General features: G+C 42.7%; 1 protein-coding gene across 1 annotated transcript; it reads left to right on the top strand.

The window, feature by feature from the left end:
* Nucleotides 1–55,664: 55,664 nt before the first annotated feature.
* Siah3 (siah E3 ubiquitin protein ligase family member 3) lies at nucleotides 55,665–115,044 on the top strand. The gene is made up of 2 exons (XM_042685301.1): nucleotides 55,665–55,805; nucleotides 114,379–115,044. Exons 1-2 carry the CDS (start codon nucleotides 55,671–55,673, stop codon nucleotides 115,042–115,044), a joined length of 801 nt encoding a protein of 266 aa, XP_042541235.1. The 5' UTR covers nucleotides 55,665–55,670.
* Nucleotides 115,045–144,179: the final 29,135 nt, after the last annotated feature.

Raw genomic sequence — 144,179 nt, 5'->3', positions numbered from 1 at the left:
ACTTAACTAGAAAGATTTTTTTCAAAGAAGACCAGTAATAAGTTCCTCAGAAATAAGAGGCTGGAAAGAGCAGCAACTGCATTGCAAAAGACACACGAGTTCTAGGTCCTTTCAGAACTCCAGGACAAGCAGGACAACTTCCTTAGGGGAGCTTCTAGAGGTGGCAGAAGCCGGGAGAGGATTGTCCAAGTGATGCTGAAAAGTGTAACACCTACATTGGGTCCTTTGTCCTCCTGGTCTTGAAGAATGAGCCCACCGAACAGAGAGAATAAAAACAGCAAAGATGTATATAATAAAAAGATAAGCAGAGCTCCCACTAGATGTGAAAGGTCCCAAAGGGAGACACTGCCTGGGGTGCATTATGCAGGGGTTCATAAGGTGTCTCTAGGAGAAAGCTACGTGACTCTCATGCTCATTGTACAGCCTGTGGGCCATGTCAGTTTCCAGATCCAATAAGAGAGTCCCCACAGCTCTCCAGGAGCTGTTTTGTCCCTCTGATTGGATGGATGCCCCTGACAGTGCACACCCCTGGGAGCCAATCATTCTTTTGTTCATGTATAAGTTTTCTAGGGGACAATGAGTCATGATATCATGCTCAGGAGCATATCTTGTCCAATTTAATCTTCACAATAGACAGAATTCTCTATTCTTTACCAATTATGAAGAATTTCAGAGAAGTTATCTCAATTCTGCTTGTGTGCCATCAAGTGCCTGTGTTATGTGGACTCAACGTCAGATCTTCCTGATTCCCTAGTGCTTGTTCTTTTCCCACTCACTGGTTGCCTTTAGAACTGTCTTTTGTGGGCACCAACAGGAGAGATTGGAAAAGCCTGGAAAGGCCTGGGACTCTTGCTCACTACTGCAGTGGCTGGCTGGTATTACAGGGTGGTACCAACCGAATGGACTGGTCCAGTGCTCCCCAAAGCCAGCATGTGGCAGTTTTTCCCAACTACGATTGTAAATCGCTGATACTCAAACTCGGATCATTAGGCAGCCTAAACTGGCTCCGACTTGATCCCCACATCTTCCCTCATGTTTATCTCGGAAGCATGAGTACAATGCAGGGAGGCTGCCACCGGCGAGCAGCAAGTCCATCTCCCTGGTTCCCAGTGCATCCCCAGGCTGCCCAGAGAGCAGGGCCTTCACATGGCAGTTCCAGTCTGTTCCGGGCATGGACTCCAAGTGTCTCTGGGGCCTTGAGTGTGGCCTCGTCGCCTCCTGGTCCCTTCTGTTTAGATGGTGCTTGACAGTTTATGCTCACAGACATTTCTTGCTGCTTCTGCTAAATTGGGAGTTTGCAAACTCTTGCCAGTGGGCTGAATCCTGCTAGTAGCCTATTTTTGCTATTGGAACTCATCCAGCTCATCCTTTCCCGACTTGTCTGCTTTCCCTGCCTTAGCGCCATTGAGTGGCTGCTATGGAGTCTATCAATAACCCTCACAGCCTAGAACATTTGTTCTTGGCACTTTACAGAAAACATTTTCTGGTGTGCTTTAAACATAAGAACATGTAATTATTCTCATTATTTTCATTCTGAGGTAGAATGACAAATTTGACTTAAAAAAAAAAAAAGCCAAGTGGGTCAGCAACCACTTAAACATGCCCTTAAGAACACAGAGCTGGTTGGCAGGGCCAAAGCAAATCCAAATGTTCCTACTCCAATGCAAGAATGTGTATTGGAGAAAGGAAGAGTAGGAGGAGGTAAGAGGAGGCAGGAGAAGGTGGGAGAAGATAGGTGATTGGCAGTAGAAAGGGAGGGCTTTGCTGAAAACCCTTTAGGTCTGCTATGTCTTGGAGAACAAAATGGCTGTTACCGGCAGTCAACCCAAGAGAAGACCAGCACCGAACTCAAGTTTCAGGTTTAAAATACCAAAGGCTCTATGATATTGTATTCGCTTTTTATCCCCTAATTCCAAAAAGAATCAGAGTCTTCCCAACCCTAGGTGTGCAGGATGTGGACAAGGACTTATGGGAAGGAAGCAGGAGTCTTGGAGTGGAGCCAAGGGACATCTTTCCTTACATAAGATACTCCATACCCTCCCAGTCCCCTACCATACACAGAACTGGAGTGGCTGAAACAGCCAGGGGAATAGCACCCTTTCCAGTACCACCTAGAACCAAGGACACTTCTCACTGGTTAGTCTCAGGTTCTAATCCTGAAGCACCTCATATATATATATACATATACATATATGTATATGTATATATATATATGTGTGTATGTATGAGAGCAGCGCTTGAGTAAGAAGACCAACCAGAAAGGGAGAAGGGGGAGGAGTCAACTTTGGAGATGGTGCGTAGCAGCAGCACTAGTAGTGGGGCCACAGGGTCACAAAGCTCAAGTGGCCAGGTGCATGACTGCATCTGTAAATGCTCCTCCTCGATGGTGCATGGTGCAATGTACAACCCATGCAGCATTCATGGCTGCTCTGAGAAGGGCCAATTGACTCAACGTTTCCAGAAATGGATTTTGGAAATATAGGGTTAAGTCCAACACAACAAACATATATACCTATACATACACTCATGTATATATGCATATATATTCATACACACCAGTATTTGTATGTAAGAAAGAAGGAAAGAAGCAGGATCAAACTAAAATAAGAGAGCAGCACAGCTCCGAACTTTTGTGCTGATCTACATTATTAATGACCAAGGCTTTCCCTGCCTTGGAGACAGAGATCTAATAGAGGTTTTAAGAAGTCATTTTGCATGAGAAGGTCAAAGGGGAGGAGCAAGAAATAGGCTGATTTGGGACCCGGGCACTCCCTGGCGCCTGTGTTTCTCCTCTCCTCTCCACCAGAAGGAAGAGCGCTCCCAGCTAGCCCTGCTAGTGGCACATCAATATTTTTCCATCAATTTTCTTCCAATCCCCTTAAAAACAAGATGTTATCAGCGGGAGCCAATTTCATGAAGACTAAGGAAATGAAGTGCTGGGCTTTCTGGGAAATGTGGTAGGCTCCCAATCTCCCAGAGGACTTGGGGACACACTGATGGCTGAGCACCACCCCCCAAGCTTCAGATTCAGTAGTTCTTTGGATGGGATTCAGGAGTTGGCACTAATGACAAATTCCAAGACGACCCTGATGCTACAAACTCAGGGTCCACACTGAGAACTTGTATATGGGAGAATGGTAAGTTTAACAACGAGGGCCTTGGATTCGGACTGCCAGCAGGTGTGAATCCTCATCTTTGCCTTTGCTCCCTCTGTGACCTGGAGCACATTACTTAGTCTGAGTTTGCACTGCTGCAATGAAATACCCCAGGCAGCTGACACACAGAGAGAGATGCAGTAGGGAAATGCTCATACTTTGAGTTAAGAGTCAGAGGGAAGAGAGAGAGAGAAAACATGGAGATCCCATAATCCTCTTTGAGTTCCCCCTCCCCATTGACTTTAAAACCTCCCACTTGGGCCCATCTCTTAAAAGTTTTCCTACCTCTTTGGGGCTGGGAAGGTGGCTCAGTGGTAGAGTGCTTGCCTTGAATGCATGAGGACCTGGGTTCGATTCCTCAGCACCACATAAGCAGAAAAGGCTGGAAATGGTGCTGTGGCTCAAGTGGTAGAGCACTAGCCTTGAGCTGAAGAGCTGAGAGACAGCACCCAGGCCCAGAGTTTAAGCCCCACGATTGATCAAAAAAAAACAGTTTCTCTACCTCACAAGAGTGTCACCCTAGTGACCAAGGCTTTATCACATGGATCTCTGGGGAGATCCAACATTCACACCATAGCATTATTCAAACTCTTTACACCCACCATCCCCTCTTCTTACTGTGCTACTCCCCATCAGGCTCCTGCTCTTCAACTCAGGGGTGGGAAGGCCAGGGACTTCTGACTGCATTTTATGGATGGTGAGACTGGCAGATGGGGCCAGCTGGTAGACAGGAACTCTCCAGCCCCAGGTTCCTTACTGATCTTCTGAAGTCTGGGGTCAGGCTCATGTTTCAAATGAGGCTGGTAGCATAACTGAGGATGACATTTTCCCTCTCACAGGGTCTTGGGACTTCCTAGAATGGTAGCTTCTACATCAAAAAAAAATCCTCAAGGATCAAGTTTAGGGTGGACTCCTTCCAGTAGGCTTAGTGAGTGGTCCTCAGTGCTTGAGGACTAGTACATGGTGGTGGCTCAGAAAGGAAGAGTGGGAAAGAAAGAGGGCTGGGTGCTAGTCAACTGATGACCCCTTTGGGGGTCATGTAATTGATTTGTAGTAGAACACAAGATCATATTGTAATTGTTTTTAATTGTGGGAATGTCTCAGGTACACTGGCTCATGCCTATAATCCCAACTGCATAGGAGGTGAAGATCAGGAGGATTGGGATTGGAGTCTGGACAAAAAGCTAGTAAGACCTCCATATCAATTAATAAACTGGGCATGGTTGAATGTATCTGTGGTCCCAATTATACAAGAAGCCCATTCAAAGTCGTATTGAGGTCTGAGGCCGGGCCCAGGCAAAAAATGAGAGACCCTACATGACAAATAATTTTGGCAGAAAAAGGTTGACAGAGCACTTACTTAGCAAGTATAAGGTCCAGTCCAACTAGAGAAGGAGAGGAGGGGGAGGAGGAGGAGGAGGAGGAGGACGAGGAGGAGGAGGAGGAGGACGAGGAGGACGAGGAGGAGGACGAGGAGGAGGAGGAGGGGGAGGAGGAGGAGGAGGAGGAGGACGAGGAGGAGGGGGAGGGGGAGGAGGAGGAGGACGAGGAGGAGGAGGAGGAGGAGGACGAGGAGGAGGAGGAGGAGGAGGAGGAGGAGGAGGACGAGGAGGAGGACGAGGAGGAGGAGGAGTTCAAACCTAGTGTCAAGGAATGAGATATGGCACAATGGGTGTCATTTAGCACCTTTCATATCACATCATGAAATGCCTTCAAACTCTTCTTACATGTAAGGGAGACTGTGTAAAATATCTCTATCCTAAAGACATTTACAATCCCAAAAGGCCCATTTAGTGGCCGAAGATTATCTAGTGCTGATAAAAGGAGAAATGTGGTTAAATCAGAAAAACAGACAAGCCTGGATATGTGGGGGACATATTAATTTTCAGGCTGTTTCCGTCACTCCCGAGGAGCTTATGAGGTTTGTGATATGTTTGTGTGCATGTAGCTGTCACCCAGCTGTAATTTACAATGTTTCCTGGGTTGACAAGGGGCAAAAATAGATTCCTGATGACAGCCTTTGTTCCTATGGGCACTTCAAGTCCCTCTGATGATGTCCCTTGGGTTGAAATTGGATTGGAAAGAACACAGGAGAAAGAAAAATAAAAAGCACACCTTTCCTTAACAGACCAATGATGAAAACACACAGGGCAGGAGGCTGCTGCAGACAGGGAACTTTCTCTGGCTTTCTCTGACACCTACTTGCTGTTGGTGTGTCAAGCAAAAGCAGGGATAGGGAAGTTGGCCTGGGCACAGTGAATTCAGCTGAGTGACCAGGGCTACCTTGGCCGGTTTGTGGGAGAAGCAGTCAAACATCCCAGGACAAGAAGTTACTGCAGAGCAAAGAGCAGTCAATTCCTCACCCCTTACAGCTTCTCCTTTGTAATGATGTGGCCTTCCAAGACCTGAAAGCATCTAAGCCATCAGCACACTGAAATGTTAGGTGTTGGCTTTGGCTTCTCTAGCCCCATAGCTGCCATCCTTGCTGAGCCCACCTTGCCTAACCTTGTGGATAAGGCTCAACAAAGCCATGTACACATGTAGGTGTACACGTTCTCTCTCTATTAGCCCCAGAACTCCACCCCACAAGTAGGCTGGGATTATAAACACGAGTCACACTCCTGGCCCAAGATCAATATTTCTAACATGTTCCCATGCTGGTTTGTGAACCCTTATATCATGTGGTCACACAGTCTCCTTCCAAGGCCTTACAGAGAAGCTACAGATGTGTTTATACCATCACATATATTTTTATAAAATAAAAAAATAAGACCTATGACGATTATTTTCTTAAAGGTGATTTCTTGCACGTGTGTATGCTATGGGTTTTGCATACCCTGGATCTGACTAGACCACAGTATCCTCCTTCACCCATATTTTTCTTGCTTTTTATCTCAGATCAGATCTGTCTCCTATTACAAAGTCCAGCCAATGAGGCAAAGCTGCCCCCAACCCAGCAGGCTAGGATTTTCTAAAGTACTTAAGTCTGGGCACATAAATCCAGCATACAATCTGTCTGCAGGCTTCAGATAAACAGAGGATTCGCATAGCTTAATGTATTAAAGTGATCTCCGGGGCTATCAAGACACCCTGGTGGGAGGCTGATTTGATATCTTAAGGGATGTCATTCACACTCTTTGTAGAGAGATTGCTACCCAGACCTGGGAAGTCAGCCTCTGGCTTGCATTAGTAGCAATAAGGAAGCCCCTTTATTTAGTATTGGAAAGGGTCTTGCTGTCAGATGGTGAGAGCCAGAGAAGAGTGGGTGTCCTCCTCTGCCCCTCCCCCTTACTCCAAGTCTTCCATCAGCAAGAACTGTGGTGACCCTTCAGCAAGGATTTAAGAGCCAGGAAAAAAGAAAGTGAGGAAGGAAAATCTCTGCAGGTCTGTCCAATTGGAATACAGTTGGGGCCACAGATAAAATTTTGTAGCTGCACTTAAAAGGTCCAAACCAAGTCAAATTCATCTTAACAATCTATTTTCATTACACTAATATACTCGAAATATCACATCAATGTTATAATCAATACAAAAACAATGAGATATTTGACTTCACTTTTCATGGTTTTTAATTTTCCTTTTGATCATACAGGGGTTTGAACTCACAGCCTTATCACTTGTTAAGCAGATGCTTTACCACTTGAGCCACACCCCTAGCCCTTGTAGTAAGCCTTTAAAGGTCAATATATCTTTATATGTATAGTTTACACTTTAGAATTTACATCCCAATCCAGGCACTAAACTATCAACAGTGAAATGTAGTCTGAACAAGAGAACACAGTTCTGTTGGATGAAAACTTGCTCAGTTTTAAGATTTGTATAAAAAGTTAAATGAAAGCTTCAGAGCTTCCATTGAATTAGCTATATTTTACATATAGCTCAAAGATTAAACAAACTGTTAGCCCGGACCTGGGGACATCAGATTCCACAAAGCAATGGAAAGGTCTTTGTGATAAGAATAGAGCAGATGTCTGCAGACACTACAGGACAGACAAGGGAGGAATCTGGAATTTGTAAAAAAAAAAAAAAAAAAAGAAAGCAAGAGGAGGAAATCCAAGGTGGGTGGGATTCTTCATACCATCTCTGTCCCAGGAATAATGGCTTCTCCACTATGTCCACTGCTTACCTGTGCAGTACACAATGTGTGTGATAAGTTGTTAGACTCAGTACAGTGGGTAGAAAGTGTGTCTCTTAGTCGCTGTTGTGTCTATTGAGCCAGGCTCTGTGCCTGATAAGAGGGCTTTCAGAATTGGAAGACTAAGTAAAAAAAAAAAAAAAAATGCCCTAATTCCTTTCAAGGACAAGGTAAGGTAGGGTGTCAGAGATTCTGTCTATCCATGAGAAAATCAGCCCACAGGCAGAAATAATATCTGAGTGAGAGGAAAAGACCAGCCTGTGGCTTACTCAGCTTCTATGGGCAGCTGTACAGTGCCCCACATGGCCTTGTGTGTTAGTGGATGCAGGCCTATGGCACTTTGCCAATGGCTCCAAATTTGTCTAAGGAAACACAGAAATGGCCCTTCTTCCACACTGGCTGCCTTCCCAGCTTCTATCCCATTAAAGGCACTGGTCTCCCAGAGTGGAAATTGCGCCCTCTCCTGTGACATCCTTTCTGAGGGAGGCTCCTGTGCCATCTCTTCTCCCCTGCTAGTGGCACAATCATGTCTCTGAGAGATACAAAAGCCTAGTTCAGCTAGTCCTTGGTTGGCCAGTAGAATTGCCTGACTATACCTGCTACCCACGGCTGCTGGCTGGTCCACTTGCGTGTGTACTGGTCCCTTTCTTGAAATGGCCTCTCAGCTACCTTTTAGTCAATTCCTGCTCCACTACTAGGGAGGGGTAAATCCTAATCCATAGCGTCTTGCTCTGAGCTTTCCCCCTGGACTGAGCAGGCTGTTAAATGTTTACTTCTCTAAGTGGGACCACAGGAAGGATATGGCCCAGGGTTCCAATTTGTTCTCTCTTCACTCATTAACATCTGACCTGGCAGCGGGTGTTTGCTATGTGTTTGATGCTCACAGCTTGTTCCACTCAAGACAATGATTGGCAAATGGGAACAAATCCATGTGGCTTCATGAATTGTATGGACTGTGTGGTATTCTGGGTACTTTGAGTTTTAGATCTACACAGGTAGAAGTGACTATTATACTCTTTTTTTTTTTCCAGCTAATGAAACAGGCTCAGAGGGGGAAACAGCTCCCTGAAAAGGACTCAGGTAGCACCCTCTGGTGTCTAACTCTATAGTTCATAATTCATATGGGACATAGTTGTACTTTCTCTCCTCAGTGATTACCTCCCCTCTACCCCCAGTGATTACAAAGATCTTACTCCATCATGCACAAGTTTAGGGCTTCTAACCAATAGCCTTATGTCATCCATGCGTGTGTGTGTGTGTGTGTGTGTGTGTGTGTGTGTGTGTGTGTGTGTGTGTGTACGTGCATACTAATACTGGGGTTTAAACTCAGGGCCAGGGCACTGTCACTTAGCTGTTCCACTCCAGGCTGGTGCTCTACCACTTGAACCACAACTCTACTTCTAGCTTTTTGGTGGTTAATTGGAGTGTCATAGACTTTTCTGCCCAAGCTGGCTTTGAACAGTGATCCTCAGATCTCAGTTTCCCGAGTAGCTAGAGATTACAGGTATGAGCCACCAATACCCAGCTTTCACCCGTGAGTCTTTGAAGATCTATTCCTTTTCTTCTTATCAAGCTGAGAGGCCTTTGTGGGATTTGTGCCATTCATCTTTCTACAATCTACAGTTCTTGACAAGTTGTAAGTATTTTGTAAATATTTATTGACTTGGATTATCCATCAAATTATTTGTTGATTTATTCTGTGAAACTCTAATGGTGAATTCTCTGGAGTCAGGGCAGAAAGTATTTTTTGAGCAGATGGCTCATTCCAGTACCCATCAAATTATACTTGATGGGTCATTTTCTAAGCACAGGGCCAGCCCTGAGGCCGTAGATAGAACAAATTTAAATTCATGATGAATTCATTAAAAATTCTAGGACAAGAAATGTTTCAGAAGCACTAATGACATCCCCATTTAAAACAAAATTAATTCTGTATGGTTTAAATGTTATTACAGTGAAGTGCAAACCAATGTAATTGTGACGGGGCTCTGCTGCAGAAAAAGAATCCATTAAGTCTGTCATTCATCCTTGCTTAGCTATTCATTTATATTGCTTGACACCTTCTTAGGTGCACCAGATAGGCAATGCAGATTACCAGACACTTGCTCAAATAATGCAAGGGACCAGGTATGCAGGCAATCAAGCTAGCAGTGCATGGCGAGGGCTCTTGCTCTAAGTGTGGTGTGACCACCAGCATACCTTGGAAGCGTGAAAGAAATGCACATGCTCAGACCCCAGCACCAAACCTCCCATCAGTTAACCACGGCCCTTGGGATTAGTAGGGCCATTGAACTTGAAAAGCAAATCACTGTCCTGCAGGTGGTAACACAGGCCAGTTACATGAGGTAAGTGCTGAAGGAATGGAACCCTCTCACTAAGGCTTATCTTGGCCCTTGGGACCTTTGACTCTTGAAACCCAAATCACCACAGTCTGCCACCTGCATCATCGCCATGTCTTACTCCACTTTTCTTTTCCATAATGTTATTACCATTTAACATATACCACACATATATTGTGCACATCATTCACTCTGTCTCCCTCTGCTAGAATTTCAGTCTGCAATGGAGGGGCTCGTGGTCCAGATTGCTCACTGATAACAACTCTATGATTTGAGCGCCTCAGGGCCAAGATGCTTCTCATGTTCCTCCAGTGCCCAGCACAGTGTGTGACTTTATAAATGCAGAATGCAGGCACCTTAATAATCAGATGGAGATACTGCTGGCTGTTTCCGGGGCCCCAAAGACTCATAAACCTTGAGTCTTCCAGCTCATCTTCTGGCTTTGCCAGTCCTGGAACTTGAACTCAGGGTCTGGGCACTGTCCTGAGCTTCTTTTGCTCAAAGCTAGCACTTTACCACTTGAGCCACAGCACCACTTCTGCCCTTTTCTGTTTATATGGTACTGAGGAATCGAACCCAGGGCTTCATGCATGCTAGGCAAGCACTCTACCACTAAGCCACATTCCCAGCCCCTTCCAGCTCATCTTCTGAATTGGTAAAATAGCCTGAATTGGGAGGCCTTACTGGGAAGGGAAATGAGACCCTGTCATCCACACAGGCACTTCTGAGCTGGATGGAGTACAGAGAGGACATGAATAATGCTGTAGTGGGTCATCTCAGGTCATCTCAATGGGCTGTGACCACACCTAGGAGGCCAGTGAGCTCTGTCATCCTCTACTATCCAATTAGTGGAGGATGTATTAGAAAGCTGCCTCCACTTTAGTTCTTCTCATACACACTTAGGTTTTCATATTTTCCTTACAAAATAGTGTATATTTTCTCACTTGACTAAATCCTTTAGATTGTAAACTCATACTTTGGTTTATATGGTACTCGATCATGCTATTTTCATTGGATGTGAGGAACAGATAAACATATTCATTTCCCAAAAGGGTCAAATATCCCATTGCAAAGTAGAAGAAATATCAAGTACAAGGAAGTAGAGGGCAAGGGTAGGGAGGAGGGGCCCACAATGGTCACATACAAGTGAGCTGAGAGTCCATGTCTTCTCCCCTTGCCTTTTTTTTGCTGGTTGTGGGGGCTGAACTCTAGGTCTGGGCACTATCCCTCAGCTCTTCAGCTCAAGACTAGCACTCTACCACTTGAGCCACAACACCACTTCAGGCTTTTTTCTGCTTATGTAGTGCTAAGGAATTGAACCCAGAGCCTCATGCATGCAAGGCAAGCAATCTATCCCTGAGCCAACTTCCCAGCCTCCCTCTTGCCTTTTAAAATAAAAACAAAATAAAAAATAAAAACCAGACAAAACAAACAAATAACTCTCTTCCCAATCTACCATTCTTTCTTTCTGTCCTAAGATGATCCCAAATAAATTTTATTGTGGGCAGCACTAGAGTTTGAACACCAAGTCTCTTAGTAGGTAGGCATACTCTACCACGTGAACTATGGTATCAGCCCTTTTTTGCTTTGGCATTTTTCAGATAAGTTCTGTTTTTCCTAGAGGCTGGCCTCTGATCCTCATGATCCTTATACCTGTGCCTCCTAAGTAGCTAGGATTTGCCAGCATATGCCACCACACCTAACTCCACTTGTCCTTGCAATTTCCTATGCCTCCTCTAATCTTTTAGGTCTGTAGACATGTCTTCATAATGGTTCTCAGTCCTCTTGCTTATAAGGTAGCATCATTTACTAAAACTTAGATGTGCTATTTTATAGTCACAAAATATGTTACAGTACCATAATTTACTCCCCGCATTAATATTTTTGCTTATGCGATTGCCTCACACAGCTCTTCCCTATTTGAAGAGGCATCACAATGCTCTGAAGATAATCAAAGAAGCTACTTGAGAATGACATGCTGCCCTTTGTGGGGAATAAACACCCCCACAGTGCTTGTGTTGAACTCCTATAATAATGAGCTCAGACAGGAACCCAACTGAGACTTTCACGGTCAACCCACCCAGCTGGGAGATTTGCATTTTACACAAATCATTTTATGATGCTGTAAATTTCACAGTTTTACAGTTATAGGTCTTAATAATCATGAAAAACGTTTCTGCATGTATCTTTGGTAAACAGAATTAAAACTTCCACATCATCTTTCAAAATGCTAAGTTGTTAATAGCTTCTCTAGAGCTTTGTGGCTTGCTATGACCTCTGATGATTCACCATTGGTTAGGCATATGAAAATCACAATTTAGGCTGTTAAGTCCAATTTAAATCTCCACGTAGGTTTTTTTTTTTTTTAAATCTCTTTATGGTCCACTTTTCTTGCTTCTTTTTTTCTTCTTTTTCAAGGTTAAAAAAGTCATTTTACAAACAACCCAAGTACAAAACAATAAAGATACCAATTAATAAACCCAGAGTATCTATTTCCACCCTGTTGCACATGCATTTGTAGTATTCAGTCACAATGTATAATCCATTTAGTTGTTTTGCTTCATAGTTGGCTCTTCAACAACTCTGCTTTGCACTTGAAGTTTTGGACTTGCTCTCTTTTATATTTGCTTACATTGTATTGTAGGTCATGGAGCTTTTTGAAGCCCACTTAAACAAATTTCTTGGATCTGGGTAAGCATTTGACTTAAAAGTCAAATGAACAGTGCATGCTATTCTGTGGGAACACATTTTTCATTTCATGGTATTTTCTGGATCAAGTCTGCATGGTGGGGTACTGGACATTAACTAGGAAATAAGTTCACAAGACACTTCAACAAGCTGGGGTTTTGTTTATTTCTTTTTCTGGTACTAGAGCTTTTCTGGTACTGGTATTTTTCTGGACACTGTCCCTTAGCTTTTTTGCCCAAGGCTAGTGCTCTACCACTTATGCTATAGCTCCACTTCCAGTCTTTTGGTGGTTAATTGAAGAATCTCATGGACTTTCTTGCCTTGGCTGGTTCGGAACCCAGGTCCTCAGATTTTAGCTTCCCAAGTAGCTAAGATTACAGGCATGAGCCACTAGCACCTTGCCAATAGATGACATAATACCCTCTCTCAAACGCTTCTAAATTTTCCTATGGTTTGCACAGAAGACATGTAAATGAGTCAGCAGGTCTGGTAAGCAGACTATATTGGTATCATTGGCCCCTGGCCACCCTTCTGGCCATGCTTCAAAGCATTCTCTTTGCTCTTGCCATCCCAGCAGCAGAGATGCTTTGAGGCCTGCGATGAAGTACGTATCTACTTGAAAAATTTTCTTATCATTTCGCCACTTCATCCTTCAAGACCCAGGCTAAGCATTATGCCGATGGCACCGTCCCTGACCACCAGGCAACATGTCATTCAACAATATGTTCACACATCGGCCCCTTTGCTACTGTTCTCTCTTTGCTACTGTTCTCTTCCTTCTCCCTCTGGGAGAAGGAAGGAAGGAGGGAAAGGAGGAAGGAAGCAAGCAAGCAAGGAAAGACAAAGGGAAGGAGGAACAGAGGGAGGCAGGGGAAAGAGAGGGAGAATGAAAGCAAGAATGATACAGGAATTCTAGGCTTATTGGAAAAATCTTATTCTCTGGGGAAAGTTGTGCAAATGAATAGAGGGAAGTTTGCAAAAAGAAGCCTCCTGGCTTCACGGTAAGGACAGGATCCATGAGATATGAACCAGAGATACGTTCAGTTGTAAAGACACATTGGCATCTGGCGGGGAAATTGTGAGCACACTCACACCATGGGACTCATCCCGGGTTTTCTATTAGCTTGAATTGTCCAGTCTGAACATGGCAAGCATACCAAGCAGCCTCTTCCCTGGGCCTGCAGTGGGTCAGTCACCAGTGGTAGTCTAACATCCAGCTTAAAAGGTGTTCTGCTTGTACAAGTCACCCACAAGTCCTGAGCTTAGCCAAGCATTTCCCTCCACAAAGCAAGCTTTCAGCTTCTTTTTTAAGACACTGCAGAACACATGAACCTGACTTGTGGTTCCATCATCCAGCTCTTCCCCAAACACAGACCTATGCCAGAAAATAGAACAAGGAAGACTTGAGAAGATTCCAGAGTAGAATGGGAAAAACTCACCCCTCTCTTGAGGAGAGTTCTCCAGCTCTACAACAATGGCATCATTTTCTTCTGTACTGAATACCAAGACTGGGAATGCAGTCCATGCAGAGCCACCAGACTTGTGCAAAACAGGTATCTGGAAAGTTCCTGCCACTGGTAACCCTACCTTTTAGATGAGATTAGGCACATTCAGCGTGGTATGGCCATAGACGCCTTAACCCTACTTTTAGTTTAGTTTAGTTTAGTTTTTGTTTTTTTTTTGTCAGTCATGAGGCTTGAACTCGGCCTGGGCGCTGTCCCTCAGCTCTTCAGCTCAAAGCAAGTGTTCTACCATTTCAGCCACAGCGCCACTTGCGATTTTCTGGTGGTTTATTGGAGCACAGAGTGTCACAGACTTTCCTGCCTGGGCTGGCTTTGAACCACGATCCTCAGATCTCAGCCTTCTGAGTAGCAAGGATTATAGGTGTGAGCCACTAACGCCTGGCTAATTTTTTTGTGTGTGTTAGTCATGGGTATACGCCTAATTTTTGCAGTCATTGGAAAACAGATCTCAAAATTTTGGCAGCCAAGATGCTCAGGATCAGAAGCCTGGTCAAAGCACTCTGGAATTGCTAACTCTGGAGTTTGTTTGTTTTTTTAATGTTAAATATATGCCTAGGTTGGGGAAAGAAAATTCATTGTGCAGAGCACTGCATTTCAAGAATAAAACATGACTCAAGGAAGAGTTCTGAGCAACTACAGTGCAGTTCCTCTTGGGGCCCAGCCAGAGCTACCATGCTACAGTCCTTTTCTGGAATCTATACCAGGTCCTCTTAGGTAATCAATTTAAGAGGCTTTTATGAGATGCCAGAGCACATTACTTAGAGCAGTCTCATTTATTTTGTGTTACTTTATGTTTTTATTACATAGAATTTGAGTCAAATCCATTTGGCAATGTTTTCTAGTGGAGGGAGGCAGGAAGAAAAAAGGAATTTGTCATCTAGCCCCAGTGGCTAGACCCCAGGTACAAAACAGCAACAGACAGTTAAGTGGTTCAGGGCCAGGAAGCACGAAACTGTTCCTTCTGTTTGGTGAGGTGGAAAGATCTTTATGATTCTCATCTTCATGCCTACAATTTTAAATAAGTTTTCTAAGGGGTAGTTCTGCTCACCATTGGTCTCTGGTTTTCTATGATAAAATCCATCTTTAGAATAGAACTAGAATTCTTTGTTGTTATATGAAATCTGCTTCTATAACTTGATTTTAGTCCTTTCCTTTCACTTCCCTTCCCTTCCCTTCCCTTCCCTTCTCTTCCCTGTCTCTTCCTTTTCTTTTTTTCCCTTCCCTTCCTCTTCCCTTCCCTTCCCTTCCCTGTCTCTTCCCTTTCTTTTTTCCCTTCCCTTCCTCTTCCCTTCCCTTCCTTTCCCTTCTCTTCCCTTCCCTTTCTCTTCTGTATACCTCACATCTAGTTCTTTCTGCTGCACAGGGGAGCCTGTTCTCCTAGGCATGGTCCCCCATCCCCTTTTCTACTGTATGACCTTACAGCTATAGCTTTTCCAACAAGGGGGCAGATGTGTAGTCTCTGTTTTTCTTAGTTTCAGTGTCTCAGCAAAGGAACTTGACAAGTCTAGCCCATATGACCATAGTCATAAGCCATATGACTATAGTCATAAGCCAGCTATTTCCTAGTTCTAGTCATGAGAGGCCAGGCAGCCAATGCAATGGACATATCCCACAGTATCCACATTCAGCCTGCTTGTCACCTTTTTTTTTATTTTTTTATTTTTTATTTATTTAGGATAGATCCCTAAAAGGAGAAATGCCCAGTCCAACTCTACACACCATAAAATTTTGACAATTTATCATAAAATTGACCTTGAAAGTATATTGAGTCAACCTCCATCTTCCTCAGAGTATAGGAGCGCAGAGAAGACCCATGAAGAGAGCAGAGTTCAGAGGAAATGTAAGACTTCAGAGAAGAGGAAGATATGGAGAAGGCCATAAGGATGGGTACTCAAGAGGACCCTCAGGCAAAGATGGTACCTGCAGTAGCATCTTCAGAACACCAGGAAAGAGCTGTTCATCCCAGATGAGCAGACACAGAGCTGCCATTTAGGGAGAATTCTCTCCTTCCCTCCCCTCAGCTGCACTAAGTTCTTGGCCTGTCACCTTGTGGGTAGAAAAGAGAAGGGGGAAGGCACTTGCCCTAAGTCAGAACAGCTAAAGAAACCCAGTGATCAGAAGACATAACAGCTAATTTTCCCAGATGACCTGGTTAGGACACTGCAGAGGAATGAACCGTGTACAGGGTCTCAGATATGTGGGTGTTGTGGTCAGAAAGTGTGAGTCCCTCCAAAACTCTAATCTTTAAAAGCTAATTCCCAGTGTGATGGTTTTAGATAGTGTGGTGAACAGGTTATGAAGGTGGGCCCTCATGAATGGGGATTAGTGCCTTCTAGAAGAGGCTGGAGGGAGCCTGTTAGTCCTTTGTGCCATGGGAGGTCAATTGGAAGGTGCCAGCCATGAAGCTCTCATGAGACAGTGATTCCATTCACCACCTGTAAAAGAGCAGCAATTTGATAATAACCCAGTATGTAGTGCTTTGTTATAGAAGTCCAAACAGATCAAGAACAATGGGAGTAAAAACTGAAGATATACGCAGGAAGAAAGAGAGAAGTGAGTGAAGAGAAGAAAGAGATTTGAATCTCTTGATCTCTTGATCAAGAGCTGGAGTGACAAGACTTCTCAGAACTAACAACAATGGCTTCTGAGTACAGAGCATGTGCTTCTGTATATCCTCATTCTACTCTGGATCTTCATTTCCAGGACATTTGAGGTGTAGTTTGCTGGAGACAGAGTGGTTTCTGAAACTCGTTGCAAGTAGCCCCTAGAGATGGAAATAGTCCTTTTTTTTTTTTTTTTTTTTTTTTAAGATAACCTAAGGAGTTCCTTGTTCTCAGGATTCCTCAATACTTTTTAATCATCATGATTAGCTACTCCATCGGCAACCACAGCACTTGTTATTTCTCTTTTTTTATTGTGAAAATACTGTACAGAGGGGTTACAATTACATGGGCAAGATAATGAGTACATTTCTTATCAAGCATTGTAGCCTCCTCCTTTGTTTACCCTTCCCATCCCTTCCCATCCTCCCTTGCCCCCCCCCCAATCCTTGTAAAGTTCATTTTTGAAATAACGACCTGTACATCTCATTGTTGCAATGGGTCCACCTGTATGTTATTTCTTGTAGAAGATACAAACAATCGCCTTTGTGTGTGTCTGACAAAAAGAGTTGCTAGGATTTGATTCCCAGGTGCCATCCTGTCTCCTCCCCTTCCTCCTCCTCCTCTTCATTCCCCTAACTTCTCTCTCTCTCTCTCTCTCTCTCTCTCTCTCTCTCTCTCTCTCTCTCTCTCTCTTGCTCGCTCTCTCTCTTGCTCTAGCTCTCACTCTCTCCCACCCTCCCTCCCTCTTTCTCCCTCCCCCTCTCCCCCCTCTCTCTCTTTCCCTTCAGGAATGCTCTGCTTGAGAGAATGAATCCTGTAGTGATCCTAAGAACCAACATCTATTGAAAGCTTAATACGTGCCAGGCACGCTTGTAAGCCCATTCCATAATTACCTCATTTAATCCCCATGACAGCCCTGCAAGGCAACACCATCCATATCTCGACTTTACAGATGGGGACTTGGAAGCAGAAAGTGTTTCTGTTACTTGTCCAAGATCACAGCACTGAAAGGAGGCTGTGACCCAAGTGGAATAGCCGCAGAGATCCTCAACCTGCCTCCAGGCTCCTCCTCTGATCTGTTCTGCTCAGCTCTAAGCCTGGGGGGAATGCAATAGGGGTGGGGAGGAGAAAGGAGAGCGCAGAGTGGATCCAGATACATGGCTTGACAGGACTAGACTTAGTTCAACTGACTAGGCATGTGACACGAAGGGAGGTGCATCAGTGTTCTCATGTTCATGTTTATATTCATTCATAGTCCATGAGAAGAATGAGTATCTCAAAAGTTTGTGGGGAAGATGAACTCATGACTGGAGCAGAATAACAGTTGAGTTCAATGGAAGCAGCTCTGAGTCTATCTATTGTGTCATATTATTGTTTCTGAGTCAGGCTTACCTGGAGCCATCCAGCTTGAACAGCATGAACATCTGGGACCAGTCTAGGCTGTTGGCTTGGTGATTAGGGATTCCTGAATTTTCTTTTCCAGAGGAATGTTCAAGTCTTTGGCAACAGGGAAAAGATGGCATTCTGGATCCACTGTAGTGTGATAAAGTGTTCTTAGGCTGTGGCTCACTGATAATGGTTTATTTGATTTGCACTGCAATGTCTGAGATAATAGGTGCTATTATCTTCTTTTTACTAATGGGAACTTTATTGAGGGACTTGTCTACCATCACAACTGGGAAGGGAATAAACTAGTGTTCAAGCCCAAGCATTCAACTGGTAGCAACTCGACCTCCCAGCACAGTAAGTTGCACTGGTAAGGGTTGGGTAGCCATGATTTTGTATCTTACATGGCACGCTCATCATTGCTGGCTTTGTCTAAGGAGCAGACCTGCTGTCTGCTCCCTGTCCTGCAGCACTTGCAGCCAGCCATAATCTTAATAATCGTGGCCCTGCCTGTCCCACAACATCAATCCGAAGCACACAAGAAGAAAACAAAATGTCAGGAGGAAGAAAAATGTCCTTTGTGTAGCCTGGAAGATTTCAATTGAGAACTTAATCCTGCTGCAACAACAAGACATCAGAAATGTGCAATTGTTATAGGACACTTAATTTGTCAAGTGATATTAATTTCACATTGTTTGCTGTTTACTTTTGTGGGAAAAAATTCACTGTTGTACCTCTCTGCCTCATGACCTGATGTCTTAAGATATCTATCATATTCCCCTTTATGTTCACTTTTATGTTTCAAAAACATTTTTTTCACTTTATAATTCCCTAGAGATTATATTACATTGTGCTGCCCCAATTATCACCTCTGTGGGTGGCCAAACTTTACACCTGAGTTCCAGCCCTGAAGTGACATCTGCAGGGGAGGAAAGGAGTTATCCTTGTACAGCAGGGCTGGGAGCTACTTCTCTTTCTTCTCTTTTCTTGTGATCAAAGGGAGGTGAACGTAAGGGGGAGCCTCATCTTCAGAACTCCAACCCCAGCCCTATGTGTAACATCTATTACATTTTAGTTAAGACAGTCATGTGCTGTGTGTGTGTGTGTGTGTGTGTGTGTGTGTGTGTGTGTGTGTGTGTGTGTGTGTGCATACCAATACAGAGGCTTGCATTCATAGTCTGGGCTCTGTCCTTTAGCTTTTTTTTTGCTCAAGACTAGTGTTCTCCCATTTTAGTCACAGTTGTACTTCTTGTTTTTGCTATTAATTGGAGATAAAAGTCTCATAGACTTTTCAGCCTGGGCTTGCTTTGAACCTGGATCTTCGATATGAGCCTCCTAAGTAACTAGAATTACAGGGGTAAGTCACCAGCACTAAGCACCAAGTGTTTTTTAAACAAAATTTTAACAGTTACATTCAGCCCTGAAATAAGAATTTAATGCTATCAAATTCAAATTTATTATTATTATTAAACTATGTTTCCATGATCAGTCAGTATAAAACCACTGGAGAGATATATTTGGCAGTCTGCTGGATGGAGATGAAAATGTCAAGGTTGGTTGTTGGATAACTCTGGGTTGAAGAGCCTGGCTTAGATGCTCAGTATCATCTTACCTCACATACCTGTCCAACCCATCACTGCAGTGCTGGACCACACAGCTGCTCCCAAAATGCAGTGCACCAGGCAGCTTACCGTGAGGCCATGAGCAGCAAGGCATATGCTGGTTCCTCCAGGGGAACCAGATCTGAAGGCATCAAGAAGGCAGAGCCAAGGGTATTCAGTCTTTCATTAGAACTCATCTGATTGGTAGAAAAACGATTGATTGGCAAAGAAGGGACCAGTGAAAAGGGAGAGGGACAGTAATGTAGTTCTGGCTGCAGCTCCTGCCCTTGGAAATGTCTGTCTTGGAAGGGATAGCTCAGTGGAGACAGAGGAGACAGGTCTCCAGCAGTCATGGATTCGCAGAGTTCTGGTCTCTGTGTGAAACGCAGAAGGATGAGCAGCAACCTAGTGGCTTGGCAAGTTCTGATGGGTCTGAATGTCTCTACCTCCAAGCTACAAGAACCTGACCTAGAAAGTAGAAGTGTGGCTTTAAGTGGCAGAGTGCCAGCCTTAAGCAAAAAACAAACAAACAAAAAACAACAACAAACAAGTGAAAGTGTGAGTTTAAACCTTAGCACCAGTATACACACACACACACAGCCCAAACTCCAGAGGCCATCACGAGAGGAGAATAGATATGCAGAAAGTAACCAAGGGGACATTCATCTTTCTGGGTCTCTAAAGATCAGGAGTTTTTTTTTTACCTCTTTTTTGAGGTCAATAGAGAATTGACAGCCCACCCTGTCCCTTCCCCCACCTTCAAGGCCTGGTGCATGGCAGACTCAGCAGACTTATTTGAATTCCTATCATGTTGCTTTGGCTGCTATGATCTCTGCCTGAGTCAGGCCACTCTCTCTTCCTGCTTTTTTCTTTTAGCTCTGGAGGTCCTCATTTGAGTCACCTTCTGACTTCCTGGAGTCTCTGTCTTGAGTATTCTTGAGGGATGATTGCACAGAGCCAAGTGTTCTTGTAAGCATGGCTCTTTGTAAACAGAGTTTTATTATTAGAAGAGGATGAATTTTTAAAAGACTAATTCTGGCCTTTTCATCACCAAGTATAAGGAAAGTCTGCATAAATTGCTCCTTCTGACATAGCTAGCAAGATCAATAGAAAGCCCACGGATTGGGAGAAGATCTTCACTAGCCATACAATGGACAAGGGTCTCATATCTAAAATATACTTAGAACTCAAAAAAGTAAATCCCCCAACAAATTGCCCAACAAATCCTCAAAGAAACAAGTGCCCAATAAATAAGTGGGCTAAAGACTAAAAGAGAAACTTCTCTGAAGAGGAAATAAGAATGGCCAATAGACACATGAAGAAATACTCAACCTCTCTACCATAAAAGAAATGCAAATCAAAACAACATTGAGATACCACCTCACCCCAGTTAGAATGGCTATAAACAAGTAATCTAATAACAACAGAGCTGGAGGGGATGTGGCCAGAAGGGCACTCTACTTCATTGTTGGTGGGAGTGTAAACTTGTTCAACCACTTTGGAAAGCAGTATGGAGGTTCCTCAAAAGGCTACATATAGAGCTCCCCTCTGACCCACTTTTGGGCATTTACCCAAATGATCACAAACAACACCATACTAAAGCTACCAACACAACTATGTTTATTGCAGCATTATTTACCATAGCTAAGATATGGAACCAACCCAGATGCCCCTCATAGATGAATGGATCAAGAAAATGTGGTATATTTATACAATGGAATTCTACGCCTCCATCAGAAAGAATGACATCGCACCATTTGTTAGGAAATGGAAAGACTTGGAAAAAATTATTAAGTGAAGTAAGCAAGGCCCAAAGAAACACAGGTCCCTTGGCTTCCGTTATTTGCAATGACTAGTATAAGTCTAGGACAAACAGAAAAGGTCAAAAGCTTTGTACATATGACTATATAAGATGATGTTAAGTGAAATGAACCTCAAGATAGAGACACAAGAGGTTTTTTTCTTTCTTGCTATTGTTTTTAACGTATTTAAAATATACTATGAGATTTTAAAAAAATTTCTCTTGTATGTTCTTCCCCCACTGTATTTGATTCCAGTGTCCTGCATCTTGTATATACATTTTTCTAATTTGGGGATGGGAAGGGAAATAACAAAATGCTGAAATAAGGATATGGGTTGACCCATTGTAACAATGAGATGTACAAAACACCATGTTGAAAATGAACTTTACAACTTGGGTGTGGGAGGGAAGTGCTGGGGAGGTGGGGAAGGAAGGGATGGTAGGGGAAAAACAAAGGAGGAGGTAACAATGCTTGATAGGAAATGTACTCATTACCTTACTCATGTAACTGTTACCCCTCTGTATAGTATTTTTACAATAAAAATATTTTTAAAAATTTGTTCCTTCTTGTGGGTCAATAGTGGCTCACATTTGTAACCCTATCTACTTAGGAAGCCAAGATCTGAGCATCAAGGTTCAAAGCCAACTGGGAAAGGAAAGACTGTAAGACTCTTCAGTTAACCCTTGGAAAAGCCAGAAGTGGAGCTGTGGGTGGAGAACTTGGTGTCAGGCAGCCATCAAAACCACTGAGCCCCCAGGAGCAAGGCATCTGTGGGTGATGGGGCCTGCCTAGCAGGATGGCTCTGTTTAGCTTCTGAGGAATGCTTAGGAATATAGGTCCAGTGTGGCTTCTCAAATGAAGGCAGAAATGTGTGAGTTATGTGAAGCCTCTTTTAAATATTAGCCTTACATCCCCTCCCCCAAAAACATTTAAAAAAAAACAGAAAAGGGTAATTGACAATGTGCATCTTTTAGATGCTAAGGTTTGTTGTGTCCAATTCATACAGAACATGGCACTGATCCAAACCTGGCATAGGATTGACTCACAGGGACTTACTGTAACTTTAAAGTTTCCTGATGCCAAATTTGACCCTTCATACCTCCTAGCTGTTTACATTTCTAGTCTATTCCTGGGAAAGGGGGAGAGAGTAGCCACACACAATCACTGAACTTTCTTGAAAATTGTCTTAATCTCTTTTAAAATCAAAACTAAAGTCTAGTTCTCAGACCTTCAAATCTCGTTGTCTTACTTTATCTACCTTTATTGAGCTATCTACCTCTTTCACTAGCTTGAATGTCAGTTGTTTTTCTATTAAAAACAAAACAAACAAATCTGCTTTAAAGTGACTGATCTGGAGCCCAGAAGGTGGAGACAGAGGAATGGAAGCAGGGCCTGGTAACCCAGCTTCAGGAGCAGCAGGAGGTGGGCACAGGCAGGGACGCTTGTGTCTGATGTCCTTGGTGCTTCTGAGTTTTCCTTCTGGCTTTTCACAATAAGGGACCAAAGCCAAATCCACTGTGAGCCTATGTCTGCAAGGGGCCACATCAATTTGGAAGTTACTTTCAAGGATTCACGAGCAGGATTGCCATGGAAACCTGGGGTGGTGGGGGGGGGGGGAGGGACAGCAAGGAGGGGCGGCAGGTGGAGGGGCATTTTACCAAGACAGAGACATTCTAGTTCTTAGAGGTGATTGGTTGAAAAAGAAAAATACCTTGACAAATTGTTGGTGTATTAATTTGAGGTAGAGTCAGACACTCTGCCTGGGGCTCTGAGATGCAAGTCATTCATTCTTTATGTCTTTAATCAGACTCTTAAGGCAAGACAGTAGGGCTGGGAGCCTTTTTTTTCCCCTTTAATAATTCTCCACTTATTAAAACGAGTCCTACAGCTTTACAGCCTCAGGGAAGATGTGGCTCTGGACAACGATAACAAGGCCAGCCGGGTGGCCCCTTCTAACATCCACACCAAGCTCATGTGTGGCTGTGGCAAGCAGCCAAGCCTTGGGTATTCCCCACAGGGGACAATGGCAGAAGTATCCAGGGGAGGGTGGACCTGCTTCCTTGGGCTTCAGAACATGACACACCACCTGATTGGCAGGGTTTTCTTTTTTAAAAAAAATCTTTCTTTAAGAAAGCAGCCCATCTAGGTACCAATGGCTCATGCCTGTAATCCTAGCTACTCAGGAGGCTGGGATCTGAGGATCATGGTTCAAAGCCAGCCCATGCAGAAAAGTCTGGGAGACTCTTATCTCTAAGAAACTACTCAGAAAAAGCCAGAAGTGGAGCTGTGTCTCAAGTGGTAGAGAGCTAGCCTTGAGTAAAAAGAACCTCAGAGACCACACCCAGGGAGGGAAAAAAAGGAGTGAGAGAAAGAATGAGAAAGAGAAATAAAAAGAAAAGAAAGAAGGGAAGGAAGGAGAAAAAAGAAGAAGAGAGAGAGAGAGAGAGAGAGAGAGAGAGAGAGAGAGAGAGAGAGAGAGAGAAGCAGCCCAGCGATCAAAGCCTTTGTAAGTGTTAAGAGCGAAGACTGGGAGCAAGGAAGGTGGCTCAGTGTTAGAGTGCTTGCCTTGCATGCACGAGGCCCTGGGTTTGATTCCTCAGCACCACATAAGCAAAAAGAAAAAAGCTGGAAATGGTGCTGTGGCTCAAATGGTAGAGCGCTAGCCTTGAGCTGAAGAGCTAAGGGAGAATGCCCAGGCCCAGAGTTTAGGAACCACAACCAACAACAACAACAAAAAGAGCATAGACTGGTCCCTTCTACGCAGAGAGACAAGCATTCTCCTTGCTCTCCTACTCACTTCCATGTTTCCTGTCTAGAATCTTCTGTTTCCCCAATTTCTTTTCTCTTGGGTAATGTCCATATTGAATTTTGCATTCATTTAGACATAGAGTTCAATCCCTTGACTTTGTTTCTTAATTTCTCTGGGCCACCAAGCTCTGCAAAGAAAAGAAAACAGAAAAAAAAAAAAACAGTGTCAATTTTGAAAAGCCAGTAAGAGAACCAAAGTCATCAAATCTCCCAGATCACAAATTTTATTTCAAATCCTCGTGAACTAGGATGCTACCCACACACCACACTGGCAAGGCTTCAGGCTATTTGATTTTTCTGTCTAAAGTCTCCACGGTTTACCCTGAAGGTAAATTAACCTCCAGGGAATTACAAGTTATTAGACGACTATGTCTCTGATGTTAGTTTTCATCTTCCCTGGCAAGTCTTCTGATGACTTTAGGATTCTCAAACTACCCAGATGCCCCTTCTGGGGACGTGGACATCCCTTACCCGACCCTACCTGACACTACCCTTATAAACAAATGGCTGCTTCTCACCTGGAGCATGCACACTAGAGAGGCATCAGGAAAATTTTTTCCTAAGGGTGGCTTGGATTAAATTATCGCTTTAAATGGCAAGTGCAGTGAATTAATACATCTTTCACTTCAGGATTTAGACTTCTGTTTTCTTTCAGTGTGGCGGGGTGGGGAAGCAAGTTCAGAAACACACTTTGATGTTTTTCAAGCATGTGGAATTTGGGTCCCAGATCTCACAAAAATCATGTCATGAAACCCAAAGGAGCAGAAAAGGCCGGGGAGTGGGGGTGGAGTGAGGGTGGAGATGGAAGATGGGCTCTGATCGAGGCGTGGGACAGGAGTCCACCATCACCAAGTGGCTTTTGCAGACCTGGATGAGTGAAGCCAATATACGCTCTGTGTTGAAGAAACCCTGACTCTACTGAGCACAGGAGTGCCTGCTCTGCCACCCAGCTCCTGGGCTTCTTTAAAGGGGAAAGACAGTATTTCTGAAGCTCCTTTCATCATACATGCCTCTAGACCTTATCTTTGGAGTCTTCTCACCAATCCTAAGCCTTAGATGCAATTCTGTTCAGCTCCCACTAAATGGATACCACAGGTCCAACTCTGTCCTTCTACTAGTGGGAATAGAAGGGAGCAAGGGAATGGCTTACTGCAGTCCACCCAGATGATCAGGCAGAGGCTGTGGGATGCTGATCCCTCCCTGAGCTCCATGTATACCCCAGCATACATAAAAGGTTTTTCCAATCTGGGTAGGCATAAGGGAGCCAGAAAGCAGTCCCTGGTATACTGCATCAAAACCAACTAATTAGTCAAGGCTAGGTTCTGGGTGTCTTTCAGTGCTAGAAGGAGTCTTGCTAATAGTTTTGGATAATCAACAAGTACAGGACCCCAAGGGTTAGAGGACGCCATTGTTCATGCCAGAGCTTCACAAAGGTTCTTCCTGCAGAGATCTGAGACAAGGCAACAGTGGAGGGCTTTATTGGATGTCAGTGTTTGGGGTAAAGATTGCAGGGCTTAGACTCTTTTGTTTTTGGAGCAGCAACACCTTTTCTGTTTCTGATCACATTCCTGTGAGAGAAGGCAGCCTAGTGAGCTAGGCTGGAGGGCTGTGTGATTCAGGGCAAATGCCGTTTCTCCTTTGTGATGAGTTTTCTCTCCTGTAAAACAGGCATAATACACACCTCATTGAGTTATTGTGATAGATGACAAAGAAACGTTACCTGATATATGATTTAGCAGGTGGCCAAATGCTACATATCTCTAAATGACAGCCATGATTATCCCTGTTGGAAGTGGATGAAAGCACCTTGCTGTTTCAATATAGCTTGGCAAGTCGATCCGGCCAGAAACAGGAAGTAAGTGGAAATAATTTTTGCTGTTCTTTCATCTCTAATCCCTATTCCCCCAAACTGCAGATCCAATGATTACTTTATCACTCAAATGGTAGCAAAATCATAGCTGAAGTCAAGGGAGGCTGATAAGGAAGCATATCTTACTTGGTATGGAAGCTGGCACATCTTACTTCTGAAGTGTGTATATGTTTGCGGATGGAATTAGGCCACTGTGCCCCATTGCTGGGTCAAATATTGTTTACAGGTTGCTGTGAGGACATATTGAAGATGTGATTGACATCTGCAGTCAGCTGACTTCAGTCAACTTCCATAATGTGGGTGGGCCTCACATAGGCCATTTATTTATTTATTTGTTTTGTAATTTATTTTTTACTGTACAGAAGGGTAACAGTTACATAAGGCAGGTAATGAGTGCATTTCTTTTTGAACAGTGTCATCTCTTCCTCGTTTTCTCCCAGTTTTTCCTTCCCAACCACCCCTACAACTTGTATAGTTCAACAGAATGTCTGGTATCACTGCTGCATTTGTTCACCCTTTGTCCCACCATTTCTGTGCTACCCTTTCTGCTCCCTGAAACATATAAGCTCATATAAAAAGACAAAAAAAATCATAAACAGTGACAAAGGAGGGAAATAAAGAAAGAAAGACACAAGACCAAATAACAAGCTCATTTCCATTTCTTGCAGTTCACTTCAATAAACATGTTTTATAAGATCATATGCATAGTTTTTGAGTCTTTGTGATCCTTTCCTAAGAGGATCCTCTCCTTTGGTCTCACTGTGTGTATGTCTAGAGTCCTGGATAATTTATCATGTCCAAGTGCATTTTTTGTGTTTTACCATACATTTGTTTACTTGTAGATTTATAGTCACATTCTAGTTTCCACAAATGAGGGAAAACATGTAACCTATGTTTCGTTGGATCTGGCTTACTTTATTTAATACAATTTTTTCTAAGTCTTTTTATTTCTTTATAAATAGCACAATATCATCCTTTCTGATGGAATTGATTCATTCATCTCCTGAGGGGCATCTGGGTTGATTCCATATCTTGACTATGGTAAGCAATGCTACAATGAATATGGGCATGCTGGTTCACTTTAGTGTGGCATAGGGCTGTTTAAACAACAGAAATTCACTTCTCACCATTCTGAAGGCTGCAAGTTCAAGTTAAGGTGGTTTCTCCTGAGTCCTTTGTGTTATTGTACAGCCTCTTTTCTCATGTTTCTTGCCTTTTTAAAAAAAGATACTGGGGTTTTAACTCAGGCCCTGTGCCTCCTAAGCAGATGCTCTACCACATGAACCTAGCCTCTATGCTTTCATTGTTTTTCAGGTGGGGTTTCATTTTTTGTTTTCTCAGGTTGCTAGACTGCATCCTCCTCCTCATGCCTCCAATGAAGTTGGGATTCCAAGTACATGCCACCAGGCCCAAGTTCATTTGTTTTAACTGAGATGGGGGCCTCATTAAACTTTGTCTGAGCTGGGCTTGAACCTCAGTTGCCCAGATCTCTACCTCCCAAGTTGATTGATGTCTGTTCTTCTTATGAAGACAGAGATCAATAGGATTAGTACTCTCTCCTTGTGACCTTATTTCCCACAATTACCTTTTTAATGGCTCTGTCTCCAAATACAGTCAAACTGGAGATTAGGACTTTAGCATAAGGATTTGGGTAGGACACAATTTAGTGTGTAACAACTTCATCCAATCAGTTGAAGGCCTTACAAGAAAAGCATGTTGCCTGAAGAAGGAATCTGCCTCAAGACCTTAATATGGAATTCTTGCCTGAGCTGCTAGTCTGCCTTAGAAACTTGCCAGCACCTGCAATCACGTGAGCACAAAGCCAGGCTGATCTTCAACTCACCATGTGACCTATGCTGTCTTTGAACCCAAGATTCTCTTGCCTAAGCCTCCCAAGTGCTGGGGTTTATAGGCATGAGCCAGCACACCTGACTTACACGAGTCTATTCTTTAAAACAAGTCCTTGTGTATGTGATATATACATACATACATACACATCTATATATACATATGATGAAATATATAATGGTGTGTATGTGTGTGTGTGTGTGAGATATTGTTTGTACAGCTGGAATTTCTTTGGAGTACCACAGTTCTTTTCTGGACACATGTGTATATGTCCAGAGCACATATGATACTGACAATTCTATGACAGAAGAAAGGGAAATATACTGTCCTTTATTCTCAGTTGAAGAAACAGATTTCGCCAGGTGCCAGTGGTTCATGCCTGTAATCCTAGCTACTAAAAAGGCTGAGTTCTGAGGATTGCGGTTCAAAGCCAGCCTGGCCAGGAAAGTCTGTGAGACTGTTCTCTATAATTAATCACCAGAAAACCAGAAGTGGCACTGTGGCTCAAGTGGTAGAGTGCTAGCGTTGATCTGAAGAGTTGAGGGATAGCACCCAGGCCCAGAGTGCAAGCCCCATAACCGACCAAAAAACAAAAAACAAAACAGATTTCACATGCTGCATTAAGACCCTCAGGGACAATAGTGAAAGGGGACAGTGTGGCACACCTGGGTTTCAGCTTCTCAATTAAGGTCTCTGTAGGGCTATGCTCTGAGGTCTGAAGCCCCGAGCACCCAGGACACGGTCTCTGAGATTCAGCTCCAAGATGGTTCCTCCAATGTAAGTCTAATTCTATAGAACCAAAGCCCTTTGAAAGTGAGCTCCGTCTGGTTAAATGTAAGCTCACTTTATTTCCCTAGATACCACATTTTCTCCATCTTTGGTGGTCAGTGTTTCCTTCTACTTTATCTTGCCCATTAGCTTTATAAATGATTTCAGTCATGACTCTGAGCTACTAATTAAGTCTGTTAAGCACTGTGAGTTTTCTGCCTCCGGGGGTGCTCTTGAAATCAAGGGTCTTGCTAGTGAGTGACTAATCTGTCTGAACAGATTCACTATTGCATGGGCTGTTAGGACTTTTAGAACACATTCTAAGAACACTGCAATCATAAAATATTATTAGAGTGATCATAATAAAAATCTTATTAGACCCTTAGATTGAAATATTTTCTCCAGATTGTCTTCTTCATGGTCAGAAACATGCCCTGCACCAAAAGAAAATCTTCTGTGTTACACATACCAAAACAATCACTCAAAGCACTGAGAATAGATGAATGTACTTTACATGTTTGTATCATTAAGTATGAGCCAGGTTACACTGAAGCACTGAAGCAACAAACAGCCCCCCCAAACTTAGCAGCTTAAAAGTTTCATTTTTGTTCATGTTACATATTACTAGGTACTTTGTTCTGTGTCATCTTCATATTGGTATCTAAAGTGATAAAGCAGCTGACAAATATGCTTCTCTCATTGGTATGTCACACATAAAAGGGAACCCTGATGTCACTTGTATTGACAGTTAGAGCCCTACTACTTACAGCTCATTGGCCAGAACTGTTCATATGGGCCATCTAATCACAAGGGCTGGGAAATAAAATGAATTGTGTGCCCAGAGAACTGGAAACCATCGATATATAGTATTAATAATAACCAGTATGCATCATTATACTTGGTAATTGTTATATTTAGTAATTAGCTAAGCTGTTTTTCAAACCAACGTGTAAGCTCTTCAAACAACAGGCTGGGCATTGTTCCCTTCTTATCCAAAGCCAGCCAATCCACAGTTCTAGAATGTGCTCATAAAATTGATGGATAAATGTCATTTTTCTAGTTTCCTCTCTATCTCGGATTTTGATGTAGAAGTTCCTCGGCTTAAAGTATTCACTTTATATCTTGTAGAAAATTTGGGATATTTAAAAATCAAACTTTGAAGAGTCTTATGGTATACAAATGGCAAACTCAAGGCTAGTAGTCACGTGTAAATTAGAACAAGATTTTACTATTGGAATATAGCAGACCTACCCTATTCTGTAAGTATGTGGTTAAGTATTCATGATTTTTTACTAGCAGTTCTTGGATTGGCAAGTTCAAGTGACAGAAATGCTATCACGAGAGGATAGTTTGGTAGAGTTAGGGAATGATCCCTTTATACACTCAATTCCCTGTGTGTGAGTTGACATATTGTCAACTAGCTAGGTGCTGGTGGTTTACTCCTGTAATTCCAGCTACTCAGGAGGCTGAGGTCTGAGAACTGTGTTTCAGTGCCAGCCTACACAGAAAAGTCTATGAGACTCACCTTTCTAATTAAGCAGCAAACAAGTTGAAAGTAAAGATGTTGCTCAAGTGGTAGAGCACCATCCTTAAAGAAAAAAACTGAATGAGAGCTCAAAGCTCTAAATAAAAGTTCCAGCACTGGCATATATATGAAAAAATAACATGAAATAAGATAACATAAAACTCTCAGGAGATGAAGGTTGGTCTACCTTCTCTAATGAGACAGCCTCATTTGAGAGTAACAAATAGACTATGAAGCCAGTGAATAGGAGAAGTCTAAACAGAGTCTGGAGAAAGAGCCTTGTTGAGATGGCAGGCTGGGGCCCCCTGAGGGTCTGGAGCACTACGATGAGCTGATGCCTTGTGGGAGAAAAGGACATGCCAGGAGGGAGGTCCCCAGAAGAACTGTGTCTCCCTCTGATAAGGCTCAATGGCAGCTGTGGTCCAAAAGCATTGTGCTAGTGATACACGAACAAACATAGCTTGCAGGTACGGCCAGGGCAGCACAATGTGGCCATGCTTTGGAAATAGATGGGTCTGGTTGGAATTCTAGCTCCTGAACATTATGAGCCATGTGACCTTTCATGTGTTCTTAACTTTTCCTGAGTCTCAATCTCATCTTCTGTGAGATTATCTACATCTCCTAGTATTGAGGTGAGGATTTAGATGGTATGTGTAAAGTTCGGAGTTCAGTGCATGACAGGTAACAGCTACTCCATAAATAGGAACACATTAATGGCCTTTCTTCTGCTTGCCCTCCCTTCTAACCTGCCCCCTTTCTCACAGCCACACAAAGGCACCAAGAAGATTCTGCTGGAGGGATGGACTTGGACAAGTGTCCAAGTGTGAACACAATTCACAGAAATGCATTTTAACACAACCACATGTTGGGGGAGGAATGAGCAAATATTGGGCTTCACCTCAACCAGCTGAGCATACAAGAGCCACAAACCCACCATCTTACTTCTATATGCACAGAAACTCCAGGTAGGTCAAAGAAACATGACAGCACTGTCTGCAAACACCCAATGGGGATCCAAGTCCGTAAATCATGGCACAGTTACAGGAAGGGATGCCAAGCAACAGTCAAATTAATAACTACAGCTGCCCACACTGACAGCGATAAATCACATAAGCACCTCCATGAGAGAAGGGGCAAGACTTAGAGTGAGTTACATAGAGTTCAAAGACAGGACAAACGCGGATGGCAGCATTATAAAGAAAAGCTTGGGATTCTTATCATCAGAGAGTGAAGAGAGAGAGGGAGGGGGAGAGAATGGAATCACATGAGGGGTCTAGATACTGCTTCAGAGGTACTGGCTCTCTCCTGCTTCTTATCTAAAATAGTAGAAATTTAGATTTTGGCTCTGTTAGACCAAAGTTACATTTGAGCTAGATAGGCACCAGTGGCTTGCACCTGTAACCCTAGCTACACAGGAGTCTGAGATCTGAGGATGAAGGTTCAAAGCCAACATGGGCAGGAAACTCCATGACACATTTTTTTATTTTTATTTTTTTTATTATTATTTTTTTGTCGGTCGTGGGGCCTGAACTCTGGGCCTAGGTGCTGTCCCTCAGCTCTTCAGCTCAGGGCTAGTGCTCTACCACTTGAACTACATCGCCACTTCCAGCTTTTTCTGCTTATGTGGTGCTGAGGAATCGAACCCGGGGCCTCTTGCATGCAATGCAAGCGCTCTACCACTGAGCCACCTTCCCAGCCCCTTTTTTAATTTTTTAATAACTTTTTTACTGTGAAAATACTGTACAGAGGGTTACAGTTACATGAGCAAGGTAATGAGTACATTTCTTATCAAGCATTGTTGCCTCCTCCTTTGTTCCATGATACTCATCTCCAATAAACTACCAAAAAGCTGGAAGTGGAGCTGTGGCCCAAATGGTAGAGTGCCAGCCTTGAGCAAAAAAGCTTGGAGACAGAGTCCAGGCCCTGAGTTCAAGCCCTAGGACTGCCCGCCCCCGCCCCCCCGCCCCCCGGGTGGACAAAGTTACATATGTAGCAGGGCCCCAGTGGTTCATACCATTGGGCCTAGTTATTCAGGGGGCTGAGATATGAGGATAATGATTCAAAGCCAGCACAGACTCTTATCTCCAATTAGCCAGCAAAGAGCTGGAAATAAAACTGAGGGTCAAGTGGACGTGTTAGTTGAGTGAAAGAGCTAAAGGACAGCTCCCAGTTCCTGAGTTCAAGCTACAAATCAGCACAGACACACACACACACACACACACACACACACACACACACACAAATTACATTAAACTCAGAAATATATAAATCCTATGTATACTGGTGGGAGCTTAATAAATGTCACAATAAAAGCAAAGGTTAAAAAAGACACAAAGAAATTTTATCTTCCTTCAATACACGCCTCAATAGCTGTGTGTACGTGAATGCCTTGGAACACAAGTGTCATAGTCTCTTCTCTTTTGTTCAATTCTATCTTTTTATATCAGTTTGAAGCTACTAAACTGATTTCAGAACCTACTAATGGATTCTGACCCCCAGCTTAAGAACAGTGTGTTAGACTAATGAGAAATACTGACATCACCTAGTTCACATCAGAAAGCCCATTGGGAGTATTTGGCCAAGCTCAACATGGCAAAGACAGTCCTGGTTCTCAGGAGGAATTTACCTCGGGATCATCTATTTGCATTTCAATGGTTAAGTCTATCCTCTGAGAAGCCTGTCCAGTAAGAGACCATGGATTATTGTATGTGCACTCTTGCCATCTGATTCAATAATAACAGTAACAAAAGACCAGATGCAACAGGTTGGGGGCTGTGTTTCTGGGAAGGGATAACACATTTCCCAGACACAAATGCAAGTGTATCCTCAGGAAATAAGCATCAGTGGAGTGATGTGTTAGGGAGGGGGAAAGGTGTTATGTGTGGTACCTGGAGGACCAGAACTGTAATCAAGCATTGCACAAAGAGCACTTTGTTCAGGGCCGTCCTGTTGCGGTGGGCAAATTATGTGGAGTGAGCTGTTGTGTGGATGAAAAAGGCACTTGCTGGCCAGATAACAGCAGCAGTACAAAGAATCAATAGATAACGGGCAAACACTTCTTTAGTGCTTAAATTACAACATTCCTAGCCAGTGCTTCAGCTTTAACACTGCTCTTAAGGTTGAGGATGACCCTGGGCAGAACAAGCCGCCTCCCTGGACTCAAATCTAGACAAATCATGCTTTTTCTCGGAGGAGAGCAGGCATCTGTTCAGATGGTCTCATTTCAGCATCCCTGAAGGAAATTCTTCTTTCCCTCTGATTGTCCTGGAGACTTCCAAATCTTGCAAACAGACTCCAAGTCCCACACAGGTGCCAGACCTCAGACAGGCCAGAGCAGAGGCCCCATGGTACTTATTCCTTGGCCCCTAACTCTTAGCAGAGACCCATATCATAGGCTATTGTAGGTGGTCTCGGTCTGGGACGGATTCAGTTCTTTTTAAAAGAATGACCAGAAGAAGGTGACAGTGGCTGTTGCTAAGTACATTAGGACCCACTCTATTCAAGCTTTTAAATTGTTAGTAGATGCAACATCCAGGTGCTGGTCTCTGGGAAAGGTCAGAGGGAACAGCTGGCAGTTCCTATCTCTGCTTCTTATGTGATACCCTGATAGCAGATAGGGTAGAAGCTGAGCTATGAGGAGTCAGAAGCCTGGCCGTCACCTGGCTCTGAGTGGCCTCAGTGGTGATGTGGGGCTGCTGAAGTCCAGCCTAACCCCAGGAGTGGGCTAAAGGAGATCAAGGGCAGGAAGAGGAAGAGGAAAGGAAGAGGGAAAGGCATGACTCTCTGCTTTCTCCAACTGCCGTCACAATCAACTGACAATTGCTAGCCAGAATGCTGTTTTTTTTTTCTACTACAGTATTCTTGGGCAGAGAAAAGTTTTGTGACTTTGTGACTCCCTGTTCACATTACAGGGCAGAAGATCAACTCAGGAAGTTGTCTCTCTTATCCACAGGGTCTTTATTTTACCTCAGTATCTATAAGAAATGCAAAATTTAGGAGCTTCTGTCTTCTAAAGGTATCCTGGAGGGAGGAGCCCCTGAAAAGCAGAAAACCCAACCCCTTCAGTGCATGCACATCTGCTTGTCCACATATAATGTGAATGTGCATGTACGTACACATGTATGCTCATGTGCATGTGTGAGTGTGTGTGAACATGCTCGCATGTGTGAAAGGAAAGGCATATGTGTGCATGTGTGTATGTGTGTGTGACTTTATATGTGAGGCATCTGTTCATAAGTTGTAAAGGAAGAAGAAGCTTCAAAGAGAAAGACTAGGAAGAAAGGGAGAGGAAGTGGCGCTGTGGCTCAAGTGGTAGAGTGCTAGCCTTGCGCTGAAGAACTCGAGGGACAGAGCCCAGGCCCAGAGTTCAAGCCCCACGACTGACAAAAAAAAATAGAGGAAATGGAGACCTATCTATGAAATGAATATTGCCATAGTCAGGAGCTCATACTGCTATCTAGAGTGAGGTTTTAGCTCAGGAGCCCTTCCTGGATGCCTATTATTGAAGCCTCTTGATTGGATATCTGCATTCTGCATATAGATAGATGATAGATAGATAGATAGATAGATAGATAGATAGATAGATAGATAGATAGATAGATAGATAGACTTTTTAAAATATAACCTTTATAGAAAGGGCATTTTGGGGAAGCCCCTAAAAGGAAAATTAAGGCTTGAGAAGATTGATATGTCATAAAAGCTTTATTAAACAAACACACAGTATGCATCACAGTAGGTGCATACTTTTTGGTAAAAATGGAAATTAAGCTGCTATGTGCTTTTTCCTGTCCTACTTGTAAATGCACCCAGAGGGTAATAAGCCATGAACACATCCAATAACTCTAATAATTGAATAATAAATAAGCATCGAGTCCAGGAGCAAGCACGAGCGAGTAATGCCAATAAGCAAATAATGCCCATAAGCAAGGGCTGGGCCTCCCCAGGGTAGCACAAAGACAGGTTGAGACACATCAAAGAGGAAATATTAGGATAACCCTCTACAGATTTCCTGACCTTGGCATTTGTCCAGGACAAGCAGCCCCATGCAAACCAGCTTCTAAATGCACACCTACCACACACCAGTGGTCTCTAACTGAGCCTGCTCAAGATGTGTGTGTGTGTGTGTGTGTGTGTGTGTGTGCGTGCGTGTGGTGGGGGGAGGTTGGTTCAGTATGGCTCCCAACAGCCACTAGCAGCTGCAAACCAATTGCCTTGAGTACTTACTCAGACCATCACAAAAAATTGGATGGATTCTGACTTCAGCATCAATCAGCTTCTTCACCAGGAAAAGGGAAAAAAAATGCATGTGGTGGTGGGGTGGGAGTGGGGGAGGAATTAGGTTATTGAGTTGGAAGAATTAACATAATGGAAGGGAATGAGGAGCTACGCTGGGTGTATGAATTCATTGCCATATATAACTCACTCCTGGAAGCATTTGCAGCCTTTATGATTCCTAGCGGATTTGGGCAATGTGTGAGGCTCCATTTAAATGTGAGGCAGGGGAAGGTGGAGCGCCTTCACCAATGGACAACGGTGAAGGGAGAGGAAATGTCTGGACTGTAATGATGAGAGGCACAGCTCGGGAAAGGGGCTACATAATTAGAGGCGCTGCCAGCAGGGATGCCTCCACACCATTAATAGAAACACCCAGAGCTTGCCTCTGGCCATGCTTGTTTAAGCCCTGGGAGAGGAAAAGGGGTGTGGCCATATGTGTGGTACATCTTATTAATGTTATTTGCATGTCCTGCAAATTAGCAACAGCTTCTGGAGTGTTATTTGCAAATGGAAAAGAGTCTCCACTTCCATCCACTGTGCAAAACAGTTCCAAGGCCATACACAAATACATAGAATCGTTCTCTCTATTCATTTCACACACTTTTACACACTTAGAACAGGCCCCTGCACCTGTGGCAAAGGTTGTGGCTGATATGAAAGGAGAAGGAAGAAGAGACGGAGGAAGAAAAAAGTAAGGGGAGGAAGAGGAATCGAAAAAGGAAGAGAAGAGGAGAGAGGTGGGGGACGTGAAGGGAGTTGGGGAGAAGGAGGGAGAGAGAAGAGGAGGAAGAAAATAAAAGAAGGGAGGAGGAGGAGAATGGGGAGAAAATAGAAGAGAGGAAGAAGAGATGTTACTACAGCTAAAGCTAAAGCTCTGGAATATCCTGGTATTTTCTTTTCTTTTCTTTTTTTTTGAAGGAAGAGATAGGTAAATTTTGGAACAATGCTATATTTATTGTAATTTAGGAATAATTAATTTCTTCTTCTGTCCCCCAACTCCAAACTAGGAATATCTTACCTGTTCATGGTAAATACCTAACAGTTTAATGCTATATCTATGCAGACTAAATTTATCAACCCATCTAACAGATTGTAAATGGAAAAACTCAGCCTGCTGCATCACCAGATAGTGAAGCCCAGAGAAACTGCCTGAGCAGAATTTCACTGAGAGCAGGTTCTTGAATAACAAGCCTTTCTGATTATATGGCTAAATCTACATTTTTTTTTTTTTTTTTTTTTTTTGCTGAGAAGGGTAGAATGAGCTAGACATAGAAATTAGATTTCAGAGCCAGCTCTTTTCTGGAAAAATAATTACAACCGGTGAGCCATTAAGAGCTTAAAATTTTAGCTTTTATTTTTCTTAAAGCCTTGCACCACAATCCTCCTACCAATGCCTGCTGAGTAGATGGGATCACAGGTGCCTACCACCACACCTGGCTTGATGCTAAGATAGGGTCTTGCTACCGTTTTATTGCTTGAGCTGGTCTTGAACTGTGATCTTCCCAATTTCTTCCTTCTGGGTAACTGGGATTACACTGTGAGCCATGGCACACAGGCTTAATGATTTTTTTTTACTAGCCATTTTCTAGGTTATTGCATTATCATCAGTGCCAAGCCAATTTAGAAACCATTGGTGCCCTCAGAGAATGTGTAATCAAGTAAGAGTCTGAAAAGCATTTAGGTATTGTTGGGACACCAAGCAAGATGAGGCAAAGGGCCTGCCAAATGCAAATAGGGATGGCAGGTGCTGGAAGGAGGTAGAGACAGCAAGAGAATGAACTTTCTCCATTGTGGCAGAGGGTGGGGTGTGAGAAGGGACACATCAGAACCGATGACAGAGTATTTACCTTCCTGCCTTAAATGCCTTCTCGTATGGACTCACTGTTTCTGGCCGTTTAAGAAGAGTGATTTTTGACCTTTTGTTTTGTTTCTCAGGATCTAAAAGGCTGAGGACCACTTCATGGGCTCTTCATATTTGTGCAGTCAGGAGATGCAGTCTCTGATTACAAGTCAGCAACCCAAGAGAAGAACAGGCTAACGTGATTATACGTTGACATTTCAGTGGCCTCCAATTTGCCAAGTGCTGGCTCTTTTCTGGGTTATCTATACCAGGAGCACTGAAGGTGAACTCTGCTAGCAGTATCAAGAAACAGCATCATTTCAGGTCCTGCTACTGCATGCACTGAAAGTATCTGATTTCAAGGGCTGCAATGAGAAAGAAAAGCCAGTTCATATAGCCACAGGTACACACACACACACACACACACACACACACACACACACACACACACACACACCACAGAGTGTCTCTACATTCAATGTAGAGTACTGTCTTGGTCTGCATTCCTGATTTCTGGATTTTTGGATTTTGCCATTTATGTCAGATTTTTTTTTGATGAAATTAGGTTGACAAATCTCAAAGAAATACCAGCATTTTGTAAGGGTGTTAGGGTGTTAGATGGAATTACTGGGCAGTTTACTTCACTACTGTATATGACCCAGACTCTTTGGTACCTGTGAGAAGTTTCTTTTCTATTTGCTTTTCAGAGAGAGAGAGAGAGAGGAGAGAGAGAGGGGAGGGGGGGAGGGAGAGAATCAATCTGAGAGGTTACCATCAACATTGATGTTAAAATGCCAGTGGAGAATGAAAAGTAATAGATAATACTGAGAGCAATTTTCCTCTCCAGACACCTTATGAACCTCAAGCAAGCTCAGTAAAACCCTTCTAAACAGAGGTGGGAAGATCAGAGGAAAGTAATGCTAATAGTTAAGATAGGTACTCAATCCCTTCATTTTAAACATTTTATTTATTTTATTTTATGCTGGTACCAGGACTTGAACACAGGGCCTTGGCACTGTCTCTTAGCTTTTTTGCCCAAGGCTGACACTCTACTACTTGAGCTGTACCTCCACTTCCAATCTCTTGATGGTTAATTGGAGATAATAATCGTACAGACTTTTGTGCCAGGGCTGGCTTTGAACCTCAATCCTCAGATCTCAGCCTTCTGAGTAGCTAGATTATAGTTATGAGCTACCGGCATCTCATTTTCCCTTTATTTTAAACACCTGTGATGAAGATCTTTGCATAAATATAATGCATATACATTCATATATATATATATATATATATATATACACACAAGCACATCATTTTATTAATTTTAATAGTTAGATGTTCTATTCTCAAGATGGGCTATAATTTGATTATTTCATCTAATGTATTATGGTGCCTTTAAGTGGTTTTAAATATTCTAATGAGTACCCTTTACACATCTATTTGCACTTACTATAATTTTCTTAGATAAGTTCCCTAGAGTGGAATTTCTAAGTATGTACACATCTTTGAGGCATTTGCTATGTCTACAATTCATACAGTATTCCAAGGATACAGCTCTGAGATATAATTTTCCATCACAGAGTCCAGGAGCTCCTCTTTTTTTGGACCCACAGGTGGCACCTTCTGCAACCTTGCTTGTCATCTTTGCCCTTAGCCTCGGATCCGGGCCACGTTCCTTATCTGACAGGTTACAGAAAGAGTTCTGCACCGCTGCTGTGTCTCACACAAAGGAAGATGGGCAGAAAGCCACAACTGGAAGAATAACCAAGATGCGCCGTCAAGACCCAGTGAGATTTTGCTCTGGCAAAGAAAGAAAAAAGAGCAGGGAGTCACCTCTACGGCATGCTCTTTTCTGTTTTAAAAGTAGCCACACCTGTGCTTCTATCGAGTCTCTCTTCTGGAAAAAGTTCGCTCACGCGGCAAGTCTTGGGCTTTTAACTTCTTTCCAGATTCTAGCACTAGGGTACCATTGCAAAGAGAATGGCAGCCAGTGTCCTTCACACTTTTCTCAACACAGAGAGGACGACCCGCTTCACCACGTTCCCTAAATAGCACACTGTGGAACCTCTGCTCCCAAACCCAGGCTCCCTTGAAATACTTTCCACTGAGTATGATATGCGGGGCATAGGAATGAATGCATATTAACCCTAGGGGCTGCGGTAGAACTTATCTTTTGGTGATGATCCTTGGTGTGACTGTTTGCCTTCCTTTGTTTTATTCCCTCCTAAAGAAACACAACATAAAGGCAAAGTAAAATCTGGCTCCAGCTCTTGTGCAAAAGCAATGCCAGTGACTTCATGGTTTATTGGGTCAAAGCTACTGAGTTGTTGACAGGCTCAAGGACACAGAAGGACAAACACTGGGACAGTTCCTGTGATAGCCGCCGCCCCCTCCCCCTCCTCCTCCCCCTCCCCCCTCCCCCTCCCCCTCCCCCTCCCCCTCCCCCTCCCCCTCCCCCTCCTCCTCCTCCTCCTCCTCCTCCTCCTCTTTTGCCAGTCCTGAGGCTTGAACTCTAGGTCTGGACACTGAATTTAAGCTTCTTTTTGTTCAAGGTTGTCACTCTACCCCCTTGAGCCACAATGCCACTTCCGGCTTTTTGTGTGTATCTGGTATCGAGGAATCAAACCCAGGGCTTCATGCATGCTAGGCAAGCACTTTACCACTAAGCCACATTCCCAGCCCTATGATGGCTTCTTTTGTGTCCACTTGGCTGATCCACAGCACCTAGACAGTTGTCAAACACTAGCTTAGATGTTTCTGTGAAAATAGTTTTAAAATAAGATTAACAAGTAAAAGCAGATTGTCTTCTATAATGCGAGGAGGCCACATCTAAGCAGTGAAAGGCTGTAAGAAAAAGAGGCTGATCTTCCCAAAGAAGAGAGACTTTGGACTTCAGCTGTTGCATGAACTGTAGCATATCTGCCTTCAAAATTAGCCTCCAAAATTGCATTGGTTAATTCCTTCCTTTCCCTTCCCTTCCCTTCCCTTCCCTTCCCTTCCCTTCCCTTCCCTTCCCTTCCCTTTCCTTCCCTTCCCTTCCTTTCCCTTCCCTTCCATTCCCTTCCCTGTCTTCCTTTGTTATTTGTATGTGCGATTGCCAAGTTTGAACTCAGGATCTCACACACATACTTGGCTTTTTCCACTCACAGCTAAAGTTCTCTCACTTGAACCATACCTTTAGTTCTTGCTTTCTGCTGTTTCATTGAAGATAAGAGTCTCCCAGATTTGTTTGCCTAGATAGCCTTCAAACTTTGATACTCAGATCTCAGCCACCTTAGTAGCTACAATTGCAGTCATGAGCCACCAGTGACCAGCACACCCATCAATTTCATAAAATATCCCTCTAAACCCATATCATCTTGGTTCTCGGGCACAGGTAAGCTGAGGTGAGCATGGTCATAACAGTACTGTTGTTGGTGCTGTGAGAACCCATGACCCAACACTGGGAGGGAGGCTGACCTCAGACCTGTGGATAGCCATCTGAGGCTGGTCTCTCCAACTCCAGACTTGTAAATGGAACTCCAAGGAAATGGCACAGGGCAGCATGTTGGATGCTGATTGGGGCTCCTGTGACCTGCCTCATATTCAGCCATCCTACCTTGGTGTCAAAGTGGTTGGGCATTTTCAAAACTAACCAGTTTCAATTGGGCACAGCAGGGATCTAAATTTGACTTCTGAGCAGATGACAATCACACCAAGTCTGTACAGAATGCACCCAAGGGGATTCACAAAGAGAAATGGAGTCTTTCCCTGATTTGAGGAGTCACACCTCTGCATTTCTCCAGCCTGAGGATGATTTAGATGCTCAGGCCATCCACTTGAATCATTTCCATTTCTCTCACTTCCACTCCTGCTCTGAATTCTCCAGAAGGCCTAACATTCCTGGGCAGTCCTAACTCAGCTTTTCCACTCACTTCCCCATGGCGCTCTATGGTAGGATCGGACAGCTGGTCTACTCTAGAGTAAGACAGATGCAATTCATTCCCTGAGTTCTCTTCTTCCCTCCTGATCACTTCACTCTCCTCCCTTCCTTTCATTCCCTGTAGTTATAAAGATTTGGAGGCAGGAACTAAAGGGAGGAAAAGGAGAAAAAAGGTAAGAAGAAGGAGAAGAGGAGGAAGAGGAGAAGGAGGAGGAAGAAAAAAAGAGGTAAAGAAGTAGGAATAGGAGGAAGAAGAAAGAATGAAGAGGAGGACCAGAGCTTCTCTTTCCCTCTTTCCTTCCTTCTCACGTCCAGACACAGTAAAAACATAATAAGCATCTTTCAACCATGTGAATAGATGCCACAGCAACTGTCACAGAAACACATCAATGTGTTTTAACACTTAAGAGGCTGAAGCCTAAGAAAGCCTGTCCACTGCTGTTTGGAAACGCAGAAGAGAAATGACAATATGACAAGAGGCACTGGGCTTCCATTTGGTTCTAGGCAGATTATAATGTGAAAAACACCATTTGCTTTTCATTGCTGACACTTGGAGTTCTAGGGAAGTAGGCTCAACCTGAAAATACTTGCAATTTTACAATCTTCTTTCCTGTTTCCCTAAGATTTACAGAGTTGCCCTGCCTCTTTATTTCCAATTCCCCCTCCTCCCACCATTGGAAATGCCAGAAGCAGCTGCTGTTGCCTTGGCAACGTTACAGAATAAACTTGTTGCTTTTGCACCATCTGTACTCAACCTGGTTTACGTGGAGGCTATTTGTTTCCTTTGCCTGTTTGTCATCTACCAAAAGTCAGAGATTGCAGTGTAGGGGTTGACCTGCTTGAGCAGCACCAACCAGGCTGCTTTCTCTCATGTGCGTCTCAAGACAAGCTCTAATTCATTCCTTTTTGGATTCCAGTCCTTCCCACAGATCCCTTGAAAATACAGGGCTGTTAACTAAGGAGATAGGATCCATCAACATGTTACAATCCAGGGCGATCTGCTAGAATCTCAATGGACAGAAGTACAAGACCACCATTCAAAAAAAAAAAAAGACAACAATGACTTTTAAATTGTTGTTTTCTGAGTTTTAAACTGTGTGATTTATTTCTATTGGTCCAAAAGACATATAATATAGTGATTATAAATATTTGCTTCTTGAAATATATTTGGAAAATACACACTAGATATAGATGATAGAGAGATAGATTATATATGTACATATATGTGTATGTGTATGATGTGTATGTATATATATGGAGAGAGAGAGAGAGAAAGAAAGAAGGAGGGAGAGAGAGGGAGAGGAGATACAGTATAGTGGTACTGGAGATCCAACCTTACACATACTGAGAACAAGCTCTGCCACTGAGCTACAGCCCCAGAACAATGAGAGAATTTTCATTCCCAACAATTCTGCTACCCAGTCACTGTTACTATTGTTTATGTTTTGCCCTTGTTTCTACATACTCTAGAAATAAAATGGATTTGCTGAGAGTATACTCAAGTGGTAGAGCTCCTGCCTAGAAAACTTGAGGCCTTGAGTTCAAACCCCTACAAAAGACGAATTTTTTCATAAATCTAATTTTATATCCTGGTTTTTCTAACTTGATGTTTGTTGAGCAGTTTTGCATATTATTCGAAACATGATCTCTTTCTCCCTGCATGATTTAACTCTCTCTCTCTTTGCAATGCATTTTGGTATCCATTAACGAGCTCATTTTTTCCCTAACGTTTCCTACAATCTCGATTTTGCTAGTTGAATTCTTACGCTGTCATTTCTCATGTTTTTCTGATATTTCCTAAAAATTGATGAATATTGAGGCTGACTTCATCTCACTTTTGTTACAGAGGCAAGCATCCTTCACAACGGGTATTATCTCATACTCAGGAGACAGGGTGCTTGCCCATTAATGATCACTGCTCAGAGCCATTATTTCATTAAGGATTTAAAAAAGAGAAAAGCACTCTCATTTTGCTGTGATTTCCTCATTTGTGAGCTGGTTTTCTTATATAAAGCATTCTTATTTCCTGTTTGGGTACGTGGAGATGCAGCTCCGACAGGTGGGAACTGAACTTCTCTGAAGAAGCCACATCTGTATTCAAGAGATTCTACCTGTTTGATCTTGGTTGACCAGAAAATATCATGATTGTGGGCCAATGAAGTGCTGCAGATAAACAGCTAAAATTATCTTGAGCTATCTTTAGTCCCTCTTATGATCCATTTAGAGTCAACCTGTGTATAACCTTGCATTCTTGTATCTAGTAGATAAAACTCTCAGAGTGTAAACTAGGCTCCATTAGACCCCTGACCTCCATGAATCCTAAAACTAAGAGGGTGATGGCTTCTGACTCCTGCAAAAGGGCCCATTCTTGTTCATGATAGCATGTGAACACTGTGGAGGATATTTCCTGATTTTCTTGTAGCTCAACTGCTTGAGGACTCTGCCTCCTTCCTTTGGTCCTATGACTAAAGCTTCTCTATCATCTCTTCTATGGAGGACCATGTCATTCAGAGCCATGACTCTGTGTGTCTGGACCATGATTATGCTTGTATCAGAATAAGGTGTTTTCTTGCTTCTTTATGTCCACACAGGAAAGCAAGGATAAATGCTTAACTTATTCTCCATATTTGTCATTTACCAAAATAATGCTCTAGATACAGAAATTAGACATCATAATGTCAATCATGTTCTATGGTCATAAGGAGTTCTTGTGTATATTCAAAGGGAATGCATACATACATATTTCTCTACATATGTATGCATATCTATTCTATATAAATCACATAAAATATACACACACACACACACACTATATATATATATATATATATGTATATATATATATATATATATATATATATATGGCTACAACTTACATTCTTCCACACTCAAAATATACTCAGCTCTTCTAAAGACTCCCCCAAAGTCTCTTTCTTTCATAACATCAGCTTGAGGTTGAGGTCTACAGTCTTGTCACCTGACTCACCCAAATCTGAAGCTAGATCATCAAGGCATCACTGCTATACCTTGCTCTCTAGCATAACTCACATCCAAATCCAGGTGTGGTTCCTTAACTCGGTCCAGTCCAATCTGGAATCCTATGATCTAAATAGAAAAGTTATATCTCGTCTCCTGCCTCCATGTAGTCATAATGGTGAGACAACACAGGAGAGCAACGTGCAGATCCACTACTACCATTTCCGGTGGGAAACCAGGGGACACAGGAGCCTCCAATCCCCAGAAGGTTGAAAATCTCGGTCTGTTGACTGAGAATGCCTCTCCCTAGCTGCCAGCTCTAGCAGATGCATTCTTGGTTTTACTCCCTAGATTGTTCATACTTTTTCAGGAAATGCAGCCCATATTTTCTCCTGCATAGTTTGCTCAGTTGTTTCTTGCCCAAAGAAGTCTTTCCAAAGACTTCTTTTCATTTTATAGTTTCTGCCTCTTTCAGTCCAAGCTTCTGATATTTCTGCCAGTTTACTTCTCTACAATTTTTATATAACTCAGCATAAATTCAGTATCTGTAGGCAATAGGCTAAACCAGCATTTTACTTCTAAGCTTCACCTCAACTGTATATTCTTAAACTTCATTTAACTTATATATATATATATATATATGTATATATATACATATATATATAAATATATATATAAATATATATATTTATATATATATAATATATATATTATAAATATATATATAAATATATATATAAATATATAAATATATATATATATTTATATATATATATAAATAATATATATTTTCTGTCTGGTTTTCTACCTTAAAATTGTGTCTGTGAAATCTGCCATGTTATTGTCTTGTCCCCTAGGTCATATTTTTTTTAATTTTATTTTTTTAATTTAATTTAATTTTTTTTTGTGAACATACTGTACAGAGGGGTTACAATTACATGGGCAGGATAATGCGTACATTTCTTACCAAGCATTGCAGCCTCCTCCTTTGTTTGCCCTTCCCTTCCCTTCCCAGCCTCCCCCCCCTCACTGCACCAACATTGTAAAGCTCGTTTTCGACATAACAACTTGTCCTAGTTCATATTTTTTCCATTTCCATGTAGTATTTAATAAGTGAAGAAAATATAACTTATTAATTTTATTGTTGACAGAAATGTAAGTTGCTTCCAGTTTTTAAACACTATGAATCTGTTGCTATGAAAACCCACGCATACATCATTTAGTAAGTATGTACTCACATCTCTGTTATGTGTCTGGAATGTGATTTCTGGGTCTTTAGTGAGTGATACCAAACTGTTTCCAAAGGGCTTCACAACATCCATGAGTGTTCCACAGTCTTATCAGTACTTGATGTTCACTTGTGCAAGTTTTTTTTTTTTTTTTTTTTATGAGAAGGAGGAAAAGGACGAGAAAGAAGTGAAGATGAAGGAGGAAGAAAAAAGAAGAAGGAAAGAGCCTCTTCTTGCCATAATTGTAGAAATCAGGCATTCTTGTTCGTTTACTTATGATATTTTGTAATATTAAGCAACAGTACAGAGTTTGACTGTAGATCTGTCTGCTTACTAATCCAAGAGACTTTCTAGCAAAGATAAAATAGAGATGTGATAGAGGAGACGGAGAATCCCTAGATAGCATGGTGTGGCTATTTCAGAGGACCTACTGTGTGGCTATTGTAGAGGTGAATGTAGTTCTAAAGCTCTACACTAAGGCTACTCTGTGCCACCCTATTTTGGGACACTACACATGAACATCTTCTATTAGGGCCAGCTCCAAATATTGACCACGGAAAATGATACTGAAGACTGACTGAAGATAGACCATTGTGCTTCACATTCTGAAGTATAATGATGCAAACACATTTATGGATGGAGAGTTATTACAAGGAGAAAAGTCTGGAGCCAGCCAGGAGAAAGCAGGGCTGTCCTGCTATTCTCACATCTGATGTACTTTACTAGGTGTGATGTCTAGGGAATATACCAGGGACATCTACACTTTTAAGAACATAGGCAGGCTTGGCACTGGTGTCTCATGCCTATAATCCTAGCCACTCAGGAGGCTGGGATCTGAGGATCACAGTTCAAAGCTAGCCCGGGCAGGAAAGTCCGTGACACTCTTATCTCCAATAAATCACCAAAAAACTGGAAGTGGCACAGTGGCTCAAGTGGTAGAGCACTCACCTTAAGCTGAAGAGCTGAGGGAGAGCGCTCAGGCCCAGAGTTCAAGCTCCACGACTGACAAAAAAAACAGGCAGGAGGGGAGTAGAGGTATGGCACAAGAGGTAAAACACCTGCTCTGTAAGTTCAAGGCCTTTGGTTCAATCTCCACTACTATAAAAAGAAGAAGAAGAAGAAGAAAGAAGAAGAAGAAGAAAGGAAGAGGAAGAAGAGGAAGAGGAAGAAGAGGAAGAGGAAGAAGAGGAAGAGGAAGAAGAGGAAGAGGAAGAAGAGGAAGAGGAAGAAGAGGAAGAGGAAGAAGAGGAAGAGGAAGAAGAGGAAGAGGAAGAAGAGGAAGAGGAAGAAGAGGAAGAGGAAGAAGAGGAAGAGGAAGAAGAGGAAGAGGAAGAAGAGGAAGAGGAAGAAGAGGAAGAGGAAGAAGAGGAAGAGGAAGAAGAGGAAGAGGAAGAAGAGGAAGAGGAAGAAGAGGAAGAGGAAGAAGAGGAAGAGGAAGAAGAGGAAGAGGAAGAAGAGGAAGAGGAAGAAGAGGAAGAGGAAGAAGAGGAAGAGGAAGAAGAGGAAGAGGAAGAAGAGGAAGAGGAAGAAGAGGAAGAGGAAGAAGAGGAAGAGGAAGAAGAGGAAGAGGAAGAAGAGGAAGAAGAAGAGGAAGAAGAAGAGGAAGAAGAAGAGGAAGAAGAAGAGGAAGAAGAAGAAGAAGAAGAAGAAGAAGAAGAAGAAGAAGAAGAAGAAGAAGAAGAAGAAGAAGAAGAAGAAGAAGAAGAAGAAGAAGAAGAAGAAGAAGAAGAAGAAGAAGAAGAAGAAGAAGAAGAAAGAAGAAGAAGAAGAAGTAGTTAGAAAGTCGCTGAGTGCCACTTCCTAGCCCCAAATGGAAGAATGAAATGGGAAGAAAAAAACATTCTGTTAAATACCCATTCTTCTACCAGAGGTACTCAGTAAAAGTCAATGCTGAAAGGCTTCTCTGAACTAGTCACTCATGGAAATTTCTTTCTAGTTAGATCACTTAGTCCACACAGTGATCTTGAGAGAGATTTCTCAGGTAATAGGTATGGGGACTGAACCTCAGTGGGGTTGAGAACACCGGGTGACAGAGGAGAGAGTGAAACAACATAACAGTGAGATTCTTATCCTAGGCACACCAGACTGATTCAACATGAAAAACAGCTAATGAAATCTATCCCATGGAAGAAGAAAAAAATTGCATGATCAAACCAATGGACACAGAAAAAGCATTTCACAAAATCTAATACCCTTGCATGATGAAGGACTCAGTGAACTATGAATAAAGGGGAACTTCCTCAACTTGTTAAGTAATAGCTATAAAAAAAACTTCTACAGGGTCTGGAGTATGGCTCAGTGGTAGAATACTTGCCTATAAGCACAAGGTTTTAGATTTGATCTTCAGCATGGGGGAAGAAGTTGGGTAGAAAAACGAAAACAAAGCCTATGCCTAACATTAGACTTAATGGTGAGAGACTGAACACTCTTCCACTAAAATCAGATGTCTTTTCCCACTACTCCTTTTCGCCATTGTACTGGAAATTATAGCTAATGTTGTAAGACTAGAAAAGAAAGTCAAAGACTCTAGATTAGGTAGGCAGAAGTTAAGTTGTATTTGTTTACAGGACACATGGCTATCTATGTCAAAAATTTAAAAGCATTAGCAATAATAACAACAAAACCTCTCTGGCTAGCTATAAAAAAAATGCAAATCAATACAACATTGAGATACCACCTCACCACAGTTAGAATGGCTATAATCAAGAACTCTAATAACAACAGATGCTGGAGGGGATGTGGACAGAAGGGAACCTTACTTCATTGTTGGTGGGAGTGTAAACTTGTTCAACCACTTTGGAAAGTAGTATGGAGGTTCCTCAAAAGACTCCACATAGAGCTCTCCTATGACCCAGCAATCCCACTTTTGGGCATTTACCCAAATGTTCACAAACAAGACCATACTAAAGCTACCAGCACGACTATGTTTATTGCAGCACTATTTACCATAGCTAAGATCTGGAACCAACACAGATGCCCCTCAGTAGATGAATGGATCAAGAAAATGTGGTATATATACACAATAGAATTCTATGCTTCCATCAGAAAGAATGACATTGCCCCATTTGTTAGGATATGGAAAGGCTTGGAAAAAATTGTATTAAGTGAAGTAAGCCAGGCCCAAAGAAACATAGGTCCCATGGTTTCCCTTATTTGCAATATCTAGTATATGTCTGAGTCAAACAGAAAAGGTCAGATAAGTTGATGTTAGGGAAATGAACCCTAAGGAAGTATTCAAATGTTTTTTTTTCTTTCATGTGATTGTTTCTAACACATTTATAAGATTATTTCTTTGTTGCTTTGTATGTCCCTCCCCCACGATATAACCCCTGCTTTCACTGTATTTGATGTCGGTGTAATTTGTGGAGGGGAAGGGCAAAAACAAATCGTTTAGCTAGGGATACAGGTGGACCCATTGCAACAATGAGATGTACAAGTCGTTATGTCGAAAATGAACTTTACAACTTTGGTGGGGGGGGAGGAGGGTTAGGTGGGGCAGGGGGAGGATGGGAAGGGATGGGAAGGGGAAACAAAGGAGGAGGCTACAATGCTTGATAAGAAATGTACTCATTATCTTGCCCATGTAATTGTAACCCCTGTGTACAGTATTTTCACAAGAAAAAAAATCCTCTCTGGAACTAGTGATTACAGCAAGATTTCAGGAATATAAGCTGAATATGCAAAATTCAATCATTTCTCCATAGACCAGTAATGACAGAGCAGAATTTGAGATTAAAAACTACATTATGATTTAGATTAACATTTCCCCCATTTGCTAGGTATATACCTAGCAAAATATATACAAGATCTATGTGAGGAAAAAAATATAAACCTCTGTGAAAAGAAACTAAAATAGTTGAAAAAAGAAGACACGCTCATTCATTGATGGCAAGTCTCAATATTGTCACGATGTCAGTTATTCCCACCTTGTTCTGTACATTCATTACTGTTCTTATGAAAAATCTTATCAAGCTTTTTTTATATAAAGAAATAGACTCTATAGTTTGTATGAAACAAAAGACCCAGAAAAACATAAAATCAAAGAGGAGCAAGTTTGAAGGATGGACCCTATGTGACTTTCAGATTAACTACAATGATGCAGTAATTAAGCCAATATAACTAGATGAAATAAGAGACAAATTGCCCAATAAAACAAATAGACCTACAGAAATACAATGATTTGTCACCACATGCAAAATAGAGTATACAAACATAGACCTTAAGCTCTTTCCCTCAAAAAAAGAATCCGAAATGAATCATATACCTAAGTATGAAAGAAAGAAAAACTATAAAACTTCTAGCAGTTTCTGGAAGGAACTTCAGTTGATGCTGGGTATGACTATGCCTTTTGCATTTTATTTTATTTTTAGACAAGGTCTTGCTATGTATCCTACCATCCTCAGCCTCAGTCTTCTGAGTGCTTGCTGCGTTAGTGGCATACAGCATCTCACCCAACTTTATGACTTTTTAAAATACAATACAAAAAAAGGCACAACTCATGAATGAAATAATTGCTAAAATAAACTTCATTAAAATTGAAAACTTCTTGAGCAGAGAGGGTGAAGAAGGGTGAATATAGGCAAAATACTGTATGTGCACATGTAAAAACAGAACAATGAAACTAGCTTAGATTGATTTGAGAAGGGGGAGAAAGGAGGAAGAGTGATACTTTGTATGTGTAAATGTATATGTTAAAATGAAACCCTCTTGCACAACTAATTAATGCTAGTAACAATTTTTAAACTTATGTGAAAGAGTAGATTACAAAAAATAGACAAACCACAGGCTGGAGGAAACATCTGCCCATTTGATGAAGGGTTATTGTCCAAAAATAAAGAAAGAACTCTCAAAATTCAACAAGAAAAGAAACAATTGATTAAGATACAGGCAACAAACTTAAACAGACACTGCATCGAAGAAAGTATGCAGATGGCAACTGACTGTACAAAGAATTGCTTCTCCCCAGATAAAACCACCAGAGAAATGTAAATTCAAATGACAATGAGATACCACCACATACTTATTAGAATGGCCTAAAATTAAAACACTGGCAACACCAAAATTCTGGTGAGGAGTGGAAAAAACAGGAAGGCAAAATAGCATAGTCATTCTGGAAGTCCCTTTGGTCATTTTTTATGTGAAACATTCTCTTACCATATAACCTTGCAATTTTCCTCCTTGGTTTCTACTCAAATCAATTGAAAACGTATGCCCACATCAAACTTTGAACATTAGTATTATGATGATTTGATTTATAATTGCCAGAGGCTGGAAAATGCCCTCCAGTTGTTGAAAGGATAAAAATAATGGCAACTATTTTTATTATTAAATATTTTACAAAGTGACTTCAAACTAACAGGTCAGCTTATGTGTACAATGTATCTTAATTAGTATAGTCCCTTCCATCACTCTCCCCTTCCTTCCCAACCTCACCCATCTCTTCAAGTTATCTGGTTCCATTTTCACACACACACACACACACACACACACACACACACCACATTAAACATTGTGACTGTATTCCCCTACCCTTCTTCTTTCCATTGGTCTATCCCCTCCTCTTAACCTTTACCCTCCTCTGACAAAACATGGTTCAGCTTCCTGGTACTCATTTTGTCACACTTTAAGTTAGTTGTCCAAAGAAGTTACATCATAGAAATGATATTTCTAGAAAAAAGAGAAATATTGTGAAAAGACTAGGTCAGATCCCAACAAAATAACACTGAGAAATGGTACAGGCAGGAGAGGGGTAGGTGAATGAAGGAGGAAAGTGGGGGAGGGATATTACAGTCAAGAATCCATTGTAGGGGCTGGGAAGGTGGCTCAGTGGTAGAGTGCTTGCCTTGCATGCTTGAGGGCCTGAGTTCGATTCCTCAGCATCACATAAGCAGGAAAAAAAAAGCCAGAAGTGGCGCTGTGGTTTAAATGGTAGAGTGCTAGCCTTGAGCTGAAGAGCTGAGGGACAGTGCCCAGGCCCAGAGTTCAGGTCCCACAACCGGACCACCCCCAAAAAATTCATTGTGTATACCACAAAATTAAGAAAAGAAAGGGAAGGGGTGGTTAGTGAGGGATGGGTGAGAATGTTGAAGTGGGTGACACTGGTCAAGATGCATTGTATTCATAGATTGCTTTGTTAAATGGCACCTCCTTTGTACAACAACTTATAGATAATTTTTATAAATTTTCAACCTGATGGAAGCCAGGCACTGGTGGCTCACACTTGTAATCCTAGTTACGTGGGAGGCTGAAATCTGAGTTTGAAACCAACCTGGCAGGAAAGACTGTGAGACTCTTATCTCCAATTAAGCACCAGAAAACCAGAAGTACCTCTGTGGCTCCAAGTGGTTGAGTGTTATCCTTAAGCAAAAAAGCTCAAGGATAGTGCCCAAGCACTGAGTTCAAGTCCCACAACTAACAACCACAACAAAAAGATGGGATCTTAATGCCAATTATTAAGTGGAAAAGCCACTCTGTTGTGATTCTCACAATACGACATTCTGGAAAAGGCAAAACTATGGAACCTATGCAAAGATGGGTGGTTCCAGGAGCCTGGGGAGAAGAAGGGATGAACAGACAGAGGATTCTGAGAGTTTGTAACACTCCTATAGGAGGCTACAATGGTAGGTCTAAGTCATCATACACGTGTGTGAACTCATAGTATGTATAACACAGTATGAATCCTAAGGTCAACTATGGATTCTGAATTAGAATGTGCCCATAGAGGTTTGCCAATTTTAACAAATGCACTTCAGTATTCTAGTGGGGATTCTGGTAGTAGAGGAGGCTATGCGTATACAGAGACAAGGGTAATATAGGAACTTTGTACAACCCTCTCAAAGTTATTGTGAGCCTAAAATTTTCTTGTAAAAATAAGGTTTAATAACATTCAACAGGTAAAGGGAGCATTGAGTTCTAATCTTAAACACAAGCATGAGATTACTAATGCAAGACCTTGGTCCTATCTGATAGCATCTTCACTTTGCTTACAATCATTGTACTTAAAATGTATCTTAAAAAAAAAAGAGAGAGCAGCAAGCCAGTGATCATTGGCTCAAGCCTATAATCCTAGATATTCAGGAGGTTGAGATCTCAGCTAGTTGAGATCAAAGTTCAAAGCCGTTTCAAGCAAAATAGCCTGCAAGACTACCTCTCCAATTAACCAGCACAAAGTGGGACTTGAGGAATGGCCCAAGGAGTAGAGCACCAACTATAAGCAAGAAAGCCAAGCAAGAGTGTAGGATCCTGAGGTGGCCCAGCTCTAGAACTTGTACATACGCACAAATGAAAGCAAAATTAAAAGACATAAAATCCTCAGGAAAATAACAAAATGCTGAAACAAGGATTCAGATTGACCCATTGTAACAATGAAACATACAAGACACTATGCTGAAAACGAACTTTACAACTGTTGGGGGAGGAAGGAGTTGGGGAGGTGGAGAGGGTAGGGATAGTAGGGGAAAAACAAAGGAAGAGTTAACAATGCTTGATAGAAAATGTACTTATTACCTTACCGTAACACCTCTGTACAGTATCTACCTTTACAATAAAAAAATGGAAAAAAATAACAACAAAACAAAAAAAAACAAAATTCTCACTTCTATTGGATAAGGTGAGCAAAGCAGTAAGTAAATGGACAAAAAATTAAATGTAAGCCTATGTGGAAAACGAACTTTACAACTTCAGTGGGGGAGTGGAAGGGAGGGGAGTTGTGGAGGTGGGAGGGAAGGGATGGTAAGGGAAAAACAAAGGAGGAGGCAAATGCTCCATAGGAAGTGTACTCATTACCTTGTGCATGTAACTGTAACCCCTCTGTACAGTATTTTTTACAATAAAAACGTACAAAAAATTAAATGTAAGCAAAACAACATAATAGATCCATTCTAATCAAGGATGTAAAGGGGGAAGTTTGGACTATTAAAGAATCAATGAGAATATCTCAGCTTAATTTTTTGTTTTGTTTTGTTTTGTTTTTTTTGGTGCGGTCGTGGGGCCTGAACTCTGGGCCCAGACGCTGTCCCTCAGCTCTTCAGCTCAAGGCTAGCGCTCTACCACTTGAGCCACAGCGCCACTTCCATTTTTTTTTCTTTTTTGCTTATGTGGTGCTGAGGAATCGAACCCAGGGCCTCATGCATGCAAAGCAAGCACTCTACCACTGAGCCACCTTCCCAGCTCTCTCAGTTTAATTTTTAAGATAATGAAAACACACTTTCCTGATGAATTGCCAAAAGCTTATTCCAGACAATGCAAACTTTTAGAAATAGATTCTGACATTATGGACTAGCAACACTTACAGAACTTCTTTACAAAGACCCAGTTGTCTCAGGACCTTACTGTAAAAACATCACATTGGTATTTAATTAGTTCAAATAGTGCCATATAGTTTTGTGCTACTGCCATTATTTTTAAAAGTGTGGATTCGCTCTTATATCTGGTGCTTATCTTGCCCCTTCAAATATTGATTTGCTTTTAAATTCAAGTTAATAATTAATCTGGGCTCTGTTTTGGTTTCAAAGAATCTTAAACATTTCTTTTTTTCCTTTCTTCCTTCCTCCCTTTCTTTCTTTCTTTCTTTCTTTCTTTCTTTCTTTCTTTCTTTCTTTCTTTCTTTCTTTCTTTCTCTTTCTTTCTTTCTTTCTTTTTTTCTTGATACTAGGATTGAACTAAGGCCTTGTACTAATGCCTGGATTTTTTGCTCAAGGCTGGTACTCTACTACTTGAGTCACAACTCCACTTCTGGCTTTTTGCTAGTTAGCTAGAGATAAGAGTCTTACAGTCTTTTACAGCCTGGGCTGACTTCAAACTGTGATCCTCGGTCTCAGCCTTCTGAGTACCTAGGATTCCAAGTGTAAGCCACAAGCACCCAGCTTTGCTGTTTTAATCTGCTGTGAGGTTGAGTGGCTGAGCGGGTCACAGACTGAGTATCACAGATGTCCGTGTGCTTTAGTGTGCATTACAGTCGGTGGCACTCACAGCACAACAGAGTGAGATTGGGAGAAGAGCAATGGCTCCACTTCAGGGCTGCAATCACTGAAATCATTGCAATCACTCAGGGGCTTGCTTGCCCCAGGCAGGATTTGTTCTGCTGCTCAGTAGAAAAACGGCCAAAGATGACGGAAACACAATATACCCAGCTCTCCCAGCTGCAATCACAAGGTCCAAATAAACCATCAGAGATTATCCTCAGAAATCCTAAAACCCTTTATGTATATAGCTTAGGAGACTTTTTTAAACAGCCAATAGATGGTCTTAGGGCCCCACTAGCCCATTTTGAGGATGGGTAGGAGAGTGCTGTATAGAAGTCTGAGGACAGGAATGTGCCACTTGGCACCCCAGAAAGAAGTAAGTGATGTGCTGTGCATGTCCTTCGTCTCTATTTTAATGTCTCCAACAATCTAGTGGTTAATTAGCAATTTGCTGCCCACCGATATGCAAATGAATGACAAGCAAAGCTTCTCTGCATCTGTAATTATTTTGCTGATTTACAAGCCACTTTCTTCTCTGTGTAGATTTTTCTCTGTGTGTGCATTCATGCATCGGGGATTTCATTATTTTTAGAAGTGTACTCTGCACATTTTCATGCTTTAATAAAAAAAGACTTCAGTAATTACAGTCTTTCAAAAAACATATATATATATATATATATATTTCCACTTCAACTCCAAATGTGCTTATCAGATTTTTTTTTTTTTTTTGCTATAGTGAGGAGTTAGATTTATCAAGGGACTGTAATCCAAATTGCAGAACACAAGATTGAAAGATACACATTTCTATTGGTGCCAAATCCTTATCTGGAATCAAAGTCTTGTAGTGTTTGATTTTCTCCCAAGCAGCTCTGGTGAGTTTGAGCCATGATCTGCGTTATCCATCTGCCTACTTTGGAGCAGGGTGCTTTACTATTTGGCGGTTTAGACGCTTTATTTCTTCTTTATTTATTTATTTTAACCAGGCATTAAGAAAGGCTCTCATGTTAAATTAAGTCAATTAATAAATGGAGACACATTAAGCAATCAATTTTGTCAGCCTATCTCCCCAGCATTATGTATGGCTGGCTGTAATCACAAGATAAATGCAATGTGCTGATCTATGGTAATGTTCAATAATACATTCTCCGCCAGGCTCAATTCATCAGGGAGTTTCGGTAGAGGAGGCATTTGTTATTGGCTGTCTCTGCACCTCAAGGATAACATTTCTGTCCTTTTGATTGGCTGTCTCACTGCTGCAAGATTCTAACCGTCTTATTTTGATGATGAATATGAAGGCGTGCTAAGCCGGGCTGGAGTGGAGTGTCTCAGAGGCTGCGCTCTTCCCAGAGCCCAAGGACTTATCAGCTTCTTCTGCCTCCTTCCTGTGCCAACCACCCACCCCCTCCCCAAAAGTTGTGATGCTTTTCTTTACCCAGTGCTTTGGGGCTGTGTTGGATCTGATTCACCTGAGGTTTCAGCATTATAAGGCTAAACGTGTTTTCTCTGCTACTGGGCAACTTGTCTGCGTAGTCAACCCCACACACAATCTTAAGGTGAGTGGCTGGCTCTCATTATTTTCTTTTGTATTCCACTGGGATTCTATGCCTTTCTCAGTGGGCAGGAGAGAGAGGCATCAGGGACCCTCTGGCATGGGCATGGAACTCCCTGATTGCTGGTGGGTTTTTTTTGGGGGGGGGTTGTTTGTTTTTTAGGATGGTGTGGTGGATAAAGATGCTGCTTTAGCTCATTCTTTCTCTCTGGGTGGCTTGGCGCTGTTAGTGAAAGCGTTCTTTTTCCCAGGCTGGTTTGCAACACTGGAGTGATGGTGGTGTGTCTTTCCCACGCTGTCAACCTGAGCAAGGAGGGGGGAGGGGCGCAGACAGTAGCAAAAGTACTCCAGTAAGAGGATTTGAAAAGTTACCCAAATTGCTGTCTGTCCCATGTCAGGAGAGACGATTGGCCAGGGGAGAAGTCCTTACGGGGCAGAGGCACCCTGAGGGGTAACTGGGAGTTGGTGAGGAGCTTTTTCTGTGAAGTGTTTGCCCTTGTCCTCAGTGTGTGTGTGTGTGTGTGTGTGTGTGTGTGTGTGGTGCCCCGAGGAGTTTAGCTCATTTCCTTCCTGCCAGCTAGATGTGTGCCTTGTGCTAAGGACAGGAGGAGGAACAGGGGCTTCGCTTGCTCCAATTGTACAATAATAAAGGCAGCTGCAAGCTACCGCTGCCTGGAGCTCTGTAGGCAGGCAGCTGGGTGCAGAATTGCCGGTGGTGGCTGCCTGGCTGCCTGGCTACTTGCCTGGCGCCTGCTGCCTCTGCACTTATGCCTTCAGGTCAATGGCTTTTAAGAGAATAGCCAAAACACAAGGTCCGGAAGGACTGCCAGACGCCACAACCAAGATGGATGGGGAAATGAATGAAGAAGGGTGGTAAGGAGGACAGTGGGGAAGAAATGAGTGGCAGGAGGGCACAGCTGAACTCTCCAAAGGTGAAGCTCTGAGCCACCTTTTTGGTCCTCAGGTAAAAAGCAAGTTCCATGGAGAGTTGTTTCCCTGTCCTCCTCCTCACGGTGCAGGGGGATTGAGGGCCAGGGGAAGAGAATGTCTGCCACAGTCTTGGATCCGCCAATGTGTCGTTCTGAGCACTGCGTTGGGTACTGCGGGGTGTCCTCAACTTACCAGTCAGCCTATTCTCACTGGAGCAGGACAGATCAGCTGAGGGGTGCCTCTCACCTCTGTTTCTGGAAATCTCTAGGAAGGACACTATCTGGAGTTCCTGAGGCCACATGGTAACACCTTGCTAAGGCCACCCTGAGTGGAGGGGCCACAGGCTGAATTGGGACCCCTATGATGTACCAAACATAGGAGCTGGGGCTCCTATGTTTAACCTGTCACACTCACTCTCTTCCCTCCCTCTGGTTCTTACTTTCTTCATCTCTCTTTTTATTCCACTACTCCTTGTTGGCTTGATTTAACCAATGAGAATTCCCTCCACACACCCATCCCCACCCCAACCCCGTCATCCTTGGCAAAGCAAGGATATCATATGCATATTAACATACAATTCTGAATTTCATTCTGCGGCCACTCCTGAGACCTTATTCAAACTCTTATTATTTTGTCACTTTACATTAGTTAGTTTCCCATGGCAAAAAAAAATGTGTTTATTCCTGTTTCACATTTTAATACCTTTAAAATTTATTTATGAGACTTAGCATTTCTGAAGTTTGAATTTATATGGTTCCTTGAGTCAAGCTGATGGTTGGAGAGGAGAGCAAGGCTGAAGCGTTGGAGTGGAGACAGGGTCAGCCATCTGTGTATATTTCCCAGCAATGCCTCCTTGGATATTAATAAGCAATCCTGCTGTTATACAGCACAGGGCTCCAGAGTCAGGGCTGGAGATCTTGTTAGCACTGGTCAGCTATGGTGACCTTGAATGACTCAACTTCTCTCTACCTTTCCTCTCTTTCTTTCCCCCCCCCCCAAAAAAAAAGACCAACTTAGAAGCATCTTCCCTGCCCCCTCCACACCTTTGTGAGAATGCCAAGAGATCCTAGAGATAGATGTGTTGGTAATATTCTCCTCTAAAAACAAGCATGCTTTTAAATATAATTTGGAAGAACTTCAAAAGCTACTCTAAAGCCTTGGAGCAAGTCAGAGATCATAGAAGTAAGAATAGAAAAATGGGTGATTCAAGCTTTGAGAGGCTGCCTTCCCTGCCTCACTTTTTTACATTTACTCTCCCTTGGCTCTTCATTTCCCATAGGAAACCACTTAGGGATTTTGCTCATGGCAGCACAACAGATAAACAAGGCACTTCAAGTGCTGCTGGTGGTAAGCAGGACGTAGAGCAACACACGGGACTAACTGCTGCTCCTGGCAGGGAGAGACCCCAGCAGCTCCACTGCCTCTGTGAGGGTCTCCAGACTCCCAAGCTCATCCAGAGTCCAGGTGAGCAACCAGGGTTGTTTGCCTGCTTCCCACACCTAAGGGCTAATTGAATAAACACCTGGAAGCATACCGCACCCTCACTTAGATTCAAGAATGCATGACAGCTCCAAAAAAAAGTCCTCTTTTGAAATATTAATTTCCATAAATAAGACACAGAAATAGTCCTAATGTAGTAAGCTGTGGTCTATGTTTTGTTTTGTTTTGAAGCCATGTGACAATGTTAACCAGAATAGCTATTGATCTGGGGTGCTTCTTGCAGTGTGTGTGACAGGCTGGTACAGGAAACAGTGACCAAGGGCAGAGATGCTGCAACCTGGCTTTCCATTTGCTTAGGTTTGGAAAGCCAGTGCTTTTCTTAGAGGCAATGTTTGTATGCTTTGTCTGGGCTTTCGTGAGAAGTCTACTGGCATCTAAGGACCTGAGGCAAATGCCAGTTATAATCAAAACTCACTTACTGAGCGGAGAAAACTATGCATTTGCTATGTTTCCTTAGGTCACCTTCATTCACAATCTCATTATGGTGTACTCAGTAACTACCCTGGGCTTCTTTCACATGGGAAGCCTTTCCTTCTAAACGGAAGGCAGAGCCTTCTGGTTAAAGCCATTGCACCAATAAATTCTTCTTAATCCAAAGGGACCTTTACAGTAGCTGGCCTTGAACATGAACGCACTCAGCTTTAAGTAGCTACCCAACAACAGTGAAATCTGTAAGCTTCTATGATTCCCAATGCCTATCTGTCTCTGGCTATAAGGCTAACTCCTTACACAGGTCAGGGTTCAAAGGGCACCCCTTGCCTGCACTTTAGCTTTAGATGTGACCAGCAGGCTTGGGGTGGCATTCTTGAGCTGCTGCCTTCTCCTGATTCAGCACTCTCTTCCTGCTGGATCCTTTGCCCAAGAAGCTAGTCTCTCCTGGCTCCTCTCCTGCTGGCACTGGTCACCCTAAACAGCTCTGCCTCCTTCCCTGTCTGCAGATGTACCCTTTGCAGGGTGGCACAGCTCAGCCCCGCAGCCAGATTTCTATAGTGCAGAGACTGCAGTGCTGGCCAGAGCCTCTCAGTGGCCAGCCCTCAGCCCTTCCCACGCAGATAGATGGTGCTGAGCTGAGGCGGCTGGGTGACTTCCTCCTCCTAACCACACACATTAGTAAAGAAGATTCTAGAAGAAGAAGGAAAAAAGACTAGCAAAATGCTTGCTGGCAAACTTCCAAAAAGCCTTTCTGGTATTTCCACCCAGTGCCAATGTTGTCCTGGGGAGATCCCAGTGTCCTCCTTTCCTCTCCCTCCAGACCTGGGAGTGTAAGGCTCATGCCAGCGCCCTGCAGCACCTTGCTGTTGTAAACTATTAACCTTGGGTTTTCAGACAGGCACGTGCATGTGTACACACACACACACACACACACACACACACACACACACACACAGAGAAAGAGAGAGAGAGAGAGAGAGAACTAGGAGAGGTATACAGGACAATGACAGCTTCATTTAAGTGCCTGGCAGGTAGGAAATCTCAAAGTGGGGCATTTCAGTATCTTTCCTGGCAATGCCCATGTGCCCTTCATTTAGAGAGCAGCCTGTGTGGATGAATGTGTATGGAGTGAAGGAGGGCATGAGGAGCTGTGGGAGCGAGAGAGCAGGAGGAGGTGGAGGAGGGGGAAGGGAAGATGAGAAGGGAAGGGAGAAATGAGGAGGAGGAGGAGGGAGGAGAGGGAGGAAAAGAGGAAGGAATAAAAGGGGCAGGGGAATGAGAGAAGGAAGGGAGGAGAAGTCCTGAGTACTGATTTTTGAGTTCAGAGTCAGCCTTTCTGGCATTCAGCAGTGAAGGCCTACTTTCATGCAGTTTGTTAAAGCCTTCTGACAAGATTGTCTCTTAGCTGTCCTTATCCACACAGCCTCCCCACCGAGTCCCACTCTCTGTCCTCTAGAGCATTTCCCATGCTTTTTCCCCATGGGGTCCAGAGCCACCCTCCCGCCTGCTCCTTAGCACCTGAGAAGGGTGAGGTGGGGAGGGGTCTGGGAGAGGTGACCTAGGCTGGTGGTCTGCACTAGGCAAGCTTTATTGGAAAGGCTTTGCAGAGTCTTCTCAGCCCCTGGCTCCTCTGAATACTGTGTCCCTCTTCTCTGGGCACAGAGCAGTTGTGCTGCTTTTCTGGTTAATGGTGATTGCAAATGAGGCTCCCGAGCCACATCACAGGAGAACGGAGCCCGGAGCAGTAATTTGGTTAGCTGTGTGCTGGTGATTGAGCTGCAGAGGAGGCTGGTGCTGGCGCTGTGCAGAGGGCCATTGCTTCTGATGGGGTGCATCTATTCACATTGCGTGGCATTTCCCTGGCTGGATCTCTCTGGTTGCAAGGACTATTTGGGGAAAATTAGACAACTGGTACTGAAACTCACAGAGAGGTCGGAGTTATTTCAGTGGCTTTCCTGGGGGAAAGAGAAGATTTTTTTCTAGCAATTAATAACGAGGAAGAAGACGGTAACAGTGAAGGTCTTGCTCCCTCACAAAGTCTTTTTAAATTTTTTTCTCTCTTTTTGCTTCTTTCTTTGTGTTTTTTATTTTGGGGGAGTTACTGGGGTTTTAAAGTCATTGTCTCATGCTTGCTAAGAAAGCACTCTACTCACTTGAGCTGCATTGTGAACCTCTTTTTGCTTTAGTTATTTTTTTCAGATAGTGTCTCAGAATTTTGCTTAGGGCAGGTCTTGGATTGTGATCCTCCTCCCTACACCTCCCTGTAACCTCCTATCTGCATCTTCCAGTGGTTAGTTCTAGTTATGTACCACCATACCTCACTTGTTTTTTGAGATAGGGTCTTAACAATATTTTCACCTAGGCTAATCTTGAACCATGATCCTCTCATCTCAGCCTGCCATGTAGCTGGGATTGCAGGCATGTACCACCACTTCAGCCCCTAAAATATCATCTTCAACCAACCAGCTCAGGAAGAATAGTCTAGATGTGGATGGAGCATCATGGGAAAGAGGTCAACCTGGAGAATGGAAACCTGTCCTTCCTATGGGGTCAGTCAAGGTACCCAAAGAACTGAGGCCACAGAGAGGAACCAGCTTGCATGGGTTTCTCATGGCAACGATGGGGGCAGCTTAACACTTCAAAAGACATTCTCTCACAGTTCTAGAGGCATTCTTGTCTAAAAGTAAGGCGTCCACAAAGCTCTGTTCTCCTAGAAACTTCCACAGCAGAATCCTTCCTTGCCCGTTTCAGCTTCTGATGGCTCTGAGCCTTCCTCCTTGTGACTACATCACCCCCATCTCTGCCTCTTCCTCTTCACTATGAGTTTATTCTTATGAGGTCACATGTGGTGGCAGTTCCCAGCCACTTGGATAATCCAGAGTAAGTTTCTCCTCCACGTATCCTTAATTTATTCACATCTTTGACATTCTAAAGTGTCAAATAGAAGGCTCTGAACTTTAGGATCTGAATGTGGCTTTGGAGACCACCACTTAAGCCACCATGTGACTTTTGCCAAGTTATCCTATTTAGGGACAGAAGTGGGACCAGAAGTTAGGTTTCCTAATTCTCCACTGTCCCAGGCTGCCTTCAAATGATCGCAAGCTAAATATTCCCATTCAGGGACATACTGTAGAAGCAGAAACTTGCTGGAGTTCCTTACTGTATCATCACTCGACTCTGGGCCAGCTACAACATCTCATAGGCTGTACAATGTCCCTTACCATTCCCCATGTCACCAGGCCCACATTCCTTAGCAAATCAGAGCCTAGACATCATCTGTCTCCCTTTTCTCTCCAACTCCCCAATCATCTCCAAATTATTGTTAAAATAGCACAATTCATATGTACATGTGTCATATTTTTAACATCAGGTAATAAAGAGGTATGCAACAGAACAATAAAGCTGTATATTTTGTCCTTGGTGCTGATTTTGTAAAGCTCCAAGATCTGTATAAAGAGAAGCAGTGAGCAGTTGGACGGGAGAAGGATCATAAGCTTTGGGAGAGACAGGTAAGAGTTCAAATCCCAACTGTGCCACTTGTCAAAGCATGACCTTGAACTAATGACTTTGCTTCTTAGAAGCTCCATTTCTCCATCTATGAAGGAGAGAAAACAATGCCCCCTTCTCCATTGAATTGAAAGAGCTCATGTTAGGCTGATGTCTGCAGTGGGATACTGTCACTATTAACGAGGTCATTAGGATGAGAGCTGCCCTGGAGAGGGAAGTTTCCACCCCCTCCTATCACATCCCCTCCCCCATACCACCTGCATGTGTCTTCTTGGTGTTTCTCTCTCTCTCTCTCTCTCTCTCTCTCTCTCTCTCTCTCTCATCTATTTCTCTCCTTCTTTCTGGCTCACTGTTTCTTTCTGGTGTTATGGAATATATCCTCAAAAAGAATTTTGAATAGAACAATTTCTTGACTCCTAGAGAAGTTAGACTTGTCCTTCATGTGCTTAACTTCAGAGAAAGTATGAAACTCCATTAGGCTATGAGTCCCAAGGTCCAGTGGGGCAGGGCGGGGGGGGGGGGGGGGGACGGGGCCTCAGGAGGAGACACATGTGGCCACAATGGGACAGGAGCTGAATGAACATCATCCACAAACCCTGGGAGCTGTAAGAGATAAATCCCCTTCTCCACCCATCCTGAAACCAGCTCCTCATGACTTATGCATGGCTTCTATTCATTAACAGCAGCTCACATGAACACAAGCTGGGAAGGATGGTGCCTCTGTAAGGACACATGGTTCGGGGGTCCAGCCCTGCAAACTCAGTGATGCTGCTCAGAGTGGGCAGAGGTTCCAATGCCAGCCTGGTGCTCTGAGAGGGCACACCTTTCCTCTCTGTCCTGCAGCTCACTACACCTTAAGGAAGTAGTTTCTTATGAATGGGGTGGGATAAGGAACAGGGATCGAAGAAGGCTGTAGCCTCTGGAAAATAGGGAGAGTGAGAGACATTTTCTGACTTGTCCCAGTCGAAAAAGAATGATCAACCCTACATTATTAGAGAATTACAAATTCCTTAGGGTTCCCTGCATGGCAACCTGAGCTCCCCATACCTCAAACACACCCTCTCTCACACACATACACACACAGTCACACACTCCCACAGATACAAATGACAGTGGCTGCCAAACTGTCCACCTGGGTAGGTCCTAAGTGGTCTGAGAACAGCAGTGTAAGATCACAGGATACAGAGCCCATCAGGAGGGACACCTGGCCCCCAGCACAGTAGAAAATAAAAGAGTGGCAATCACAAGATCCTTCCCCATTAAGGAATGGAGGCTCCAAGAGGGAAAGCCTCTCTGGCAAAGAAAGAATAATATTTTAGTTGGGTGTGGGTGGTACAGAGTCCACAGATGTGGAGTTGAATCCGGACTTGCTTTCTCTAAGTAAAATCTCTTTCTAATTATACAACTTGTAACCGACACATTTGCAACTTGTACATATTTATAGGATGCAGTATGATAATTCAATACCTGTCCACAATGCACAAAGATCAAGTAAAGATAATTAGTGTTTCCATCTTCTTGAACATCTATGGTTGCTACTTATTGGGAACCTCTGGACTTGAATTCCTGCATCCTCCTGAGCCTCATTTGCTCACCTGTGAAAGGGTTGCTGTAAAGGTGAGATAATGTGATGTTCAAGAACTGCTCAGCACCTGGCTTGTTGTAATTGCTCATTAGGAAAGGCTTCTACCCTGGCTATTAAGTTGAACTCCTCAGTCATGACACTTTTTTCATAAATTAGAGGTACTTCATGGCTTATGATAGGCTGAGCAGAGTTATTCAGGGTTATCAGACAATATAAGACACAACCCAGGTCTTTTGCCAAGGCCTGTCTAAGTGAGAAAACTGCTTAGCTTGGATGAAAGATGTTACAGTAGTAAAAGGATCTACTTACTGTGGGACCAAGACTCAAAGAATCATGTATTCAACAACTAAGAGAGCCCAAATGGTGCTCTAGTTTGAGGTCTGAGTCTGACAAAGGGGGCCTAAAGGATAAAGTGACTTGGAGCTGATGGGTATAGATTAAGACTGGGCTTAGCATTCGTGCATGTGTTCATACGTCTGCTCTGTCTGTGCCACCACCCTGTGAAGGGACCAGTCACTCTGGTTAAATACTATCTCCAGGCTATGGCCTCATGGCACCAACAAGCATTTTCCCGGAGGAGCCTTGTCTATCTTCAAGGCAAACACAGTTGTGTCTCTACTGCTGGCACCATACAAAGTCACATGACCCACACACTATTGCTGTCAAAGAACAGGATGGAATAAGTACTGCTACCAAAGACTACATGTGGGTCTTGACTGTGGGCCCAAGATGGGAGCTCAAGCAGAATACAGATCAGAAACCTGCCTCACACTGTTAGTAGAAGAGCATGTCTTTGTAGATAATTCAGAATGGGGATTTGACGGGAGATGTCAGTTACACTCACAAAATGCTGTACTACGTAATCTTGATTCTTACATGTCTTTTTAATCATACATTCATGATGAGGGGGATGCTGCATACTAGTCTCTAGCAGCCAGTGACATTAGAACCCCAGCAATGAGAGTAGCCTAGGGTAGGGTTTGGGGAGGGGAACAGGGCTGCCCTCCCCAGGACAAAAGTGGAAACAGATCCTCTGTAGAAAGAAATGTCCATCGTAGACCTCAGTTGGAGAGGGAAAACGAGATTGGCATGACATGAGGAAGGCCCCACAGAGATGGAAGCAAATTTAAATCAATGGTGCTAATACTGAAATAGACAAGTCAGCAAACCATCCTCTGCTGGCATTGTAATGAGACTTCATGGCCCCTCATATCTAACTCATAGGATTGCCAAGATGGGCCAAGGAGTCTAAGGGAAGCAGCCACTTCGAACACCAGCTTCTTTTACCATTAATTAGGGATCTATTTGGCTTATTCTAGGCTGAGCAGGACTGTATATCCTGAAACCTTTCTATCTATACCTTCTATATCTATATGTGTGTCTATAGCTATCTATCCATCCTTCTATCTATCTCTATTGTGTGTGTTAGGGACATCATAATAACAATAGTGAAAATAACAATCACAAGCTACCATCATTTATGGAAGGCATGCCACCTCCAGAAACTGTTACCGAGGAGTAGTGTATAATGGTTTGCCACTGAACAGAATATTAAAACAGGAAGTGGTTAATGAGCTGGTTTAGTGCCCACTAATTCTTTCTGGGAGAGTTAAAAAAATAGTATTCTTTAGCTCTTGTTTTCTGCATGGGCAAAAGGAAATGTTCCCTTCTCTTTTTCCATTTCTCCTGACTTTTAACTCTGTTTTTACTAAAATAAACCCTCACTAAAACTTTCAAAAAATTTAAATCCTGTGCTGTTAAATACTTCCTAATGTATCATTCTTTCAAGTTCAGCTTTTACCGCAAAATAACTCATCCAGGTTGCTTGGCTCTATGGATCTATAGCAGTTTACTTAATATTGAATGAGGAGTCTATAGAATTTATCCATATGTGTATGGACACTTACATGACATGCCAGCCTATGGCCCTTAGTAGTGATTTTATTTCTTTCCTCTGCTTCCTGGAATAGCCTCCAAATAAACTACTATATCTGAGATCTTATCTCAGATTCTGCTTTGGGGAACTCAGTTAATACGTGTCTATTTTATTATCTAACATTAATTGAGCACGTACTGTAAGTGCCAACCACTGTGCTAACTGATTTCCTTGACACAGTTTTTTTTTAATCCTTAGAATTAGGACCAAACTGTACGTCCAATTCACACACAAGGAAACTGAGGCACAGAGGTCAGGTACCTTGTGGAAGACCCCATCTCATGAGTGAAAAAGTTTAGTTCATGCTTTCAATTTCAGTTTTATCTTTCCTGAGCTCAGAATAAGTTGTCTGGCAGCTTCTACAAAGAGAGCTCAACTTTCAGATTCAGGAACTATAAAAATTATGATTTGAACAAAATACTTCAAGGAAATCCTTTCTGCAATGGTACCTGAGTGAACTGGTCACAATTATGCTCCAGGACCATTTGTTTTCAGTGGGGTATCTTTTCAGTGGTTTATTTGTTTGCTTGGGGGGAGGTTTTGTGTATATGTGTATCAGTACTTGGGCTTGAACTCAGTGCTCCGATACTGTCCCTTAGCTTTTATGCTTTATCACTTGAGCCATAATTCTACTTCCAGCCTTTTGGTGGTTAATTGGAGATAAGAGTCTCACAGACTTTCCTGCCTAGTCTGGCTTCAAACTACCATCCATAGATCTGTCTCCTGAGTAGCTAGGATTACAGGTGTGAGCCATAGGCACCTAGCTGGGCTACCTGATGTGACAGGTGGACAATGTCTGCAAGTAGAACTGACTCCCCAAATGTGGCACCTGTGATTGTTTTATCAACACCGTCTTGCGTTTCAACAGCATCGGGAACTAGCTGATCTCACAATGGGAACGTTACTGTCTCTCATCATCTGACTGCCTTTTCTCTATGAAGAGAAGAAAAATCTTTTTATATAAAAGGGGGGGGGACTTTTTAAGAGAGCATGGCTCTTCCCAATCAGCATCTGTTCTCTGAGAGATCACAGGTCTTTGAACCCCTTTCTGATTAACAGCCACACTCCATTACAAAATTCATGATTTTTTTTTCTAAAATCAAAGAAGAATGAAATTTTAATGACTGTTTCCTCCCTGATTTAATCCAGCTTTTACCTTGGGATCTGGTAGGCCCCTCCCCGCAAGGCCCTACAAACTTCTTGCTGATGCAAAATTGCCCTAGGAAGAAGTAAGTGAAGGAGGTGTCTGTGTAAGAGAGCCTTTAGGAGGGACAGGGAACCCCACTCCAGAGTATGGAATGTGTCCAGCATTTACACTGACTTTAGGGGCACAGGAAAAGCGTGGCTGAACCAGGGAGTGGAACAATCCAAAAAAAGTGGGACATTGGCAGAAGTCATCATGGCCACCAGAAGGCCACAGGAAAGACCTGTGAGAAGGATCTCCAATCTGGGTGATACGCCATGGCTTCCAGGCCTAGTCACCCTCTTGCCTGCTTGTCCCTCAGGGTGGTGCCATGGGGGCTGTGGAGCTAGCTCTGGCCCTGTGGGCACCAGATGGTTGTCTGCTGCCCTGGCCCTGCCCGGCCCAGGCTTCCATGTAAGCAGGAGGGCTGATGGGCAGGCACGTCAAGGAGTTGCCTCACTAACCCCCCACTGATACATCTGTTTATAGTAATTAAATAAATGCTAGTTGGCCCTGCTTGCCGTGTTTACTGAAGCAATCACCAGAACTGTGACATTGTCCAAGAATCTGAGAGGAATATGAAACTGAGGTGAGCTCCAGCTCACTTCCCTCCACTTCTGAAAATACCCAGCCACTACAAAGCCAAGCTGCACCTGCCCTCTGGCATGCCTCCCTGTGGACTCTGAGCAAATCACTCAGCCTCAGCCTCTCCATCTGGCACAAGAAGATGACACTCTTCATTCCCCTCCAAGGTGACCTTGACACGCGCAGATAGGTATTTGCAATTGGACACCAATGGTGGCATGATACCATGAATGAACTAGGAATAATGGAGAATGAGAGTAGGTTCGTGTAGAAGCACACACCACTTACTGGACTGACAGCTTAGGAGGAAAGTGAAAGTCCACAGATGTATTTTAAACTCTCTCCTCTACACTGGGAATTTGGTGAAACTTGAACTGAGATGTAGCTTCAAGTTTCATTCTAATATTCATAGTTAAGTAGCCCTTTGCAAGTAATTTAACCACCCTGAGCTTCGCCTTCCTGGTCTATAATAAGATTCAAAATGTGAAGTTAATGAAGGATTACTGAGATAAATATATACAGCAGCACCTAGGCCAGTGTCTAGAACATAGAATAGCGCTTTCATGAACATTGATTTCTCTTTACCTTTCTCTTTTCCTCTCTCCCTTCTTCCCTCCATCCCTCTTTTCCTCCCTCTCTCCCTATCCCTTTTTCATCTGTTAACTCTTTCCATGTTTAAATAAGGAAGTCTCAACAAAAAACTTCTCACATTATTTGAGATCATGTTTATGCCTGTAGCTTATGCCTATGATCCAACCTCCTCAGGAGGCTGAGCTCTAGAAAATTTCAGTTCATCTAATAACAACAGACGCTGGAGGGGATGTGGCCAGGAGGGAACACTACTGCATTGTTGGTGGGAGTGTAAACTTGTTCACCCACTTTGGAAAGCAAGATGGAGCTTCCTCAAAAGACTCCACATAGAACTCCCCTATGACCCAACAATCCCACTTTTGGGCATTTACCCAAACTATCACAAACAAGGCCATACTAAAGCTACCAGCACATCTATGTTTGTTGCAGCATTATTTACCATAGCTAAGATATGGAACCAACCCAGATGCCCCTCAGTAGATAAATGGATCAAGAAAATGTAATATATATAGAGATATATACAGTGGAATTCTATGCCTCCATCAGAAAGAATGACATCACCCCATTTGTTAGGAAATGGAAAGACCTGGAAAAAATTATATTAAGTGAAATAAGCCAGGCCCAAAGAAACATAGGTCCCATGGTTTCCCTTATTTGCAATAACTAGTATATGTCTGGGACAAGCAGAAAAGGCCAAAAGCTATGTACATATGACCAGATAAGATGATGTTAAGCAAAAGGAACTCCAAGATAGGGACACAAGTGATTTTCTCTTTCTTGTTATTGTTTCTAATGTATTTATAATATACCATATGATTTTTTTTTTGTTTCTTTGTTTCTTCAGTATAACCCTTGTTTTCAGTGTATTTGATGTCGATGCCCTGCATCTTGTATATACACTTCTCTAATTTGAGGAGGGGAAGGGGTAAAACAAAATGCTTAAATAGAGATACAGGTTGACCCATTGTAATAATGAGATGTACAAGACACTATGTTGAAAAACAAACTTTACAATTTAGGCCGGGGAGGGAAGAGGCTAGTTGTTGAAGTGGGAGTGAAGGGATGGTAGGGGGGAAACAAAGGAGGAGGTAACAATACTTGATAAGAAATGTACTCATTACCTTGCTCATGTAACTGCAACTGCCTTGTACAGTATTTTTACAATTAAAAAAGTATTTAAGAAAAGAAAATTTCAGTTCAAAAGTCTGAGAGACTATACCCCTATTTAAACAGCAAAATGCCAGATGGGAGGCATTTCCCAAGTGGTAGAGCACCCGCAGAGGAAGCAAGCCAATGCAGCCCTGCCTTCAATCCCAGTACCATCACAAAAATAAACAGATAAATAAATAGGAAAAAGTATTAATTCTGGGAATGAGATGAGAGTTCGAAATGTTGAAAGGAAGAGTCTTACACTGCAAGGAAAGGGGCACAGACTCACTGTCGGAATGATTCTGTTAACTAATTCAAAGTTGCCAGAAGTTTGGATAAATACAGAAGGAGCTAGATGAACCTCCTGTAGCCCAGTTGAGCTGCAGGCTCAGCTTCTCTTGTGGGAAGTGAAGGAGAGTACACAGACCACCCCAAATGACAATACTGTTTCCAGGCTACGGGACCTGCATTCAGAGTGGGCTGAGGCATCACCAGAGGCCCCTTTGCTGCTCCAGAACATGTTAACATCTGGCTTTTAGTAGGGCTTGAGGCTCAGGGGATTTTCTCCCTCTTCCCTAAGCAGGCTCAGGGAGCCCCAGGGAGCAGTCGATGTCAGCTCATAGGTCTGAGGGCACTGGGCCTTTGCACTTAGACAGACTTTCCTTCCCGTGATGGAGATGAGTGTTGATTACTTGCTGATGACGAACACATTTCTAAGTGTCAGACACAGCATGTAACCTTACAAAAGCTAGGAGTAATTGCTGCAGCCTCGCTGCTAGGCAAACCAGTTGTTCAGTTCGGGATGATTCTAGTAAGAAACTGGCATTTGGGGATTAATTGTTTTGGATATAATGACTGCTACAGCCCAAACTAATGAGAGAAGAATGCAGTTTCCAATGTGAATTTCAGGACGGAAGTGAGTTTTGCCAGGCTTGCTGGTACAAAGTGGAAGATTGGGTTTTGTAGGGTTTTTTCCCCCCCACTTCAGCATTGATTGGGCCAAAAAAAATGTTTTTTCCAAGAACAGCTTCTGAGAAGATGCCAAAAACCCATGCAGAGACCTGAGGAAAACTTGATTGATTGTTGAAAGCCTTGCTAGGTTCTTCCCCGAGGCCCTGGGCAGGCTGGGGCCAGCGAGGCCCAAGTGAGTCATGGCTGGCTGGGAGAGAGGGCTGTCACCAGCTCTGACCTTCAGCAAGTCACCTCTTCTCCCTAGGTCTGTCTCCTGCAAAACCTGGATAGATAGCAGTGCTCAGTCTGCTACCTTCAGTAATGGATGGTATGGATCCAATGAGAAAGTTCTGGCAAAACACTGGCCTATCATTAGAGTGTGTGTGTGTGTGTGTGTGTGTGCATGCACGTGCGTGCGCACGCATATACTTAAACTTAGGGCCTGGACCTGGGCATTGTCTCCGTTTTTTATACAAGACTAGTGTTCCACCATTAGAGCCATACCTCCACTTGTGCCTTTTTGATGGCTAATTGGAGTCTCATGGATTTTCCTGCCTGAGCTGGCTTTGAACCTTGATCCTCAGATCTAGATCTCAGCCTTCTGAGTACCTAGGATTATAGGCAAGGGGCATCAGCACCCCGCTTTGCTCTGGGCTTTGAATTCAGGGCTTCATGCTTGATTGAATTGATTGCTTGGATATTCCTCCAGGTCAGCTTTTTGCTGGTTATTTTGGAGACAGAGTCTCAAAGACTTTTCTGTTCAGGTTGGTTGAACCACAGTCCTCTGATCTCAGTCTCCTGTGTAACTAGGATTACAGGCATGAGTCTCTAGTGCCTAGCAGCTCATCAATCTTCATATCAATGTGGGTGGACAGAAGTCTAGATAAATTATCCCGCTTTTAGTTCTTTCTTTGATTGCTTTGCTTTAACCTGTTTCAAAAAGAACTCTAAGCAACATGCTTACCCTTTTCGCAAGTCTGACAGAGCCATGTAGAATAAGTCATATCAAGCAATAGTTTGGTGCCCCCCCCCACACAAAAAATGACCCAGCATCCTTTGCCATGGTCAACTGGGTGATAACCTGAGAGGCCTAGGAAGGACTTGACCTCAAGGTGAGCCTGGTGGACCTTCAGTTCTGCCTTGGCCAGGTCTTCTGTGGATCATGAATAGAAGAGGAAGTGAGGAAAAGGAGGAGTAGCTCATTTGTTCCAATATTTACATACGGAGCATCTGCAATGCACATGTATTTCTTTTTGTTCTACAGTGAGAGGTTGTGCTATAATGGGGTGATTAGAAGATGCCCGCCAACCAACATGGTCTTCTCATGGAAGAGGCGTTCTCCACCAGTTTTCCAATTCTGTAGTAGTTTGGATATGAAATCTCTTTTCCACTGCCCCTGTGCCACATACATACCTGCCCAGAGTTGTGTGCTGGTCCCCAGGGCAGCAGTGTTGAGTGGTGGGCCACTAAGGGGGGATGAGATCATGTGGTATTCAACTTCCTCAGTGGATTAGTTCATTTAGGAATGCATGGATTCCTGAGTGAATTGGGAGGGGTCAGGCCTGGTCAGAGGACAAAGGCCACCTGAGGACTGCCCTTGAAGGGTCCCCAGTCCTTCCTTCCTCCCCTTTCCCTTCCCTAACCCTCCCCCCTTCCTCCTCCTTCCTCCCTTTTCCCTTTCCTTCTCCCTCTCCCTTCTATGTCTTCCTCTTTCTCCCTCTCCTTTTCTCTCTCCCCCAGTTCTCCCTTTCTCTCTTCATTTCTCTCCCTCTCCCTTTTTGTCTCTCTCTCTCTCTCTCCCTCATCCTCTTCCTGTCCCTCTTCCTCTCTTTTCTGCCTGTCTCTCTCTCTGTATGGGCTGTCTGTCTGTCTCTCTCCCTCCGTCCCTCCCTCTCTTTCTCTTCCCTCCTGGCCACCGCGAGAGCAGCTTTGCTCCACCACATGCTCCCCACCATGACTTTCTGCCTTACCACTGCCTAAAAGCAATGGAGTTGGCTGACCATGGACTGCAACTTTTGAAACCATGAGCTAAAAGAAACCTTTTCTCTTTAAGATGTTTAGCCCAGGCATTTTTGTCACAGCAGTGGAAGCTAACACAAATCCTTATCCAGTTTCCTCTCATCTCTGCTTCTGCTTTCTAGCCATCATTAGAAATAGGGATGTGGAACTAGTTCCTTTGAGCTATTTCAGCTAGTCAGAAGTCACATCAATCAAGGTCTCACTAAGCAGAGTATGCCTCAGACACCCTGCCCACTGGAGGCTGGGAGCAGCTTGTGACGTATATGTCTGAGTCAAGCAGAAAAGGTCAGATAAGTTGATGTTAGATGGTAGAGCCCCAAGATGAGTATTCAAATGTTTTTTTTTTGTTTTTTTTTTCCTTTCATACAATTGTTTCTATCATATTTATAAGATGATTTCTATGTTGCTTTGTATGTCCCTCCCCCATAGTAAAACCCATACTTTCACTGTATTTGATGTTGGTATAATTTGTAGAGGGGAAGGGCAAAAACAAATTGTTTAACTAGGGATACAGGTGGACCCACTGCAACAATGAGATGTACAAGTCATTATGTCGAAAAAAGAACTTTACAACTTTGGTGGGGGGTTGGGGGAGGACTGGGTGGGGGGAGGGGAGGAGTATGGGAAGGGATGGGAAGGGGAACAACGAGGAGGCAACAATGCTAGATAAGAAATGTACTCGTTATCTTGCCCATGTAATTGTAACTCCTCTGTATGGTATTTTCACAATTAAAAAAAGAAAGAAAAAAAAAAGAAAAGTCCATGGAGGACGTCAAGTGCTGCTGAGGATGTGCAGAAATGGAACCTTTGGGTATAGCTAGAAGGAATACAAACAAACAAACAAACAAAAGCTACAGAACTTTCTTTAAAAGAATTCTCACATGACCCAGAAGTGATGTGCTGGGTATAAAATCCATATGTAAATAGATATTTACATATGAATATTCATTTCAACCTTATTCGCAGAAGCCAAAAGGAGAAACAACCCAAACATCCATAAGCAGATGAAACAATAAATAAAAGGCAAGATGGTATGTATTGGAATAGTATTCAGCCACAGAAAGGAATGAAGTTCTGACACACCCTACAACCTGAAGAAATTTGAAAACCTGCTTAGTGAAATAACTAGACACCAAAGGACATCTAGCAGATATTGCCTGTGATAGGAAATATATCAGATAGACAAATCCATGGAGACAGAAGGTAGGTAAGAAGTTACTAGTGAGGGGGCCAAGACATGAGTTACTATTTGGCTTTCAGTTTTTGTTGAGGTAGTGAAAGTGTGGAATGGGTTATAGTTGTACAACATCATGATCATACTTAATGCCATTGAAATATACATTTAAAAAGATTCACACAGCAAATTTATGTTAGATGATATTTTACCACAATATAAAAAATGGACTTAAAGTAACACAATGAGCAAGGCCAATGCACAAAATTGGCATGGCAGAGCCTTGCTTGCGGGGTGGCTTCAGTCCCTGCCTCTCTAACCCTGAGCTGCTGAACCCTCTACGCCCCTTGCTCCCACACACTCACCATGGTCCTTGGTATACTCTTCCCTTCCCAAAGCAACCCCTGGGACCACCAGTCTGTGGAAGGTTCCCCGGTTCTACACCCTCAGAGACTTGTACACCTATTCTATGGAGTGTGTATCTCAGTGGTGGAACGTGGTTGTACCTTGCATAATCATTGTGTGAACATCACAGAGTACTTACACAAAGCCAGGTAGTATGGCCAACATTGTAGGCAAGGCCACACACCTGCACAGATGCCTCTACAATGAATACTGGAGACTCTTGGGACACAGTAATAAGCATTTGTGTATTGGAACACATCCACACTTAGAAAAGGTAGGGTGGGAATACTAGGTGATAGGAATTCTTTAGCTCCAGTGTAATCTTGTAGCATTGGTCTATATGCCATCTGTGGCTGATGGACATGTTTTATGCAGTGAGGTACTGTACTGAATAATTGATAACTCTGAACCCATTGGAGAAGTTGGTCTGGTCACCAATTGACCCTGGCATGGGTGTCTTAGATGGGGACTGCCTGAGCCAGGGTTCCAAAAATCTCCCCTCCCCGCCCCCACACAACCCTTAATCTGAAGGCATAGTTCTTACTTGTATATAAGAAGGCCTTAGAGGAAACCACCCCCTTGGTCTTCTTTGAGGAAAACAATGCAGAAAGAAAAACAAGGGAAACTATTTACTTCAAAACTACTTGTCAAAAGAAGGGTCGCCTCTGGTCTGACGCGAGACTATGTGACAGAACCTTCCAGATGCAGTCACTGTGGGGATATTTTGGTGGTTTCTGGGGCGTGCATGTGCTAAAAGTCACTGAGCCACACACTTGACATTCATGCACATCACGCACAAGCAGTTTTTGGAGTTGCTCAGCTTGGGCTTTGCCAGCAAGCTACCCTTCAGCAAGTTACTGATCCTGAGAAAACTCCATTTACTCCATTACAAAGTGCACAGGGCAGTTCATGCCTTTAATCCTACCTGCACACAAGGCTGTAATCTGAGGATTGTGGTTTGAAGCCAACTCAGGCAGGAAAGTCTGCAAGACTCATCTCCAATTAACCACCCCAAAAAGCTGGAAATAAAGTGAAAAGGTTAAGGAACCAGATTCAGGCCCCGAGTTCAAACCCCAGTACATCCCTCCCCCACACACATATAAACAACACACAGAGTCCGCTGGGTCAACACACCTTCTCATAGCTATGAGGGAATGGCAGAAGGAGTTGATGCTGTGTGTTAGCAGCTCTAAATTACCCACTAGTAAATTAGTTATGCAAGCTATAAGCTTGTCAAAATGCTTTGAAATGACCAAGCACCAGTCACTCGTGATCCTAGTGACTCAGGAGGCTGAGATCTGAGGATCTCTGTTCAAAGTCAGCATAGGCAGGAAAGTCTGTGAGATTCCTATCTCCAATTAATCACCAAAAAGCCAGACTGCAGCTGTGGCTCAAGTGGTAGAGTGCTAGCCTTGAGCAAAATATTTCAGGGACAGTGCCCAGGCCCTGAGTTCAATCCTCAGGACCAGGAAAAAAAGTTTGAAGTAGAAATGGTATAGTATTTCCAAATTCAAAAAAGAAAGAAAAAAAGTTCTGTCTATACACCCCCTCCTGACAAAATAGCCCATAACTCTCATTTTCCCTACTAATTCTCCCACTGAAGCCCACTTTTCTGCCTCCTGAGTAGGCTTCCTGCCCACACCATCAGACAACATGATGAGACTATCCAAGTTCGATACTACAGGAAGCGCCAATGTGGGACTAAAAGAAGTCCATTGAAAAGACCTTGATTGCTCTGATCATGGATCACAGCTCAGGCCCTAAAGAGACTTCACCATGGGTACATTTGATTCTTATGGTAATGTTCCTGTCTGATCTAATTTCATACAGAAGCTCAGCCTGGGACGTGAGGAGACTGACTGCTCCATCAGGTAAGCCAGGATAGCAGTTTTGCAGTCTCATAGATTCTTTTTTCTTTTTCTTTTCCTTCCTTTCTTTCTTTCCTTCTTTCTTTCTCTCTCTCTTTCTTTCTTTCTTTCTTTTTTTCTTTCTTTCTTTCTTCCTTTCTTCCTTTCTTTCTTTCTCTCGTCAGTCATGGGGCTTGAACTCTGGGCCTGAGCGTTGTCCCTGAGCATTTCAGTTCAAGGCTAACACTCTACCACTCAAGCCACAGCGCCCCTTAGGGTTTTCTGGTAGCTAATTGGAGATGAGTCTCACAAACTTTCCTGCCCTAACTGGCTTTGAACCATGATCTCAGGCTCCTGAGCCGTTTTACAGGTGTAAGCTTTTGGTGCCTAGCTAAATGTGCCATCTCCATTCCATTGCCATAAAGTTACACTGTTCCCCAACCTCAACTTCAAAAGCAGAAGCCAGCTTTGACAGGGACTCTTAGAAGTTTTCAGTGTAGCATCCTCCATGTATTATACTTTGGTCTCACAGCCTCTCAGGACAAGGGACCAGGCCAAAGCCCAGTGGGAGGAAATAGAGATGGTCAGAGTCCTTAAAGAACTTGATTGGCCTGTCTCTAGGTGAGGATTTGGACGGTGAAAGACAGCCATGGAGATAGATGGCTGTCCAATTTAGCACAGTATGAGTCCATCAAGGACATGTATTTCAGAAAAGGGCAGAAGCAAGTGGCTGGGAGCCCTCCCATGGTCCAGGCACAGCAGGGATGGGGATGCTGTATTTATAACAGCTCATTTGGTTCTCTCAATAATTCAGAAAAGTAACTACTCTTGTTCTCACGTTATGTGTATGGAAACTGAGGTTAGAGAGGCTAAGACCCGATCCAATGTCACGAAAAAGTCTAAGTAGAAATCGGACTCGCTTATAATTAGCAGGATATAGTATCAAAGAGAAAAATGGATCCCCTGATAAAAGCTAAGAATTTTACCCATAGACAGTTGTGCATTCTGTCAAGAGAGAGGACCTTGATTTAATGTGTAGCCTGCTGGCCATGCACCACTTTATCTGTTCCATATGGTGTACTTATAATTCAGATAGAGGGTTAGGTCTTTCTGAACACAGCTTACCTTTCCTTCAGAATGATAAGCTCTCAGAAGGCAAATCCACGCTCAATTTGAAGAAATGTATTTAATGATATCCACACTATGGAAGCTGTGATTGTGTAAAAATCCATTTACACATGGTAAGCTGTAACACAGCCATGAGGCAGGTATAAGGCAGAGAAGCCTATAAGCACCCAGGAGTCTTGCAGACAAGGCTTCAGAGCCTTTTATCCATCACACACCATCTTCTAGTCTACTAGTTATTTCCCACCTACTATGGACCAAGCATTCTTCTAGACTTTAGGATGCATTTATGAATAAGATAAACAGGCCCTGGGTTTCATACAATCCAAGGAAGGATTATCTTTTTTAAGAAAGATAATGAATACCATAAGCAAATATATTGGGTAAATTTTTCAAAGAATTAAAACCAGCTTCTATGGACTGTGCCATTTGGGAAAGACATCTCTAGAAAAGTGACAGAAGCCAGTGAATGAGAAGATGAAAGGGCTCAGAACTAGCCACCAAGTATCATGAGGAAAAGCTATTTGGGCAGAGGTTCAGGAGAAAGAAGGAAACAAAGAGGCATAGAAACAAGACATCAGCACGGTGAGGCTGGACAAGGGAGACTTCAGTGCGAGACCAAACCAGGACTTGGAGGAAAGCTGGAATCTAGAGGAGGCCTGGGGGTGCAGGACCTCCCATGTGGACCAAACAAGGGACCAGACACAAAGGTCCTTGAAGAGGGACCTGTCCTATACCTGGGAGAACCCTGGGAAGAGAGTGGTCAGGGAGAGCAGTCACATCTTGTTCACAGAGATGTTTCCTAAAGACAGACTGTCCTATTATGCTCGGTGGAGGAGGGGTGGGGAGACGTGGATCATCTGAGGGCAACTGGACACAGATGTTGGAGCCTCTGCTGTGGCACTGAGGATAGCACCAGGCTGCATTTCAGGGAGTGTGGGATGAGGCTCAGATGTTGCTGCCTCACACCCGGCCCTGCCTTGTCTTCATCTTCTCCATTTCCATTTATTAACATGATGCGCCCAGAGTCAAGATAATGATTTAAAAGCTCTAATTTTGTTACATTCCGAAGCCTGGCTGCCATCAAGGCTGATTGTAATGAGATTTGGGAAGGAGTATGGCTCTTAGCTGGGGTCAATTCATCATAGGGAGAAAGCGCTACCATCAAAATGCCCAGGAATTATTAGCACTTAGAGGAAGGCTGAAGAGACCTATTAATGCATGATGTCTAGGGAATCCTGAAGTGTGAGGCGCAATTATATTTCTTATTTATTTCCCCCAGCTTCATATTTAAGGATGAAGAGAAGATGGGTAGGTAAGACCTCCTGAGAATCAATAAATATTTATTAAGTACCTATAATACTGTCACGCTGCCTTCATTCTGCATGTGGTGTCAGCGTTCACACGGGTGAGCACTTTAGCACTTCTCAGTAAAGGACAATTAGGTTTTTACTTGTTTTTTTTTTTGTGGGGTTTTTGATAAATAAGGAATTTTAAGCTCAATGAGAGAGTAAGTGTCTTTTTTCCAGTAAGGGGTAGAGCCAGATTTTCACCTAGGTTTTCAGGTTTATAGTGGAATTGAAACTGCTTTTGCAACTGACAGACATGACCGTCTCTACAGACCAGGGTGTTGTGTGTTGAAGATCCAAAGACAGGAGAGGATCTTCTTTTGAATAGTAGTTTGTAATCTACCTGGATATTCTACCCTAGAGAAAGTTTAAACAAAGCTGAGCAAGGTGGTACTTGGCTATAATCACAGCATATCAAAAGCTGAAGCAAAAAGTTCAAGGCCAGCCTGGGCTACATAGTGAGATCCTGTCTCAGAAGACAAAAACAAGGGTAGAAGAAAGAGAAAGAAAAGAAAAGAAGGAAGGAAGGAAGGAAAGAAGAAAGGAAGGAAGGAAGGAAGGAAGGAAGGAAGGAAGGAAGGAAGGAAGGAAGGAAGGAAGGAAGGAAGGAAGGGAAGGGGGTAGAGAGAGAGAGAGAGAGAGAGAGAGAGAGAAGAAAAGAAGGAAAGGAGGGAGGGAGAGAAAACTTGAAACAAAAACCAAAGGCAAAATACTGAAACTGAGTCCCACCTTCCAGAAATTTTTCTTTAATTCAATGATATTGGGCCCAGACCCTATGAGTTTCTCTGCTCTGGGAGAGAAAGGGAACACTATGGTGACAGGCAAGGAAATGGAGTGTATCTCACACCGCTTTAGTGATTCTCTGCTCTTATTTTAATAATAAAGCTTTATTGACAGCAACAGCAGGCAAGTCCCCTGTCTGATGTCGGCCTCATCACATTCACAGTTACCAAAAACTTTTGCACGAAGGAACATGACAGAGACTATCTAGATATGGTATGGGGCTGATAGAGAGCTTGGAACTGATTGCAAAACCTAGTTCAGCCAGCTTCTATTTCTGTGACTTTTTAAAAAAACTTAAACTTAGTTCGTTTAAACCTCTTTAAGTCTAAATGGCCTACTATTATAAAATGGGACGGATAACATATTCTTAAGCTGGGCACTGGTAGAACATGCCTATAATCCTGTCTACTTAGGAGGCTGTGATCTGGAGGTTTACCCTTGGAAACCAGGCCAGGAAGAGACACCATTTTCAATTAACCAGCAAAAAGCTAGGTTAGAGGCATGGCTCAAGTAGTGGAGTGGCAGCCATGAGCAAACAGGCCAAACAAATACAAGGCCCTGAATTCACGCCTCTGTACTGGGGGAAAAAAACACCCTAAATTTAAAAAATGTTGTAAAGATCAAGTAGACAAAAGCATATTTTATCTTTGGAGAGTCTGCTATAGACACTATTAAAAAATATATGGCCCCCAATAACACCACAGTGGGAACAAAAACAAAGCAATGTGTCCAATGTCACCCTCTCAGCCTAGGCCTTGGGCATACACCATCAGTTCCACCAGCCATGTCATAAAGCCTCCTGGATTAAACCACCAGATTAACACCTCATTACCTGACTAGCCCTGACTTCATTTGCATTTTTTAAACCCTGCTTTAAAGAGAGAACAAAATAAAGTTGGTTCTAGAGAGTCAGGAAGGGCTTCCTGGTATTTTTGGATAGTAAAGAAAAAAATGAGGAGACCTTAAATGTTCCAAGTGCCTGGAGAATAATCACAGAATAGGTCAAATCTCCCAAGGGCTAAGAGTTTCTATTCAGATACCTGGAGACTTTTTTTTTAAAGCTGAAAGACATACCAGTTGCAGATTCCAGGAAAGAAAAAAAAAAGAAAATTGGAAAAACTCCAGAAGTAGAAATGAGATTTAAGGTTTTAAAGTAGCAGCTATAAAAAGACCTGCCTGGGAAAATAGGCCAGACACGTCTGGCCTGCAGCAGTGCTGAGGATTTAGCTAAAGTAGTGGACGAGTGTAGCAAGCAGTTCTCTGTGCTGATTGACTGTGAGGGTCACCCTGGGAGCTTTATACAGAACTCCAGCTGCAGGGTGCCCACTGCAGACCATGGGGTGGGGCAGGTAACTTTGACTGAAGCCCTGCAGGCAGGTGAATTGTGTAGCTGGAGTTAAGCAACCATCATTGCCAAGAGTTGTAACTCTTTTATTGTTCAAGTGAACCCAGAACTCTTGTGAAATAGGATACCCTTAAACCTGCAGAAATTCAACTAAAAGGTAGCAAGAAGTAGCTTGCTACTGTAGCTGAAGAGATGGTCTTAATAGGAATTGTCTGTCTGTCCCTAAGACTCCCTAAATATTTGGCTCTCTGCAGGGTGACCCCAGGGTAGACTTTAGTAGATGATCTCATGGCCCTCCAGACTTCATTTTCTCTCTAATAAAGGAAATAAAGAAAATCTCACAGAGTGACATTTCAGGCTGGGGCTGTAGGTCACGAGGTCAGGAGACGAGGGAGGAAGACCAGGGCAGCTTTCAAACTTGTCTCAAACTGAGGACCAGGCTCTAATTTCCAGGCCCGAACACAGATCTGATAACCAGCTCCCCTCTGTAAACATCTGTGCTGAGAACAGCCACTCTTGGGAAAAGTATCATGTTTCTGAGTATATAAAACACAAATGCTCATTTTCAAAATTAGGAAATTAAAAACATGAAAAATTAAAATCACTCATAATCCTACTGGCCAGAGGCAATCGTTATTAATATTGTATTTGACTGATTTTTCCCTAGTCTTGCTCAGTGCATATTTGATTATGAAAACTTTAGCTTACTTTTTTCAGTAGCTGCTCAAATTCAGATGCAGTTTTTTTAGTTATGAAATAAGTCTTCTTAGTTCAGTCTGTTTTCATATAGTAATGTCCTGCTTTCTATGCTTGGGAAAAATAATGACTGATTACTGGGAAGAGAGTCACCTTCTGTAACTCACTAAAGAAAAACTACTCTTTGTGAGGTAGATGGGGGAGATCTTGAACTCAGAGCTTGGGCCCTATCCCATAGCTTTCTCACTCAAAGCTACCATTCTACCATCTAAGCTACAATTCCACTGCCACCATGTTGGTGGTTAACTGGTGATGAGTCTGATGGACTCTTCTGCCAGGTCTGGCTTTGAACACAAGGATTCTCAGATCTCAGCCTCTTGAGTAGCTAAGATTACAGACATGAGTCACTCAATCACGGCTAAGATCCCTATTTCTGAATTAAGGCACTAGGATAAGACGTAGGTTTGAGTCAAGAACCCAACTTGGTTAGAAAGCCATGTGTCTCTGAAGCCAAGCATATCCAAAGGCTTCAGGATCTAGATTTCTCTGGGACTCTGAGTATACATGCCCTTTGCCACAAGAGAAAGACCTATAATCCCAGCTTGGAGCAATCAGGTGTGAGCATACCTGTGCCAACAGCTGATGGCCCCCATAAATCAGTCCTGACTGGTATTAACCCCTCTTTCCAGCTCTGTGGAGGGTTGTCTGAAGGATAAGGCCCACAAGTCAACCTAGCATTGGATGAAGAACCTGCAAGTTATTCACAGTGAACACGTTACTTTTTATTCTCCCTATCCCAGTGCTGAGCAGCAACTCTCTCTTGAGTGTCTTTCTATCATTTCCTTTTCTCATTGAGCCTCAACCTAACAATTGAGAACAATTATTTCCTGGGGCTGGCAGTCCTTATCTAGGTAAAGATACAATTAAGAGGGCCACAGAGTCATTTGCATAGCAGTCACTCATAATTAGCACCTTTGTTAATGTTGATTAGGACAATGGTTAAAATGATCTTTAATGGCTTTCCACTTTGAAGTCTGATGATTCTTAAGGTACCAAGTGTATTTTCCAGTAGGAATTGTGTGAGGAAATGTGTGGGGCACTGTACAAAGTCCTAGGGGGCAAATATGGCCCAGGCCCTCAGAAGCTGAGAATGTGGATATGGGGATCATATAAATAGAACTCATGCTGTTAGTACGGCCAGACATGCTTAACCACATAGATATATTCTGAGAGATGCACTGTCATGAAATTTTGTTGTGTGAACATCATAGCACATCCCTACAGAGTCCTAGATGGAATAGATCAATCCTTCAGTATGGCTTTTGCGGCAATCAAGAAACTCTGGAAATGAGATACATGCAGTTGCTGCCAGGGAAGACAGCATACAATATATAGTAAATTTCTTTTGTAAGTAGGAGTGCCCTACACTCTAATGTAATGATTAAAGTATAACAAATAAATAAACCAGAAGCATAATCATTTATGATCATTGTCAAGTGTTACACTAGCACAGTTTTGTGCGCTGAACCTTTATGCCACTGCCAGCTAAACCAGGTTTTTAGGCCTGAATTCCAGGAAGTCCATCTTAGGTCCAGCTACTAATTGCATATGCCAATGAAGAGACATGGTGAAGGGCAGAGAAAGAAGATTTATTACATGGCAGCCTCGGGAAGACAGAACTTCAGTACATCTTCAGCCATCTTCAGGGGTATAGACATTGGCTTCAGGTTAAATAGGGAGAACTGGGGACAAAGAGTGAGAGAAGTATGCATAGTTAAAATAGTCCCAAATCACAGGTGTAGCATGTTTTACCATGAACTCTGCCTGTTCTTGGAAAGGTTCCAGAAAAGTTGTTACTGCTTCTATTTGAGAGATAGAGCAGTGGCCTTGCCAGAAAGAGACCTAGCCAGGAACAGTCGTTCACAGTTGTAACCCTGGATACAAAGGAAGCTGAGATCAGGATTGATTCAAAGCCAGTCCTGGGGGGGAAGGACCCCAGGACTAAGACCCCTGAGACCCCATCTCTACAGAAAAAATATTGTTAAGATAGATGCCTGTCATCTCGGCATTGACTAGGAGGATTGTGGTTTATCCCTCATAATGGATGATTTCTTAAAGGTCCAACCTCTTAATCCCTTCCCATTGGCTATTTTAACACCTTAATTTTGTTGGAGACACATTTAAATCACAGAACTCCCAAAGGTGAATCCCCCCATCACAGTGTGTACCTCTGAGCCAAAAGCTGGCCCCAAAATGTATTGTCACTTGATGGGAAAAGGCAGAGGAAGCTGTTGTTGTTGTTGTTGTTGTTGTTGTGGGGCCTGAACTCTGGGCCTGGGCTCTGTCCCTCAGCTTTTCAGCTCAAGGCTAGCGCTCTACCACTTGAGCCACAGCACCACTCTCAGCTTTTTCTGCTTATATGGTGCTGAGGAAGCAATCACAGGGCCTCATACGTATATGCAAGTCAAGCACGCTACTGCTGAGCCCACTTCCCAGCCCAGAGGAAGCTTTGATGTGTGGGTTGGTGTTCATACCTGTATATGTGGTGTGTCATGGAGTCTGGGTAGGCTGAAGGCTGAGAAGGGAGGGCTGGCACTCAAAGAGCTCTCTCCACATACTATTATACTTGGTAAGGAGCAACTCAGGATCCAGGAATTGTGATTTGATATGAATCGTCCAGCTTAAAAGACTGTGTTTCTAATTTCTGAGCAAAGCAGTGAAATCATTCTCAGAGCTGGGACAAAGATAAAAAGATGAATCCAGAATACACATGCGAGTGTGCCTTGGTTTTTCCTTTGTCTTCAGGATGACAGGCGTTTATCACCTCTCCCCACATTATCAGCCTTGTATTTTGTATTTTTTAAATATTTATTGTAAAAATATTCTTCACTCAGAGCAAAGTCTAGGTATTTTACAAATTGTTCATCTCTAAAACATTATCCTCTCTATTAATATAGATGTCTCAATAATTTCGCTACTGTGTGTGTGCATGCACTTAAGAAATTCATTATTTGTATTTTGACTGCTTGTGACTTGATGCAATATAAAATATAAAAGTAAGCCAAAAAAAAAAGGACTGTGTTTCTAAAGGAACAAGAACATATTTTGTTTAAGGGTTTGCTAGTTTGATTTATAACTTTGCATTGTATAGACATCTGGCATAGGATGGCCAGCAGTGCCAATAATTCCAGAATACGCTAAAGTATTCCTTCCCACCCCCTTCCCTCCTCCAGCCTCCTACATCCCCTTCTGGGGCAGACTTCCTACTTGGGATGCTTTCCTCTCTTAGTTCATTGCATTGTCATAACAGGATATCATCCAGGGAGTCACTTACAAAGAACAGTACTTTCTCTTCAAACTAGAGGATAGAAATCCAAAATGAAGGCTAAAAATCAAGTTCTATTGTTGGGTAAGGGCTAGTCTCTGCTTCCAAGATGGCAGTCTGATACAAATAGAGGCAAATGCTGTATCCTCTCACATGGCAAAAGAACTGTTGGTGAAGCTTATTTTCTATGCAACCGTCCGGGAGAATCTTGGCAGAAAGATGAGATGTTATTTTAAAACAACCAGAGTAAAATGGGCTGGAGACATAACTCAAGTGGTAGAGTGTCTTCCTAGCAAGCATGAAGCCCTCCCTGAGTTCAAACCCCAGTACCATCTACAGAAAAAAAAGAGGTATAAGAGAGATTAGACCCAGACATAGGAGAGAGAGAATATGATGTAAACAGCGGTGAAAAATTTGAAGATTCTGCCCTTGACACTGGAGTGGTGAGTCCACAGCCAAGGAATGCTGGCAGCGTTCCGGGGATCAGAAGCAAGGAAATGCAAATAGTGTCCCATGGATCCTCTGGAGGGAACATAGCTCTTTCTGCAAGCACTCTAATTATGGCCACCTAATACTAATGTCAGATATTGTTGTTTTATACTACCTAGATTCATGATCATTTGTTACAGTGCCATGAGAAACACACACTTTATTATGTCTTTGAAGGTCAGTATTTGATTCAATGGTATGGCTCAGTGGTAGAAGTCTTGTCTAGTATTAGTGAGGATCTGGTTTTGATCTAGCACTGCAACAAACAAACAAAAACAGTCATTATTTAACCTAACCATGTGCATGAACATAGCAAATATATATACATCTATAAATATGTTTTAGTTTGGGTTCTCTCAGAAGCAGACTCTAAGATAAGGACATGACCACAAATAGTTAATTTATAAAGTGGTCCAAGGCAACATCAATAGAGAAATTATAGGATAGAGGCATAAAGGAAGCCATGTAGGATGCATAGTCAAGCTGGTGGCCACTGAGGGCTGCTGGATACAGCCCTTCCCCCTCTCTTATTCATCTGATGATGGAGGCATCTGCTGTTTCTCTAGACTCTTCTGGTCATTGATCAGCATCAGCTCCTGCAACAGAGGCCCAGGAAGTTGCTGTGGGTGGGCTGCTGTGGGGGTCAGCTGAGGTCATGGAGATGGCAAAAAATCCCATCAGCCTCCACCCCCCATACACACACAGCAAACAGTAACAGGTGCAGTGGGGAGAGGAAGGGAGAAGGGCTTGGACAGGACACAGATCCTTTTCTTATCTCTAAAATGGAAGAAAAATGCTGCCTGCCTTGTAAGACGATCGGGAGGAGAAAAATTGAAAACCATAAACATAAAATTGGTGTGTGTGTGTGTGTGTGTGTGTGTGTGTGTGTGGTATGTACATGTGTGCACAGTGGTCCTTTCACTTAGATTAGTTCAAGAACACCCTGCAGATTCCAAAATCCATGGATGCCCAAGTCGTTTATAGATAATGATGTAATATTTGCATGTAATGTAGGCATAATCAACTACTTACTTGTAATCACCAATGCAGTATAAATGCTACGTCAACAGCAACAATACTGCCCATGTAATTGTAACTCTTCTGTACAGTATTTTCACAATTAAAAAAAAAGAAAAAACAGTAACAATACTATCTTGTTAAAGAATATTTTCAACTATTTTTTATCTGTAGTTGACTGGATAAAGAGCTCCTGGATACAGAGTCCAGATTGCTCATATGTGTGCACACACAGGCGTGTGTGTGTGTGTGTGTGTGTGCTTACAATGATCCAGAGGATCTTTAAATGTTTTGTTTTTTTTTAACAAATTAACTCCTTTCATCTTACAGTAATGCTGAAGGGTCAGTGGCATTATTATTATTATTCCTAGTCTACCTTGAAGAAATCAAGAATGTAGATTGAGAGTAGCAGAAACAGGACTCTGTTGTCAAATGCAAATTTCTAATCCTTATGTAAAGTTCTGCCCCTTTTCAATGGGATAATGACCCAGGTGGGTAAGAGGCACTCTGTATATGATTATTTGTTGTTGTCCCTCTTCATTCCTTCTGCTACCTGTAGGCACGGGAACTCATGGCAGATCTTTAGTTGTGCCACCATGCGTCAGCGTGCTGGCTTGCCTGTCCCAGAGCAGATGAAAAGCAGTCAGATTGCCCACATGCAGACAGTTTGTTCTTATTGAGCACCGGGGATGCCACAGCAAGCGTCCCTCCCTGGCTCAGGTGAAGCAGGTCACAATGAGCAGGTGGATGGGAGCGCTGTGACCCTCTACCTAGAGAAAGCAGCCTGGAGGCGGCTGTTAGGAGGGTCATGTTGACATTTACATTCAGATGAAATCTCTCCCTCAAGGGTTTGATAGCCTGGTGGTTTTAATTCATAACAAGACTTTCAAAAATAGATGCACATTATTTTACAATTCGCCTGATACTGGAAATAAGTGTCTGAGTAGACTTTTACTTCCTTGGTCAGAGTAATACCATATTTCCTTGAGTAAACCTACTCAAAGAAATTCTTGTGGTCCAGCTACCAGGCTCTTGATAGAAAAGCCAAAAGATGCAAGGCCTGCAACTAGCTGTATGACAGGATCACATCCTAGAAGTCCCCAAGGACTGGGCAACATGGTACCATGTAACAGAAATATCTGTTAGAGTGTGGCCTGTGACTTGAGTTTTCATCAGGTTTCCATCAAGAGCCAGCAGAACTGGAAGGTAGAAGGGTCCAGCCTGGTCTCCAGGGGCTCCATGCCTGTCACCATCTGCCTGTGGGACCCTGAACCAGGCAGCTAAGCTTCTCCATGCCTCATGTTCCCCAACTTTAGAATGGGTTTGCTGCTGTTGCTTAACTCATGGTTTTGCTGTGAGAATGAATGAGATGGTGCAAGTACCAGCTCATGCAGGGCGTGACTCCTGGAAGACATTACAAAAAGATACCTGTTGTCATTTCCATGTCAGTTCCTTCCTATTGCTATGTCATTGGAGCCTCTATTGGCTGTGTGAGAGTTGAAGGAACTAATTCCAGGAAATTATTCACCTTGTCTAGACTCTGGAATTTTATTAGGGTTGGAGCTAGAATGGACTCCAGGAACACCTGTAATTGTGAGAAATATACGGGAAGCACAGTCTTTCCTGCTGGGTGAGATGTAATGATTTCAAATGTCAAGAACATAGAGTACCTGGAATACAATGGCATAGCGTTTGCTTATAAACTCACACACTCTTATGTACTTGGAATCATCTCTAGATTGCATATACCTAACACAGTGCTTTCTGAATGGTTGTTACTGTGGTATTGTTTAGGGAATCATGAGAAGAAAGATGTCTAAACTTGTTCGCGACAGTCACAACTACCATGGACCTAATTACCTTTGATCTATGGTTGGGTGAATGGGTGAATGTGAAACATCTGTTCACACATACATAGAGCTGTGGCTTGAATGTTGGTGTCCCTCCCAAATTCTTATACTGAGATCTAATCCCTCATGTGATAGTATTAAGAAGTGAAGAAGCCAGGTGCAGTGGTTCCTACTTGTAATCCCACCTACTTGAGGAGCAGAGATCGGAAGATCTGATGCTGTTCTGATGGGAGCCTGGAAGGCTTGGGGGGGTTTCAACATGCAAGCTTCTTTCCCACCCCTAGGAAATGCAGTACTCTCCCATTTCCAGCCTGGGCAGCTACTTCACACCTGTATTTGCTACCCACATTTGAGTCTGTGGAGACACCTAACACATTCTCTAGATGGTCTATCTGTCCCTTTGTATACCACCTGCTTGTGCTATTTGTGCACCAGAAAAGCCTTGGAAATTACTGTGTACTCCTGCTAGAACCTCCAGCCTGATTCTCACCATTCAGCAAGAGCTCCCTCCCCTGACTGCTGTTTGGAGTGTGTGTGTGAGCGTGCGTGTGCGCACGCATGCACGTGTGCACGCATGCACGTGTGCACGCACATACACACATTCACATGTATGCACACATATGCACCCATGCTTCATAGGAAAATATGGCATGAAGAAGTCTGTACCCCAGGCTCTAGTGAATCTGTGTCATGATAATGATCATTACAATCATTATAATATTAGCCACCTGCTGCTTCTGAATGAATGTGAGGATTAATGAGATGTCTTTAATACAGTGCCTGGAATCCTTGGGAGAAAGCTATTTAGCAGGCACTACTTTTAACCACTTTTGAGTGAACATTTTCAAAAGGGTATAGTGGCAATTGAGCTGCATCTGTCTATCCACTTATGTTCTAGACTCCTGTAACCTCAACTTTTCCTTCATCCATAAAACAGGCTTAGAGAACTTGTGGGTCTTCTCGCCTGGGGTGTGGGTGAAGATAAAAGGAAATGCTGTAATTGAATGCCCCAAGGAAACCAGTGCGCTTGGTATGCATTAACAGTCTTTGTCCTACATTATCAACGGCAAGCCAACTCTGTGCGTTGAACAGGGAGACCCATTGGAAGCTTGTTTTCAGGATTTCCTGGCTTGCTCCACACATGACTCACTGTTCCTTTCCCTCTGCATAGGGGAGCATCTGGCTGGAATCTCTGAGTGGGGCTTCCCACAGGGTTCCAGAGCAGGACCGTTCTGTGTCCTGAACTGTTGTCAGCACTGGACCAAGACAGCAGCTCTCTGGTTCTCAAGAGATAGTCACTTTCCCTTCCCAGATCCTTCCTCCAAGTTGACTTCTAGTCCCTAAATCAGCAGAGGTGACCGCACAGGAGGAGTGGAAACAAAAGGCCAGATCGGCAGATTCAAGAAGAGAAGCTGGAGTCGTTGGAAAGAGAAAACTGGAGGGAGTGACAACCAAAGCCATCTTTCCTGTCTCACACCATCACTTTCAGAGCACAAGGATCTGAACACCATGCCCTATGTTGCAAAAAGAAAAAGGTCACCCTGTACATATTGTTCAGAGATCATTAAAAGTAGAGAAGGTCCTTTCCCTACCAAAGGCTAATGACAGCTTTCCAATTGTAGCCATTTCCCTCCGGACATGCTCATTGCTCCCACTCTGCCCAAAGAGCCAATTATTGTGATCTTTCACCTCCCTCCAACTAGTCCTGCCTCAGTAAGTTCAGAGAAGAATCATCATTACCACCACTACCCATTCCAACTACTATGTCTCAGGTAGTGTACTAAGGTTTTGCATAAAACTCTTGCAACTCTTGAAATCTCCTGGTGACCAAAAGTTCTATTCTTATCCCTTACAGAGGAAAATTGGAAAACACTTTCCCAACACTTTCCCAAGGTTACACAGCAATTGAATAGCTGAATTGGAACTGAAATCCAGATTTCCAAACTCACTCTATTCTTAACCTGCTTTGCCTTCCTCAAGGAGTCCAGAACAATCTTTTACTGAAACTAAGAAGTGCCTGGAGACAATGAACCAGAAGTCCAGGGCAAGTTTGTGGTCTGTGACTGATAGGTACTGACAAGGCAGAGCTAAATTTTTAGCAATTGAATGTCTTCAGATTAACCAGTCATGCAGAACATATCAATTCCCATCATTCTCACCAACACATCCAGGTATCATTGTTTGAAGGCTCCTCCCCTAGCTCCAAGACAAGCTGTGAAAATCAACCAACCCCAGGCAAATACACGGGGCTGAATTTCCAGTCCTACATTTACTCCCTGCCACGGCATTTTCTCTTTCTAGAGGGTGGTTTGCTCAGATGCCAGGACACATCAATATCCCCATACCTGAGCCACCAAACACCAGCTGCTGGTAGCCGAGTTTGAAAAATGCCCTCTAGATTTTAAGTATCCAGAGTGGTTTGCAGCAGCACTATATCAGCCAGACAATATGCACGAGGGTCAAGATATATGTGAGCATATGGCGCAGACAATTCTTCACTCAGGCACTGGTGCTAAATGGAAGTTCATCTATCTGTTCAGCCAGCTGCATGAGGGATGGAGCCAGACTGCTATCTCTTGTCTCCTTCAGGAGATTGAGCATCTCTAGAATCCCAATATCTCATGGGGGACAATGAAGAGCTCAGGGTATGCTCTGTTGTTCTAGGTTCTTCTATGCCTTCAACTTGCTGTCCCAGAACTCTGGCATAGATGGTTGGGAATTATGGTTCAGAGCTATGCCAAACAGAGAACTTATGGCAAAGTGATGCCATCCTAGGCTGCTCTGGATTTCTTTGAAGCAGAAGAATGCCTCCCCGTCAACTGCATTGTTTATAAAATAACAAAAAAAAAATGGATGCTAGTCCTTGGGCTTGAATTCAGGGCCTGAGTATTGTCCCTGAGCTTTTTTGCTCAAAGCTAGCACTCTATTACTTGAGCCAAAACCTACTTCCAGCTTTATGGTTAATTGAGGGTATGAGTCTTATGGACTTTCCTGCTTGGACTGGCTTTGAACTATGCTCCTCAGATGTCAGCCTCCTGAGTAACTAGAATGACAGGTATAAGCTACCAATTCATTTTTCTAATTATAAAAATAACATATACTCTAGACAGATATGGAGACAGAAAATCACTAAGGAATGTATCTATAATCCCATTCAGAGCTATCTATTATCTAGTGTTAGTACGTTCAGTAATTTAATACAATAGGTTTGATTGTGTTTTTGTAAATGCGTTGGAATTATTTATGCACAAGTTTTACCTTTTTTAAAGAAAAAAAGGCAGTTTGCTGTGGACATTATAATATCAGCATAAAGATAAGATCCGTGGGTAAGCAGTCTGGAATCTTATAACCCAGTAGGCCCTAGCTTGAGTTCTGGCCAGATTAAAGGGAGGATGACTCAAATTACTGCTACTTCCAGCTAAAGGAGCAAATCAAATAAACCTGCTCAAGATTCAAGGCCATGCCTGGCAATTTCTCCATGAGGCACAGTCAGTCTCCAGTCAGCATATATGACTTATCTGAGCCTCCTGCCACAACATCCAGGGATTCTCATTCCTTGGAGCTGTTCACACACACACACACACACACACACACACACACACACACACACACATATCTTGGCTCATACTTGTAATGATTTTCAACTCAAGGTCTATAAATTTCCAATGTAGCCTTAAGTGTGGGACAAAAATGATGGAGTCCATTTAAAGGTCTTAGATCTATGAAGCCCCCAATAACCCCATTCCCCCCAGCAGCTCAGCCAATTACCTTAAGGCAGCAGCTGCTAAAAGGTCAGAGGTTAGGCAGGTCAGCCTCAGGATTTATATCTATTTCAGGATTCATTGACCCACATCAGTTTCTTTTATGAGTCAGGACTAGACAGGGATCATCAATATTGTTACAACAGGGTTGGAAACCCGATTAGTTCTTATGTAAGGACACACTGCTGAAGGCATAAACAGGCTTCACGGCCTCCTGCTTTAGCTCTGTTCTTTTAGACAATGGGTGTAAATTCTAACATTCTCATAATTGAAGAGGCACCATGAAAGTGATTCTCTTTCTCCTAGAAAGGAGTTGAAGTTGTAATTTGAGCTCCCATTCCACCAAGAGCAGAAACTTAACCATAGCCAAGTTAGAGAGCCTCTAAATTTCCTAGAGTCCAAACGCTGGGGACCTGTGAAGTGATGCCTTCCATAGTCAGCTGTTTGGGAGGTAAGCATGGATGGATAGGTGTTATAAGTTCGTTATAAAGTTGACCACTGTGTAGGATATGTAACTCGATTTACAAATGATAATGAAATAGATGACAATTCTTATTTTAAACATCCATATAGCCACACAGAATGCCTTCATTGCAAATTTTTGGGTGGATGGCTATAATCCAAGCCATCACCTGACAAAATCAGATTGTGATGGTTGTACCACGCAGCGAAGAGGTCACCCTGCTGCTGTCACCGTGACACTGACGAATGTGTGTGATTTCAATATGAATGTTGGCTGATACTTTCTTTTATGTTAACAAAACTGACACCACAAAGATGCATGTCAGCTTGTCACGGTGGAATGACATGAAGAATTTATTTGCTGAATTCGATGACAGTTGTAGAAAGCTGAAAGAATGCTTTCCTAATTTTTATGCTACTTAACACAAAGTAACAGTGGCATACCCAATGCACCTATATGTTTAGTTTGCATACTAACATGTTCTTTGCCAACACTTTCTTCAGTCTAGAGAATCAGCAGAATAGGAAATCAACCCCTGGCATGTATCAATCACCAAATTCTATGGTATAGATATTCCACCATGGCTAATCTCTAGCTACCAATGTGACATCCTTGGGCATAAACTTAGGAAGCAATGGGAATAGTACCTTTTATTTGCACCAATAGATATAGATTTCCATGTATATCAATAACCTCAAGAACATGTATAGTTGTGAGTTTATGTACTTACTGCATTTTTAATGTAGTTTATTTAATTGTAAGTTTATATCATTTATTTTTATTAATAATGGCTTTGTTTAAGCCCCAGCTCACAATGTTCCTAAAACTGACAACTGGCTCTTGTGAGTTGGTGCACTCTTGTTCATTCTTCCCAGCTCTCATCAAACACTCTAACTGGCCATCTTGCCATCTAGTCTCTGGCCACTGGTCCTACCAAGTGAGTTAAGCTTCATACACTCTAAGTTTTCTCTAGGTCAGTAAGTTCTCTTTAGTCACTTCTATGCCCCTGTCAGTAAATTCAGATGCAAATTTTCAAATTCAGTGGATGGGAGATCCTCTGCTCTAATGATATGCAATGCTAATTTTCTAATCTAAGTCTGTTGAATAGACCAATATATATTTGCATCTAGTTTTGGATACTGCAAGTCCTTTGATCTGCTTGGCTTTTGACAAACCAAAGTCATTACCTATTTTAAACACTGTAGCTTTTTTTTTATGTTTTACAATTTAGTTGGATAGTCTCCTTCACTACTATTCATTTTTTGGTAATATTCTGATTATACTTATGTTTACTTTTTCATACAAGCTTTTCAGATCAATTTCACTTTTTAAAAATCTTTTGGTATATTTATCATAATACATATGTATAATATATATTACATAATATATATTATATATACTAAATAAATATATATTTATCTTAATAAATATACCAAAAGATTTTTTTTTAATTTGGCTTAATTTAGGGAATATCATCAGACTTACAGTGATAAACTATCCTATTGAATACAAATAATTTTATTTAGTTTGCTTGTTATTTTTGCTCTTCTTCAACCTTTTTTTCCCTATAGTTTTTGAATGTTTTCTGTAAAATTTCTTCCTAGGTATTGTTTTCAAAATGCATAAACAGTTTTCATTTGAGTATGTGAAAATCACTGATTTATATTTGTTCAACTTTATAGGAAGTGGTGCTATGGCTCAAGTGGTAGAGAGCTTGCCTTGAGCTGAAGAGCTGAGGGATAGTGCCCAGGCCCAGAGTTCAAGCCTTACAACCAAAAAAAAAAAAAAATCAACTTGATTATCCTGAATTTAAGTTTTCTAATAATTTTCCCAGTTGATTTTCTCCTTGACAACATTTTATACCCTTTATTTATTTTTCCTATCAAATCATATTGGTTATATTTTTCAGAATATTAAATAATTTTATAATGTAGTGTATATTCTTAATTTGTTGCATATTTTGATAAGGCTTCTAAAATTTGCCAGTTAAAAATGATGGTAACTGGGCATTGGTGGCTCACACCTATAATCCTAGCTACTCAGAAGGAAGAGATTTAAGGATTCCAATTCAAAGCCATCCCAGGCAGAAAAGTCTGTGAGACTCTTATGTTAAGTTAACCAGAAGTAAGTCAGACGCAGAGGGGTGTTTTCAAGTGAAAGAGCGACAGTCTTGAACAAAAAAGCTGAGTGAAAGCATGAGGCCAAGAGTTTAAGCCTTAGTACCAACACACACACACACACACACACACACACACACTCACACACACACACACACACACAGAGCATGCTAGACTCCTTGTGATAAACACTTCTGTCTAATACTTTTCTCAAGGAATAATTCAATAGGCCTTTTCAAGCATAAAATTCAGAGTTGTATAATTATCACCACTCTAATTTTAAAACATTTTTGTCACCTACCAAAAGAAACCCCTTATCTATTAGAAATTAATCCCATTTCTAACTCTTCACTGACCAATAACCAATGCACATTTTTTCTGAGGATTTTCATACCCTGGACATTTTGTATATAGATATAAAGCACATAGCAATGTTTTACTCAATAGCAAACCATTGATACAATGACAGTGCATAAAATTATACCACCTAACAATGCTGGAACTTCTTAGTTTATATAGCTATACTATATATAGTATATATATATATATATAAAGAAGCCATATACTGGCTTCTTTCACTTAGCATAATACTTTCAAGGTTTCTCCATGTTGTATTATCTAATAATAATACTATATTAATATTAGTCTAAAATTAATAGGAAGCCAGGCACCAATGGTACACACCTATAATTCTATCTACTCAGGAGGCTGAGATCCAAAAATCAGATTTTTAAACCAGTCCAGGCAAAAAAAAATATCTATGAGAATCTTATCTCCAATTAACCAACCAAAAACTTCAAGTAGAGGTGTAGCTCAAATGGTAGAGCACCAGCCTTGATTTCAAAAATAGATGAGTGAAACCAGGCACTGGTGGCTTACACCTGCAATTCTAGCGAGTCAGGAGGCTTGAGATCTGAGGATTCCTGTTCAAAGCTAGACCAGGCAGGAAAGTCCGTGAGACTCTTTTTTTTTTTTTTTTTTAATATTTTTTATTGTGAAGGTACCATATGTTACAGTTACATTTCCTATCGAGCATTGTTACCCCCTCCTTCGTTTGTCCCCTACCACAATTAACCACCAGAAAACAGAAGGGGTGCTGTGGTTCAAAGTGGTAGAGTGCTAGCCTTGGGCACAAAAGCTCAGGGCCAGTAGCCAGGGTCTGAGTTTAAGCCCCATGACCAATAACAACAAAAGAAACAGCTGAGTGAGAGCACAAAGCCCTGAGTTCAAGCCTCCCTGCAAGTCCCCTAAAGCCACATGCGTGAACACATCCCTACCCAAAGGGTCTCTCACTCTCCATGACTGCTTTCTGCTTATGGCTAGCACTCTGAAACCTGAACCATACTTCCAGTCCTGGTTTTTTGCTGTTTATTTAGAGATAAGAGTCTAGCAGATTTGTTTGCCTCAGTCTGGCTCTGCACCATGATCCTCAGATTTTAGCCTTCTGAATAGCTAGGATAATAAATGTAAGCCACTGACACCCAGCCTGCTTATTTCTATCATAACACAAAAAGCATAATTGCATGTGTCTTGTAGTTACTCGTAGTTACTTCCAAGCTATACCTATTTGCATTAGACTACTTTAGAAGACAAATAGAGGATCTTACTTATTAGTTATCACTGGAATCTATCAGTTCCTGCAACATGGGAGACAGTTAACAAGTTTTGATAAATGGATGGATGGATGCATGGATGGATGGATGGAACTAAATCCATACACTCCCATGTTAGCTCTATCAGTAGATATGACTTGACTCCTTAGTGTGTATGCTGAGAAAGACAGAATATGCAAAATGCAGTCCTACTTTCTAGCTACACAGATTAAGTCTCTCTCTGCCTTCACCCTACAAGCAGATTTATGGTCCATGACTGCTTCAATCAGACCTTTATCTTGCCTTCTGGAGCTTGCATAATGCATATTTATTTTGAGATGGCAACATGTAGAATGCAGATTTGCAGCTAGCTGAGGACTTTCATAACCCTTATTATGACCTTTGAACTGTTTCAGAATATTATCCCTGAATATACCTAATGTCCATCTTGAGGTTTGAGCTCTGGATCTTGGTGGTCCATACCTCTGCTGAAGATTATCCTAAAAATCCAGATGTTTTCTATGTCCTTTCTGCCCAGTGCTATTATCCATAAGAATGACTAATTCAGCAGTTCCTCCTGTGCCCCATCCAACTTCAGCCCATATCATTAGATCTGGGATTGTACTGAAAGAAACCAAACCAAACTCCTCACCATGTCATCTTATTAAATTTTGATAGTGAGTTACAATTTTCTAGTTGATTCTTTGTAATGTCACAATTTCTTCCTTTTATTTTTTTGGTGGTGATCCTGGGTCTTGAACTCAGGATCTGGGTGCTGTCTCTGAACTTCATTTGCCCAAGGATAGTGCTCTTCCATCGAGCCCCAGCTCTACCTCCAGCTTTTTTGGCAGAGATAAGTGTCTCACAGACTTTCCTACATGGGCTGGCTTTGAGCCATGACCTCAGATCTCAGCCTCCTGAATAGCTAGAGTTCCAGGTGTGAGCCACCAGTGCCAGGCACTAATATCACAACTTCTATGAAGGACATTTTCATTTCTGCTGCCTGTCTTCTCACAAGTCAGAAGGATAAGCAGAACTTCCACCAAATCCAGACTTGCTGCCCCTAAGTGTTTTCATGGCAGGCTTAGACCAGTGATACACTTGATCTTGCTTCTATTCAAGATCACATGAGACATTGGGTAGGAAAGCACTTTACAATTCTAAAGTTTCAAGTAATCATTCTTGATTAGAGAGGCAGAAAAGTGAATAATATAATGTGTTATTAAATCCACAACGAGCTACAGCTAGGTGGAAAGCTCAACATACACATTTCCATTGTGATATTTAGGCACTTTTTAGAAGGCACATCGTATTCAACGGTCACATATACAGAATATGGAGTAAGTATCATGAAACTCTCTTCCATCCTTCCTACTCACCTCTGATTTTCAAAGTACTCTGTACAGATAGATGGTCCCCAACCTAGGATTTTTCTGATTTACAATGTTGTGGAAGCAGTGCATAGTAGGTAGACTCTGTACTCGAATTTTGGTCTTTTTCTGGAGTAGCCAAGTAGTGAGCTAAGCTGGATGGGAAGAAATGGGCAGCTGCAGATAATCCACTTAGGGATAATCCACATGGGGATCACTGAGTGCTTGTGGCAGGCACAGAGAGGGGTAGGAAGGATCCATGCAATGCTCTCTCAATTTGTGAGATGGCAGCAGCCAGCCACACCTCCCAGTTCACCCAGGCAACTCTAATATAGTGCACTCAGAGCCAAGCTTTGGTGTTTGATAGAGTTGGGACGTCAGGTACAGTTTTGATTTTGTGATATTCCTAGCTTCTGATATGTTTATCAGAACAGTGTCATCCTAGGAGCATCTTGAACATGCCCATACCTTTAAAAAAATTATTGTAAAGGTGCTACACAGAGGGGTTACAGTTACATGAGTCAGGTAATGAGCACATTTCCTGTTGAACAGTGTCACCCCCTTCTTCATTCTCTCCCAGTTTTTCCCCTCCCAGCTTCTCTCTCCCCAAAGTTGTATAGTTCATTTCCAACATAGTATCTAGTGGGTTTCACTGCTGAATTGGTTCACCCTTTGTCCCACCATTACTGTGGTTTCCCTTCCCCTCCCCAAATCAGATAAACATATACAAGACAAAGGATACAGAAATCAAAAAGCTGCAAGAGAAGGGAATAAACAAAAAAAAAAAGGAAAGAAGAAGAAAAAAGAACCACAAGCAGTACAATTAAAAACCTCTTGCTTCCATTTCTTTGAGTTCATTTTGATAAGCATCATTTTATATGAACATAGCACATAGCCATCCTTCCCTAAGAATATCCTCCTTTGTGAATATTTAGACTGCTGTTTAATCAATCATGTCCACATGTAATTATTTGTCTTTTACTATCCATTGGGTTTTATTATAGATTATAGGTACATTCTAATTATTATAAATAAGGAAAACTATGCAGCCTATGTTTCTTTGGGTCTGGCTTATTTTGCTTAGTACAAATTTTCCAAAGTGTTTCAATTTCTTTATGAATGGTAAAATATTATTCTTGCTGATGGAAGCATAAAATTCCACTGTGGGTTTTTTTTGCCATATACATTGTAAGTATTTATTACATTATTACATTAAAAGCATTAAGCTTTCAATCTGGATAATGAGGTTAAACTCTTACATGTTTTGGCAATAGACTGTATTATTCATTTTTATGTGACATTCTGACTATGTTATCCTCATCCTCATTTAAAAATCAGACAAATGAATTTTATATCATAATTTACAAGTACTTTCACCTGCAAAACTTAATCTTCATGCTTTACTTAATCACTCACACGTACACATGCTAAAAGATATTTACACATTTCTCAATATACACAAGAGCATATATATACAAACATATATAAACAAGTATGTATGATAATCTGCACCACATACATTTTATGTCAATGTTCAACAATAATACTTTATTGGTAGAATTTCATTGTGTGTGTGTGTACCCCACATTGTCTTGTCCATTCATCCATTGAGGCAATGGTCAACAATGATGCAATGAAGATGGTCCTGCCATGAAGGGAGGAGCTCACATTCATTACTCCTTGCTTCTGATAGCACAGAAATATGAGTATACATGGCAGATGCTTATGTGTTCCTGAGGGCCAAATTAGCAGTATCTATGGCCACTCCCCCTCAACCTTTCCAGCACAGTCTACTTGTTGCATAGACATAGGCTGATTGATAAGAATCCTGGGGAAAGTGACCTTGAGCCTAAAATCAAAAATGGATCTAATCAGAATCTCCCCTTCCCAAGGGAGTAGCTATGAGAACAGGAGCCATTCCCCCCTCTCTCCCGTGAATACGAACGTGGCATCAGGAGAGGTCATCCACAAAGACATCGTTCTATCTCATTACCCATTCAGTTCCCATGGAAGCCTTTGCTAGGGCCCTTAATTTCTTGTGTTAAAACAACAAACGGGGTGACCCCAGTACAGTCTCTAATAGGTAGCATGGGTCAACAATTACTCATTTGTACTCGTGCTTTTCGCATGACGGCTGAGATGAAAATTTGTTCTCTTCCTGGAAAGAGCTATAAATTAGTTTTATGCCACTGTTAAACCCAGAGGCACAAAAGGGGGGTATTGAGGTGGAAGTGGGGGAGGGTCCACAAGTAAAGCTTGATTGCTTCCAACAACAAAGCAAGCAACTTTGGGGCCCGGGTCATTGCACAGGGAGGTGAATGCAACAGAGGTCAATGAGATTAGCCTCAAAAGAAATTGACACATCTGAGACAAAACAATGGTTTCTTTGAGAATATGAAGGAAATCTTATTTTCTTTCTAGCTTCAATACCTGGAAGCTTTGCCAAATGAATGAATAAATATGTGATTGGATGCATGCAACATTATGTCTCTTTTAGATGGTTTAGGATAAAACCAATTATTGCCGTATTCATATGACTCCCCCACGAATCCTCAAGGTCAAAAGAGACCCTAAGAATGACAGCTTTCATCTACTTTTTTCTTTTTGATATGAATTGTTTCACAAGCTATCAAGTAGAAAAGAAAAAAGGGAGGGGGAGGCTTACAAAACTATACATGCAAGATTTGGACATTTTTGTTGAAAAAGGCAGGAGGGCAAAGTTTTCACTGTATAAATATGTGGGAACAGTCACAGTCTGGGAGTTTTCTATTCTCTTGTCTTCTTTGTACCATCCAGAATTTTCTAAAAATTTTTGCAGTAAGAGCACATTATCTTCTAAGCAGAAAAAAAAAGCTTGTTGATAACTGACAAAAAACACAACTAAGGTAGAGATTCCTGTAGTTTCTGCAGACATGTAGGCAGTGGACCACAAAGCCATGATTACTGCATCTGAAGGTGAACATTCTGGAGTTCTAATCTTAGTCTGGGACAAGATCTGAAGGAACTCCTAAAATCCTTTGAGCTCATTTACCTGATCTGATTTTTTTTTAAGTGGGAATAGGGAGACTGTAAAAGGGGAACTCTTAAAGGTCCTTTTAGCACTAATATTACATAGGATAGCAAACAGAAAATGTCAGAGGCTTAGAGTCAGGTGGCTTAGGTTTGAATTGCCTCTGTTCCTTCCCAGTCTTATTCCTTTATGCATGATAATAGTATCTTCCTTACCTACCTCAAAGGATTGTTATTAGACACAACAAGGAAAATATCCTATGTAAAAGTGCTTGTTAATTATAACTGTCTACTCCCCGGTCCCCTGTTCAAGAAAGAGTTTTTAGACACAGTAGAACATCTTCCAAAGGTTCTTTGATATTGCGAGTGGCAGCAATTTACAATTTAGTAGTTTTTGTTTCCTCAGCTTTTGAGTTACTAACTATGCCATATTTGGACAACCTAAATTCCTATGAGCAGAAGTATGTGATACATGAGCAAGCAAGTGGGTCCTTGTTCTCTAGAATAGTAGAGAAATAAAGCCAGGAATGGCAAAAACTTGACTAAAGGAAAATTTATTTGAAAGTGAAAGAAAAGCCATGGAAGTAGCGGGAATTCTCCACTTGGAGTGGGGAGAAAGAGCAGTCTAATGGATTCATCTCAGCAGGCAGTGTTTAACAATACAAGGCTCCTCTCTTTCCCTCTCCCCTTGGCCTTGCTCTAATTGCTTCATGGCTTGTGGATGTGCCACACTGGCTCTTCCTATTGGTTAGGTGAGCAATTAGGGCATTATGGGAAGAGGAAAAATTTTATCAGGAAGAAGCATTTGAGCAGGGAGCCCAAGGCACTATGAGAACAAGAAACGCCAAGATGGATACATGTTCTCAGCCACATGGTAGATTCACTACTTTTAACCCCCATCTACCTAACAGTCTCCCTTTCTCTGTCATATGGAAAGCCATTCTTTGCCATATGAAAAATATGTACCTTTTCCAAACCAACACATCTAAAGACAGAAGTGAGACTTTGGCCAAAAGTCAAATTGATATGCTGGCTAGGAAAAAAATAATTAAGTATAAAAACAAACCATCATCCTCTCACAGTTATCAACCAGAATAGGAAAATATTGCTTTCCTAGAAGAGGAAAAAAAACACCCATGTTTGACTTTGGAATATGTTACATATTTTTTTATCCCCTCAGACGATTTATCTTCCTAATTATGCTTTGCTCTTTACTTAATATCAGGATTAGTTCTAAGTCCCTGAGCTCCCCTGCCAACTAATGAGCTAAGCAGGATGGGAAGAAAAAGGCTGCTTTGAATGAAATGACATATAAGCTGCAGATCATCCACATGGGAATAAATTGAGTGTTGGGGGTGGGCACAGAAGGGGAACGGAAGGACCCATGTTCTGTAGCTAGATGCTACAGAATGGCTACAAAAAATGGCCTGCTATTTAATTAATTGAACCCTTCAGCTTTAGGAAAGACTCTGCCTTTCATGCTTGTATGTCCTGTATGAAAGCTGCTGGTGACAATGGTCCCTACCTCCTGGACAGGGCGTAAGGACTGAGTAAGAGGATACAGGGGATATTTTCAGAACAGACACCCAGCAGGTGTCCACCAGGACAGTATGTATTTCGGGCATATCCTGACAGGATTTGCATCCTTGTGATACTTCTCTCACAAATGAGTTTCACCTTTGAAAACATATTTTAACACATTTTTCCTATTATGTAGGAACAAGGCAGGTAGCATCATTTTCACTATGTAGTCATGGAAACTGAGACCTGGAGATGGAAACTGATCTGCCCTCGGCCATGTAAGAACTGGGCCACACCCCGACCCTCTGCCTCTTGTTTTCCTTCTGTGCACAGGCTGCTGTCACTGGCCTCATCAGCCACCATTAGGTTCTACTCACTGTGCTTCAGCTTCAGTTTTTAGCCAACACAGGAAAATTTCCTGAAATCTTTTTCCTTGATGGACGGAGTTGTGATGTTTAAACAGGGATTTACTGTGTGGAATGTTTGGCCCAGATCAAGTGTGGAGAAACTCAGGGTTCTAGCAATAAAGAGAAGTCGAAGAGGCTGGGATTCATTCTGACTGCTTGTCCTAAGACAGGAACAATGGGCAGAGCTAGGCTCAAGAACTTACATTTCTGTATTGGTGGAGAGGGGAGTTTAGATTTGTAATTTCTCTTTGGTGGGGGGAGGGGATTAGAGTCATTATCAATTTGCCTTCCATCAGAAATAAACATTCTCCAATATGAGCATCATGGAAGAGTATTTGGGCAGCAGTGTTAGGAAGGCAGCGATGGGGAGAAATAAAATTCATCTAATTCCCCTTTTATAAGTCAGTTGTTAATAGGATCCCTTAAAGTGGATCCTAGACTTTCCTCACATGCCATCCAAGGCACCTGAGAAAGGTTCTTTGGTCCCACTCTAAAGTCTACCTTCCTCCTCGCCCACTCAGTTCATCATTAAGAGAGGGCTGAATGCAGAAACAAAACAAATAAAGCATTTGATTGGTGAAAGTTTGAGTCGTTGCCTTAGTTGAATTGTCTTGATAGAAAGTTTATTATAACTAATGTCTGGCTGGCTGCCTGTGATTGGCTGAGCTTAAGTTTTACTTTATTTATTTACTTTATTTATGTGGGAATCTGGGAAGTTAAAAACCACCTTGGTCTAAATGGCCTGCTATTTAATTAATTTAACACACTTTTGCAAGAAACTGGACTGGATAGCCCCCTGATTATTCTGCAAATCTCTACTGCCCACTTGAAAAAGGCAGATTTTTTTTCTAATTCTTACTAGACAAGTCAGTTCTCTGGGAACAGGAACTATATTTGTACTGTTCACTATTTTTACCCAGCCACCACCACAGTTCAGAGTAAATACTGAAATATGATTAATTGATTGCCTCCATGAATGAATGAAAATTAATGAATTCACTATATAAGAGAAGAATGACATGTAAACCAACAGGCCCTACAGAAAAACATATTTGTTTAAGTATTATTACATAAAACTTAAAATGAAAACCCAATTAAACAAGATACTAGGAAATATAATAGGGCAGCCATAAAAATCAGAGAATTTACTAATTAAGGCTAAGTTCTCACTACAACATGAATCTCAATACTGAAACAGAAAGGAAGGAAGGAAGGAAGGAAGGAAAGAAAGAAAGAAAAAAATATGATTGATTTTAAAATGAACTTCTTGCCTGTGATTAAGAATTCCTTAGGGCTCTGCTTTCCTTCTACCACCTTGTCAAATCCTGCTTTACAGAGCAGGGTATGACTAACAAATTGCAGTTATCCACTGAATAGGGCAGCCCTATTAGCTCCATTGTGAAGGTAACAATGGACTCGGCTGGGACTTGGAGATTGTTAAAGAATCAAAGACTAAGAGATGAACCGCTGAGGTCATTAAGAACCTTCTACTGGATTCCTAATGGAATGCTTCAACTTTTGTGAGGAGGGAAAAGGGATGTGGGATCTGATGTAAGTAGACAAAGAAGAGTAAGTCCAGCCTCTTGCTCTTAAAAGTGCTGTCAGTGAGCAGCAGCTTCAGCATCCCCGGGAGCTGGCCCAGACCTGCTGAACCCCATCGGCGTTTTAACAAGATGCCCAGGTGATTTGTGTGTGCACTGCACAGTATATGAGGATCGTTGTATAGCCTGGTCTCAGCAGAGGAATGAAAGGAGAGTTTTATTGGTTTTGAAACTACTAAAGAAGTTATAGGTGACTTACACACATGCCAGGCATAGGGTTGGGGCTTTGGGTCACTGTAAGTTCTGCATTTCTTGTCTTTGCTTATACGACATGCCCTCAGCATGGGGAAATGGTAGAGAGAGGACATGAACCTGAGCCCAGTCTTCAGGGTGATCAGCAGTCGATCCAAGCTACAGGCTGAAGCAGCTCTAGCCTAGAGAAGACAACTGGAGACCAGATGTAATCTGCAGTTCAGAGACTGGGCTTCCAAGTGTGGAATACATACCTGTATTCTCAGCATTGAGATTACAGCGAGGCTCAGGCAGAAGAACTAGCAGTTTGAGGCAAGCCCGAACTACATACCAAAACCCTGTGTTCACACAAAACAGCCTTGGCCTTTTGGAGAGTTTGGAATCCATGGAGTGAGGTCTGTGCATTGAGGGCAGGTGAACAAAATAGAACAAAGTTTGGAATGAGTCACGGTGACCTGGAGACCTCTGGAAAGAAATACACATATGAGGAGCAATTTCAATTGCCTTGAAGTGGAATAGACTAATTAGCAGCACTAATAAACTTGGCCCTTAGAGACATACAGTGGCTCTAATAACTCAGAGATGAATAGGGCATGGATGAATTATTCGGGACTAGCTGGACTGCTAACCTTCCAAGCCCAGAGGGAAGCAATCTCCATTCTGCTTTCCAACCCCCACCCCAAGCCGAAGATTTTTATTAAATAGGTCCCAGCTACTGGTAAAGATTAAGAATCAATCAAACACCTGCCCCCATCCTGCTGGTGAGGATTCCTTTGGTACTGTTGTTCGTGGTTGTGTGAGGCTGCGCTGCAGAGGGAAAAGGGGCCACTAGTGCAGACAGGGAGAGCCTTGTTGATTTGTGCCCAGGCTATGGCAATAGTTTCAGTCCTTAACCCCAAAGTCTAAATTCCAAAAGGAGATTTCTGCCCTTATCACCAAAAGGGCAAGTACTGAGCCACAGCAAACATGGATGCCCGTGCCTGCCCTTGGCTTTCTGGGCCTGTTTTTTTTTTTTTTTTTTCTGAGAGTAACCACCTTTTAAACCCAGGGGACTCTTCCTCTTATCCCTGCTATGATGCTTGCCTCCCCTCCACCCACCCCTACTATTAGCAATGATTCTTTCCTTTGATTGATGAGGAGTATCCAATTATACAAATATACCACAATGTGTTTATCCTGTCATCTGTTGATGGACATTTGAGTTATTCATTCTATATTTTTGGCCGTATATTAAAGCTGTATGGGCATACATGCATAAGTCTTTGAATGGTTGTTTCTTTCTTTCTTTCTTTCTTTTGTCAGTCGTGGAGCCTGAACTCTGGGCCTGGACGCTGTCCCTCAGCTCTTCAGCTCAACGCTAGCACCCTACCACTTGAGCCATAGCACCACTTCTGGCTTTTTTCTGCTTATGTGGTGCTGAGGAACTGAACCCAGGGCTTCACACATGTGAGGCAAGCACTCTACCACTGAGCCAACTTCCCAGCCCTGGTTGCATCTTTCATATTCATTTTTCAATGGTATATACTTAAAGATATAATGTCTGGGTCATAGGGTAGCTATCTGCATAGAGAAACCAACTAGATATTGAATGTTTGCCATTTTCTGTTTAAAAACAAAACAAAAAACATGTACCAGAGAGCCCTGCAGGATGAATACAACTTAGTCCAGCCAAGGAGGCTCTGGAGGTAAGGGATGGAGACGATTGAGAGTTCTGGCACAAGGAGGTGAATGTGTGCAGTTTCTGATCATGATGTCATTGAAGAACTAAACTAGCATGCGACCTTGAGGAAACCTGACAACCAGATTGTCTCAAACACCTCTGCCTACTCATAACCTGTTAACACATCTGCTTCCAAAGCTTAAATTTGCATATGTAATTGTTTCTAACAGCTCAGGTCCCCTCTAAGCCACAGAAGCCTGAGCAAGCTTGCCTGCAACTTGAGGCTTCCCAGTCTGAATGAAGCTGTTCTGTCTGACTGAGGCTGTCCTTTATGGCTGAGACTGTCCTGGCTGGCTAAGGCTGTCTTGTCCAGTCTGGTTGAGGCTACTCTGGCTGAGGCTATCCTGTCTGGTTGATGCTATCCTATCTAGATAAGGCTTAGTTCAGTTTGGCTGAGGCTGTCCAGTCAGGCTGAAGTTATCTGGCTGGCTGAGGCTGTCCTGGCTGGCTGAGGTTGTCTTTGTGGCCAGCTCAACACACCTGCTTCCTGTGCGCCTATACCAACCCTACAGAGATACTCCTAGTTAATGTTGCTTCTGGTAATTAAATTTTAATCTTTAAATTTCTCCTGCAGCCCCATGTTTCACTTAATTGCATGTGAAAGTCTGAATACACACACACACACACACACACACACACACACACACAAAAGTTGCCTTTAAGAAAAAAAATGTCTTTCATCTCTAAGATGCACAAAACTCATTAGCATGAGCCAAGCCTTGAAGATAAAAAGCAAATGAGGAAGAAGTAGGGAGGAAGCATTGCTTTGACTGCAGGCTCACCATTGACATTTACAAGGCTCTAGGCAAAGTACAAAGGAAGGCCCACACACAAATAAGGAAAAATTTAAAAGAGGAAAAACCAAGTTAGGAAACTCTCAAAATATGTTCTACCCACCTACCTTACTCATTGCACCTTCATAATGAGTTGTGTTCACAGCTCCCAGCCAGCATCTTGTCTTTCTTTCTTCCTAACCCAGCTTCATCCCCTACCGGGATATGGAGATTATGCAAGGCTGAGTGGACACTCCAGCTCACACTCCCTATTGGCCACTCCTTGCATCCTAAGGGCTACTCTCTGGAAGATGGATCCCCAGAAAAGCATAGACTGCATGGCTGACTCAGTCACTTGAGGAAACTTCCTGTATCTAGTATCTAGATAGTATGGATGGGCAGACTGTGGGGCTTGGGGTGGCGGGGGGTGGGGGTAGGGTGGGGGGGAGAGTACACATTGACTGAGTTGGTGAGCAGCAATTATCTTTGTCTGGGTTGAACTTATCAGCAGGTTCTTGATGATAGAAATGGGTAAGAGTAATGGGTAAGAGGGTCTGGTCTTTTTTTTTTTTTTTTGTCAGTCTTGGGGCTTGAACTCTGGGCCTGAACGCTGTCCCTCAGCTCTTCAGCTCAAGGCTAGCGCTCTACCACTTGAGCCACAGCGCCACTTCCGGTTTTCTGGTGGTTTATTGGAGATAAGAGTTTCACAGACTTTCCTGCCTGGGCTGGCTTTGAACCGTGATCCTCAGATCTCAGCCTCCTGAGTAGCTAGTATAACAGGCATGAGCCACCGGTGCCTGGTGAATCTAGGCTTTTGTTGGGTCAGGTATTCTTATGCCCAGCAGAAGGGAGAATGGATCTAGATCCGTGAGAAGGTGGATGGATTTCCTGGATTAATTTAGCAGGTTCCACCAAATTGGAAGAAGCAGTTTGCAATCAGAAAACGGGAATGCCTGAGGCTCTGAGTAAACCGCTAAAATTAAAATAAATAAATCACGAGAAGTTTTCTCTTCAAAGCTTCTATTTTATGCTCCATACTGGTAGTTGACAGACTGATCAGACTCAAAAACAGTTCTTGTGTCTCATGCCTGCTGGGTTTTGAAATTTTGAGGACAGTGTCCTGATAAGTCTGAAGCTATGACTCACTGACCTACACAAAAATCACATGTTTCTCTATAGCAGAAAGCTGGAGTGAGGACAAAGACTCCAAGGCATGTGGTCCAGAGCAAGGCCTGTTTGTAAATCATTTGCTCACTCATTCTGTTCAGTAACATTCTTACTGAGAGTCTATTAGCTGCCAGGCTCTGCAAGGTGGACCACTGGACCAGGCACTGGGCAAATTAAACACACTCCCAGCCTTCACTGACTCCAGCTCCTTAGGAGAGAAGGCTACTGAGTGACTCTCAGTATGAGTTGAAATAGGAAACAGGTGGAATGAGAAGATTTTGACAACTTCAGAGGTGAGGGAGAAGGGAGCAGCACTCCAGCTATAGCAATGGATTATGTCAGGCAGTACCAGCTGGGATCATGGTGGATATACTAGAATGATACAAAAGACAGAGTCTGTGTGGTCCTCATTAAGGAAGCTATTACCAATGCATCATGCATTGACTTGTCCTATAAATACATGTCAAATACCTTAAATGAATGTGAGTACTATACTCATTTGAACAAGGAGCCCATTTCCTAATAGCACTCACAAAGCAGAAAAATAACCATATAAATCAAAGAGCCCAGCTCCAGGCTAGGACCTGAGGCCTGGGGACTCAGAGGTGTTTTGTTTTGTTTTGGTTTGGTTTTTTGTATTCAGAGGAGAAGCCACATTTTCCTACCTATCTCCTCACATAGCCTTGAACTGCATTTATAAAAGGACCAGTTTAGACTTTAAGCATCATAGACTAGTTACTATGTGGACATTTGTATTCATCTCTTTCATTACTTTTTACTCATGGGTCCTGTTTTTAATTAGATCTGACCACCAAAGTTGTTTTTTCCACTTTTGAATTGATGGTATGCTTAGCTTAAGACTCAAGGCTCCTCCATGTACTAAATGGCTTTATGATCAAGTTACAAAATTTCAGTATAACTTTTTTTTTTTTTTGGTCTGTCGTGGGGCATGAACTCTGGGCTTGGGTGCTATCCCTGCGGCTCTTCAGCTCAAGGTGAGCACTCTACCAATTGAGCCACAGGCCACTTCCAAGTTACAAAATTTCAGAGGTAAGATTCCAACTCTTTTAAGAGATGGCAACCAACCATCAGAAGTCCTGATCCTGAAGCTGGACACAGAATATTTAGAGAAGAAGCATTTCAGGATCCATTTGTAAAATGAAGAATCTCTCTGATCTAGTTTAACCAATACCCACTCGCCAATGAGAACCCATTTCCAGTGTCTGTTTTGCTGATTGACAAACTACTAATTTTGCCTTTGAAGTCCTAGGCAGAAGTGTTAATTAACAGCATCTGGTGTGAATCAAAAATATGGATAGAAATCGAAGCAATTGCACTCATTATCTCTGAGGTGTGATCTTTTCCAATAAGATCACCTTGAAGTGTGAATTCCTGACCTAAGAAATAGCTACCACTGGCTCAGGGGTTGGGGGGCGGGGGCCACAAGAATGGTATAGGGATCATGCAGCATGAGATGCATGGAGAGGTCTGTCCCAGGGCATGAAGCCTTGTAGCCGCTTTCCACCTTAGCCTAACTTATTTTTCAACTGCTTTTAAATACATTCTAGTGTCTTCCTGTGTTTTCTGTGCTCAAAGGCAATTGCCCTAGATTTTGAGAAAACCAAATGGGCAGCATTTGGCCTTTACCTTTTTTGTTTTGTTTTGTTTTTCCTCACAAACAGGTTTGGGGGAATTTTGGCAGTACTGGGGCTTCATTTAACTCAGGGCCTCACCTTCTTGCTTAGCTTTTTCATTCAAGGCTGGTGCCTTCCTACTTGAGCTATACCTTCATTTCCAGCTTTCTGCTGTTGACTTGTAGATAAGAGTGTAAGAGTGTTGCCGACTTTCTGACTGGTTTGGCTCCCAACTAGTATCCTCATAACTCAGTCACTGAGTAGCTAAGATTACAGGTGTAAACCACTGGCTGGCACCTGGCTGAGAGAGGTTTAAAACACTACTGAATGTGGAATCTGGAATAGTCCCGATTATTCTCCCTTCATGCAGACCTGACTTTCAGCTTGGCTTTGACTTTACCTCAGTACTTTAACACCTGTCTTAAAATGTTACCTTCAACCTTAACCTGTTCTTCCTCCCTCTATGTGAAATGCATCAACAGCATTGCTTCTTTTCTCCCCTTTAACCAGAACTAAAACTCTCCATTAGCCAACACAAGTAAGAGCATGAGTAAACTCAAAGTAAGAACCTGTCATCTAAAATGAGGATAGAATCCACTTTCCAAAGAAATGCATAAGCACATCAGTCACTGTTCCTGAAAGGAAGTGGAAGGAATAGCTGTCTCTCTTCTAAGTAAGCTTGCTGACCACAAGAAGAGCAAGCTGAAGACAGGACCATGTGGTAATTCCAGGGATGGATCTTGCTTTCCCCTTCTAAACCTAAGATTCAGAACGTGGGCCATTATCAACCAAGAGAGTGTGGCTGATCAAATTAAGAAATGCATTTTTTAATTCAATTATATCCTCAGTGGAAACAGCCTCACTAACGCTTAGGGAAAGAATTATACCCAAGGTATAAAGCCTAACATTTCAAAACCCAATTTTGCACATTATTCTAAAGGTTAATTCAAAATCTCTCTTCCAAACGGGAAGTTAAATAGAGCCGATGGAAGGAAGGCATCCGCTGGCTGACTGAGGGGTTTATCAGTCTGTAAGAGTTCATTAGTTTTAATTAGTGTAATCACTAATGTTGCATTAACAGTTTAGTGAAGGAAAGTAATTACTCACACATCCACTGTATTAGATGGAAAGATTAGAATTCATTTTCCAGGAACGATTAGCATTTTGCCAATTAAAAGGATCTCTTCTCTCTGTCAGCAACCCTGTGACCTCCCTTGCCCAAGGATCATTTAAATGAAACATAGTTTGCATCAAAAGATGGAGCGGGAAGAAAGGAAGAATGAAGTGTGCATTTCTTTTGAGTTCCTTCTCAGAGCTCAGCATATGCATGGGTCTCCCTGAGTTCATAATGTCTCACTCTATTTGCATAGTCATTCACTTCAATCTCTTTGGATTATACCCTTGGCTGCTTTGTAATACAGGCAGCAATTTAAAAATTTTTTTTAAAAAAAGGCTGTGAGAGGTGAAACCAAAGGAAGGGATAGGGGAGTCGAGGTGGAATAACCAGTTATTGAGTCCAATGGTTGGACAGAGCAGGGCACTTTGTGGCTCATTTGGAGTGCCAGCTTGGAGTAGGCTCTGTTGGTGGGCTGGGAGACATTGTACAGCCTAGGGCTTGGGGCAGTGGAGAGATGCCTTGAAGAATGCAGCTGAGTCTCTGGGTCCTACCTGAAGGTTGCTACTGTGCAAAGGGGCCATCTCGGTCTCAGCCTGGCTTCTGAAGCCTTGCCGATCTGGCCCCCAAACTCTCCATCTCCCTCAGGTGGTGCTCCATCACCACCATATTCCCTATTCACCAGGCTCTCGGAAATTTCTTGTTACTTTCTGAACATCCTATGTACTTTCACACTTGACTTTTTTAGCTTGCTGCTCTCCCTGTGGCCAGCCCTTTGCCTGTTTGTTAGAGAATTCACCCCCGGTGCTTCACTCACTTCAAATGTCACCTCACCCCAGCTAGCATAGCCTCCCCATTTTTGTCTTATCTGAGCACTCAGTGGATCTAGTCGCTATCAGTATTTGGGGGGTTGGTTTGGACCCCCTATGGATACTGAAATCCTTACATGCTCTAGTCCCTTATAGAAAATGCCTACTATTTGCATATAACCCATGAATAGCCTCCTAGTTGAAATCCTCTCTACATTATCTATAATAGCTAAATATGGAATTAGTTGTTAGACGGTATTGTGTAGGATGTAATGACAAGAAAAAGAGTCTAGATGTGTTCGGTACAGGTGTAATTCTTTAAAATACTTGTTTAATTGTGGCTGGTTGAAATCACAGTCACAGAACTCAGACTTGGAGTGCCTACTGTGCTGCATTTTTGCATCGTTTTGTAATACACATAATCTTAGGCAGCTGGTGAGGCAGGAACAGGGGTTTGTTTGGTATTTGCAGCCCCTTGCACGTTAGGTGAAGGTCTTGCCTCATCCTAAATCCCACCAAAGCCCAGCCTAAGAGGCCTAGACTGTTCAGACCTGCAACTTCACATTGAAAGAAACTGAGACACTGGCATACAAGTAGGCATCCTCTCCCCTCACCTGTCTGCTTCACCCACCACCATTTCCAAAGGGAGCAGAATCAACCCTGGTTGAGGGGGTGTCCTGGCTCTCTTTGCTGATTGGATTCTCCATGGATGGAAGCACTAGTGGGAGATTAGAGGAAGGGAGAAGGTAGGTCATGGTATTTCTTTCATGCTCCCTCTCTACTGTGATTTCACATTTTGACATTAGCAGCACAGATCAGAATGGAGAAAATGGGCTGACGAAAGGCACGTTGGCTACTTGAAAGATGGGAATTTCCGGATGTTCTATCGTCATGATTCAGCATTGTGACAGAGGCCAAGGCCAGTGGCAAGATTGGGTTCTCCAGGCTTTTATGGTCAGAGTGTAAAAGACAATGGATCAGCTGGGCACTGGTGGCTCACATCTGTAATCCTAGCTACTCAGAAGGCTGAGATCTAAGGATTGTGGTTTGAAGCCAGTTCAAGCAGGAAAATCCATGAAACTCATCTCTAATTAACCAACAAAAAAGTGGAGCTGTGGCTCAAGTGGTAGAGCCCTCACCTTGAATGAAAGAGCTCAGGGACAGAACCCAGGCCTGAGTTTATGACTGGTATACACACATAAACACATGCACGCACACACACACATGCACATGCACGTGCACGTGCACACACACACACACACACACACATCAGTGGATCAAAGCAGAGGGTCAGCAAGGACCAAGGCGGAAGATCACCAGTATGTTCACCCCAAACCACATCTCAATGAAAGAAAATTTTAGGCATAACACTTGACATAGCTGCTAATGCCATTTTACAAGTGTTAGTTCCTAGGATTCCATATCAACCTTTTTTAAATAGGAAAATTGCCTTCACCAAGGCCTCTGTATAAACTAAGCAGGGAAATACATGAGAGCTTTTTGACACCCAGACTATAATCTTTCTAGTCTACGATTTGTCATTTTTACTGATCAGGGCTCTGTTCCCCTGGCTCCCCCACTATAAGCTGTGTGACTTTGGGCAAATGCCTCAATCTCTTCATGACTCAATTTCTTTGACTACGTTCCTCTCATGGTTGTTAGTAAAACCACTGTGGGTAATTCTCAGGGACTAGAATGAATTGTGTTTGGCGTTCTGCCTGGAAACCTAAGACTAGGTCCTGACCACAGCAGAAATGGATCATCTACCATGTGTGCAGACCTTTGGACAGACTGTATGAGTCCTCGAACCTAACTCACACAAGGAGTGAGCCCTGAACACCTCCCCTGCCCAATGACTACATGACACATGCCACTTATTTTTATAAGTGAGAAAATTAAAGCTATTGAAATAGATTTGTCACTGGGAGGAGAGAGGGAAGGAAGGGAAGGAGGGTGTGATTGGGAATTATGTGGAAGGAGATAGGTACTCCTGTGTCCAGAGTCTTGAGGTAAGAAAACCAGTCTGTCCTTTGTTAACCAGCTTTGTCACTCCAGGCATATTAGTACTGAGGATCTTTTTTTTCTTTCTTTCTTTGAAATGAAAAACGTGGAATCATTTGTGCATCTTCATGTAGCAAGAAGGACTCTTGTCAAAACTGTAATTAATAAATAGCAGATTAATGTCTGTACCACCTACACAAGGGGACACAGTGTCTATTTTGCTGCTGGTTCTCTCTCTAATGCCCACAGGGCCTGGCCATGGCAGGTGCTCAATAAATATGTACAATGGTGCATACCCTGTTATTACTAAGGGGGTCTGGAGGCACAATACAGTGACAAAATGGTCACAGTGGTGGCTGCCTAGAGACCAGGCTCCAGGAAGTTGCTCTACAGCAGACAACAAGGAGTGGAGTACAAATGTGCCTGGTGGGCAGACTCAGGACTCCCTAAGGATTCCCTCTCTGGTGATGGAGGACCAAATGCACACTATCACTTCTATACCCCACCTGTGGTCTTAGGTCCTAGGAGAAAGGCAACACTGGAAAGACCAACGGATATTACCAAAGTTTGGCTCTGAAAAATATTAACTGAAACAGGGGAAAACTCCAGTGACAGCTATTGTCTACACAAAAATACCAATAGTATCAAATAAACCCCCTCCAACAGTATCAAATACGCCCCCTTGAAATTTGTTTTTGGCTAGGTGGCAGTGGCTCACACCTGTAATCTTAGCTACTCAGGAAGCTGAGATCTAAGGATTATGGTTCAAATCCAGCCCAGGTAGAAAAGTCTGTGAGACTCTTATCTCCAATTAACCACCAGAAAACCAGAAGTGGGGCTGTGGCTCAAGTGGTAGAACACTGGCCTTGAGCTGAAGAGCACAAGGACAATGCCTAGGCCCAGAGTTCAAGTCCCACAACTGACAAAAAGAAATGTTCTTTGGATGTAACTGATGACTATCAGAGACATGTTATTTGGGAGGAAAACAAATGCCTGTTTACATATGTATCTTATGAAAGTATCAGAAAGACATGCCTATAATTATAGGTACTTAGGGGGCAAGATTGTGGTTTGAAGCCAGCTTGGACAGAAAAATCCAAAAGACCTCATCTCTAATTAACCAACAAGGTTAAGCCACTTTGGAGGTATGGTTCAAGCGGCAGAACAAAAGCCAAGCAGGGATAAGCCCTGAGTTCAAACTCCAGTATTGGCAAAAAAAATACACACACACACACACACACACACACACACACACACACATATATATATATATATATATACATACACACACACACACATACATACATCTATGTGAATATACACATATAGGTATATATACTCATATGTGCATATTGCATTTTCTTAGATGGGGTTTTCAGGATCTCAACCTTGTCCCTCCCCAGGTACTCACAATATCTCCCATTTTGAAAGGTATTTTACTTCCTTCTACCTGTACTGTACAGTCTGTGTAATACTTTGGACATCAAGGGGTCACAGCCAGGGAGAGCGAGACAGGCCTCACACTCCACTAACGCTCTCTTCTTTTCTTCCAGTATGTGCCCACGAGACGAGCGATCACTCAGGGCACGGCAGAGCAGAGCAGCTTCCCCCCTCATCACCTCCCCCACCACCACCGTCACCACTGCCACCACCGCCACCCTCACCACCACGGCCGCCCCCACCATCTCCACCACCAGGAGGCAGGCATCCCTGCCCAGGTGATGCCCTGCATCTGCCCCCTGTTCTCCTGCCAGTGGGAAGGCCACCTGGAGGTGGTGGTACCCCACCTGCGACAGATCCACAGGGTGGACATCCTTCAGGGAGCGGAGATCGTCTTCCTGGCCACGGACACACACCTGCCTGCACCGGCCGACTGGATCATCATGCACTCCTGCCTTGGCCACCACTTCCTGCTGGTGCTCAGGAAGCAGGAGAGGCATGAAGGGCACCCTCAGTTCTTTGCCACCATGATGATGATCGGGACCCCCACCCAGGCCGACTCCTTCACCTATCGCCTAGAGCTCAACAGAAACCACCGGCGGCTCAAATGGGAGGCCACCCCGAGGTCTGTCCTGGAGTGTGTAGACTCCATCATCACCGATGGAGATTGCCTCGTCCTCAACACCTCGCTGGCCCAGATCTTCTCTGACAATGGCAGCCTGGCCATCGGCATTGCTATCACTGAGACAGAGGTCCAGGCCACAGAAGCAGAGATGTGAGGCCCAGAGCCACTGGACACTCACACACAGCCACCAGGAGGCTCTGCCAAGTGCACCTTGGACCTCCAATCAGGACACCAGACTCCTTTTTATTCTGCTTCCTTCCTTCCTTCCTTTTTGTTTTTCGTTTTTTGGGTTTTTGTTTGTTTGTTTTGGTCTCAGGTACTTTGTGGTATTTAGAATCTATCATGGACATTCTATTATGTCAACATCCCGTGATTAAGATTGTGTGACATCTGTCTTGTTTTGTTGGTATGTTTTATAGAACTTTTGTAAGATTTAACCAGAATAGTTATTTCCCACCTCCCCTCCCCCTCCCCAATTCTTTTCTCAACAGATTCCAAAAGAAGCAAAAGCACCATGCTGTCCATGAAGTATTTGTTGGGGTTGACAAGAGGTGTAGTGTCCAAATGACCTGGTCCCTTCTCTTTTCAGTCTGTTTTAGACAGAACTAAGGCTATATATGTAGTCGGCAGGATTAGGGAGGGGATCTGGGACAGCTTGACAATAGATCGTGTTTCTGACCAGCCCAGACACTGGCTGACAAGTTCCCAGCAGGAGTCTCCGGGTCAAAGTTCAGCTCATGAGAGGGCCAGTGTCTCCTCCAAGGACAGGAGAGTAGATGTCTCCTCATGCTGTTAAGTCTTCTGAGTTGATTTATGGCTGGGAATGGAGATCAGGTGCTGAACCTTCCTGTCAGGTTCCCAGAGACAGACCATGACGTCTCTTTTTAGTTCAGGAATTAAAGTCCTGAAGTTATTGGTGCTTTCTTGAAAATCCTTCTGCCCTCTATTGAGCAAGAAAGATGGGCACGATACAGGAGATGAGAAGCAGCGGGGCGGGGGGGTGGGGGGGGGGAAGGCTAAATTTAATCTCCCATTTCTGGGAAGGCAGGTACGCCCTCCTCGGAGAGTTTTATTATCAAATTATAAAATCCATCAATCCTCTTTTGTATCAGGCAAAGGACCGCTTGATTTTCAGTGCTCTGTAAAAGAGAAGTACAACTCAGCATCAAATATCAGGATCACAGACAGATATAACAAGGACCTTGGATTTGGAACCGTGGTCACATTGAGACTCCTCTTTCCTGTCCTTACTTTTGAAAATATTCTAAGTCTCCTTTTCAACATATCAACATCAGCACCACCCACATGTGTGCTCAGCACAGTTCGAATGAGAAAACAACAGAAATCAGTGGTTGTCAGAAAAATGCATCCACCTCTTTTTGCATAGGAAGTCCCCCATGCATTTGGAGAAAGGAAACGAATTTAGTCAGCTTTGTCTTTCTGTTTTAAGTTGGGTACTTTTAAGCCTTCCTAGCTTGATCCCTCATCCTTTCAGTGTATCTGTCCTTTCCTTTCTGCAGCCCTCAAGATGCTGGACAAGCAATCCATGCAAATCACAGGCTGCATGCTCAGTAGGGCTGAGCAGGCCTCCAGCCAACCCCTTTGCTCATCTCAGCCAGGCTGGCTGGATCCTGGCAGGCCTCCAACTGAGTACTTAGTTTCAGGCAAATTGCCCTAACTAGCCATGAGTAAATTTTTCTCCACCAAAAAGGATTCATCCTGAAACACAATACCCTTCCCCCAACAACTAAATAATTCTTCAGTCATTTTTGCTCTCAACCTACACCTCAAGCACCAGAAAGATGCCAGTTGGTAAAAGATTTGACAACACAGTCCGCTTAAGTTACCTAAGCATTGCTGGAACCCTGCGGCTGAGACTTCATTCTGAAAGAGCAGTGGCTGGGTGAGGGGGAAGGAGCCAAGTTTGCTCATAGACTGAGGCAAAAATCAGACTCTGTGGTCCCAAAGGAGTTGGTAGCTCTGTTCTCAGTGCTGTCAGATATGTGATCCCAGAGCCCCAGCCACCCACATCTGACCTCAAGGATGATGCAGGAATACCTGAGGCTGGTTGGTCCTCACATTGAGAAAGACCCACTGATAGTTAACAGTCTCTCCCCTAGCTTCTTATATTCACTTACATTGAAAACATTTGTGTACCATTACAGGTACCCCAGATAAGTGAACACACAAAACCTCAAGAATATGATAAATCCTCAAAAGACCTCAGGACTCCTGTACACATCACCTTTGCCTTCTTGTCCTGCCAAGTTACTGGAGTCAAACTGGAAACAACTTGAGGTTATTGTTATTGCATACATACTGTATTATGAAGATGTGGTCCCAGACAGAAACTTGAAAGTTGATTCCTTGAAAGCTTTAGAACAAAGTGTAGGAAGTATGTTATTTTCTTCCATCTATGGTGCTCCAAGTAGCCTTTTTCTCCATATCCAAATGAACAAAAACCATAGATCATAAAGTAACAACAAAGAATCAAGAATAGAAAGTGGTAACCCCAAAAATGTGGGTTTGACCTATATAACTCCTAAAAGTCTCTCCCAATCATGTCTTAGATTAACTTTCATCAGTATCCTCAACATGAAAAAAGGAGGTTCACAAACATGATATGACCTTCTCATGATCATACATGTGACTGGACCTTACTCAAAAGTCAGGCTGGAGACTTGCTGGTCTCAAATTAGGAAGACTGACCACACACATTCAGCAATGGTCCCACATCAGAGTGGACTATGGACCTAGGACCATCGTGTCTTCATCATGGTGCTGAAAGAAGGTCAGCACAGCCATCTCTATTCTTCCATTCCACAGGAGATGATTATCAGGCAGGACAAGAAGTGGAATAATGAAATATAGTCAATTAGAATTGAAAAAAGTGCTTGCAGAGGTAAAAAGTGAGTCCTCTCAGGAAGACAGTTTGTGATCTACTATATACACCCTAGCACAGGATTTTATTGAAGTTTAGAGGGCTTTGGACATTAAGTCCCTCCCTAAGGCTAGCCTACATGGAGTGACTGACATGAAAGTTATTTAAAACAAAACAAAACAAAACAACAAAAAAAAAAAACCCATGTTGAGAATCCTTTGGCACATACTCTGGTGGTCAACTAAGAAAACTCTCTCAGCATAATGGATAAAGAAAATTTTAATGAGATTAAATATTGGCATGGTAGTGGTCAAAGTGGCCTATTTTAACTTATTTAGACCAGGCACAGTCTACTTCATGGTTGACCAGATGTCTCTCAAAGTAAAGCTACTCTAGTCAAGAGGATATAATAATTGTAATATCTTAAAGTTCATCTTAAGGAAGATCCTGTATCAGGCTTTCTTACCAATTTGCACTATGCTTCCTCTCATGAATCATTTTTTTACAAGGATGTATAGTCAAAAGCCTAGGTCTAGAAAAGTTTTGCTTTCAGCATACGAGAGAGAACAGATAGATAGTGACTAGAATAGCATGACTTGGAGAGGCATCTGTCAACCACAAAGTAGACTGGCCCTAGGGAAGTGATGAGCAAGAGGCAGAGGCTTCAGTGGCCCTGTTTTCTTTCTGTCTCCCTGTTTCTACCACAAGACTTCTCTTTCTTAAATTCCCAAAAACAGTGACCTAGGTTCTGGTGCTCTATTCACACCAAGGTGCTGCTACAGGTGCTAGACTTCACAATGTCCTCTAAAGGGTATTTACATTTTAGAAGGCCTAAAATAGATATTTTCATGGTTTATGCCTATAATTTTACTGCATAATCCCAGCACTTAGGGGGTTGAGGCAGGAGGAAGATCATGAGTTTAAGGTCAGTCTGTCTGAAGAAGAAGAAGGAGGAGGAGGGAGAGGAGGAGGAGGAGGAGGAGGAGGAAAAAAGAAGAAGAAGGAGGAGGAGGAGGAGGAGGAGGAGGAGGAGAAACATTGAACATTGAGAAGTGAGTTCCCACATTTGAATCAGCGTCTGTAAGCAGTTTTTTCAGGAAGTGTGCAGACAGGAGCAAGCCTTCCTATGAGGATGATCCTATGTGAATCATTGATGGTGAAAGAGAGGTCAGGCCATGCAAAGAATCTGTACCTTGATTAGACCTCCTCACACCTGAGGACTTTTAGAAATGGATGAGGATAACACTCAAGGCTGCCACTGATTAAAAGTTTAGTGTATGACCCAGTGGACTGAACATTTGGAATATATTTTCTCACATACGCTTCATAACACTGTTATAAAGCTAATAATATTTACTGTACCCTTGTCACAGGTAAGAAATGTTATGACAGACTATATAACTTTGTTTAAATTATCCAGGTAGCAAATAGAGCCAGCTCTACAGTCCTTGCTTCTGATCACATCTCCCAGGTCATTTCTATGAACTTATGGACTCCAGCCTCAGAAGTCCCGGTCATAAAGTCTGAATAGCATAAAAGTCTTTCAGTAGTTAGTACCAAGTGTTCCCTTTCATTTCTCATTTTTCCCCTCTTTTTTTTAAACCCAAGACTCAACATGTTCTAGGGCTGGCTTGTATTCCAGTAGTTAAATTTTTCAAAATTTTGCAAGCTGATCATTAAATGCAGCCATTATTAAAAATTAAATTATATAAACATAATTATAGAAATATAATTTAATATGATAAATTCTCACAACTCATCACTTCTTAATTATTTCATTGTGATTTATTTACTTAATTACTTGCTTATTTGGTGGTACTCAGGTTTGAATGCAAGACTTTGTACTTGTTTGAGCCATACACCTGGTCCTTTTTTTTTTTTTTGCTTTAGTTAATTTTGGGATAGGACCTCCCAGTTTTTGCCTGGGCTGGCTTTATCTGTACCTACAGAGTGGCATGAGCCACTGTGCCCGGCCTTCACCACTCTTCTTATTTTCTTTTTTCCTGAGGTTATTTCCATCTACTAGCTGTATAAGATGAACATGTTATAAAATGATGTCTGTAACTCATCCTCAATATTCATTCAGTGACTTCATGGTGATAGTTTGAAATTAGCCAAAATGGTGGATGGACTTATTCCTTGACAATTAGCAAATGCTGTAAGCCAGGGCTCCTCTCTCCACCCAGAAAGCTGGTTGCCAGTACATTACTATCAACACTTTGCTGATGCCCAGAGCAGTTTGGGGAGAGGGGAATTTAGAAGGAGAAGCAATACGTTGATGATCATGCTGACAGAAACAGAGATGATAGTCAATTATTGGGAAAGTACAAATTGAGGATGGGAAGGGTAAACAAAGGAGGAGGCAACAATGCTTGATAAGAAATGCACTCATTACCTTGCCCATGTAATTGTAAACCCTCTGTACAGTATTTTCACAATAAAATAATTCTTTTAAAAAAGTACAAATTGACCAGAAGAGGTTATGGGGTTTCTAGGTGGCTTCAAGAGTACATTTTGGCAGAGCTTCCTCTGTTCTACGTGGCTCTCTCTATTGTCATTAGTAAGCAAGGTCCTAATTGATGGCTTTCATGGAGAATTATGGGCCACAAAACGAATTGGCAATTCCTATTGGCAATTCCAACCCCAAAGCAAAGCCAAGCTCTATGAAACTGGCAGCTCCATTCACTTGTTCTCCTTGGATCCTGCACCTCGCCTTCTTTCTTACAGGTCAGCCAAAACCTAATCTAAAGAAATGTTTTGTTTGAAATTAGAAATTAGAAATATCCAACATCTAAGAAGGACAGAGTAAGTAGTGGTTTCAAACATCTCATAAAATGTGTTCACATAAAAGTAGGACCCTTGGTACTGCAGTGAGCTGAGGGACAGAAGAGGTACTAGTTTAAGGAATCATATCTAAAAGACGGAGCTCAACACCTTCCTCTACTGTTCTGGGTTCTCCAACAGGGATCCTGTGTGCGTAAAGCAGGCTAAGTGCTGGTCACAGGCAGAACCTCCAAGGTCACTGCTGAACCAAGGAGTATCACCAGCAGTGTCGATGTAAAAGAAGTGAGGTTTGATGAAACTTCAGCTGGATCCAGTTTCTGGTGGAAGGAAAGGGGCTCAGAGGCTAGACATCAAAGAATTAGGCTTTGAACCAGAGGCAGTGGCTCATGCCTGTAATCCTAGCTACTCAGAAAGCTTGAGATTTTTGAGGATCATGGGTTGAAGCCATCCTGGGCAAACAAATCAGAGAAACTCTTATTTCCAATTAACCACAAAAGGCCAGAAGCAGAGCTGTAACTCAAGTGGTAGAGTGTCAGCCATGAGTGAAAAAGCTAAGGGAAAGCACACACACATACACACACACACACACACACACACACACACACACACACACACACACACACACACACACACACACACACACACACACACACAGAGGTTTAGGTTAAAGTCCAGTTCCAAGCAGCATTAAGTGGAGGTTCTTAATCAGATTACCAATCTCAGACTATTTGTTCTGTGGGTTTGCTTTAAGAGTTGCTGAGCTCTCCTCTGTGTTAGCCTAGAGAATAATCAGCTGGAATTTTTTTTTTTAAAAAACTCTGAAAAGAGAAGATCTAAAATATATTTTGTAGATAAGTTTGCTTTGCCTCTACCTAAGTCATCTTGGGAGTTACATACATGGCTTAGTTTGTCTTTTCCAATAGCGAATGAAAATATTTCACCTTGAGTATACTATCAACTTTCCCTATCTTTGAAAACCCTTGTTTTAGGGTATAGAAAAAGAGAAAGGAAATTGAGAGACATTTTATTTACCCTGAATCGATGTACATAGAATTTTCTAGGCTTTCTTATAATATGAAAAAGAAAGAGCAAACTTAGAATATTACTTTATCCTGTCTCCTATGGAAAAGTGTCATTAAATTGCGTTTGATATTGTTTCCTTGCAGCCTTTGGAGTTATTTATTTTAATGTCACCATACAGTGTGAAGAACTAGCATGAAATGCTACAATTATCAGAAATGTGTTATCTTCCTCCCCTTTTCACTCTTGCCTCCATTTTAAGGTCATAATTGGTTGTAAGGAATAAAGTGTCACCAGAAGATAACAGCAGCCATGGTAATTAATGCCCCCCTCCCCCCCTACACACACTTTTGCTTTCAGCGCCCAGCACCCCTCCCCCCATCTTTTCTCCCTGCCTTGCAAAGAGCCAGACTGGCTTCACGCCCCCCACACTTCCCTGACCTCCCAGAGCTCCTTATCTTGGCCATCCTCTGCCTCTGCCCCCACAATAGTGTCCCTGAAATTTACTTCCAGACCTATCAGATTGGTTGTCAAAGAAACCTTCATGGTTTAATTCTTTAATTTCAGGCCAGCGTTAGTTACTTGAAGATCAGAATTGAGCAAGGGTTCTAATCCTATTGCCTGTCAATTCATTTTAACCTCAATCTTCTTCCTACCTCCTTATTCCCAGAACCTGCTTCCTGCTTTCACAAAGGCTTACAGAAAGCAAAGCGCCTTGAATTGATCTGAGTGATCAAAACTGACCACATGGCCATCATGAATATTCATGAGCAGGGCCACTTCTCAGACAATGTCCTCTCTATAGGCCATTCTGCCTGCACCCCACAGTGCCCCAGTTACTTGCTCTTTCTCCCACTGACTTCAGTGACTTCAAATTCCTGTGCTAATGACGATCTATGCTGGAAAGAGGCTCCTTAAAATAAAGATGGGGGATGGGAACCCCCCAAAAATGTAAGAAGCCAGGTACTGTGGCCCACATCTGTGATCCTAGCTACTCAGGAGGCTGAGCTTTGAGGACCACAATTCTACCCCCCCACCCACTCGCCCTACAAAAAAAAAAGCCAGAAGTAGAGCTCTCACTCAAGAGGTAGAGCACTAGCCTTGAGTTCAAGAACAGTGCCCAGGCCTTGAGTTCAAGCCCCAGTAACACACACACAAAAAAAGCCACTTGTGGCTCATGCCTGTAATCTTAGCTACTCAGGAGACTGAGCTCTGAGGATCACAGTTCAAAGCCAGCAGGAAAGTCTGTGAGACTCTCATCTCCAATTAACCACCAGAAACCCAGAAGTGATGCTATGGCTGAAAAGGATAGAGTGCTCAGGGACAGGGCCCACAAGCACTCAAGCTCCACAACTGACCAAAATGAAAACCAAAAAAGGTCATAAGAGATTGCAGCCCAACTGAAGAAGTATCTGGAGAATGAAACTTTCTCAATGAAGATTCTAAGGGAAGCCCAGCATTTTGATGGTTAATTCTGTCTACCACGGGATGCTTCTGCTGAGAGAGGGTTTGAACTCCGGATTCTAAAATCCAGAGCTAAAGGTGGTGAGAAAAGAGATGGTAGGAAACAAAGAAGCAGGTAGAGTCACATGAGGAGGACGCCTGAGGGAAGCAGGAAGTGGGTGGCTGGCGATGTCCATGGTTGCATTCAGAGGGAGAAGCAAGGAAGAAACACCTACATGAGTCCCGAAGGACACCAGGGAGCTATAAAAGAGGGTGCCAGATTCCCAGCCATAAACCCTGGCCCTGAGCCCAATACTTGAAACATTGGGAAAAAATGCTGTCATAGACACAGAGAAAGAGAAACACAAATTTAATTTGTTTAGTTTGGGTCACAACTGGGGTGAGAGAAATTCTCAACTGTTGCCGTCCTATGGTATCATAACATGTAGAAACTAAAAAAAAAAATTTTTAAATAGACAAAAGCCAGGAAGTCTCTCTCCTGGAATGGGGTGTCTTGCTTCTGATATCAAGATTCCTGTGGATGGCTCAGCTTTGTTTCCCTCCCAGTGGTATTTTCTGGAAGAACTCTAATTCCCAGCTCTCCCTGGCCCCATAGGAGTCCTTGTGTCCCAGTGCTAGAAGGAATTTTATTCCTGCATTTGGACATGGCTGTGGAAGGCAGAAGGGGACAGAGGAACAAAAGAAGGGGGGTGTACAGGCAGGTTGGGGTGCAGGAAGTCATCAGCCAAGATGGATAAATGAGCCTAGTGTGGAACAGTCCCCCGCAGCAGACCTACACAGCATCACTCCTTGCAGTTTGGTAGCAATGAAGTGCCTGCCACTGTGTAAATCTTTTAGTGAGTAGGAAAGGACTCAGCCTGTAAATCCGTGCCTGGTTGGGATGGTAATGCATATTTAGGTCTGTACCCATCCCTGACAAGGAATTATCTACCAAATCCTTTGGGAGGTATTTATTTATCCTGCAAATCCCTGGCTCCTAAAGCACAGGGGCACTGCACAGGACCTGCCCTTGGGAGTGGAATTATCAGGTCTCTTCCCCTGGCAGCTCCCATCTAAGTCCCACCTAAGCCTTGCCTAGAGGTAAGAGAGAAGAAAATTACTGAACTAGTTCCTCTTAGCCTAGAGGGCGACAAGATAGACTGCAGTCCCTCTGCCAGGGGGTGCTGGGAAAAGCATCTATTAAGTATCAAAGTTGGGGGTTTTGATTACCACCCAGCCAGAAGGTAATTGAATCTTCCATTTTCTCTGTCTCTTCCCAGGTTCCAATTCAACTTCCATTAAGACACAGGAGGTGGACGTTTCTTGATTTTTAGATTTGACTTTAGAATGTTAACTTTAAAAAAAAAAAAGGTTGACTTGGGGAGGGGGTCAAAGGAAACAGCATTTGTTCAGAAAACAAAGGATTGTAATTCTAGCGTATGAAATTAAGGTAACCTGAACGGTATCCCACAAGGCAGGCACAGAGGTATATATATATATATATATATATATATATATATAGAGAGAGAGAGAGAGAGAGAGAGAGAGAGAGAGATAGATATATATATGATTTTCATAGCAAAAGTTATTTGGGAGAGGAGCAGAATTCATTAGCTAAGCAGAACTCCTAAGTCACAAATCTCTTCTGATTGGTTAGTTAATTAGGATATTTCCAGCTGAGAGATATGGAGGGCCACTGACCACATTTGTTTACCCAGTTCTACTGGAACATTCCGTGGTTTCACTTTCCAACATCATTCAACATCTCCCACATCATGGTCTAGCTTCCTTGAAATAGGGAAAAAAATCTAGGCCAATCAGAAAAATTCAATGAAGACACCTTGAACACCTGTGTGCATTCCCTAAGTATCTGACTCAACTGATTTCACTAACCCAGCAAAGGGGCAAAACCCACTTTCACTAGAGCTAGTTTACAATGAGGATCATTTGGGGCATGGGCTTTGAGAAGAGAAAGAGCAAAGACCTATCTTGTCGAATAAGATACAGAAATCCAGTTAAATTTGAATTTTAGATACATAGCAATAGCAATAAAATTTAATATATCCCATACAGTATTTGGGCTCTATTAATACTAATATAGTATTTAATGCCTATCTGAAATCCAGATTTAATTTAGTGTCTTGTTGTGATATATTTGCAGAATCTGGCAAACCTAAGAGGGAAGAGCCCATTCAATGGGCCAATAAAATTCATTTATTGTGAGGACAGGTTGCTATCCCAGAGCAAGCACTGAGCCCTTAATCAAAAGATCTCAATGTGTAACCAGTTCCCTCTCCCCACAAAGCTGTAAGTCACCGGCCTGTTTTCTCATGGAACACTGTGGAGGAGAACCCATCATACCATCTTACCAGACTACTGTGATGTTAGATTCCAGAGTCTCATATAGCATGGGCTGAGGGAAGCCATCAATTTGGAAAGTAGTCACACATCATTGTGGGAGCATTTCAGGACCCCCTCCAAACTGGTGGTGCACACTTTGCAATCTCAGCTACTCAGGAGGCAGTGAATGGGGAAGATCACCATCCAAATCGAGCCCTTACCTGAAAAACCTACTAAAATGAAGAAGACCTTGAGTCTGCCTTTCAGGACTCTGTTATTAAATACTGGAGTGAATTCTTCATTACAAAGCAGGGGAGTACCTTAATGGGTAGTCCTGTAAATAAACTCTGTGAAGCACAAGCCAATCAAACCCCCGGGACTCTGTCTTAGTTCATAGTAAGAGAAAGTCTTTGAAATATGATGTTGCAAGAGGCTGCTCCAATGCCTTCTTTCCCAGAGTTTTAAGGTGTGCTATGTTTTAGTTAGGAAAGCTAAGATAGCAGACAAAAAGACAACCTTTATAACTTACAGTTCCCAAAGGAGGGGCCACACAGGCTCACAAAAGAAAACTCCAGGGATGTGGAGAACATGGACAAGAGGAACAGTGCAGTAGAATCAGCAGCTGAGCAGATATGCCACTGACTAAATTGAGAGGGTTTATGGGCCATAGAATTGCTCTCTAGTTGAAACTAGCCCTGAGATGATTTAGAGTCAGGGACAGTGTCCCAGACTACAGGAGTCTTATAAAAGGCACAGGATATGGATGCAGGACTTGCTGAATAGAATTCCAATGGCATCTTCTCCAGTAAGTTGTCTCTACCTCTAGAAATTACGTAATCCTGGGAGGAGCAGTAAGTATATCCCCTAGGTCTAGAAGGCTCAGATATCCACTTGTCACAAAATACAGAAAATAACATAACATGATTTAGTCTACCCCACCCCAAAGGGAAGCCCCTACTATAAATGTCTGGACAGTAGAAACTATAGACAAAAAGAGCTTTCATGTCTTGTAGAAGGCCCAGCGGGCTGAGAGGGTTTTAAATTTTGTAAAAGATTCTTGCTTTATACCTGGCTGGCCAGACTTACAAGATGAGCCAGTGTATGAGATGTGCCACAATAAAGAATGAGCTTCAGGAACAAAACTGAGGATTGGAAGCAACTGTCTCCATGTTTCTTAGATCTAGGGAGCAAAGGTTGAACAGTCTGAACCCAGGAACACCAAAGCCATGTACATAGACAGCATTTCACTAAGCCCACATTCCTGCACTCATGAGCTAAATCATGTTCAGTACCACCATGGATGTTTATCAGTCTCAACCGCCACTGAGTTCCTTCATGAAATAGATAGCCACCCTGTACATTGTGTTCCTGGATTGAATACAGTGAGCTTTCTAAAAGCACAACGTATCATCCCATGTGGAGCACTTTTAAAAGAATAAGATCCCACAGACTTGTGAAAAAGTCACAGTTCTGACGCCACAGCCATGACAGGATGCAAAAGGCAAGTGGAAAACCCATTGCTCAAGGTCTTCCTTCCAAAATTAGCTTCAACTTACCAGTTTGGACACAGAGTGAGCTGTGTGATCCTAGTCCCTGCTAGCTCAAGTCCACTTAGGAACTCGGGGTATCAGAGCTTGTGGGCCTCATGCCCACATGCATGCTATAAATACTCAGCGCAGAGGAATAGCTAATCAATGTCCTCATAAAAAAGCAGCTCACAGATGGTAATTAACACCTCACAATGTCCTCAACATGCAAAATGAATATGCTGCAGCTTCAGTGGCTGCATGAGAGGGGGTGGGCTTTCTGTTAAGCTTTGGATCTTACTTTCCTTTATTTTTTTTTATTTTTTTCTATTTTATTATTTTTTGCCCTGAGACCTAGAGGCCAAACGCTGCACATTATGAAAGGTTTCTCTGCCCATTCCCTCCAATCTCAGAGCATAATGGAGATGGTTTCCCACTAATAGATTCATGTAGTCTTTCCCCAGTGCCTTGTCAGAGAATAGTGGCATCCAAGCATTCAAGGAGGAGCACAACTCATCTCTGCCATCCAACAGGAGGAGGGGGCGCGTGCATTGCACTGTGTGGAGCTGAATCAAATTATTTATGGGCCATTTAGATGCAAATGTATCATTCATTTAGCAAACATGCTGCATATGCCGACAATTTAGCCAAACAATGGCTCTGTAAGGACAACCTCACTAATCTCCAAATATCAACTGTGTCTGTTCAAAGGGGATTCAGGATATTCTCTGAACTGATCAAACTTGACAAGCAATTTCTACCTAATGTGTAGGCTAGCCTCTTCTCTCCCTTCTCCATCTGTAGGTGAGAAATTCTATTTTCTGCTAGTGCCAAGGTAATGCAAAAAGGCTACAGGTTCCGGTTAAAAAAGAAGGAGATATATTGCACCCAAGACGATGCTTTCACAGAAAATCAAACTATCCTGAGGATCTGTTCTGTTTGGTTGCTTTGAAATTACAAAATGTGTCCATTTGATACAGGAGCCCTTGCCTTTATCGGCTCATTTAGGATTCCTGGGCTGTTGCAAGAGAGGAGAAAGAAGAAATCTAAGCCCTTTTTGCACAAAGAGAGAGTGTGTTCTTGGTCCAGAATGATGTCTGTGTTCCTGCCCCAAGATTATAAAGGAGCCACCGACGACCCAGCTAGTCCTAAAATCAATGAAAACCACATTAGGGAAAGAGAGACCAAATTTGAAAACTCAACTGAGCCTGGAGTTTATTATCAAAATGTCAGCTTGATTCAGTTGTACTAAACAATTGGGCAAATAGGAGACAGAGAACACAATAAGCTCAGCAGGCCAGGAACGTAAAATAGAATTAGGTGGAATTTTCTGCAACATGCTGGAAAAGTGGCTGAGGGGCTTGTGTTGCCTTTGAGTGAATTCTGAAGATCAGCCTGGAAAGCCTGTATTCTAATCTTGCCAAGAAAGCCAGCCTGGGTTGCTATCCTCTTGCTATGCAAGTGACCTAAAAGAGAAATCACATCCAAATGCAGAATGCCAACCTGTTATCTGCCCATCTCCTCTCCAGGGAGTCTTAGATCAATTAAGAATCTCTAGCCTTTCCAGGAGATCGTTCTTGCCATCTGGGAAGCACTTATTACATTTCCAATGTGTCTCTCACTTCCTTACTCCTAGATTTACTGGAAAACCAACCAACATCTATGTTCAACCAGCAGTGATTAAGTACCAGCAATGTGTTCTAATGATACCCAACTAGATGCCCTTCATACTTCTCTCTCTGTGTGTGTATGTGTGTATGTGTACATGCATATGTGCATGTGTGTGTACTGGTATTTGGGCTTGAACTCAAGGCCTGAGTACTATCCCCTTAGTTTTTTTTCACTTAAGCTTGGTGTTCTACTGTTATGCCAAGGTCGTAGGACCCCTCCCCCCCCCCCCCCCCCCGCAAGAAGACCACCGAGAGTCAGACTCTATAGCTGTTTTATTTAAATGGGCTGCAGCTCAGGCCTCGTCCTATACGACACAGCGGAGCCTAGGAGGAGAGCCCCGAGCTAAGGATTTGCAGGTCTTATATAGGCACACAATCAACCAGGTGTTTTGATTACCACCACGTGTTGCTTTGCTAGATAGAAACAAGCAACACGTGGTAGTCACTGCCTCAAACCTTTCACTACCACTTGAACCACAGCTCCACTTCTGTTTTTTTGTGTGTGTGTTTTGGTGCATAGTTAAAGATAAGAATCTTACAGACTTTTCTGCTCAGGCTGGCTTCAAACCTCGATCCTCAGAGCTGAGTTTCCTGAATAGTTAGGATTATAGGCATGAGCCAACAGGTACTGGCTTCTCTCACATTTCTTAAGCAAAAGAACAAATTTCTTGACATTATCATCCAAAGGGGTTCAGGTAATCTGTGACACAAAAGAAAAAAAAAAGCAAAGCATTTCTTGCAGGGCAAGGGAGGGCAGTCTTAGAATTGCACATTGCAAATAAGGAACTCAGATTCCAGTAGAAACCAGGAGTCCTGTTAAAGAGAGGTTTAAGAGTCCTTCAGAATGGTGAGACAAAGGACAAGGGGAAAACCAGTGCAACAGCGATATAACACAAGGCAATATGTCAGAAATGATCTGTACAACTTGGGTGTGAGGGGGGAGGGGAAGGGAAAGGAGGAGAAAAATGCAGGAAAGGGTAACAAGTTTGACAAGAAATGCACTTATTATCTTACTTATGTAACTGTAACCCCTCTGTGCATTACCTTAACAATAAAATAAATAAATAAATAAGAATAAAAGAGAAACTTTAAATGAATTACTTGCCCGTTCGTCATGATTGGAGAATAAATTTACTTTGTGTAGCTCATTGTCTACCTCAGCCCAGACCACATTGTATCCATTTTTCTGGCAAAGAGGTGAGTCTATACATCCTCTGACAGTCCCTCTTAGCCACTAATTCCCTTCTGCAAGTCCACAAAGAAAGTTTCTCCACATCACACAATGGAATCAGGGTCACAAAATGCAGTCATTACTGTCAACTTTTTTCATGTTATCATATTATTCGTTATTAATTCAACAAACCTGATAAGTGGAACTCATATGGAATGAGGTATAATTCATCCTCATCTACCCTGCTCTACTTCGCTGTCCCCTGTCTACCCCCCCCCCACTGCCACACACACACACAATATTTGCACTCATTTTTCACTCCCAGCTCCTTACAATTGTTAAGAAATCCAGAGTCTACCAGTAGTTCAAATGGTTAAACACAGAATTTACTCAGGAACTGTTGCAATAGGGGGAAAAGAGCCCTCAGGATAGACTTGAACTCAATTCAGAATACATAGTAAAGTGAGGATTTAGAGCCAAGGGACGGTTGAGGAGGGGATAAGTAGGTAGAAAGTTACTAAGAAGAAGATCCAGCATAAGGGAGCTCTGGCTGAATTGTTCTGATGCATTTTTTCTGAAGGCAAGTCAACTTGGCCAGGTTTCCACTGGCAGAAGAGGGGCTTGATCAGATATTGATAGTGATGGAATATCCAGGGTGGGGGTTTGCTCTAAACTGATTTAGCAGATTAGTACTTAAACGAGGTGCCCCAACAAGGACCCAAAGAGGATGACACTGAAGCCCAAGGCCAAAGCCTAGTTGAGAAGAGGCTTGGAGGAGTTCAACACAAGTTGAGTCAAGGCCAGGTCAAAGTTACAATCCTGACTCTAAAACCTAGGACTTCCATCTCATTTACTTCTGATGTCTCGTGGCTTCATCCCTCCCAACTCTATTCCCTCAGCTCTTTCGTGGTCATAAGCTACCATATATGCTGAATTCAGTGGCTTCTTCTGTCTTCATCTTATTCAAAGTTTCCTTCACCATTGACGCTCCTGGATTTCCAGGGAAGCCTTGTGCAATACGGAAAGGGCCCAACTATCCAGACCCCAGAGCTGGTTGCCTCTAGTTCACCTGGCCTGGAGTTAACATCTGCCTGCCTCTTCTTCCTGTTGGAAAATGGAGGTACCTTGTAACCTCCTACCCTTGAGTGCACTGATTCTGGAAAGGCAGCACTCTCCTTTGGTCAGTGTGGCTGGAAACCCCACCACGGGACTTGGAGTCCTTCCCTTTTCCTCACTCCACTTTTCCAGTGTACCTAGGCACCTCTTAATTCTTCCTTGGCATCTCTGTTCCTCCAAGATACATCGCACAATTCTAATAAGAACAATAACCACAACAACATCAGGATCACTTGAGGTCTTCAAATTGACATTGTACGATGCCCACGTTATGTTGTGTTGTGCTTATGGTTGTCACCTCCTGGTGACTTTACCATGAGTTAAAATGTCCACTACTTCACAGAGAAATAAAGTATGCAGTACAGCCAATGTCTTTCTGCTTCTCCTTGGTAATAGTGTTAGTACCTTACAATTTCTGAAATTCTGAGAGACTCCGTTAACTTCACTTTAGATGGGGTAGATGGGGCTGATAAGTGCTTTTACAGTTGTTATGTAATCTGTCCTCTGGGGCCCACTGCTTTTTTTCATTCTTATTTATTTACTTAGTAGTGCCAGTACTAGGGCTTGAACTCAGGACCTTACCCTCTTGGTTTTGGCCTCTTTACACTATTATCACTTGGGCCACACCTCTAATTCCAGCTTTTTGCTAGTTAATTGGAGATCAGAGTCTCATGGACTTCCCTGTCTAGGCTGAGATCCTCAGATCTCAGCTTCCTGAATAGCTAGGATTACAGGCATGGTTATGGACCAGTGTCCAGCTTTCTTTCCATTCTTACAGGATGCTCAAATCATCATTGATCCCCCCTCCATTCCCCTGCACACATACTTTAATCCTCACATCTCCAAGTTTGTCTCTTCAACTTTCCCAGAACACCTCAAACCACATCGCTTTCCTCCCACAAAAATCTCCCATGGCTCCCTGTTGCCTCTTACAGCAGCTTCTTAAGGTGGCAAGTAAGGCCATCACAATGGGACCCTCCCAGCTATAGAAGGTGGTTAAGCTAAAGCCAATAATGAGAGTTCTCTGCCCTCTCTCCAAATTGCCTTAGAAGTAGGGCATTCATTTATTTGCAAAGACAGAGGTCTCACCTTTGTACCAGGCAGAGCAAAGGGGAACCACTCAGGACAACTTTGCACACTCGTTGGCTTAGACGTGGTACCAGAAGAGTCTACAAACTGTCCTACTTACCCTCTGACTGACACGCCTGCAGCCACCAAGCTCTTTTCTTTTGTCTCATCACATCTCTAAAATATGTCACTGCGCTTTGAGGAAGATGCTATGTGAGCAGGAATTCAAGCTTATCTTTGTGTGAACTACTCATTGCTGGGGTTGGGGGGGGGGGGTCTGCCATGTTATATGGGATGTAACATTAGTCAACTTGCTTGTTAACTAAGTCAATTTGCTTTCTTCTGTGGATCTACTTTTTGTGACAGGACTCCTTTCCAGCTATGACCCTGCAAGGCCTCAAGAAGCCATTCTTTTTCTTTCCCTGAACTTCAGTAACTGAAACTTGCTCCTCTAGGCCTTGGATTAAACTCTTCTGCCTATCCCTTTTCCTACCTATTAAGATAAGATACTAGGCTTCAAACCTCAGTACAGGAGTTCACGTCAAGTGAAAACTGCCCCATTTCTGTCCCTGAACCTCTCTTGGACAGTTTACCAGGCCCCACTGGAGCCTTATTTAATCCCTCTTTCCCCCCTTGTCTCTCAGTTTGAATTATGTTGTTGTGTGTGTACCTCTCTCCCTGGATCACCTTGTCTGTCTTTGCTGCCTCCTCACTACCCAGCACTTTGACATGGCAGACACTCAAGAAATGCTTACCGAGTTGAGCTGAAATAGCAAATCCTGCTACATGCTACAAAATCATGCTACAAAATATTTCAGGAGCAAGGTCAGGCAGGACAGGAGGGAAGACCTCTGATGTCTCAATAGATGCTTAATGGAGCTAAATTCAGAGCTTAGGGCTCCCCAAGAAAGGTCTCTGACATTTCTGTTCCATTATTTTAATTGAAATCAAAAGCACACAACGATAAAGCAACAAGAAATAAATGCAGTGCTTTCTTCTGAGGCAAGATTGCGATGTGGATTGGATTTCCAGACCTCTGTTTAAAGAGCCCCTCTGACACCACTGCCACCCTGGATGACCATTAGTGGTCTTGGAAGGGTCAGAGTGACCCAACTGCCAATGTTATAGAAGCAACGATTGGGCTCATTTAATGGTGGCTGGAGTCCAGGGCACCCTGGGAAATGCTCCCTGCAAACAGCTCTAACCAATCAACACTGCCATTGCTCCTTCAGGGTCTCCTACAACTGCTAGCCCCCATCTTGATTTTACCCCAGCCTACTCTCCTCTGTGTGTGTCAGTTCTGTCTACCTGACTCATTTCAGACCTGTCTCCTCTTCTTCCTCATTTTCCCACCCTCCTCCCTCTTGTCTCTGCTCTCCTGCAATGCTAACTGAGCACCTCACAGTCCCAGGACTTGTTTGGTATCCTCTCTTCACGGGTTTTGATGTGAGCAATGCTCTTCTTCCTGCCCATCCACCTCCCTTTTCCTGGATCATTCCTATTCCTTCATGTCTTTCCTTTTCCCTTTGACTTTAGGATTCTTGTTATACTCCTCTGCTGTCATTCTGATACTGGTCATACTTCTAGTAGCTTGATGTGTGGGTGTGTCATTTTCTTTATTTGTTTAGCATACCATAACTTTCTTGGAGATTTATTTGGTGCTAAGGCTTACATATGATTAAAGATGTTTCCACAAAAGATCACATGTGAAAGTTTTGTCCCTGAAATGACAGCCTGGGTTTTTGTTTTGTTTTGTTTTGATTGCATCAGGGTTTTGAACTTCTGGCTTTGCTAGGCAAGGGCCCTACCAGTTGAGCTATCCCTTCAGTCCTGTTTTGCTTTTGTTAGTTTTCAAAGAAGGTCTTGCATTTTTGTGAGACCTGGGGATTTGGGGGTGGACCTCAGACCACAATCCTACAACCTATACCTCCAAGTGGCTGGGAATTACAGGTGCACACACCACTGTATCCAACTTCTTGGTTGAGAAACATTTTCCCCAGGCTGGTCTCTAACCATGAATAGCTAAGATCATATAACACCACTATATCTGGCCATGTGTGATATGCATAAATAAACAGATAGGTAAGAAGCATAACACGAGTCTCTGCTGCAGAAGTAACAAGCAAATGGAAGATGCATAGGGCTTGGCATGAGCACACCCCCAAGCTCCCCTGCCCTCCCTCCCTCGGCACCTCACTCACCCAGCCCCTTGATGTGCCCACTAGCCAGGAAACCTCTGTAATAGCTTTCTTTGTACGTGTGTCATCCCAGAGCCATATCTGCTCACCATTTTGTCTCCAGGGCCCAGTCTCCGGGGCTGGCACAGAACAGAAAATCAATAATTATTCACTCAATGGAAATGAGCAGCATGACTGGATTGGTCTGCATATTTCAGTTGAATGTCTGCTATATACTGAATGCCCTTCCCATAGATCAAGGATCATCCCTGATGAAGGCAGGCAAAATTCCTGTTATCAAGGGTCTTATGTTCCAGTAGAAAGAAATAGATATTTAAAGACATAAACACATAAAGGAATATAATGACTTCCAAGAGCGATGTTTTTGAAAGGAAGAAAAAGTTTAATTCCTCCTCTACTTCATTAACGTCTTCAAACTGCCAATGTTATGGAGAAGTAACGTTTGATAGAGCCTCTCGGGTGCTCTATCACTCAAACCACATCCCAGTCCTTTTTTGCTAGGACTTTTGAACTCAGGACTTCATGTTTGTTAAGCATGGACTCTGCCACTAGAGACATACTCTCATCCGCTTTTCCTTCTACTTATTTTTGAAATAGGATTTCACTTTTTGCTCTAGTTGGCCTGGACCCTGATCCTCCTATTTTAAGTTCCTTGCAGTAGCTAGGATAAATAGCTACACACCACTATGCCCATTTGTTTCTGCAGATGTAGTATTTCATGGACTTTTTCATTCATGCTGCCTTGAGGAATACACAATTCTCCCCAACGCTGCCTTCTGAGTGGCTAGTATTACGGGCATGAACCCATCTGCTTTAATTGTTTTTCATGTCAGGTTTTGAAGTTTTGCCCCAGGCTAGCTTCAGATCGCAATATTCCTGCTCATATAGGTAGGATCACAGACTCACACTACCAACTCCAGCTAATTTGTAAAAACATGAGTCGCACAAAGTTTTTGCCCAACCTGACCTCCAACCATGAGCCTCCTGATCTCCACCTCCCAAAGCATACTATATTTTCTAAAAAGCAAGGCGTAGTCCTTTTTACAGAAGATAGAGACATGTCCTGGGGTCAGCTGAAGATAGAGGTAAGAACATGCCAGGGAAGACAACAGACATGAGCAGCTGGGGATGGCAGGGTAGCAGGGGCCTAGGGACAGTGGGACCCCAGATCAGTGGAAAAGTTCCTTGAGCTCAAAGCAGAAAACAGCTGATGAGACAGCCACCAATTCAGAAAGCCTTGATAATCCTGCTCCTGAGAGAAGGATTCGATGACCTGCTCCATCAGAAGATGGAGCAACTCGCATAATTTAGAGGCCATGATGAAAGTTCCAGCAGCTCCTCTGATTAAAACCTCAAATCCACAGCTCTCTTGCTAATCCCTTGGTGTGAAGGGAAGATTAGCACAAGTTGTAGCCCTGATAACTCCTTCTATCTCTTTAAGTTGCATGTAAAATTTCAGGCATCTCCCTGGAGGCCTCAGGCTGGGCTATTGCCATTGCTCTCCCACTAACTGGAAAATTATAATAAGAATGTAAACATTGCCGATTCTGTCATAATCAGAATAATGGGGCAGCCTGCCTCGAGTTAGTGATGACAAATAACCAGCATGGTCCAAAAGGCTGAATGATAGTGGTTATCGTATGCCCTGGATGTCGCCACATTTTTTTCATTACATTAAGACAATGACAGCTGTGCACAGAGAGATCATTTGGTCCCGAAGTCCTTTGGACTCCTTGGAGCTGGGATGGAGGCTCTCAAATTTGAAAGACTCCCTTCAGGGATATAGATATCCAACTTTCTTTGCCCATAATGAAATAATTAAATCACAGTAGTAGGAAGTGGGTGCAGCATGAACTCAGGTGCCCTGGTGAGACTGGTGCTTCTTCTCCTTTGAGTCCTACACCATTTCACATCTGTCATCTGCTGGGTCTTAGAATGTCATTTATGTTGGAGGCAGAATCCCTGGGGGACCAGGGCTCAGACCCCTCTATGCAGAATAGAACAAATACAGCCTGCTACCATCCAGACACTGCCTCCCTGAGATCTAAATTGGTCAGAGGACCTGCAGAAGATCCAGCCACCCACCACCACCACCATTCTACCAAAGAACATACAACAGTTGTCTGAGTTCCCAGCACAGGGTAGCCCCAATCAGTCAGTCAGATGACAACAGTGGATCCACAGACTTCAAATGTAAAATTTATTGATCTCCTAACCTGATCTCCTACTGATCTCCCAGAATTTTATTGAAGTCTGCCTTGTTTTTTTTGTTGATGTGTGGGAATGGATTAGGACTATGCAAAACACTGTACCAGGCTGTTCCCCAAGCTTGATCATGCTACATTAATTTTTTTGCACTAACTAAAAGGAAATTAAACACTCCAGGCAATTAAAAGAGTAGATAAAATCAGGCACTGGTGGCTTCACACCTGTAATCCTAGCTATTCAGGAGGCTGAGATCTGAGGATCACAGTTTAAAGCCACTTCAGGCAGCAAAGTCCATAAGATTCTTACCTCCAATTAATCACCAAAAGGTGGAAGTGGAGCTGTGGCTCAAGTGGTAGAGTGGTAGCCTTGAGCAAAAAAGCTTGCAGATAGCACCTCAATTTTTTAAAAAGCAGCCAGTAGTATAAATATAGTATGGTATATTTAAGAAAAAACCAAACATTCAATATAGTCAGGAAATGCATTAATGAAATTTTAATGAGAAGCCAGTTTGCAATAACTTCACATTAATGATTCTCTTCATTAGAACAACTGTCTAAATAACTGTCACCACAGTGAGGCATGTAGTTAGAAGAGATATGCATTACCAAGAAAACTAGGCTATAACTACACAATGCTAGTTATTTTTGCATCCAAGTGGCAGGAATTGTTAACTGGGAAAGCTGTTTAAGAAATTACACAAAGGAATTCATTTTTTTTTCTTAATGGGTTTGTAGTTTGGGAGAGAATTGTAGGTTCGCTGACAGATGAGCAAAGGAAGAATCCTCTGAGACATGACGCAGTGTAGGGTATCATGGAGAATTCCATTTCCTATGGCTGGGCAGGATGTAATGTTTGAATTGTAGAAACATCAGGTCCAGGAGGAAACCAGGAGCTACCTACATAGTATCATGCATATTAAGTTCTGAAGAGAAGAGAAAAAGGTTTTTTGGAGTTTTTTGTTTTTTGGTTTTTTTTGTCAGTCGTGGGGCTTAAACTCTGGGCTTGGGCACTATCCCTCAGCTCTTCAGTTCAAGGCGAGCGCTTTACAGCTTGAGCCACAGCAGCACTTCCAGTTTTCTAGTGTTTTTTTGGAGATAAGAGTCTCATGGACTTTCCTGAGGTTGGCTTTGAACCTCAATCTTCAGATCTCAGCCTCCTGAGTAGCTAGGATTACAGGTGTGAGCCCCGGTGTCTGGCTGAGAAAAAGGTTTGAAGGATAGAGTACAACAGGAAGAGAAAATGGAGAGGGTACTTGCTGGACCATTGGCATTGGCTTTCATTTGGCAGAATCTCCAAGACCAGGTTTTTTGGTAAAATCTTACACACAGATTCTTTTTTGTGTGTGTAGGTCCAGTCGTGGGGCCTGAACTCTGGGCCTGGGCACTGTCCCTCAGCTCTTCAGCTCAAAGCTAGCTCTCTGCCAGTTGAGCCACAATGCCACTTCCGGCTTTTATTCTTTTTTTGCTTATGTGGTGCTGGGGAATCGAACCGAGGGCCTCATGCATGCAAGGCAAGTGCTCTACCACTGAGCCACCTTCCCAGCCCCTCACACACAGATTTTTAAAAGAAAGAATGTGTGATGATTCTACTATAGCTCAATAAGAGCTTAGGCTTAATTAGAACTGTTTTTCTCAAGTTTCAATAGAACTATGAATTACCAGAGGATCTTGTTAAAATGAAGATTCTGATTTGGTCCACCAGGGTTGGAGCCCAAAATTTCTACATTTGTAATATAAGTCTTCCTGGCTCTTCTTTGAAGAGCAATGTTACACAGTGTTATCATGATTCATGTGTGGTTGTAGGCACTTTGTGCATAGTGTTTACTCATCCTAACAAACCTCTTTGCTAGGTAGTGTGACTTGCTCCATTTTTGCAGATGGCAAAAAGGAGACACAAAGAGGTTACATAATCTTCCTAGTGTCACATAGCCAATAAGGGTTAGAGCCAGGATTTGACCCTAGGCTGTTAGGTACCAGTCTAGATAGAGCTTTTTCAGGGCTGATTTTTTTTAAATTCAGATTTAATTCTTACAGATAAAACTATCTTATCGAACCATGCAGCTATAGCTATCTGCTTGATTTCCTGTTTATGGACTCTTTTTCAAAACATTTTTTGTACCTGCTTACTTTCCATTTGTATGGAACATTCTTTTTTTCTCTTTATTTCTTTTCTTGTCTGTTTTTTTTTCTGATACTGGGACTTAAACTCAGGGCCTCACATATTTTTCAGTTTTTTTAAATTTTTTTTAAAAATGTTATATACATTTTTATTGTAAAAATACTATACAGAGGGGTTACAGTTACATGAGTAAGGTAATGTATACATTTCCTGTTGAGCATTGATGCCTCCTCCTTTGTTTTTCCCCTACCATGCCTTCCTTCCCCATTTCCCCAACTCTTCCCCCCACAATTCCTTCCAACCCCACCCTCCCTCTCCCGAGCGTTTCAAAGTTGTAAAGTTCGTTTTCAACATCTCATTGTTACAATGGGTCAACCTGTGTCCCTATTTAAACATTTTAACTTTTTCCTTCTCCTCTCCAAATTAGAAAAATGTATGTTTAAGATGCAGGGCACTGAAATCAAATATAGTGACAATAGGGGTTATACCGTGGGGAAGGAACATACCAAAGAAACAAACAAAAAAATCACCATAGTACATTATAAATACATTAAAAACAATAGCAAGAAAGAAAAAACCATTGTGTCCCTATCTTGAGGTTCATTTCACTTAACATCATCTCATATGGTCATATGTACATAGCTCTCGACCTTTTCTGTTTGTCCTAAACTTATACTCTTGCTTAGCTTTTTCACTCAATGCTGGTGCTCTGCGACTTGAGCCTCTACTTCCAGCTTTTAATTGGAGATAAGAGGCCCTTGGATCTGTCTGCCCTAGCTCCCTGTAAACCTCAATCCTCAGATCTCAGCCTCCTGAATAGCTAGAATTATGGGTGTGAGCCACTGGTTCTTCAGTACTTTTCCTTGGCCACATTGATCAAGCAATAGCTTTCATGTAGCCTTGGGCTTCATTCTATCTCTATAGAAAGGAAGTTCTGTTGCTTACAGACCTGGAAGGTGAGAGAGACAGAGACAGGCAAACCAGCTCTGCTGCACTCTAGCACCAGGGTACCCACTGGATACACTCCGATATCCTTAAGTTGTCACTTATTCTTTCTTGAATGGAAGAAAAGGGAAGAGAAGAGAAACTAAGGCTTTTTATGTTATTAAACCCCCCACTATGCCATGGCTTTGGCCATCTGTTATTTCCTTAAATCCCATCAGCCTGAAATACAGTCATGTCATCCCACTTTAAAGCAATATCAGGCCCTATTCAAGGTCCCAGAGCTAGCCAAGTAGGAGTTGGCATTTGAACTGATGTCTGACTGACACGAAAGCTATAATTTTCCTTGCATGGCAGCATTGACACTATTGCTTCATAATTTAGTGACATAAAGTAACACATATTTATGCTCAAGGGTTCTTAGATTAGGAATTCAGGAAGACACAGCGGGGTCGGGTATCAAAGTTAGCAGGGCTAGCTTTGCGGCAAGCATAACAGCTGAGACTCGAGGATCCACTCCAAGGAGCACTCTTTACTGACAGTCTGGTTGGTGGGTGGGTAAGGCTCAGGATGAGTTTGTTCAACGGCCTTGTTCATTTGGGCTGACTCCCTGTGACCTCTCCAGCTAGGTGGGCTCAGATTGTTCAAAGTTTACATGGCAACTCTAAGATCCAAGAGTAAGCTTGCACATAAACAAGATAAAAGGTGCATGACTTTTAACACCCCTCCCTGGGAAGTCACATCACACCATTTTCCTTTCTCTATGAATGCACTGCTGGTCGTTGAGCACAAATTCAAAGTTGGACCATGCACTTGGTCCCCACGTTTGTAACCACATTCTGAAACCTCCAGGATCACTCTCCCGCAGATGGAACAACCTCAAGCCTTTTCACAATGCAGCCCAGAACAATGAGTGTATCAAACAGCACAGCAGGAATCTACTTGGGTCCCATCCAAGGGAAAGTTACGGAGCATCTGGAAGACATCAATATGATGAGCTCACCTCTAATCTACCCTGTGGGAGCACAGTGTTTACAGCGAGTCACAAAACTGGCACTGACCCCAGACTCTCCCTGGTTAACACTAGCACTGCTATGGAATGCTAATGCAAGGGAGATTGCCCAGGAAGAGGGACTGCTTTTTCCTACCCATATCTTTTTGGTTTGGGGGTTTTGTTTCTGTTTTTTTTGTTGTTGGATTTTTTTTTCAGTGCTACGATAAACTCCAGGGCCTCATGCACAGTAAGCAAGTACTTTACCACTGGACTACAATCCCCAGCTCCTTTCTGCATCTTTTTTTTTTTAAATCTAACTCCATAGACAGCAACTGCTCATAGGTCAGGAATGGGGGAATAAAATCATTCATATAAGGCTGACATAAACCAATTACCCTCCCCCCCAAAAAGAAAAGGCTTTGGTTGCTAGAGGACACCTTCAATGGAGACACTTGGCCTCCAATAGAGAGACTCAATTTAAATTTATGTGAGAGTCTCATTCCCTCCTCTCTCAGAACTTCATATCCCTGATCCTCTAGCTTTGAAAGCCTGCCAAGGAGCCAGAGAAAGTCATTCACCATTCAATATGGCTGACAGGTGGGAACACAGATAATAACTGATGGACAATTGATTGGGCAGGAAAGCATTCATCAATGTAGCAGGTGCTGCATACCACTCTTATTGAGTTCAATCAGAAACAATCAGTGGGTGAGAAATGAGTTTTGTACTGGTTTTTAAAAGTTTGTGTTTTTCCCCTCTCTTCACCTGGGTTTATGTTGATTTCAGTTTAACAACCTCTGTTCTAATATCTAGGCCTTCTTACCTCCCTCCCTCCCTTATTCCTCTTCCTCTCCTCCCTTCTCTCCTTCTCTTCCTATATTTTCTTCTCTTCCCTCCCTTCCTCCCTCCTTTCTTCCTCCTTCTGCTCTCCTCCCTCCCTGCCTCCTTCCTTCCCTTCTTCCTTCCTTCTTCCTTCCTTCCTTCCTTCCTTCTTTCCTTCTTTCCTACTACAAGACCTCCTATTATCAGACTAGATTGGCTGCTGTATTGGAAACAGACAAGAATGGGAAGGATGTAATGTAAGAGAACACTTATGAGGCCATTACAGAGACAGGAGAGAGAAAACAGTGGTCAAGACAGGGTGCTGTCTTACAGGTGCAGAGATGCATCAGACTCTGAAGACAGACTGAGCAGAAAGTCTGTCTCTCCTGGAGATGTGGTCCTAAAATGCAAGTTCCTAATCTACTGGACCTCATGAATTAGAAGAGTAGTTTTTAATATGCAGAAAGGTGAGTGGCATGGTACAAAGCATCTGCAGCCTAAAGACACACTGCCCCAGAAGATGGGGAAGGCAAGTTCTGTTTAGACATGTTGAATCAGAGATCCACCCACTATCCAACAGACAATGGCAAATCAGTGCTTGGATGATATTGGCATCAAGGGAAGTGGCCTCCCAGAAAAATGCCCGGATGTTCACAGTTGACTGGAGCAGGAGTAGCTTTCCATTAAGGTGTGAATGTGTTCATCAGAGTAGTGAGTCGAAGGCCACCACATGAGAGTTCTCGGCCATGTGGCATCAGGTCACAGGCACCTGAGGGATGACAGGAGACTTAGTGGTACATAGTTCCTTTAAGGAATGTGGTGCCCAATGGGACAGTCAACTGTGACAAGCACTGAAGGCAACACAAGAAAAAGTAAGAGATACAGCCAAGAATTATATCCGGTTAGAGGGAACAACAGAAGCCTTAAAGGGTACAATGTGACAAGTTGAGAGAAATCATAAAAAGCTACAAGAAGGACAATGAACTAATTCGAAAGGAAAATAGAAAATTCTCAGCAAATGACTTCTTCTTCAGAGTGCTTATTGGGGATTTGAGTATAAAACTGGACAAGTAGATGACACCTGCTTAGATATTAGGAAGCTCTCTGCCCACCATCCAGCTCTAAAACAATTTAACTTGAGTTTTCATAAATCTTCCAAGATGTGGTACTTTTCTAGATGGATGCTCAAAGTCATCTGAAATGCAGACACTGGTTTCAAAATAATAATATGTGGGGGGACTTGTAAACATTCAGATACCTGTAGCACATTTCCAGGGTTTAGAGCTCATGACGCGATTTGAGAAGATCCTAGGACCATATTCAGAGAAAGCTGTCCATTGGCCGCAATTGCTGCCTTTGTCCCCAGAGATTAAGAAAATCCAGTCGAACAGGATTCAGTCTCTATGGAAGGCAAACCCGAGTAGGAGGACTGTTGCTCTAAAACCCTAACCACCCGCCACTGATGCAATGGGCAGGACTGAGGGCTGCCACATCCCAGGGCATTAGACTTTGGGAGCAGTAAGGCAACCAATAGAATGAAAGTCAGTTTTTCTCTGTTATCAGACTGATTCCTTGTGATTTACTGATTTACTCAGAACTCCTAAGTCTATTTCACCTGTGGATCATCATCACACTTTTTACTCTAATGATACAGAAAACAAGAAATGTGGCTTCAATCCATTTTCTGTACAATACAATGGAGTGTATTTATCCCCACACTGATGAATGTTTCTTTCTAATGAAGGACTGAGCTGAGTTAAGATGACTCATACCTGTAATCTTATTTACTTAGGAGGCTGAAGAAAAATCCATGAGCCTCTAACCTCCAATTACTTAATAAAAAGCCAGAAGTGGAGCTGTGGCTCAAGTGGTAGAGTGCCAGCCTTGAGCCAAAAAGCTAAGACACATCATCCAGGCTCTGAGTTCAAGGTCCAGTACTAGCATATATGAATTAAGGAATACATAAAGGAAGGAATGATAATCAAGGAATGAAAATTATCATGTGGATCAGACTCTATTGTCTTTCTGCCTTTGGTGTATTTGTGTGTTTTAAAATAAGGCTGTTTACAACTCATAAAATGACAATCTCCATCCTGACCACTATTTTAATGTGTCTTATTTTGAAAGTCTTTTGTTCTAATGATCTCTACTTATTGATCCCTAAATATGAACCATATGTTGGAATGTACTCACAATGGTTCTTTTTTTTTTTTTTTTTTTTTGGTCAGAGTGGAACTTGAACTCTGGACCTGGGCGCTATCCCTCAGCTTTTCATTCAAGGCTAGTATTCTACCACTTAAGCCACAGTGCCACTTCCGGTTGTCTGGTGTTTTATTGGAGATACGAGTTTCACGGCATTTCCTGCTCAGGCTGGCTTTGAACTGCAGTCTTCAGATCTCAGCCTCCTGAGTAGCTAGGGTCATAGGCATAAGCCACCAGTGCCCAGCTCACGATGGCTCTTGATGGAAGAAAAGTGGCAAATCTATGTGAACAGTGTCCCAATAGGCTCACATATTGGACCTAAGCAGAACTATGCTAACCTTAGGACAACCCCAACTTGTCAGAGCCAAAGATAAGATCATGGCAGATGAATGCTTAGTTCATTTTATGTCTGTTTAAAGAGACCAATGTCTTGATCACTTACTGACATGAGTTTGCTAAGAATAAAGAAATGGGTCTGCCCAATATCACAGGCTAGGAAGTTGTGATACCAGAATTTGAAGTCAGAGTTGTATGACTCCAAAATCTCTCCCTTTTCCTCTTTTTCACCTTGGAGACCATGTGAAAGCCATGTTTCAGTTCAGCCTTTTCCCCACAACTAGTCACACAGAGAAGTATAACAGGTCTCCTCCTTCTACTCTTCTAGGTTATTCTATGTGTCACATTCATTCATTCATTCATTCATTCGTTTGTTTGTTTGTTTTTGGGTCCTGTTGTGGGGCCTGACCTCTGGGCCTGGGCACTGTCCCTCAGCTCTTCAGCTCAAGG

The sequence above is a fragment of the Dipodomys spectabilis genome, unplaced genomic scaffold, assembly GCF_019054845.1.
Source record: "Dipodomys spectabilis isolate Male_0828 unplaced genomic scaffold, ASM1905484v1 ptg000095l, whole genome shotgun sequence".
In the NCBI taxonomy this organism is placed as follows: domain Eukaryota; kingdom Metazoa; phylum Chordata; class Mammalia; order Rodentia; family Heteromyidae; genus Dipodomys; species Dipodomys spectabilis.
Note: the sequence above shows the minus strand (reverse complement) of the source record. Positions and strands in the feature narration are given on the sequence as shown.

Bases quoted from the DNA above. Each gene is read 5' to 3' on its own strand.
- Siah3 (XM_042685301.1), top strand. From the start codon at position 55,671: ATGCTTTTCTTTACCCAGTGCTTTGGGGCTGTGTTGGATCTGATTCAC. The intron at 55,806-114,378 runs GTGAGTGGCTGG...CTTTTCTTCCAG, and splicing joins ACCCCACACACAATCTTAAG to TATGTGCCCACGAGACGAGC.